At 39.7% G+C, this 144,179-nt stretch overlaps 3 protein-coding genes across 3 annotated transcripts; 1 reads left to right on the top strand and 2 right to left on the bottom strand.

Moving 5' to 3' along the window:
• Positions 1 to 22,562: 22,562 nt before the first annotated feature.
• Positions 22,563 to 38,249, top strand: igfbp3 (insulin-like growth factor binding protein 3). Its single transcript, XM_079831220.1, has 4 exons — positions 22,563 to 23,130; positions 28,754 to 29,040; positions 29,207 to 29,326; positions 36,058 to 38,249. The coding sequence occupies exons 1-4, from the start codon at positions 22,773 to 22,775 to the stop codon at positions 36,175 to 36,177; spliced, it is 885 nt and encodes a 294-aa protein (XP_079687346.1). The 5' UTR covers positions 22,563 to 22,772; the 3' UTR covers positions 36,178 to 38,249.
• A 1,229-nt stretch (positions 38,250 to 39,478) lies between these two features.
• igfbp1a (insulin-like growth factor binding protein 1a) lies at positions 39,479 to 42,840 on the bottom strand. The gene is made up of 4 exons (XM_079831225.1): positions 42,287 to 42,840; positions 41,396 to 41,553; positions 40,866 to 40,994; positions 39,479 to 40,620 (listed from the first exon to the last, which is right to left on the bottom strand). The coding sequence occupies exons 1-4, from the start codon at positions 42,660 to 42,662 to the stop codon at positions 40,495 to 40,497; spliced, it is 789 nt and encodes a 262-aa protein (XP_079687351.1). The 5' UTR covers positions 42,663 to 42,840; the 3' UTR covers positions 39,479 to 40,494.
• Positions 42,841 to 75,979: 33,139 nt separating this feature from the next.
• Positions 75,980 to 122,431, bottom strand: adcy1a (adenylate cyclase 1a; the record flags this gene model as incomplete). The annotated part of the gene is made up of 20 exons (XM_079831208.1): positions 121,654 to 122,431; positions 116,437 to 116,586; positions 110,358 to 110,476; positions 108,946 to 109,057; positions 104,154 to 104,281; positions 100,858 to 101,016; positions 100,600 to 100,741; positions 99,386 to 99,541; positions 96,970 to 97,164; positions 93,149 to 93,246; positions 92,897 to 92,981; positions 92,112 to 92,201; positions 90,502 to 90,755; positions 90,144 to 90,270; positions 88,371 to 88,487; positions 84,488 to 84,634; positions 84,260 to 84,358; positions 81,570 to 81,684; positions 78,222 to 78,346; positions 75,980 to 76,288 (listed from the first exon to the last, which is right to left on the bottom strand). The coding sequence occupies exons 1-20, from the start codon at positions 122,269 to 122,271 to the stop codon at positions 75,980 to 75,982; spliced, it is 3,345 nt and encodes a 1,114-aa protein (XP_079687334.1). The 5' UTR covers positions 122,272 to 122,431.
• Positions 122,432 to 144,179: the final 21,748 nt, after the last annotated feature.

Genomic DNA, 144,179 nt, shown 5'->3' with positions numbered 1-144,179 from the left:
AGCATCATTACTCCAGTCTTCAGTGTCACATGATCCTTCAGAAATCATATTAATATGATGATTTGGGGCTCAAGAAACATTTCTTATTATAATTAATGTTGAAAAGCGTTGCTTAAAGGGTTAGTTCACCCAAAAATGAAAATACTGTCACCTCATGCCGTTCCACACCCGTAAGACCTCCGTTCATCTTCGGAACACAAATTAAGATATTTTTGTTGAAATCCGATGGCTCAGTGACGCCTACATAGCCATCAATGACATTTCATCTCTCAAGATCCATTAATGCACTGAAAACATATTTAAATCAGTTCAGTGGTTCAGTGGTTCAATATTAATCTCATAAAGCGATGAGAATATTTTTGGTGCGCCAAAAATACTAAATAACGACTTACATAGTGATGGCCGATTTTAAAACACTGCTTCATGAAGCTTTGGAGCGTTATGAATCAGTGTGTTGAATCATGATTCGGATCACGTGCCAAACTCCTGAAATCACGTGACTTTGGTGCTTCGGTTTGCTGATTCGATACGCTGATTCATAATGCTCCGAAGCTTCATGAACTGATTTAAATATGTTTTTAGTACATTAATGGATCTTGAGAGAGGAAATGTCATTGCTGGCTATGCAGGCGTCACTGAGCCATCGGATTTCAACAAAAATATCTTAATTTGTGTTCCGAAGATGAACAGCGGTCATATGGGTGTGGAACGGCATGAGGGTGAGTAATAAATTACATTATTTTCATTTTTGGGTGAACTAACTCTTTAATATTTTTGTGGAAATCATGAAACAGGATTTTTTTTTTTTTTTTCAGGATTCAAAGGAAAATCATTTCTTTGAAATAGAACACTTTTGTAACATTATAAATATCTTTACTGTCCCTTTTGATCAATTTAATTGGAAAGTTAATTTGATCGTTAATTTAATCGTGTTAATTTCTTAAAAAAAAAAAAAAACGTATTGACCCAAACCCTTTGAATGTTATCGTATAAAAAGAGCATAATGAACATTCTTCAAAACATCTTCTTTTGTGTTCCACGGAAAAACGAGGTTTGGAACGACGTGACATTGATTTAAATAATGACAGTTTCAGGTGAACTATCACTTTAATTCTAAGTCCAAATGTATGTGCATGTCTGCTCGCGTGCATGTCCATTAATCATGTTTAGTATTTGCTTAGGGTTAATAAATTCAGGTTTAGCCAGGAGTGTGAAATATTTGCATGCTGAAAAAGAGAACGAAAAATAAGGCAAAATAAGCGGCCCTGACCGCTTGCTGTGTGACTACATCCCCTCACTTCGGATAACAAACACACTGGTTGTTCGCAACCATGGCTGAATTACCATCTAACAAGATGGAAAATCTTTTCTATGGGCTTTTGTTGCTGATGTGCTGGATTTAGGAAGAATGTGTTACCGACATGCAGCGTATCTCTATAGCCGCATATTACCACATTTTGATGAATCTCACTGAAGATCCTCCTCCGCCCTTAATGCTTCTAATGAACAGATCGAATAAATCATGCGTTAGAAGTTTTCCTAGTGGAATGCATTTTAATAAAAAAAAAGAAAAATCTAATAAAAAGTAATCAAGTTTTTATGGCCCCCAGATGAGTCGTCCTTCTCCACTCGATCATTAGATCCAGCTTTCCACAGCGATTAATATGTGTTTGCATTTAGCTGCTTTTATTGTGGCCAAATTGTTTTGATTTCACAAATAGCAGTCGATGGTTACAAATAATTATCAAGAATTTAGCAAGTTCTGATCCAATACTGATAAAATCAAAATGTCCTAGCCAATTTTGTCACACATGCACGCAGCACAATGACGAGTTAGCATTTCTCCAGCATTTATTTGAAGCCGAAACACTCTAGTTCCAAGATTTTGACATGACATGGACACGGGTAGGTGGTGACAAGGTCATTGGTGTTGCTAGAAACTGTCTTTTAATAGCCTATATTTAGTAGCATAGTGCATTTAGAATTCAATTATATCTTTGGTGCTTTTTACAGCATCTTCATATTTTGCAATGATTTTGAGGGACTGAGAATGGATTTAAGGAATGGTAAAATGTGGTAAACAGTGCTCTAAGTAAACTATACTACACCATTATTGGTAGCTGAGGATAATTTGTGGAACTTTACACTGATTAACAAACTAGTCAAGTCACCTTTATTTCTATAGTGCTTTATATTATACAGTTTCAAAACAGCTTCACAATAATAAACAGAATCAGTGATGCAAACGTCATCAAATATGACACAAATTCTTCTGTAAAGTAACTCTACAGAAGAAAATAGCATCATTTATTCAGTCATTTTCGAAGTCAATTTCGTGTTGATTCAGCTCAGTTTAAAGGGATAGTTCACCCAAAAATGAAAATTAGCCCATGATTTACTCACCCTCAAGTCATCCTAGGTGTATATGACATTCTTCTTTCAGACGTATAAAATCTAAATTATATTACAAAAGTCCAGGCTAATCCAAGCATTAGAATTCGATTCATAGTTGCTCTGTTTTTGAAGTCCATAAAAAGTGCATCTGTCCGTCAAATAACGTGCTCCACGTGGCTCTGGGGTGTTAATAAAGGCCTTCTGAAGCGAATCGATGCGTTTGTGTATGAAAAATATCCATATTTAAAACTTTATCAAGTAAAGTTCCAGCCTTCCGTGGAAAAGTGTTGAAAGTTGAAAGTGAAACTCAAGATGCGTACGTGACGTCATGACAAGCGTACCTGGTCACGTTAGTCTTTCGATCGGCAGAGGCACTTTCAACACTTTTTCCATAGATTGAACACGGAAGGCGGTCGGCCGAAACTTTACTTTATAAAGTTTTAAATATGGATATTTTTCTTACACAAACGCCTCAATTCACTTCAGAAGGCCTTTATTAACACCCTGGAGCCGTGTGGAGCACGTTATTTGACGGACAGATGCATTTTTTTATGGACTTCAAAAACAGAGCAACTATTACTGCCATTATAATGCTTGGATTAGCCTGGACTTTTGTAATATAACTCAGATTTTATTCGTCTGAAAGAAGAATGTCATATACACCTATGATTTGAGGGTGAGTAAATCCTGGGCTAATTTTCATTTTTGGGTGAACTATCCCTTTAATATCAGTGTCGATGTTGCAAAATTAATCAATTATGAAACTAATTTGATTCACCTATAAAGCAGCTCTACAGAAGGCAATAGTTTTCTCGATTCAGCTCAAGTTTTGTTCTCATCCGATAGTGTCAGTGCAGTCAAACCAATAATATTACTGAATATTAAAGGGGTACTTCAGCGCTGGGAAGATGAATGTGTATTTAAACTGTGTCATTTATGTAGCAGAAATGTGAAATTATTTTTGAATTTGGTGCCTTCTAGACCGAGAAAAGACAGAAAATGTATTTTTGTCTCATGTGGATGAAAGACAACAACTCCCAGAATGCACTTGCTTCGCTGCCCTACGAGGCCACTCCCAAAGCCACGGCTACTGGTTATCACTTGCCCACCACGGCTCCACCCCACCGTCGTTTTGATATTCATAGTAAAATAATTTTGTTCAGTTAGAGAACAGACACTACATTTACTGAACGTGTCTTTTCAATAAAGTGTGAGTGAGCCGAACGAAAGTCATGACACAAATGCAGCAGGAGTCAGATTTCATTCATCACGAGATCGAAGAGCTGAGCAAAGCTGAGGTAAGCGCGGCAGTAATTCTCGCCGCGTGTCCAGTCTGACGCGTTATCCGATCATGCCTATGGAAGCTTAACTTTCGTAGGAATTCATTGAAAAGTTGAAACACTCACTTTGCTCCGTACCGCTCCGTTATGAATGCCCGAGCCGAGCCGCAGCAGCCGTGCGTATTTATATTCTGTGAGTGAGAACCCACCCCTATGGGCGGGTTGAAAACATGCGGAACTAGCTCCTTCTACTGGCTGTAGTCTATAGCCTCTGGCCAAAAAAAAAATTGGATTTGGATTTTTGGATCTGGATTTTTTCCAGAAATAAAATGCATAATTCTCTCGTCTGGGGGACATGAGGGAGGAAAGTATGATAATTTGAATATACTACCGGGTTTATACAAAGCTTAATGCTAAATCGCTGAAGTAACCCTATAAGTGTCTTTTTAAATCCCAACTTACCAAGTCAAAGGCGACAGTGGCAAGGAACACAAACTCCAGTGACCAGAAGTGGAGTTAAAAAAGAAAAGAAATCAGGCTCAGTCAGGGGGCCAGTTCTCCTCTGGCCTGAACGATTACTAAATTAATAAAGAGGATGAATGCATGAATGAATGAATGAACGCATGAATGAATGAATGCATAAATGAATGCATGAATGAATGCATGCACTTTCAGTTTTCAACCACACTAAAATATTCTTTCTTTTTTGCACTGAATAATACTGAAGCCCATCAGCTCTTGAGCCGTGTTTCAGGTGCCTGAATGTTCCATTGAAAGCAAAGAACATGTCGTTCAATGAGGATCCTTCCATTGTTATAGTTGACAGCAGAACAGTATGTCCTCCATATCTTTTCCAGGAACACCCCCCCCCCCCCCCACCCCCACCCCCACCAAAAACATCCCCACAGCCAGGACCTGTTGCTGCACTGGCCTCTGAAGGATATATATTCGTATGGTGGAAAGTCAAGTGGGTTTGATTGAATCAATTCCAGAGGCGGCTGAACGCACATAAGACAAGGTGTATCTTAACATTCTTATACAGCCTATACTTTTACACATTTTTCATTTTGTTCAGTTTAAACATCAGCTACATTTTTATGATCACCACTGTTTATTACCATCACCTTCACTTTTTATTACTGATGTGCGATAGGTATGGCTTAGGTGTAAAAACAGAATGTACAGTACAGTCATATGTTCATTAACGCAACATAAACAGACCAGGACCTTGGGGTCTTGTAGGGTTTGTTTTGAAAAAGGCTGACATTATCTCTACAGTGAAAGTCTTTGTTTTTCAAAATGATGTTTTCCATCAAATAGTTAAATCTAGTAACATTTTATTTTACGGTAATATTCCAGAAACATTGTGTGCTGAAGATGACAGTGACAAACCACTTTGCAAAATGTTTGCGTTTCCCCAAGAAATTTTGCGTTCGATTTGCAGTTGAACGCAAAGTTTCTTGGGGCAACGATAAACATTTGCGAGAGAACACAGCGTTAACATATCTTTTTTCCTCCAACATATAATTGTCTTATGACAATTTTTCATGACAATGTCCCTTTAGGGGCTCTGTATATTATTGTAAAATCAAATAACTTCTATTTGAAGTGTAATTTTTCCTGTGATGACAAAGCTTTATTTTTTCCTCCAGTCTTCTGTCACATGATCCTTCAGAAATTATGTAAACCTTAACGCTCAAGTAATTAATTTTTTTGAGTAGGGCAAACTCAAATTAAACAAATTGTTCATTCAAATGAACTTTTTTTGAGTATTTAGAACTTTCTTTTTCTTTTGAGTTCACTAAACTGACACATTTAAAGTAATTTTAATGTTTTTTATTGTTTTGAGTTCTATGAACTTGTTTCTTTTAATTTAGGCAAACTTATATTTACCTAAAACTGGGCTACTTCCCAGCTTTCTTTGCCATGGCACTCGAAAGGGAGATTAAAGGGTAACTAAACCCTAAACCAACTTTTTTTAGTTAATGATCTGTAATACTGGGGCTTTATTTATGCTGTTCATTGATTCGAGTAAATGTTTTGACATTTGAGTATAAAGTGTTTTAATTCTATAAAATATGGTGTAAAACCGCCAAAGTGCTTCCCTCTTAAGGTTGAACGGTGGCTACTGCAGTTGAATTTTCCTATTGGACGTTGTGGTACATCGTGACGTAGGATGGTACCTCCAATGGCTCACTATCCGCGCCCCTGGCACGAGCTCACCACGCCCTCAGAAATGTTTCCCCCAATCACATGATGAGAACGGCTTCACTCCAGTATAAACTGTCATGTTACATGAAGTAGAAACATTATGAATGAAACTGACTTGAGGCTTGCTTTAACATTGTATTGAAGAAAATACGGTTAAATAATGCAGTTGTCAGAACACGTCAGGCTTTTCTTGCGATATTATTGCCGCCCGTCATGTGTACAGATAATTTTCATACATGAGACGCGCTTTCAAACCCTGACACGCAAGTGGTTGCTGCGGACGCAGATAGATTAGATCAGTTCTCTTGCGCTGCTGCTTCACTATTATCGTCGGCATCGGGAGTTAACGCAGTTTGAGCCACCGGCTCGCATTGATGAGGCTCCGGGTTTGTGTCTGTAACAGACAATCCACCCTCCTCCACTTCAGGTGAAGGTAGGAGAATGACCGCTCTGTTGCAAAGCTGGCGTCACTCCAGTCATTCTCCATCTTTGCGACTCGCGAGTCTGACTGCTGTCAATCAATCCGTCACTGCGAGTCTCAGGTGCACGCCCTCCGCTCAGCCCCGCCCTCGGTTCGTCCCCTCTGTGTCCGCCGGGCTCTGCCCACTTTTCCAGCATTTTTTGAAAATTGCCAGTGGGTGGAGTAAAATATATGAATACAACAATGAAATCTGCCAGTTCTGCTTTCTTAAATGATTAGTTCACTTTTAAATAAACTTTTGCTGATAATTTACTCACCCCCATGTCATCCAAGATGTCCATGTCTTTCTTTCTAAAGTCGAAAAGAAATTAAGATTTTTGATGAAAACATTCCAGGATTGTTCTCCATATAATGGACTTCAATGGGCTCCAAACGGTTCACGATCCAAATGACAGTTTCAGTACAGCTTCAAAGGGCTTTAGGCGATACCAGACAATGAATAAGGGTCTTATCTAGCGAAACGATCAGTTTCTGCGAGAAACCGAGCAGTATTTATGCTATTATTTTACCTCTTATCAGACGAACGTGATCATCTCTGAGCTCCGCCATAACTTCGGCTAAGTGAGGTCAAAATACGAGCCTGGTTATAGATGTATACGTAGATGCCTCATTAGCGCTTGCACGGATCAGTAGAATGAGGCATCTACGATCTATATATATATGACCAGGCTCGTATTTTGACCTCACTTAGCGGAAGTTATGGCTGAGCTCAGAGATGATCACGTCCGTCTGATAAGAGGTAAAAGAATAGCATAAATACTGCTTGATTTCTCGCAGAAACTGATCGTTTCGCTAGATAAGACTGTAACGAGGTATGCAGGTTCAGGGAAGAAGGAGGCGGGAACCGGCGAACAATAAACAACAAACTTTAATCAAATTAACAAACAAAGTGAAAGTAAAAGCGGCAGCCCCTCAAGGACGGCTGCCGCACACATACATAAACAAAACGTAAATAAAACACAACTTAAAGTCCAGGCCTGGTCCTCTCTCGTCCTTCACTGTCGTCGCTCCTCCTTTATACTCCCGTCACTCCTCCGTGAGACACGTTCTCACGGTCCCTCAGCCTCGCTGCTCGCCACAAAGACCCTTATTCATTGTTTGGTATCGCTTAAAGCCCTTTGAAGCTGCACTGAAACTGTCATTTGGACCTTGAAGCGTTTGGAGCCCAATGAAGTCCATTATATGGAGAAAAATCCTAGAAAGTTTTCATCAAAAATTTAATTTCTTTTCGACTGCAGAAAGAAAGTCATGGACATCATGGATGACATGGGGGTGAGTAAATTATCAGCAAAAGTTTATATAAAAGTGAACTAATCCTTTAAACTTTGAATTTCTTGACTTAAAATGTTTGATGTAATTGATTACCTACATTACCTACGAGTTTTGCCAACTTATTCAGGTTTATAGTGTATGCTTATTTGCTCCTCAAGAGACATTTCTTATTATCATCAATATTAAAAATATTTGTGCTGCTTAATATTTTGGGGGAAACGGTGATACATTTTATTGCAGGATTCTTTGATAAATAGAAAGTTCAAAAGAACAGCATTTATTTAAATCTTTTGTAACACTACAATACAATTGTCACTTTTGATCAATTTCAAATCATCATTGTTCAAATAAAAGTATACATTTCTTTTTAAAAAAACTATAGTGCCCCTGGTGGCTGAGAATGCAACATCTTCTAGTGTTGCATTATTCATTTGCACGTTAGCTTGATTTCACACTTCATAAAACCATTTGAATTCACACTTGCATTGAGTCTGTTTTAGGCCCAACATTACCGCAAGATGCCCCCTACCAAATCCCATCCTCCTCCCTTCTGCCTTTGTTTTTTCCATCCTGCACCCTTTCATTTTGCCCCATTGGTCTCTTTCTCTCCCTCCCTCTCTTTCTCTCTCTAAGATAAAAGGTGGAGGGATGTGCTTCCCGCTGGCTCTGAAATGGCCAAAACCTCATTTGAGTGTTTCATGGAATTTAGCTCCAGATGTTTCCCAAGAAACTCTCTTTACACACTAACCCACAGCATCCCTCATGGATGAACCCTTGCCATAGATTTATTGACAGGCATTGTTCCAGTTTGTTCCTGAAAAGCAGCTGCTCTCTGAGAACAAGTAGGCAAAAGTTTGTGTTACGCAGATGTGAAAACTTTAAAAGACTTTATAAAGTTGTATTATAATGAATTACAGTAACAAACTAAAATTTTATGAAGTCAAATGAGGTCTTTTGATCTCTTAATGTCTCCTCTCACTCCTTCATTATAAATGTATGGATTTTATTTATATATATTTTTTTGGCATTTTATCATTCACAGTCTGATAACAATACAAAGTAATAGCACACCTCTAAAGAAACTGCATTATTTGATATATTCATGTCCGTAGCACAAGATTTTAGTTGCAAGTTACAAGGCAAAGTTTAGTATGTAGGTTTAGGGGTTTTGAAAAAGCCATAACAAGAACCACTAATGACACTAGAGCACACAAACGGCCAAATTCACATTGCGTAAACTCGGATTTTTGGTTTTACAGTAGAGAGGGGTGATACACACTCATGGTGTGACTTTAACCATAAATGGGAAACCCTGGGAAAGGGTGAATGCCCTCCGAAGTGAAACACAATCATTCTCCGTCCAAGAAAACAGCAACAAAAATACCAGGCTCAGATGGTGACTTGGAAAAATATGTTTTATGGAGTGGCAAGAAGGAAAAATAAAATAAAAGCAAACAAAAGCTGGCGAGTTGAAGAGCTTAACGACCTGGTTCCCATTTATAACGCTGCTGCAGAAAAGACAATCAAGTCTTTTAGAAATTAAGATGTTGGTTACCTCATACATAGGACCTCCAGCAGAAAACTTGAGGAGCATCTCCCATAAAGTACTTTATATAGACATACAGTATTTCTTATTGTCAAGCTAGCATGTCACCCCACTTTAACTGTTACCGTCCCACCGTCCCGCTTGGCGCTCTTTTTTTGATTGCCTTTTTTTTCACATCATATATTTTAGTATCATGCAAAAGCTTACGAACTCAAAACTAATCCTGTGAAAACCATTTTGAAATCGGACGTTGCGTTACCATGGACACGGTACTCAAAATTCTTCGGGCTCCTCCCCTAGTGGGCGATGTCAGGTTTCATATTACAGAATTTACTTTAACTACTTTATAATAAAAACCTTTTCTAATCTTGAAAAAACACATATCGTCGGAAAAGTTCTGAGTCTCAAGGTTCCATATTTGGTGACTTTTTTTTGATAGAAGTGATATTTGGACAGAAACGTAATAATTTGTTACAGGAGAATACATTTAAAAAAATCATGGGGATGACACCCGGTGGCTATTTTTGGTACAGCGCCTAAACAAAATCTCATGGGAACTTTAATATTTGTGATATCAACTTCAAATTTGGAACACAACTTGGTTAGACATATGGCTTTGATTTTATAGTAATTTTAGAGAAAAATTTGTTTATAAAATAAAAAATATTTAGTACAGTATGTTTAATTTACACAAAATGTAAACTTCCATAACTTTTTCATACTTTCATTTTTTGAAGAGCTTTCACTTCAGCAGTAAATCTGCCGAGTGTTGTCATCAAAACGAGACCATTAGGGAATGAAAATATAAGGTCTATATTCCAAAGCATTCTTGAATTAGAGCCATTTAAGTTTGGATAGTGCATTTTCGTGTCTATTCCCAAAAAGGGGGGTGACAGGTAAGAGGTTAATCCAATTGTAATCAGACTGTTAGCGCAATCGGAATAAAAAAAAGTCACATGCAACTACACCTATTGGAATGAATTGGCAAAATCCGTTTGGATTGTAAAGGGTGGTTTAAACCAGTGGTGTGGTGCGAGGAGGCAAAGTCCTCACATTTTTTATGTACTGTATATAGCAAATGTAAATGTATGTCCGTTACACTTAATTTTCCTGGTTAAATAAATATTACATAAAAAAGAAAGAACAAATACAATTCTATTTTGTATTTTTTGTTAGAATGTAAATTTCTATTTATTAAAACCAAGTATAATGTATTTTATGCATTTTTACATGCATTACAAAATAATAACTAAAGGCAGTAACAATTTATATTATTTGTGAACTAATGTTCAGCTTTTCTTTTTTATAGTCAACTTATTTTAGGCAGTCATCAAGCTTGTACACACTGGTCACACACACACACAAGATGTACCTTCATTTACCCCAAGTTGATCGCTCACTAAAACCCCCGCAGTCATCAAGTTTTCAGCCCATTTCAAGTTTGATTTTGACATGACATAAAGCCAGTTAATGGCATCATTATTTTCAGGCCAATGAGAATGTGCACGAAAACAAGAGGCGGGATTTATTGCACAAACCAATCATATTGATGGAGACATTGCCTCCTCTCACATGACTTTCCCCCATTCATTCTCAATTACTCCCTACTAAACCCACGCATGCCTCTGTAACTTTACCTACGGGTGTCGCTGTTAGACACTGTTACTTTATAAAAACGCTTTTTTACAATTTTTAATGTCACGTTTTGTAATATTTGTTTCATCGATTATTTTCTCATCCAGTTTTTTTTTATGAGACACTGCCTCCCTTGCCTCCTCCACGGAGGAAACGGCCCTGGTTTAAGCCTTTTCTAATTCATTTGATAGGACATGTAAACACTTAATCTGACTCAAAACTGGAACATTCTGTGCATGTGCAATGACTTAGAAATGGCATAATGGCGTGTGATGCACAGAACAAGCTGTTGTTATTGTTCAATATAAGCTATGTTCCAATTCAGAGAATGCATCCTTCGAAGGATGCTGACTTCAAATGCCATGCCTTCAAAGTCCGAAGGTCGAACCGAGCATTGTTAAATGGGATGGAATGTTTGTGCTGGACTTATTTAAAAGTTATAGGCTATTCAACAGTCTGAAAACCAAACAGGGTTCACAACTTGTTTAAATATGTTCGCGTTAGTCCATTTACTGTATGTACATACCCAGCAAGCAATTTTACAAGCAAAATTTTGGCTGTCAGTGAAAATGTAATAGACATCTAACCATATCCCAAGAACATACTAGTCATACCCATAGAACATACCAAAGAAATGAAACCAGACACCTTGTAATCACTGTTGACATTGCTTACATGATGGAATATCATACATCTAGCAAAGTTATTTTGGCTAATATCGGTTATATCGGATCTATAGTTAACCTAGACGGTGAAATGACGGCTATTGCTTGCTGGGTAACAAAGAGTATAAATTATATAAAACTGCATAGTGAGATATGTCAACATTCAAACCGCTTTAGAGTTTTATTTATTTATTTTATGTTTTATTTTTAGATTTGTATCATATTAGATATTCGAGTAAGCTGAAATCCAATACTTACATTTAAAAGTGTAATCCGGCATTTTATTTTAAAAAATCCTGATCCTGAGCAAGCAATGGATCTTGGGATAGGCTAGACCGCGAATGATCCACTCATTGTGAAGGATGCATTTGTAGGCTACATTTGAAGGCTTCGAATTGGGACAGCCTTCTTCGCGCCGCTTTGAGGCATTCAGCCTTCGAATAAAGCCTTCGAAGAATGCAGCCTCTGAATTGGGACACAGCTATAGTGTCATAAATTACTTTTTCTTTTTTAAAAACTCGATACTGGTTACTATTCACTGCCATTATATGGACAAGCATGAGCGGGACATTTTTTAAAAATAAAAGAAAGAAGGTCATACGGCATTAGAACAACACCAGGGTGAGTAAATGATGACTTATTTTCATTTTAGGGTGAACTATCCCTTCAGTTCAAGCTGTTCATATTCCTTTTAAGCTCCCAATGCTTGCATCTACAAGTGAAATACAGGGAAGAATTTGCAGATCTTGCTGAGGTGGCTTTTTTTTTGCTCACCACCCCAGCATCCTGGAGACTGCTTGGGCCCGCTTATTCTCAAGTGCATTTCTCCAGTGTCCCATAGCTAATGTGCGACCCCAACCCCATCCCTTCCCTTCCTCCCTGCACATTCCTGTCATGATTGGCTTGCTGTCAGCCTGTAAATGATAGAGACTGTCGGTTCTGTCATCATGGAGAGTGAGTTAGAGGATAAAAGTGACTGGCGTGGGAGTGTTATTTACACTGTTCCAGCACAACAACACTGCCAAACAATACTTAAACACACACACTCGCAAATTTACAGATACCCTCCACATCATCAGCCACTTCAGTGGGGAAAACCAGGACGTGTTCTGGGAATAAACATTTCAGGAGGCACGAGGCAGCATCACATGTAACTTCTGTGAAAAGGAAATCCCAGAATGCACCGAGACAGTTTCGGTAAACATCATTCTAAGATGGCTGAAGAGAAGAAAGAAATGGTGACTATGAAAAGTACTTCATGTCTAATATTTGGGTATGCTATGTGTTTTTATGCTAAGGCCAAACTAGTCTCCTGAGCATTTAGGGCCCTATCATACACCCGTGTTTTTTGCTAGTTTCATGGGCGTGCTGGTCTGAAAACAAGTTGTGTTCAGGCGCATTGTTGGTGGGTTGCTATTTTGAGGCAACTAAAAAATAGACTGCACCATTGACCAACTGAAACCTGGTCTAAAGTCAATAGCGCAGTATTTTTTTGTGTTATTTAAAGGGCGCGTTAGTAATATGCGCCTATAAGCAGGTGCACAACACGCGTACAATCTACTTATTACACACACAGGGGAAAAAAATAAAAGGATTACTATTTAAAAGATTATTATCATGTACATAAAGATAAAAAATACCTACATGTCATAATGGATAGTCATTGCATGTATCAGACTGACCTATTTTCAGTAATGATGAATGAAATTGGCTACTTATTTAACCAATCGTGGCAATACAGTCATGTACAGTATTTAAACTGACTCCTCAGGTTGATGTCTATATTGTCTATATTCCGCCATGTAAACTGGCAACTGGCTTTCAAAGGGAATGGGAGATGAGACTCTGAGATGAGAATTGTTTTATTGCATGTTACGCCCAAAACACACCCATTACTCATTAAGAGAATAGGAACAACCCTTTTAGACCATGGGCCGGGCACGCCGACCTTTTTTCCTGTCGTTAAACTAGTGCACTTAAAGTGCACTTGCGCCGTGCGCTTTAGACCATGCGCTTAGATCGTCAAAATAGGGCCATTAGTGTTGCTGCCCATGTAGTGTTCCAAATTGGTTCTGTTAGGCCGCGAAGCATTTTTAGCCAGCTGACAACGCTAGGCACTCTGCTTGAAACTCCTAGCTGTGAGCGCTTGAGAGCGTTTTGGTAGCGCAGCAGGGGTTTTTTTCAGTTGAGATTTGTTTCTCTATTGTTTTTATACAAATTAGTCCAGAGACGTGGGACTGCGCGCGACTATTGCTCCCAGTCAGCGACGGACAGTAATAATTTTTGTGCGATGCTGTCTGCAACAATAACAAGTATGGAGGAGATGCAAACATAGTATTGGTTTACTAAAGATGGAAAGACAGCGGAAAAGAGACGAGCACTTATACTAAAGCGTATTCTGAAAGCTCATAAAGCTAGATTTAAAATAAGACATTGTATGTTATTATCAGCTATTACGGACATTGACCTTGAGATGGCTGAGATGCCATCGGACAGAAAGAGCAAGACTGATATTTACTGAACGCAGAACGAACCTCGCAAGACTTTTAAAAATGCTGATTGAAATAAAATGCTGCATGAGCTCAACCAATCAGCATGTTCAGCGCCCAAGTCCCACCCCCGAAAGTTCCTGAACTTTGAAAAAGTACTACCTCGCGAGCTGGGCCGTTCGGAGGGGGAAATATTTACCCGGAACTTCATTTAGACCCTGGTTCCTGCGGTCGAAACACACCGAGTACCCCCCCAAAGTTCCTAGTTCCTGGGGAAAGTTCCTGCGGTGGCTAGTGATGAGTTTTACCCAAAGTTGAATATTCTTCAACTCTCGGCGACCAGAAAAAAACGCTGAGCGCTCAGCATGAAATAGACACTCAGCGCCTCGTTACATTCTAAAAACACGTCGCTCCCATTGAAAAACAATTGGAAAAAACAGCCGCGTGAAAAAAAAACGCTTTGGTGGACACACAGCCTTACAGTGTGAATAAATAAGAATGGTGCGTAAAGTTGGGTGTACGAATTTGTTCACAGTAGCCTTAAAGCTACACTATGTAACTTTTCCGTCCACTAGAGGTCGCCTGTTCAAAACAAAGGCGTAGTTTGATGACGGCACGTTTGAGCGCAGAATCTCGGGACATGTGGTCTTCACCTCACAGCCAGTGGGAAACAGTCAGGATAGGACTCGGGCAGAAATCATGTTCATGGATGCGTTTATTAACATTACTGTAGTGAAGCAGAGCAGGACGAGTGTTGTGGAGCTGAGCAAGGCCGCAGGAGCGATTGAAGAGCGGGACTGTTATTATGGCATAGTCGCTGGCGGGACTTTTATTATGACACGGTTGCCGGCGCCACTTCCTCTTTTCCAGTCATGAGTTTGAGGTAACGCAACTCTGTTTATCGTATTAGATATATCTGAGTGTGTTGAAAAGGAAGTTATGACGTTCGCTCGGCGGCTGATGACACTTGTTCACACTGCTGTGAGAGTAAAGTGTTTCACTGAATAAAACCGGAAACCGAGGGTAACGCAGATATGACGCAATCGACAGGCGACTCCCTCACACGCATAGCTCACACGTCCCGGTTCCTTGGTTAAAATAGCAATTTTCTCACGATTTACAAATAGTTGAAAACATTTGGGATATTCTAAGTACTCAACTGAACAAAATATATAACACTGGCCTAGTGGTTTCTGGATATTTTACTGCAAAAATCCTACATAGTTCACCTTTAACCAATGAAATTAAATGAAAAAAATCACGCTGAAGCACCATCGAGGGACGCAATTCTTTAGTCCAAGAGTGTGAGTGTGCGAGCTGTTAATATGATTAATTTCGGGGTTTGAGGATGCCGTGTTTAGCCCTTGGTGTGTGCCCTTAAGATTGTGGGTTATGGGCCAGTGACTCTGCTTCTTTCTCTTCCCACAGGCCTGGTATAACCTGTACTATTTTAAGTGGTGGGTTGTGATTTTAATATTTTGGCATACGGTCTAGATCTTCAAAATCGGATGTTTAAACATTTAAGTGAAAGTTAAATCGTCTATTTATCCTAATCTACAATTGATGGTTGTTTTGTTCTTAAAGGTCACATCATGTTCTCTTTTGCTATTGGCTGTTGAACTTGCTGCAAGTTGTTAAACAAAATTATTTCCGTGGGCATAAATCTCTGATGGCTTAGTCGGGAGTTAAGTGTGACCTTTTGATACAGCTCGGTTACAGTTCCATGACCTTTCTTAGAAGGGAACATCCTATGTAGGCCGTAGGCAACAAGGCCGCTGGAGCTATAGTGAACTTAGTACTTGCAAGGTGTGTGGGTGTGTGTGTGAGCATGTGGTGAATGGGGACAGTGTTGGGCTAAACCTTTATTGGGTCAGTTCCATCTGTTTTGGCTCATACTCAAACCATGCAGTGCGAAGTCATGCTCGGATCTCACACATTCCTTCAGCTTTATACGCTCAACTGTGCGCTCACTATTTCCATCTTCAGAATTGCTCTCACGGAAAAGCTTTTCCAAAAATAGAGCGCAGCTTATCGCAAAAAACACAAAATGATTATGTTTAGCCTGCTTTGCTTCTAGGATATTTCTCACAGTGACAAACCACCTGTGCGTCACGCCTGCTTTCTCTAAATCGGTCTGAGCTCCCTTGATTTCCATTCTGATCTTGCTCTGTAACCTAGCAAAAGCAAATCTTTTCTGCTGCCCCCCACCTATTAGCTTCACTCTCTCTCTTTTTTTTTTTTTGCTGCTGCAATAGCCGAACAGCGAGTGATTATAACACGGTGGAATTTGATCTCTGCGCTGTTAAATCACATGCTGTGACTGTAATTATTCGTTCCTGAAGAGAGAGAGAGAGAGAGAGAGAGAGAGAGAGAGAGTTGGGCACAACAGAAGAACAGAGCACAGAAACATTCAGGACACATTCAGCTCTGGCCTGCGAGCGCAGTGCGCATTTGGTTTCCTTCCTGGTTGAAGTACATGCTATCGAATTCTGGAGAGGCTTTGGGAAATGTGCCATGGAAAGATGATGTTGTTCTTCACAGGCAATGAGTTTGTTTGAGTCACATCTGAAAAATAATGTCTTTGTGAGTTTAGATTCAATGAGGCCATTTATCTGATAATGTTGTTTACATTTTTTAGCTTGCAAATGGGCACAGAGACCTCACATTCAACGGTTTCTTGGCTCAGAGTGTGCGAGAGGCATGGTCGTAGATTTGGCCATGTGCAATGTAAAACAACTATTCAATGTACAGTATAAGAGTTGTATGTTTCTATGCAGTATTTATGTTTTATATCCCTTTCAGTTTCTTTGACGCTGTCTAAAACAAGTTGTTTATTCTTGGCACATTCGATCTGGCTTGAACAACTGCAGATCTAGACCGGCGGTGTCACTGAGTCCAAGCTGCGTTTTTACGGTTTACATTTTAAAGTCACATAATGTTTAATTTTGCATTTAAAATCATTTTATGAAATCAAATTTAAAAACACTCACTTTATTTATTTTACTGTACTGTTTAAATTAAATCATGTAACTCGGTTGTTCGGTTTAAACATTTCAATTAATGTAAAATAGAATGTTTTATATAAATAGAAATGTCTACACAGCACACTTAACGTTTTTAAAAGTATTTAATCTATAAATAAAATATATTTTATGGAAAATATGTGTAAAATAATGTCTACTTTAAGGACTTTTAAGATTTTTCAGGGCAATTTACCTCATTTTACCCCTCAATTCTCATTGCTGTAACATGATGAAAAAAGATGTATGCAATTCATTAAAATAAAATATAAATTATTTATTAAATACATTGATGTATTTCTACATAATGGTAGCATTTGTGGTACTGCCTTTTATTAATGAAAAATGTATTCAAAGTGAGAAAGAAAATTGCTTAATTGTCCTGAAAATAATGGAACATTGTAAAATATACATTTTCTATGTTTTTCCTCTCGGTTTTGGGGTTTCAAATACAATTAAATTCAATTAACTTCATTGTCCCCTTTATTGTTAAATTTGTCTTGGACTCAAAGACATTATACACACAAACCATACACATACAAAATAAAAAAAAAAAAACATTACTTGTATAAAAATACATACTTATTCGACGTTGGTACAACGGATTTCTTAAAACAATTGTATTTGCACATAGGCAACCTGTATCGTCTGCCAGAAGGCAACAACTCGTATTCTGAATTTAAATTATGCAATCTTGCTATCCTGATGCCTGACTGCTCATATGAATATTCCAATGATTGGTATTTCCTTTTCCCCATAATTTTCATAGCCATCTATACCAGACGAGCAAGTTTAGCTATGGACTGAACTGTAATGTTACCAAACCATACACTCTAAAAAATGCTGGGTTAAAAACAACCCAAGTTGGGTTGAAAATGAACAAACCCAGCAATTGGGTTGTTTTAACCCAGTGAATGGGTTGTTTTAACTCAGCGATTGGGTTAAATGTTTGCTTTTTGTCCATTTTCAACCCAACTTGGGTTGTTTTTAACCCAGCATTTTTTAGAGTGTATGGTTTGGTAACATTACAGTTCATTGCTAAGTACAGCATAGTACATTGACCTCGGATCAAAAATCATTAACAAAAGCATACTGTGAGATTCACTCAAATACTTAAATAATACACTAAAATTCTTAAATAAGAACAACTGCTCATCTGCAGAGGCGTTTTTTTTTTTTGGGGGGGGGGGGGGGGGGCTGTTAGATGAGAGAGTGTTGTGCATGTGTTTTAGGCAAATTTGTGATGTGTTAAGGAGGAAATTGAATTCTGAAACCAAGGCATCATGAAAATATTTTTAACATTTATTTGTCACAACATCAAGATTGGCACCAAATCAAAATCTTATTAGAATCACATGGTGATAAGTGAAATTCACTTTCAGAAAATGTGTGTCCCAGCTTTTCAACACAGTGAACAGAAACAGACTAAGAAAATCTTTCAAAATACATCAATTTCTGTGCATATGTGTACCTCTGCATCCGTATAGTTTGACCAGGTTTAAAATGTTCTCATGTTAGATCTTCGTAAGACCTTTGTAAGAGATGCACATATGCTTGCAAGACACAACCTGACACACAAACTCGTGAGCCAATATGTTTAATGTGACAGAAATCCTCCATGCCAGTGATAAATCATGCAAAGTGTGTGTGTGTTTAGTGCATTAATGCATATTTGTGTGTGACCAGACAGATCCATAATATGGAGTGGCAGTGCCATCAGGGATGAGCTGTTTTCTATAAAATCCCCTTGGAGGAACAAAACAAATAAATCAATTTCTCCACCCCCTTCTCTCATTCCCTCCGTCCCCCTCCAGAAACCACAGATGAAACCAGTATTAAATAAGTGTCACACTGACGGCTGTCATATGTGACACTCAGCAGGGCAGGAAGGACAATTAATGATTTACCATCCGACACCGAGATCAGCCAGAGGAATGTGAATGAGAGACAATGTTGAGTAAATGTTGGAGACGCGCTGACACTTAAATAAAGAGTGTGAGATTCAGATAGATTATAGAGGATATTAAGACTAAGAGACGCTTAAAATGTAGGCCCGCAGTTTGGCGTCCGTCTTTTGGAGTGCAGCGTTTTCAATAAACATTCAGCCAGCTGCAATAATATTCACAGAAATAAACACTCAGACTCACCCACACACACCGGCCAACAGGCGCTTCTAAATGCAATCGAACGGTTTTGTTATACAAGTTTACTTGCTCGCGCTGATAAGGAATCGGCGATACGATCTAGGTCGATAACTCATTGTCATGGATGACACCATCAATCGCTATCTTATCCGATCGTACGATCAGGGCGCAGTTTGATTTTCATGTACACACTGGGCAAGCGCTTTGTCCCTCTGTACAGGCGCTCCAAGCATTCCATTCCCAGAATGCTCCTGGAGACCAGAGGAGAGCCCTCGCGTTCAGAATCCCAAAACGGGAGGAATTCCTGAGGTATACAGACAGACAGACGATAAGAAGTCAAGAGTGGGAGACCGAGGGAGAAATATGCAGAGTCATAAGAAAACTAATCTTAGTAACAGAGGGTGCTGTTAGTGGGGTTGTGTGTGCTGGGGGGTATTTCCTTACCCCCTCTGCTTGTTTTCAGTGGGCCAGTCTCAACACTGGGGTCTGCAGGCAGGCCTGTAGGGCTTTATTTTCCCAAAGCTGGAGCCACCGAGCTGTACAGCCTGTACAGACTTTGTGTTATTACAGAGCAGAGGCAGGAGGGGTGTTCAGCGCTGAAGCAGCACAATCCAACATCCAACCCACACTCTAATCATCTCTTACCACCCAGTGAGAAGGAGAGATAGACAGAAAAAGTGAAAGAAGGGTGGACGGATGCAGGCCTGTCGCGAAAATTCACAGGTCAGAATTTAGCTCCCCCAGGCGCGACGAGTAGGCACAGGGGTCAAGGTTCCAGTTGTCCCCCCGATGGCGGTCCTGAATGGATGGATGTATGGTGAAAAGTTGCAAATGGTCATTGAAGATTCTGTATGGATGAATGGACTGATCTTGGTACAGCAGGTGTCATGAGACTGCTAATGCCCGACCACCCAACGTGCATTTTCCGCATTATTCTGCAGTGTTCCTCAAATATTCAGGTGAACATTGGTCTAGACTGCTTTTTAAGTGTTTTGGATGTTTAGATTGGAACAAACCTTACAATAAGTCACTAACGCTGTTGTATTAGGTTTCGATGGTATTTTTTTTAGTAATAGATAAATATATACGCCAGGCCATTTAATCAGCCTATATTTGACTTTTTTGAGGCAGGTCCAAAATTTACCAAGTATTTCTCAGAGCATAATTTTTAATATATATATTAGGGCTGTCAAAAGATTAATCGCGATTAATCGCATCCAAAATAAAAGTTTGTGTTTACATAATATATGTGTGTGTACTCTGTTAATTATTATTTATATATAAATACACACACATTCATGTATATTTAAGAAATATTTGCATGTATATACTGTATATACATTTATATAATCTATAATATATATAAATATAAATGTTTTATATATAAAAATAATATTTTTGTCTTAAATATATACATGCTTGTGTGTGTATTCATATATATAAATAATAACTAACAGAGTACACACACATATATTATGTAAACACAAACTTTTATTTTGGATGCGATTAATCGCGATTAATCTTTTGACAGCCCTAATATATATATATATATATATATATATTAGTCATTTTAAATATATATTGTGTAATTAAGTTTAAAACGTTTTCAAACATTTTGCAAACATCTTATTTGCTTGTCTTTTTCGCCCACAAATATTGAGTAGATATTTCTATTGCTCTATTGTTAACAAATAGGAGTGTGTTTATGGGAATTTTTGACCATTCTTCTAGAACCGCATTTGTGAGGTCAGCCACTGATGTTGGACGAGAAGGCCAGTCTCCACTGTAATCATCCCAAAGGTGTTCTATCGGATTGAGGTCAGGACTCTGTGAAGGCCAGTCAAGTTCCTCCACACCAAACTCACACATCCATGTCTTTATGGACCTTGCTTTGTGCACTGGTGCGCAGTCATGTTGGAACAGGACTGTTCCCACAAAGTTGGGAGCATTAAATTGTCCAAAATGTCTTGGTATGCTGAAGCATTAAGAGTTCCTTTCACTGGAACTAAGGGGCCAAACCCAACCCCTGAAAAACAACCCCACACCATAACCCCCCCTCCACCAAACTTTACACTTGGCAAAATGCAGTTCGGCAAGTACAGTTCTCCTGGATGCAGCTGCTCTGCCATTGGAAACCAATTCCATGAAGCTCTGTTATTGAGCTAATCTGAAGGCCACACAAAGTTTGGAGGTCTGTAGCTATTGACTCTACAGAAAGTTGGCCTGAAAAACAACCCCCCACACCATAATCCCCCTTCCACCAAACTTTACACTTGGTACAATGCAGTCAAGCAAGTACCATTCTCCTAGCAACCGCCAAACCCAGACTCGTCCATCGGATTGCCAGACAGAGAAGCGTGATTCGTCACTCCATAGAACACTTCTCCACTGCTCTACAGTCCAGTGGCGGTGTGCTTTACACCACTGCACCCAACGCTTTGCATTGCACTTGGTGATGTAAGGCTTTGATGCAGCTGCTTGGATATGAAAACCCATTCCATTAAGCTCTCTACGCACTGTTCTTGAGCTAATCTTGACCATTGACTCTGCAGAAAGTTGGCGACTTCTACGCACTGTGCGCCTCAGCATGCGCTGACCCCACTCTGTGATTTTACGTGGCCTACCCATTCATGTCTTCGTTGCTATTGTTCCCAATTGCTTCCACTTTGTTATAATACCACTAACCGTTGACCATAAAATATTTAGTAGTGAGGCAATTTCACAAATGGACTTATTGCACAGGTATCACGGTAACACTCTTGAATTCACTGAGCTCCTGAGAACGGCCCATTCTTTCACAATTGTTTGTAGAAGCGTCTGCATGCCTAGGTGTTTGATTTTATAGACCTTTGGCCATGCAGTGATTGCAACACCTGAATTCAATGATATGGAGGGGTGTCCCAACACTTTTGGCAATAATGTAGGCCTATCTAATGTAAATTTTTACATTTTACATGAACTCACACTTTTAATATTATCATAATATATTTAATGTTGAGCTATTTTAGACACTGATTCACCAGTAACTGTGACCAGAAATAAAACGCACACTTTCATAAAACTCCGCATAGTTTATTTATTTATGTTTGACATTTAAGCAATAGAATGTTCTAATTTTTAGCTGGTAAAAGGGATTCAATAAATGAAATGTCTTATGATGTCCGTGATCATTTAGTTGCATTACCTTTGCGGCGTAAACGGGTCTTTGTAGGCTACAGCAATGCGCGACTTTTTTTGAGCTTTCCAAATCCCAGAAAGATTCCCTGTTGCCTACTTCACCCATGTCTCTTGTGTTGAAGGATTTCATTAAGGATGCGCGCGGTCCCTTAAGACCGAGACCGGTGACTACATAATTCATACCGGGGGGAGTGACTTAGTGCCCGTGCTTTTCCTGCCTGTATAAAACCTGAAGTTCCACTTAAACTCACTTACAGATGGAGAGACCCAGCCGCTTAGTTCCCAGTCTAGTCAACCCGACGTGACAGCAGCATAACCCAAAGCGTCGCTACTTTCCTAATGCATATGCTGAGAGCTCAGGCTTTAGAGTAATAATATATCCAGGTGAGGTGATCTGACGCGCGGTTTTTTCTCTCCCACGCATCTACCCCCGTGCGCGCGTTCAGCCCTTCGGCTCCATGACGGGACTGTGTGCGCTCTGCCTGACCGCGCTGCTCGCAGCATTCGCCCGGCTGGCTGAAAGCGTCAGCCCTGTGGTCCGATGCGAGCCGTGCGACGACGGGGCGATGGTGCTGTGCAAACCGTTGCCTCGGGACTGCGCCGAGCCGGTAAAGGAGCCGGGCTGCGGGTGCTGCATGACTTGCCCGCTGACCGAGGGCCAGGCGTGCGGAGTGTACACGGGGCGCTGCGGTACCGGGCTGAGCTGTCAACATCGCCCCGGGGAGAGCAAACCTCTGCAAGCTCTGCTGGAGGGACGGGGCGTGTGTGCGAAGGCACCGGACAAAAAGCAAAGCGGCAATCCAACGCATGGACACGGTAAGCGCTCAGTCTATGTGTGAATAATGTACAGCACTCACTCTCCGCGTGACACTGTCAGTGCGCAGTTTTGTATTCATTCAACGGGGTCGGGATTTCTGTCAGTATAGTTTACCACAATAAAGACAACAAAACTTTTTGTAATATATACTTACGTTTTTTTTTTTACATGTTTAATAAAATGATAAATTATGACAGGACGTCGATGTAGCGTCCGATAAGCGCTCGAGCAGCCTACTGTTGCTATGGTTACCTCTCAGGCGAAGACAATACGTCTATTTAAGTGCATTCTCACTTGTGATCTAACTTTTTTGGTTGCTGAAATGTTGCTTGTAAACATTTATACATTCAACTAAGTAAACCCACATGTATTTGAATACTTTGTGAGAGTTAATAATAATAATAGTAATCAAAACTAAGATGGTTTGCTGGTCTTAGCTAGTCACAGAGCTTGGTCAGACTTAGATATACCCAGCTTTGGCCAGAATGGGAGACCGGGTTAGACTGTAACTATCTTAGGATATTTTTTTCCGAAGTGAAGCTTTAATTAGTGGGGTCAGACACCCAAACCCCCCATAATTCACAGCCTGTTTATGTGTTGTGTCTTATACATCCCAACAAGCATTGTCCACACTGTTGGGGTGAATGGCTTCTGTGCCCAGTTACATATCAGTGCGAGTTTACTCTGCTGTACGTAACATGGTTAATATGTTCAGGGATTGGGAATGCTGCTGCGCTCATAGTCTGCCTTTTTCTCACTGTAGGGGTTGGGGAGCTTTCTCATTTCTCATCATAAGATGTAGCACAACTTCACTGCACCCGTGCCACTAAATGCCTATTCTTTAGACATTAGCACTTTCATAGTCTAAAAATCTGACAGTTTAATGGTTGTGGGTTACTCCAGACAAACAATAGCCTTGTTGACAATCCCGATATGTATTTTCTGTAGTGTTTTTAACACATTACGCTGGTAATACATCCCAACAGGTTATTTTCTGCCTGACGAGATATTGTAATTTTAAACATGACCAGTGTTTTAACCACTGGTAGGTCATCCTGAGCAGGTTTCAGAACACCGGCGTGACGCAGCGACCTCCTTTAACAGGCAGTCGTCGTGAAGTCCAGCCACCGTGAGGCGGCCCCACACTACCGCCGTTGTTCTCGAGGTTCAGCGCTACAGCAGCTTCTCTATGCTGTTTTATGTGTGTGGTGTGTATGTGTGTGTGTGTGTGTGCGAGAGAGAGCCAGAGATGGAGAGAGAAACAGCTCTGTGTATCTTTGTGTGTGCACTAAAATTTGGCTTCACCAACCCAATCGTTAAGAATGCCACATTCGTTTATATATAGGCCCTGCAGAAGAGCGGAGATCACCGTTTTGTGAATGATGCTCTCTGGCTGTTTACTGGCTCAGGGACTCCTGAGCTCTCCATTGAGAGCTTCAGGATACAAGTGAAATGGAAATCTGACAAAGCGTTCCTGGGGGTTTTCAGAATTTCTAGCAAATTCTTTTCTTGGAGAGCGAGATGAGTACCTACCTGTGTCAAAGCTTTTATCGTGCCATGCATTTATCAGCTTACGCATAGCCAAGCGCGTTCATCCATGTGAATTCCTTGAGAGAGGGAAGGCTGCGGACCCGCACAACCAAAATAAGTGGCGTTCTTGGTCATAACTGACGTCAAGCTACCCGACCGAATTTGTTTTTACCCTCTCTAGTTATTTGTCCGAGCCGCAGTGGTGTGTTGAAGCAATCAACCATGACATTGTCACACACACAAAGGCTATTGTTAGGACCCAGAGTCACTTTTAAAAAGCAGTTTGGGGGCGCCAACTGTTTTACAGTAGTGCCTTACCTCATGTTTTCTCCCTCCGCTGCCCTTTCATTTGAGCCCATGCTGCTTTTCAGTGCTCCTTTCCCATCATACCACACTTTATGGTAATTACACACTTTGGCCAACCAGAGAGCAGGGCTCCATTGCCATGGTGTGCGTGGCTCCACCCCATGGCTCTGCCACACATGAATTATGATATTTTTGCAGGGCTTGATTGGTCTGGTAGCAGTGTGGCCCAGGGTGATTCTGGGTGGGAACAGTGGCGGAGCAAGAGGAATAACAGATTATGAGGTTATGAGTTCTGACGTGGTTGGTGCGTGTGCAGTTATATACTTAATCATGCGGATTTCTCCGAAGAGGCGTATCCGGACTCGACAGTGAAGTTTACCTGCCGTGTGCCCAGTCGCACTCAATTCTACTTTCAAGAAAGAAAAAAAACCCTGCGTCTCATTCACGCTCTGCCCATTTCGCCAGAGTGATAAATTGTTTGCTCATTTGGGATTGAACAAATACATGAGGTTGAGTGACTCAAAACGGGCCACTAGGTGCTGGGAAAAGTCATAAAAAGTTCTAAAAGTTTACATTTGGGTTAAATATTGATGTTTTCCAAGTTCCTGAATTAGATGGCCCTCCATTCTCTTCCTCTGTCCTGGATTTGTTTATGTGAGAGGTATGGTGGGTCATGCAAGGGAAGCAGGCTGCAACTTGTTGCACATGTTGTTTGCTGTCATTATATGTGGTCATTACAATTACTTACCTTGTTCGAGTTATGTTGAAGAAGTTGCTGTTATTGTTGATGTTGTTGTTGTTGTTGTTATGTCATCGTCAGCGAAGACATAGCTTAATTCTGGTTTGGAGTGCAGCTTCCATGGCTACATTGGAGTGTTTGGTGTGCCACAAGTGCGCACATACACACACAGAAAATCTGTTTTCACTTAACTCTTCCTCTCTGCTGAACTCTGTCCACTATCTCTACAGCTCTTCAAAATATTCAAATCTTTCTGACTCGTGCAGTGCACCTTCATCTATCTCCCGATGGCAGTCCTCTCTCCCAGTTTTTCTCTCTCACTTTCCATATTTAATGGCCCGTTTTGTCTTTCTTTCTAAATATCTCTTTCTCTTCTGCTCCAGCTGTTTATTAGTCTCTCGTTCCTGCGAGAGCTCTGCTTTGTTTTGTACGGCCAGAGACTGAATATTTATTCAACAGACAAGAGCTGTAAAACCCCAAGAGGACAGCATGTTTAAACAATGCCATAATTCATCTTCGCCCAGCACTCTCGCCAGACATTTGTGGAAGCTGACAAATGCACTCCTCGTCGGACCCTTTACTGGTCAACCGCTTTTGCTTGCATTTGAGAAATTACAGCGCAGTTAGTGAAAACAGAGATTAGAGTGCAATTTGGGACATCGTGCTCACATTTTGTCCACTATAAATGGTTGCTCAGAGGCACATACGAAAGAGTGATGAAGTTGTCCTGCAAAATCAGTGTCCGGCGGCTAGCTCTCTACATTTAGCTTATTGGCAGATGTTTTCTTATCAAAGTGACATACAAGTGCAAATATTTTGTCTGGGAGAATTCGAGGTCATGTTTTAAAAAGGCGCAATAAAAGTAGTCTATACGACTTGTGTGCATAAAAAGGCATATATACATTTTCTAGGAGGAACAGAAATCAAGCATTCCGCGTTAGTTCAGGCAGGCCATGTAGTCAGCTGATTGGAAAAATTCCAACCCCGCCCATATCAGCTGATCCGATTCCTATGCACTCAATTGGCAACTCTCAAACAGGGCACCCTACTTAAGCGTAGCTTCAGTTCAGTCTGCCTGCTTGGCTGCTTCTGCTACACGCTGCTTTGCAACCCACCTCCTCCCCAGCTCCTCCTTAAACTGTGTTTAACTTAGTATCATTCTGTTGTCATTGATGCATACTCTGTTTTAAATGGGGATTTCGCTGCCCTCCCAGTTTAAAAATGGAAGGTTGTCCCAAGAATCTGCTGCTGTTCCCTGTCTTGGCTTTTCACGGGGCTCATGAAAAGGATGGGGAATTTAGAACAGAGCCATATCGCCAAATGTACATTTTTGCAAAATATGACTGAACCACATTTATCTTGCTATTTGCTTTAACAAACCTTTCAAATCCTGTTCATGTTTCCACACGTTCCAACTTTGCAACTTCATGATACTGTACATGTAAGGACCGGTGGAAATTGTCCTTTTATCCGCTTCTTATGTGGTGTAAAGTGTGCTATGCTTTCGACTGTACACAAGCAAAGAAGATCTTCTATGCTGTCTAAACCTACTGAAACATCACACAAAGTGTGATCACGTTTTTAGTTTGACAGTCACTGGTCACCATCCCATCCACTTTCATTGTATGGAAAAGAGCCGCCTGAACATTGTCCTCAATTTGTGTTCCATGGAAAAAATTCATGACGCGAGGATGAGTAGATGATGACAGAGCTTGAGCTAACTTTTCTTGTAATGGATCTTGTAGTTAAGAGTAAATAATAATTAAGTGAAATTGGGATGTTGATGCAAATGCACTAAAAATACATCTCTAATGTTATTTAGTAGGATAAGTATAGGGTTCGCAAATTGAGGAATGGTGTGGGATTAGAGAAAAGGACATTTAAACCACAACGAAACCACGTTTGCATTGAATAGATTTTGTGAGCACCCACAGCAAAGCTTCAGCTGGGAACAGAGAGGAAAGCATGTGATGTTTGTTGGTTAGACCATCCTACCAGACCATGTTAGTGAAGGCAGGCAAACGTTCTGTCCTGCAGCCGTATTTGGTTTCTGGGTTTCGGGTCAGGTGGTCTGTCCTCCGCCTATAACGATTGTAACTTAGGGCACTATAAATACTCTCACTCCTTCACTTCCCCATCCCCCTTTCTATATCTCTTTCTCTTCTACTGCTTTTTTCTCTGTGTCTCTCTGTTCTCTGTGACTGTGTATATGAGCTTTTACACTTTTAGTTGGTGAGGCGTCCTCTTATATCTCATGTTTGCTTGTAAAAGCGCGTTGAAAGCCTATTCTGAAGGGAAGAATCTTGGAATAGAGCTGTTCGGTCTGTAGTCCTAAAACCTGGAAGAGAATTTGCATTTTCTTGCCATGGGTTTTCCAATGGATTTTTAGAATTGCGGTTCTTCGATTTATGAGTGAAATAAGGTCTGTGGTAAACGTTACTTGAAGAAACTTTCACATTTTGTTCCACAACATAAATTATACAGTCATAGCTCAAATAAAAATTTTGAAGCTTCTCTGCTTTTTTCAATTTAAAAAATGTAGTTAAATAAGTACCACAGGTTTGACAAATCAGATAACTGTTGTAGCCTTATATGTTGCAAATAAAATGTTAAGCTTTTAGGTATGACTCAATAAGTCATAGTTAGTAGTGTTAGCCACATTACTCATAAATCAAACCTTATTTATAACTCGAACACCGCTATGCTAAAAACACAATCTATAGGAAATATAGATGTTTATGGTTCGTGCTATTCCAAGAGTGTCAAATCCTGTTCTGGAGGGCCACTATCTTGCAGAAGTTTAGAGCCAATCCTCATTAAACACATTTGAATCCGCTGATCAAGGTCTTCAAGATTACTAGAAACTTCCAGTTAAGTGTGTTCGGGCAGGTTGAAGCTAAACTCTGCAGGATGTTGGTCCTCCAGGAGCGGGATTGGACCCCCCCTGTGCTATTCTGTTTCATTTGAAAAGATGCAGTTGTATGAATGCTTCTTTTGATAATTGTCCGATCTTACATGCATATTAATACACTTCTGTTTTGATTCAGATAACCCTAAAGAGGAAGGAGAGGAACATATCTCCAACGGTACCAGGGCAACAGGCGTCGGGGGGGCTGAGATGATGCAGCACACGACAGTTGTTTCCGGGGACACGCAGGGAGGTCTGAGGACGCCATTAGAGCCCAAAGATCCTGCGCTACACCCCAATAAACTGGCGGTGATGCAAAATGATAAAATCAAGAAAACCCAGAGCTATAAAGTGGATGAAATATCCAGCGAGGTCCACACAGATATTCACAACTTCAGTCTGGAGTCGAAGAGAGAGACTGAATATGTAAGCACTTGCTGCACTTCCATCAGAATGCATTTCTAAGACAAAGCATGTGTTGGAGTAGAGTGCATTCTATTCCCATTCTCCTTGTTTGTATCTCCAATCTCCTGATGTGTTCGTAAGTAGGATATTTCCTGTAACTCTGTGTTCTCTGTGTGTGTTTGTTCAGGGTCCGTGTCGTCGGGAGATGGAGAGTGTTATAAAGATATTTAAGATCACAGATGTGCTGAACGCAAGAGGCTTCCGCATTCCAAACTGTGACCAAAAGGGGTTCTACAAGAAAAAACAGGTAATTACTTTTTACCCAAGTGCCTTGACTTCTCTTCTGCAGATGCTTTTTGTTTAAAGTCACTTACATTGCACCAATTACAGGGCCTATCCCATATGTAGCTAAGTGCCTTGCTCAAAGGGGAAGTAGGGATTCTATTTTTAGAACATCCTTACCTGGGATCAAACATGCAACCTTTGTGTAATCAGCCCAGATTCTCAAACTATTATTCTACCACCATCCCTGTACATGATGATAAGTAACTGTCATGGCAACTTACACAACAGTATTGGAAACTTGGGTGGGGGCCTATTTTTATGTGCATGCTGGTTCTTGAAAGTGTGTGTTGTTTCTTCAGTTGACGGGGTGCATCAGTGAGTATGAACAAGAGAAGGTAGTTGGTGGGGGCAAATGCAATTCTCGGAAATTTGTGAGTCACCCGCAACTCCCCTATTAAGAGCATGAGTCAAAGGGCCTTGTCTGAATGGCCCTAATGAGTTTGGGTGAAATTGGGGCAAACAGATTATTTGTTGGTTTTTCAAAATGGAAAACCTCTCTGGCGGATACCACAGTGACCATGAAGGTCTAGTGACAACACTGTGGCCACTGTACAAGGTATAGATAAAGAAGGAAAGGTTTCGAAAAGAGGATGAGTTTTAGAATTTAAAATCGAATGTAAAGCACGTGTTGTTAAGGAGCTGCTTCATGCTGAAACTGCAGGGTATGGAATCTACCTCTGTAGGAGTGCCCTGGTATGCACACATACACCTGCACATATGCTTAGTGGGAGGGGGTTCAGTTGAACATGTGACCCATTGAAAGGACCCTGGGTTTTTTGGGGTGGGAAAAACGGCTAAGCTCTATGGCTGGAATCTCAGAAAGTAGAAAAAGTGATAACAGGTTCAGGTTGAATATCTCAAGAAACATGTTCAGCAAACCCTCAAGGTGAGAGACAAGGATCTTGCAGATGGTTTGCATGAGTATCTAAGAGAGGTTCATCGTGGCACCTGCAACAAATAAAAGTTTTGGAGACCGTGTAAGTGCAAATCTGGCTTGTGACATTTTCCAATCTGGTTCCTGCCCTCTGTATTCTGTGAGCATTTCAAATTTATGTTTGAAAGAAAGGAGAATGACAGGTTAACAAATCAAGTAATCGATGTCCATCAGTTGGTTTTACAGCGCCAGCAGGAGACATAACAAACCAGCAAAAGACAAACCGTATACTTGAGCACAAACAACATAATAAATCTAAACCATGCCACATCCTATGCTGTATCTGGCATGCATAAATATAGCCTAGTTTATTTGGTGAGATCAAACCCCTTCGCTTGGATCTCTGGTAATAACAGAGGAACATCTGCATGACAGGCTGCGTCCACGCACGAGACTGTGCCTGATGAAGATCAAGCTGATCAGATTGCCCTCCTATTGACTCCAACTGAAATTGCTTTGCTACCATCATGGTGGTTTGAGCCGAAGCCTGAGTCTCGGTCAACCCTGAGATCGCAGTCATTAATTTTTATTTCGGCACCAAAAACAAACATGCACATACCCCTGTGCATACATACTCACACAAGTGAACTGTAGATGTCCTGGGTGCCTAGGGGTCCCTGCACTCCCCGGAATAAGATCTGTAATGGGAGCGTTTGTGTATGTATGTGGGGGTATGTGTCTGAAGGCCGTTCTCGTGGAGGGCAGAGTCCAATCCATGCTAATTTTAGCCTTGATTATATGAATTGGCTCAGTGTGTTAGCGGAGGCCAGGCATGCCGGCCCCAGTGCCACCAACCTCACCCCCCTCCACTCTTCCCAATCCAGACGCATCTCTCACCCATGGTACTGTACTGAAGCTTTGCTCGGCCCCCTGATTTGCTGGCTCTCCTGGCTCTCCCAGGGCCAGGCAGTCCACTTAAGCTCTCACGCTGAATATGATCTCAGTGATGCGGGGTGAGAGACTAGAAGAGAATGCCAGGCATGCTGGGAATGATCCAGAGTGCACACGCTCTCACTCAAATACCAATACACAGATACGGTCACCCATACACCAAATACAAACACAATAATTTACCTTTCGCAAAGACGTAGGCTTTTCCAAGATAGGCCTATCAATTCACTCTCATTCTTACTTGAGGCTGCATCGATATATATTCATACTTGCTATTTGTCTAGTTTCTATGCTTGCAGTTGCACCAAAATGACTATATAATGATCATGTACTCCAGTGGCAGCGTCTGTCCCAAACGACATACTACCTAACAGACACAAACACACTGCACATAGTCTGGCAAAGAAAACAACCACCGTTCTTATTCACATGCAGTTGTTGCATTCACATATTGTGTGTGTGTGTGTGTGTGTGTGTGTGTGTGTGTGTGTGTGTGTGTGTGTGTGTGTGTTTGTGTGTGTGTTTTATGAGTCTGTGTTTACCCTGTGGCTGCTTTTAATGCCCTTCCGCCTTCCTGCTGCCCATAAGGGCATCATTATGGGCCAGCGCTGACTGAGGCTTGCTTTGTGACACACACACACACACACACACACACACACACACACACACATTATATATATATATATATATATATATATATATATATATATATATATATATATATATATATATATATATATATATATATATATATATATATATATATATATATATATATATATATATATATATATATATGCATACGCAGTCAGACAAACACACATGCTCTCTTTCTCCCTCTCTCACATACACACTCACACAGGTCTGTTGTGTTGCAACCTCCAAAAATCACCACGCTGACAGGGGTGTGCTCCACGCCCCCTAAATATACCTCTGTCTTTCTCTGATACAAACACATACACACACACACATCTGTAGACATACAGAAATCAATCATCAATAAAGCCGATGTGTGTTTTGAGTGTATTGGAATGACTTTTGGGTCTAATGAGATGCCGGTTAGAGTATTACATCATGTCTTAATTAGGCGTGAAGTTTCCAACATTTCTTTCCTGTTGCTCAAACAGTAGAGCATGGCGCTAGCAACGCCAAGGTCATGGGTTCGATTCCCAGGGAAAGCAAGAACTGACAAAATGTAAAATGTGTACCTTCAATGCAATGTAAGTCGCTTTGGATAAAAGCATCTGCCAAATGCATAAATGTAAATGCAAATTTAAGTTCACATTGAAATTAAAAATGTGACATGACGCAATCACAGCCAATCAGAATATATTTCATTATTATGTTTATGTAGACAGAGATTTGGGACTAAAGATATTTCACTCGGGGTGGGGCCAGCAAATAAATACAAACTGAGTGCCCAACAAATTGTCTGGTTTGGACAAAAACATTGATTTACATTGAAGATATCACTTTTATTGCCTGGTTAGGACACTGCGGTACAATGGAATACATTGCTAGTCATTGTTAGTCCCTCTTACATTAGACAGAATGCATCTCATGTGCCTGTATAGTCTGAATGGAACATTCCCATAATTCATAGCAGCTCAGCAAAGAGTAGTTTCCTGCAGGGCTTAATTTGTGCCGGAACAAGCAGGATCCGGATCCACCTCCTCTGGAATTGGATCCAGCACCTATTTTAGTGAATCCCCCCACCACATACGCCCCTGCAAAAAATTGATGTAATGACCATATGTTTAATGAATAATCGTGGTAGATATAAAAAACAATATATGTGCAATTAGTTATTATGTGTTTATTAGTTATTAGTCAATTTGCCTTATACCCAATATACATTTATAAGCAAGGGTTATGCACTTTTTTAATTTGTATTCCGTGAGCACAGCCCCTCAAACATGTCAGATCCATCACCGGTTTTTGTTCCGGGACTTCATAATTTTCAAATTAAGCACCGGTTTCCTGTACACTCATTCTTCCTATTTCGCTCAGACGCAGACATAAACTCATAACTAAACAATTAAAAAGTCTTTTGAAAGTGATATGTTACTTATTTAGGAAAATACAAATATTTGTTATAGCAAAACCATGAAGTGGTTGCAGAGAGCAGTGAAATTGAAAGGATGAGTGTAACATTTGAAGCAGCCCCTTGTAGAGGCCAGGTTTCATTCCCAGACTTCTCTTGTTCTGCTTGAGGTATTTTAATTTGGTACTCTTTCAATAAAAAACGCTTTTGATCTCTCTTTCACTCTTTCTCTCTCTCTCTTTCTTTCTCTCTCTCTCTCTCTCTCTCTCTCTCTCTCTCTCTCTCTCTCTCTCTCTCTCTCTCTCTCTCTCTCTCTCTCTCTCTCTCTCTCTTTCTCTCTCTCTCTCTCTCTCTCTCTCTCTCTTTCTTTCTGACTCATCCACTCCTTTCTTGTCTTTTTATCTGTCTTTCCATAGTTCTTTCTTTATTTCGTTCTTTCTTGTTTGTCACCTCCTTTTTTCCCCTCATGTCTGAAAGAATAGATTTTTACTGATGAATGTACCACCCGAGGACGTGTGTGTGTGTGTGTGTGTTTGTTTGTGTGTGTATGTGTGTATTTGTTTTGCCTGTGTAGTATAATAAGCTCCAGATGACTTTGAGTCGATGCCAGTTTCCTAAAATAGTCCTAGCAGCTCTTTAACGGTCCATGGCAAATATTTTAGCTTGGTCAAATTTACCTTCTCACTTTCAACTGTTTTTTAAACACAAAATCACAGTTCCATCAGCAGTAGGCTGACAGAGGCATTTAAGCCTTTCATAAAAGCAAAACTGGGTCGTGTGTGTATCTTTATGTTTATGAATTTCGATATTCACAAGTTGTCAAAACTTGCATGCAAATAATCAGCAAATGCAAACAAGGGAAGTACACACTGCGGAAAATTTTTCATTACTGTACGTGTGTGTGTATACACCTCACTGTGTCCATTAAATACCCCTGAAACACAGAAGACTTTTTTGGATACATTGATTTTTCTATTTCTCATAAACACACACTCACTGTGAATGGCAGGCGTGCATTCTTCCAACTTAGATGTGATGTTTGACTTGCACATGTCTCCAAATCACTGCCAAAGCAGAGAAAGACAGCAAGAGAGAGACAGAGACATAACTATATTCACTCATAGGATGAGCATGTTTTCATTTTCAACGGGATATGCATTGTTAGTTATTGTAATTGTAAAACCTTTAATGGTTATACCCTATTAATCGAAGTTACATTTAGTTAAAAATGTTATAATATTTTAGTTACGTTTAGGGAACACTTTTTTTGAAAATAGGCTCATTTTCCAACTCCCCTAGAGTTGAGTTTTACCGTTTTCGAATCCATTCAGCCGATCTCCGGGTCTGGCGGTAGAACTTTTAGCATAGCTTAGCATAGATCATTGAATCTGATTAGAACATTAGCATCTCGCTCAAAAATGACCAAAGAGTTTAGATATTTTTCAAGTGCTCATCACAACTAACAAAAATCTTTAGTTTTTTGTTTAAAATGTCTTGAAGAGATTTGACAGTAAGCTAACTGTGTTAGGCTCAAATCTCCACGGCTGATCAAAAATATAGCGTGTTATCAGGATATCTTATTGTATCTAATCAAAAGATCTTTTCTTAACTAGTTATTGATATGCTAAGTATTGCTATGCTAACCCAAAGTATACTTTGATGCAAACTCTTAGCATATAAAATATATACAGCCGAACACATTGGCTGCATCCGGAACCACATACTTCCATACTATATAGTAGGCGAAAAACAGTATGTGACAAAAGAAGTATGTCCGAATTCACAGTACTCATAAAAGAGTGGGCAAAAAGTACCCAGATGACCTACTACTTCCGGCTAGACTCTGAAGTGTGCATTCAATGGACACTTTACTATCCAATGAGGGCACATTAGAGGATTTATGAATGGCAGTGAAGGGACATAACTGACGCTGGTAGGTCACATGATAATGACAACTTGGCGAATGTAGTGCGTCCGGATTACACTCATACTACATACATTCATACTATAGAACGTACTTTTTTAGTGGTCGTGAAGTAATTACTTATTCAAGCCTTTCAAAGTGTACTCCATTTGATATTGTGCGTGAACACAGGAGCTCAAGAAAGCTTCATCCTTGCCATTGTCTGTTATTTTTCTCAAGAAGTTATGAGCGAAAAAATAAATGTCTTTGTACTTGCAACTATAGTTGCAATGGCAGGTTCTGTCTCTTGTTCCGCCTGAGATCAAGTTCGTTCTAATTTACATTGCACACCCTAGTATACGCATAAATACCGAAAAATACTTTGAGCTTAAGCTGGTAGCTTGATAACCAAAGGCAAACTGAAAACTTCATTAAAGCTTCTTTAATGTAATATGAGTTAAAAATGTATTATCCTCAGATTAAATACAGCAAATGACATTTGAGTTTCAAGAAAAAAAAATTCAAGTCCTTAAATAATTTGCACACTGCAATATAAATGTAATGCGATTCATCAGTGCAGGATAAATGGCAAAAAAATAATAATCAGTGCACTTGATTATTACAGTAAATTACAAAAGAGAATGAAATATTTCAAAAGATTTCACTTGCTCTGTCTCTCTACTCCTTATATACTTCCCCTTGAATCCCCTCTGGCATTCTTTTACCACAATCTCTCTCCCCCTTTCTCTCTCTGGCTCTAGTATTCGTGTTACTCTCTCTCACCTAAGTGTGATGCAATGAGAAATGTGTGTTTATGCCACTGTCTCTTCCATTTGGAGCATGTTGTCTGTTTTGCATATACCCGTCCAAATATCATATGGTTATGCATTTCTCTTCCTGTCTCACCCACTCTCTCCGCAGTGCCGTCCATCCAAAGGGCGCAGAAGAGGTCACTGCTGGTGCGTGGACAAGTACGGACAGTCTATACCCGGCTATGAAGGAAAGGAGAAAGTCCACTGCCAAAACATGGAGTCGAAGTGAAGGGGAGAGAGAGGCCGAGCGGTGGAAACAGGGAGACAAAGAGGGATATCTCCCCTGAAGAACTACATGAATACAGATTCAAAAGTGCTGTCCCAAAGCTGACCTCCCACTTGTATGCTGAGGCATGGACTCACGTGACCAGCAGCTCACTTTACACTTCAGGAGAGTGGGGAGAACGAGAGGAGGAGACAGAGAGAGTGTCATGTCTTCTGTTTTGGACTGTATCCCGAGAGGGAAGTGTGAAAATAATCAAGCAAATTTCAGTAACGCACGCTAAGCCTGAACATATGTACTCTTGTGTGTGTGAGGGACGTTGTGTACTTGTTCCGTGTGCATAGCTAGTCTCTCTCTTCTGCTATAGCGTGTATTGATCTCTGCCATGACTATCAGCGACTCTCTCTTAGTCCCACTTCCTGTTTCCGCCCTCCTGGTGTAGCGTCGTTTAAACTGGGCATGCTCAGTGGCACTAGGCGGCTCTAGCCATAGACTCCATCTGAAGCACAAGCACTTCATGCACTTTGGCCCCTCCTGAACACGTACTCCAGCCTGTTAGTATGGCCAACAGTTTGATTATACGTTTAAAAAAATGTTTGACCAATTGTAAACGATTCTATACCAGGACATACTTAGATGAATGCCCTATTGAAATGATCTTACATGGGACGCAGAGCTGTTAGCTTGTGTCGTCAGGACAGCATTGATATGCCCCTAAAATGTATCGACACGGGCATTATCTCACTTTCAAAACATCATGAAGCACTTTGAATATAAGATTGTTGCTCCAAACGCTGACTATCATTGTCTTTCACATTTCTAGGCATTTGCTGAAAGCATGTATCTTGCGCGACGTATTTTCTTACGGGTTTGAATGTAACCGTAACGCTACAGTGCCCTGAATTACCGAAATCGCTGTAGCTATGGCAGTTTTTGAAAATCAATGCCTTAACGAAACCCGTGCGGAAATGTGTTGCTTTATGGTGCGGGTTGTTTCGCTCTCTGTCTCTCTAAATATCGATACTCAACCCCAGTAGGAAAGCTACAGGCTAACATGGCGGCCATGTTAGACAACCAGGGCTTGTGTTGTTGTCTCAAAACTGACCTCCTGAGAAAAGACTTGAAAGGTGGAGGGTGCCAGAGAGGTAGCCCACACGTTAGCTTATTAGCATAGCGTCGGAAGAAAGCTCACCCCCCTGACAAAAAGCTAAACAAAAGACAAACAAAAAAGTTTGGTGCTACACCTTATCTGACTTGATTACGGGGAAAGAGCATACGAGTATGCTAAGCTATTAGCCCTTCCTTAACTTGTAATTGTGTCTTGTCATTTTTTTTATATGAATATATATTTTGTTTCAGGCCAGCTAAATGTCTAAAAGGCATGTGAACTTTATGCTAAAAAGATTATTTATCCAAAAAAGAAGTATAAGCTGATCCAAACTATATGTCTTTGAGAACAACTCAGTGACCCGTTGATTGCACAGTAGTGAAAACATAGAACTCAGCATATTTTTGGGAATATAATCACTAAAGTCTTTGATTTTTGTTTTAGATTTGTTGTTTATCTACAGTTCGGAGTAACCGGTGTCTTTTGTTAGCTAAGCAAAGACGCTGCCGTTTTCTGTACAACTCTTTAGTTTAAATCTTCAGGTTATGTGTAGGCCTTCTATGGTATGAATTAAGCTAAATCTAAGCTTAGCTTTAGCGAACATAAGCTAAACTAAAGTAAAGTGAACGCTAAGGTTAAGTAAAGCTGAGGCCAAGCTTGTGTTTCAAAGAACATCAAGGTCAATGTTCAAGCAAGTTGATCTTCAAGAAAGCTTGCCACCCTCATTCTGTGCAATGCCAGGGTCATTCACCCGCAAGTCACTTTTAAAGATCCCTCCGTTCACGGGTATTTGCTTTTTTTTTTTCATTTTTTTTTTTTCATTTGAAATAATTTTGATCCTTTAAAAAGCTTTTTATGTTACTAAACTAGAAATTATACAGCTATCACTTTCTTCAAGAAAGGAAATGTTTTTGTTCAAATATAATTTGTATTTAATGCCTTCTTTTTTGAATAAAAAATGTAAACACTATTTTTATTTACACGATGACAGATTGTAGTTTCCGAGCTTCTACAAAACCAAAGGGATTGTTCAGCCTAAAATGAAAATTCTGTCATATTCTTTTAGTTTATCCATTGAGATCCAGTGAGGACACAAAAGAATCTTCTTTTGTGTTCCACAGAATATACAGATTTGGAACGCCATGAGGGTGAGTAAATTACAGGAGTTTTATTTTTGGGTGAACTAAACCTTTAAGATTCCAACCAGGAAAGAGCATATTGCTTATTATTCATTCATTTAGATACGGTGGCTAGTGTCACCGAGTTTCAAAACAATGGTTCTTTCACATTAGCTACAGTAATTTTGTCATTAGTATAGCAGAGTGCCGGGGGCAATGGAGATTTCAAATCTCATGTGTGTAACAGGGTCAACATCTTTGAACCGCTTCATTTCACACTCTAGCTTGAGCCCCACACAGGTCATTACTCCTCAAATCTACACACAGAGACCCCATTCACATTAGCATAGTTATTCGCTTGTCTGAGCCATGTCAGCGCAGCCAATTCTCAAAAAAGAAGTTGCGATGCCACAATTCATGAAATGAAATTGCTCAAAGACGGTACTTTTTTTTTTTTTTTTTACTAATTTAATTTACGATGCCCATAATGAATTCTAGCATTCTTGATACCATGAAAACACTGTAACCACAAGCAAGGTGTCGCAATGCAGCATTACTTGCACATTGTGTTTGTTTGGTGCCAGTCAACACATTTAGTCAAGTGGGGTTGTGTGTTTCCAATGGAGCAACAAAATGCTGTCTCCAGTGGTTTACAAAAAATGAGATAAAGGTGTAAAGGTGCCACAGAGGCTGGTCATAAGGCAAAAGGGGAGGGCGTACCGCTGGCCGCCCAGCACAAACACAGCACAGGTCAAAGGCACCGTACAGAGTGAAGCCCGGTTCCCCAAAATACAAAGCTAAAGTTAGTCTGCTCCGTTTGAGATTACCATGATAAGGACACACATACACGGTTCTGTCTCCAGGCAGTTTTAAATATAGACAAGACTGAACATAATCAAGCTTGGCATGAGAAATCGAGAGCTTTTTTGCACTTTGTGGTTTGTTAACAGGTTTCCCATTATATTCAGGTGTTGTTGTTTTGTCCTGACTTTGCTAATTGAGTTTGATTAAGGTTTGCTTCCTAGTTCACCGCAGCTTCTCGTCTGACCCGAGGGCTAGTTTAAATGACAGACACTGTGGTGCTTGTAAAGATGATTTATTAAATAGTTGTTTTTTTTTACCCACAATGACTTACAATTACAAACCATGAAAAATATGTTATACACACAAGAGCAAATGCTTTGGAGTGAAGCAATGTCTGAATCTCTTTTCCTCAGTGTAGACATTGCATCGCAAGGAAAATAAAAAATAAATGGACCACAGTATGTAGACAACACAAATATGATTGACAAATACAATAAGACTGCTATATCACTTTGATCATACAGGCAAGTATTTTACAAACATAAAAATAGCCCACTTCACTTTTAAAAAAGCAAGAAAAAGAGCTCTTAACTTAAAAGCCGGAGGTAGGAACAGGCAGTTACCCGTTTCAAAAGCTGTGAAGTTCAATACTTTTGAATGTATAAAACACAGAATCCTGGGGGGGAAAGCTTCCCACTTTCATGCCCATCTAATCTCAACCATTTTAAACAAAAACAATGACAATTCATTAGTAAAATATAATAATAATAAAAAAAAAACACAGTATAAAAATATGGCAATGTATGGTTTGGTCATGCAGTGCTTTTTTCCATTTCATTCCTTTCCATCAAAGCAAGCCTGAAGGAAGTTTAAGACAAGAGACACAGTAATCTATATACATCAAATATACAGATTTACACCATACAAAAATATGTATAAGGCATAAGGAATAAATATTCTTATCCAGATATCGAAATGAATACATTCAGTTTAAATAAATAAGTATGGGTACTTCATGTAAAATACATATTTTCTTTACAGAAAAATAGATTTTCTTTTCTTTTCATTTTTTTTTTTTTTTAGAGAGTTCAGGGAATTTACCAATCAAAAACAGTGTACCTGAATTAAATATCACCACTAACAATAAATAAATACTACGATATTTTTTAAAAAATATAATGATAAAATTCAGTGGTATTACATGTGTGTGTATGTGTGTGAGAGAGAGATCAGTGGTTGAGCTCTTCAGATCCCCCAGTGCGTGCGTGTGTGTATGTGTTTGTGTGTGTCAGATCAGTGGTTGAGTTCCTCAGGGCACTCGGCATCTGCTGGCAGGTCACTTGATCCAGGAATCTTCTTCCCATTCCAGGATGACACACACCAACACTTCCCCCTCTGACCATCCAGAGACGATTCACACTGCAGGGAAAACGAGACAGAGGGAGAGAGAGTGAGACGGGTCATTTCATTCTCTAGAAACACAAGCTTGCATGCACAGCCTAGTTCTCAGCCGAGTGTGGTTCTAACACTCAGCCCTCACACGCATATCATCGTGTTGCTGAATATCACACATTAAGCTTTATATACCACCACACAAACTCGCAATGTGAAATCAGGACTCGCTGGCTGTTTTCTGTAATACTTGCACTCAAGACTCCGCTTACCTGTTTGATTTTGTATAGGCCATGTTTGTCACAGTTTGGAAGGTAGAATCTGGTCATTTTGTCTCCCAGTTTCTGCTGTGATTTAGTGATCTTGTCAAGGGCTGTCTGCAGTTCAATATGACAAGGACCCTAGGGAGATAAAATAAGGTTATTTAGAGACATTTTTCAAGTAAAATTGTGTTTTTGTTATATTTCTAAACTTTTATTTGGTTATTATTCCTATTTTACAACAACATTTTTTCACATATATAAGCAATTATTATTATTACTACTACTACTTATAATACGTGTTTTCCCTCCTCAATTTTTTTATATTAACTCTGAATGCATCAAGCCATGCACCCCAAATATACAGACTCAGGTTCTTGCCCCATGTAACGTTAGCCTATAAGAAGTTCAAGAAACCTTCTACTGCCCTCTTGTGGCCGCACATGGTAGGCTACCTGAGTCTCATTTTTGTATCTAGCAAACTATTCTAAACCTTCACGCATTTATTTAGGACATGTACAACTGAGGTGCCTGAAGCTCACCTGCTCCACCAGTTTCTTGCGTATTGCGTTGACTTTGGCCTTCATGCTCTCTTTAGCCGTGATGACCCTCGGGTCGAAGGGCTTGCCGTGCCCGGACACGAAGACCGCTGAGCCGCCTTCATTCACTGCCGTTGCCCCGTTGTGAGACTCAGGATGATCTGAAGGGGAAAGCATGGTGAGAATTATTGGTGTGGTATTTGGTAAAAGTATTTCAATTGTTTCTACAGGTACATTCATGTTTTAACTGGGGTTGTCAAACGTTTCGATAATGATAAAAGCGGATAAATTAGACAGAGCGCATATTTTCACCTGTCTCCAAAATAGGCGCTAAAGGAACAGAAGTCGCTGACTCGCGTTCGCCAGAGCAGAGGAGGTAACCATAACAACGGAACGTCGCTCACGAGCTTGCTTTCTATTCAGATTAGATTCGGGCGGCAAGTCAATAGGCTACAAGTCTTGTCATGATTTGTAGCCTTATCATTTTCTTTCATAAAAAATAAAAACTTATATAGTGTGTATATATATATATATATATATATATATATATATATATATATATATATATATATATATATATATATATATATATATATATATATATAGGCCTAATTGAGAATTGCTCGACAGATCGCGCGCCTTATATTTATTATGTTGCAGAAATTGTAGCTTACAAAAAAAAATCCTACAATAGTCGACCTCTTGAAAGCAGCTGTGTATTCGCTGAAATAATATTTAATGCATATCTACATATCTGAAACGTCCAACTGATTTGTTAGCGCTGATGAAATCTCGTCACATGGCTGCATCATCGAGGTGGAATGTGATCGACAGCTGCAATTATGAGCTACTATTTGGATGGCGATAGTGCAGTCTTAGACGCCGGTAGCCTACCTTGCGTTGGGTCGCTTTGGCTCTGATCAGGCTCGGGGTTCTCAGTGCACACCGCCTGTCCTCGGGTGAGTGCGTGCAGGGGTCGGGCTTCTCCGGGTTTCGGCAAGCAGCGGAGCCCCGAGCCGCAGGGCGCAGTGTAGATCCCGCACGGGTCACTTCTCTTCAACGCGCAGGCGAGGCAGCAGCCGCAGCCTGGCTCTCTAAGCACCTCCTCACAGCCGGCATCCACCGCAGGACACTCGGCCAGCCGCTCCGGGGAGCACGGGGCGCAGCGGATAGGTTCCTGCCCAACCACTGGAGAAGCCCGGAGCCCCGGCGCCGAAAGGAGTGCGCTGAATGCTGCCACCCAGAAAAAGTTCAGAAGCAGTCTGTTCATCCCAAAGCAAGGCTCAGAATAAATAGATAAATAAATAAATATCGATTGAAGTGTAATGAGGAGTTCCTCGCTGTCTTTGCGCTCTTCAAAATGACTAGCTCTCTCCGGGTCGCCTCGCGGTATTTATACGCGCACCGGGTCCCGCTGACACGCTCGTGTTTGACGCATTGGCAATATCAATGATTTCTTAAATGATCCCCCTCTACTCCGATTGGCTGGTGGAGATCCAGTCCGAGGTGTTTCCTTGAACACAGCGCGTAAAATGCGTCACTGTTTATATCAGAACATAGCCTAATGAGTGTAATGGTGGAAAAACGTGTGCTTACTACCCCAGAAGAATCATATCTGAATGAACAATAATAATTAAATCAAGCAACTCAGCAGGAATGTACATAAGCGAAATAAACGTTATTTTGAAATGATCACCCTGAAACGTTTTGTATTTACAATACTATATATATATATATATATATATATATATATATATATATATATATATATATATATATATATATATATATATATATATATATATATATATATATATATATAGGCCTATATATAAAATATTGTTATTGTTGTAAATATATGGTCTTAGAGAGTTAAACCCAGTATAGGCTACTACATTGACAGTATTTAGCTAGTTTGAACTCATTTGAACTATATTCTGCAACTTCATTCTGGATCGTGTGCCATTCATTCACTTCAATAAAAAGTGCCTATTTGTAGCTCTCTCTCCAAATCTAATTTTCCTTGCAGTTTTTAATTGACTAAACGTCATGTTAGGATATAGGTTTGTAATTTGTGATTTATTTTAGGACGGGGCGAACAAAGCTCCTCATTCATTAAGTTCCCCCTTGAAAACTCTTGCACAACCAATTTAGGATGCCAAATTGTCGCGTCCTAGTCCTTTGGTCTGGCGTTCATTTGACGCGTTTATTTGGCGCCCATAATGAGGTGAGAGAGAGAGAGATCGCGCGCTGCTCCATCTCTGTGGCACCGCGTGCACTCGCACTGTGGTACGTGACCTCACTCAGGTCAGGGCGGGACCCCGTTTTGGAAAGCTTGCGACTGCCGCTATTGTCATTGGCCATTTCCCTGGATAATAATAGCCGCGCGGGAAAACGACATTATCACCTACACGTCTCCTCCTCTCCTCGACGCGCGTCGCGAGGCCTTTTGTCGTGGCCTAGCCGCGGAGTTTATGAATGGGCTACAGGATGTGACACTCAGCTGGGGAAGGGCGCTTTAATAATGTGTCAACCGCTGAGCTCTCCAATGTCTCTGGAGGGAGTTTTGTGAGATCACATGATCCACGCAATTGTCTTACGGTGTTGCATCATTTTTTTTTCTTCAGCTCGTGGAGTTTCTCCTCGTGTCACGTGATAGAGTTGTCCGTTCACGCGCGTGTGAAAGCTTGAGGATCTGCTGACGGAGAGAAAGCGGCACGAGCGTCATACCGGTAACAGTACTCTGCTCCTCTATCCTCAGACATGAATGCCAAAACATTGCAATTTGGGATTAATAATATTAAAGTCTAAATGTTGGAGAATGTGTTACAGTGACTTACACCCCCCCCCCCACACACACACACACACACATGTTGGGGCAACTACATTATGAGGACATTCCATAGGCGTAATGGTTTTTATACTGTACATTCTATCCCCCTACCCCTAAACCTACCCATCACCATCACAGAAAACATTCTGCATTTTTACATTTTTAATAAAACATGTTTAGTATGTTTTTAAAGCTATTTTAATTATGAGGACATTTGAAATGTCCTCATAAACCACGTTTACGTTGTAATACCAGCGTAATACCCATGTCATTATACAAATGTGTGTCCTCATAAATCACATAAACAAGCACACACGTTGGATTTCCATGTTTTATGGGCACTTTCCATAGACATAATGTTTTTTCATACTGTACAAATTCTATCCTCTAACCTAGGGTGACCACCATCAAACAAACCAAATGTTGGATGATTTGTTTGTGTGGGACAATGTGGGACATGTTACCAACACTAAAACATAACATGAAACTGTTGTATAACCTTTTTTGTTATTTAAATTCAACATCACTGAGCCCAAAGGCAGCAGGCATCATGCAGATAACTATTTTCAAAACAATTCTGACCAAGTCCAAATAAAATCCCCAAAAAATAATAATGAACAAATAAAATATAAAACAACATGAAATTAGTTAATTGGCAGTCTTATATATTAACTTATATTATATATTAAGAATATAACCAATTTACCGAATTATCCAATAGTTTTCTGTCAGGGAATACATGGAACGAATCACCGCTCCACATTTTGATTGACAGCCGTCACAACCTACTGACCGTGTTTACTCCTTTCTTTTCAACCATTGGTCTTGGATAGGACTTTAAAAACGGAAGATGCATTTGTGTAAGGCGTGATGTTACTTCTGACGAATACGATCTAAACGATGCCGCAAAAAGAATAAATAAAATGCTTTCCTTAAAAGGCAAAGGAACGCTTGCATGTTTTCTTAATATCATAATTAAAACCAACAGACTGATGAAAATGCGGGACTTTTTCTCAATATGCGACGTGCGGGACAAGGGGAGAAAATGCTGTGCGGTACAACGCAAAGTGGGACGGGTGGTCACCCTACTCTAACCCTAAACCTACCCATCACACTAAATTGTCACTTTTTCAAATTTTCAAAAAAGATAATTCTGTTTGATTTACATGCTTGTTTCCTCATAGGGACCAAAAAATGTCTCCCACAATGTTGCCCACAAGGTCAACATTTACTGGTATTACTATACTTGTGGGGGCATTTGGTCCTCATAAGGTAGGGAATACCAGGACACACACAGTATTGTGCTGATCGATTGATGAGCAAATGTGTTTTTACTTAAATCTTGGACTCTCTTAAGGAAAATAGCTCTATGTCTATCAGGCTAAGACTTTATCATTGTAGACATTTATGATTGTAACCGCCAACATTCGAAAGGAAGGAAACAAAAATGAGTTTTTAGATATCGGGGTGATATTATTTTATTAAGTTGGATTTGAAAAAAGGAGATACTAGCTGTTTATTCAGTATTCAGTATGTGTACAGGTTTATATTACATTGTGGGGACCAGCCAGCGGTCCACATGAGGGAAATGGGTTAAATGTTTTTTTTGAAAATGTAAAAATGCAGAAAGTTTTGTGTGATGGGTAGGTCAACAAAAAATACAGTCAAGATCTCGTAAAAAGATAATAATAGTTGATCAAATTTCAATGCAAGACCTCTTAGGACTTCCATATACGTAAGTTAGAAGTATTTACACCCCATTTTTTTTGTTCACAATTCTTGTTACTATTCACAGTTTTAGCACACTGGTGTTTTAAAAGGTCACGATATGAGAATTTTCATTGAAGTATTACTTATTTCGTAAATGATTTGATATACCTTAGCTAACCCACACAGTAAACATCCCTATATTCTAAAATGCTAAGAAAAAGACATTTCTAGTCACTGGATAGAGCTGGGGTCATGTTTACATTGCGTGTGACTTAAACAAGGACTTGTCCATGTCACTAAATAGCAAGTGGTGTTTCTGCTGTAGTATGACAGGTGCTAGTTTTATTGTCCAGAGAAGCCATGTGCATCTATGTTTCCATTCACAGAGGGGCTTCTGTGTTTGTGTTTTCAGCTCAATTAGACTAAAACAAACCAGTCGGACATTTAACTTTAAAAAATGTAACCTCTTTGAGGCAAAACAATGATGAAAACATCATGTCCTTAAATAATCATCTACCCCCACTCCACCCCCGACAAGCCCATCTTTATTAGCAACCTAACCAAATGACCTCGAATAAAGGAATGTGGAAGTGCATTAAGCCTTGTGGGAGTGAGTGCTGACTGAATATCCTCAGACTCTTGAATATATTTTCTCCTTACAAGCTTAATGAAGTAAATCCGATGTTAAGGAGAGCCATTTAGACAGCTTGTCTCGAGGATCTGGGGAGGCTGATATCATTGACACGTTCTCAACTTTAACATCAAAGAGACTGAAAAAAACAGAAAAAGAGTCATCAAAACAGTGTCATTTAGGGTCAGGGCCAGACCCACTTTGAAAGAAGCAGAAACAACATGCACAGCCGCAATGACATCAGCAGAAACAACATAAATAGCAGGACATAAAAGGTCATGTACATTGCAAAACTCTTATGTTTAACTCCAAAAAAAGCCATCAAAGAAGATGAAACAAAAATGGACATGCACCCTCGTGTTATGTTGCGGGTCAGTTCACCCTTCGCCAGGAGTTTGATTGACAGGTGATCTGACCAATCATTTTGTCCGACAAAGTAATCAAGAAAGTTTGTAGATTAACGTCGGTGGACTTGAACTTGAAAAACGGTGTGTACTGACGTCTTTCCGCGGTTGAAACAGCATTCCTTCTGAAGTTCATTCAGGTTTATTTGATTCTATAAATTAACCAGAAGGAAGAAATGATCGGTTCACGAGCAGATTTAACTGAGGCGCTACAGCGACCTGTCACCATACATTAAAGGCATTGAAGTTTTTTAGCTTTTAGTATGGCTATGTTAGCCTTAAGGCCTGTACACACCGGGACGAATATCGCGCGCGCTTATCGCCAGCGTTTTTCGTGCCGTTTTTCGGCGCGTCTTGAGTGTTCACACCCAAGCGCCAAGTGAACGTGCACATTCAGTCGATGCGCTCGCGGTACACAAGGTGGTGCTGCGGCACTTTAAGCCTCTGACACTCGCTTGTCACACAGAAGGAGAAGAGAGACAGTATTTACGTGCTTGCCAAAAAAACCATTCTCACACTTTTTGCTAACTGGCAAGCAGCATTAGCAGTTCATCTTCTTCTTTGTCTACTTACTACTTCTTCGTCGTATCAATGTGTGACCGTTTTGTGCTTGAGCGTCACCAAGTCCTGTTTTACTGTCACTTCAGCAGCTCCAGGCATGTGAACAAAAGCGCCGATCTCATTGGTCGGACAGTTTTTTACGCGCCGCGTCAAAATAAAAAAACGAACCCGAGGCGTTTTTTTTAAAATGACGCTTTTACGCCTGGCGTTTTGCGTCGGTGTGAACACTCACATTGGCGCCCATTGTTTAGTCCCGAGGCGTTAAACGTCGGCGATAAACGCGTGCGAAATTCGTCCCGGTGTGAACAGGCCTTTAAGGTTAGGAATAAGCTGGTGTGCTCCAAAACAATGACAACATTCGCATTTAGGAGATATGAGCATTCAAAACTTACAGTCACTCACTTCCGTTAAAATGGATCACAGAATTTGATGACATCATCGCAGACTTCATCTTCTCATCACATCTTCTGTCCAATCAAATGCTCTCTAGAATCTTAAGTGCCCGCCCCCTACATTATAAATAGACGCTGAAGCAGTGGCTGAAATCAGTCAGCTGTTCACACATTTACTATTTTCTACATGGTGAATGGCACATTGCGCACTTGCGATACATGTGATAGGGAACGATTCAGAAATATGCTTTCAGTTGAGGCGAATGAAGTCTGGTTTCACGTTACTTTCACGCGCACCGCCGCAGCGCACACACATAGGCAGTGTGTCCACCAAAGCGCTTTTTCACGCAGCTGGCTGGCATATTCAATTGCTTTCAATGGGAGTGCCAAGTTTTTAGAACGCCATGAGCGTAATGGGGCTTTCTCACAGGATGCGGAAAAGTGCTTTGCTGGCCGCTGGGTTCAGCGTAGCCCTTCATATACAAAGCGATTTGCGCTACACTAGCCAGAGCAAGGTAGGCAGAGTTTTCAAAACTGTTCATCCATATCTTCCTATTGTCCGCACAGGTAATCGTCACAGAGCGCAGTGGCAAAAGTTGAAATATTTTTGCGCTTTGGTCGACGCAGCAACAAACCGTCCTTGCGCAGCACAAGCCATTGAAATGAATGGATTTCTTAGCGCAGCGGTGCTGTTGCCGCATTCTGTGTAAAAGGCCTTTAATGAGGCGCTCAGCGAGTATTTCACGCTCAATCGCTGAGCACTCTGGGTTTTTTTTTACTGGTCGCCGAGAGTTGAAGAATGCTCAACTTTGAGCAAAACGCAGCGCTCATCACTGTCTCTTTTCACCCAGCTGTCCAATCACAGTGGAGGAGGGGCGGGACAAATACAACACCAACCAACCGCCACATTCATTATGCTTGTACAACGTCAACAGATGAAAACAAGCAGCATAAAAAATTTATTTTATACAAAATTAACAAAATTATTTAAAACAAGAGCCAGAGCGAATACTTTACATTGTCTCAGCACTTTTATATCATTTATATCGTCATTTTATAATCAACACAGAAACAAACTATCTGTGAAATGAGATACTAGTAACACTTCCGCGGATATTCCGTATCATAACAAGCAAAGAGTCTCAACTGAAAAAAACTCTGGGCTGCCAAAACGCTCTCAAGCGCCCACAGCTCAGCAGAGCGCCTAGCGTTTTCAGCTGGATAAAAACGCTTTGGTGGACAGGACACGCGGCCATAGTCTAGAAAAGAGCCGTTGACTAGAGACTCAAGAGCGAGCGGATCATATGCGCGAGTCGGTGCATACAACAAAACATATCGGACCCATTTAAATGCTGCACAGAATGCTGTATTTCAAACCGATATGGAGGAGATTATGATGATAAACGGTTAGAGATTAGGAGGAAACTCTGGCTTTACCAAACAGAAAGGCTCTAGTCAAACTGTAGTATTAACGAAACGCTATTGGCTGTTTCAAAAAAGGGGAGGAGCTGCTAACAGCTGGAGCCGTTTCGGGGGAAATTACGTCAACACATTGAATAATTCTGTGCGTTTCAAGGCACTTCAGTGGGCCTTTAAAGAGCCACAAAACGGTATTTATTGTTTAAATTTTTTTTTTAAATTACAAAATTTTAGAGTTGAGACTTTGTTTCATATTAAAAGTAACCTGCTCAGTCCTGTCTGTCAGTGTGTTGTCAGTAGTATCCTCTTTGCTCTGCCATGTGTTTTTCACTGCGTGAGAACGTGTGTGGTATAAGAGAGCAACTAAAGGGGGCGGGTCTTTGCGAACGGTCAATTTGAACGGTCAATTTCTCATTTAGGGTCACGAACATGCTTGCAAAGTTTCAAAACGCTGATGTGTTTCGATAGCCTAGAAATCTAGACGCACCCTAGCGGCAGAACATTTATTTTGCCGCGAGTGTAGTCTAGCAACTCTCGGTAGACCTGAGAGCTGGAAAAACCAAACTCTGGTCAGGCCAATCACAGCGTGTGTAGAGTCGGTGGGCGGGCTTAACAATAACGGCACGTCGTGGCAGAGTAGCGGAGGTTCTGCGTGCTACTTGTAAACAAAGCTGACGAACAGCAGTCTTTTCGGCTTTGGCCGCGACTTGGAGTTAAGCTTTTCTTTGAGAAAAGAACAAAGAACGGCACTGAAGTCAAGATATGTTCAAAGTTTTGCCTACCGGATACGGCGAAAGTCTATCAACTAACGTTAGCTCGGCTTCACCTTCTTCTTCGCTCAGGTTGGTTGTGGCGCTCATGCCGCTATCCAATTGCATGCAGAGGGAATTTGAAAGACAACCGTTTATCCTGCCCCTCGGATTGAGCCCTGTCAATGATGAGTTTCCAGACCCAACATCTTGATGTGGGTCTGGCTTGTCAGGCTAGTGTTTTGACATATAAACACAAAATTACTGTTACATTCGTGATGTTCGCGGGTCAATTTGACCTGCACATTTTAATGTTCAAAGGCAACTGTAGACCCAAAATAATATACATTTCTTGGTTATATTTTGTTATTTGAGTTTTTTTACTAATGAAGCTAAAATGAATGATTTGTTGTATGCCACAAATGGTAAAAATGAGCTATAATTTCTCTTTTGAATCTATCTGAAATACTACATTATTTGTCCTGAAATTTTGTGACTTTTTCTCATTTAAGGTCATGAACATGCATGCAAAGTTTCAACATGCTGATGCGCTGTAAAATGTGCTTACAGAAATTGTATACACTCTTGCTGTTTGTGGGTCAGACGCGTATGACTCATATAGACCGCTATTTAAAAGCAACTGTACAGAGAGAATTTTTTTTATTTTCAAAGTTTGTGAAAATAAAAAGTTGTTTTACCTGTTAACTGTCTGTCCCACTTTTTGAATGAGTGACTTCAATTGTTAAAAATCTTGAATACTTCAGAGCACAGACTTAATTTTGGTATCTTTTTAAAGGGAACACTTCACAGAAAAAAGTAAAGTTTAAAAAAAGTTATAGAAGTTTAAGTTTATGAAAATGTACAATATATCAAATATATATTGTTATATTTTATTTAAAATACACATTTACATTTACAATTTACATTTACATTTACAAAATAGTTCAATTCTAAAACTTCAAGAAAATCAAAGCTAAATATCTGTATCAATATGCACCACTGCCAAATTCTCTATATATTATATTCATTATGATCAAAAAAGATAATTGTTTCTGCCTATGTGATGTTAGCAACTAACCCTAAACCAAACCCTTATCCTAACCCTAACCCTAGTATATGTACTTAAATGTAATACACTGTAACAAAGACACCTTAAAATAAAGTGTACCCCTTCTTCTATTGGTTGCACATCTTCACGTTGCTTCATAATTTGCTGGTCAGAATTCACCAAAACTAAACTCAGAGACATTTCACTGAGCTTGAGTTTCTGGTCTGCCACATTGAGAGAACGGAAAAGCGTAGCGCCAAACAATAGTCCCAACCAGATGAATGAACAAACTCCTTGCAGTGTGGAGATCCAAAAGTAACTCAAATATCCAAAAATGACAAAAGAAGAACGGCACATGAAAAATGGTTAAAAAAACTCACATGATTTTATTGTCCAGAGGCCATCAAATGGCCCTGATGAAGGGTTGAAACAGAAGACATTTTTGGAGATATTAGGAAATAAATGTTTTTTTATCCAATGCATGTTGGCCACAATTATTGGCACCCCTAGAAATTCTTATGAATAAAATATATCTGAAGTACATTCCCATTCATATTTTTCAGCACACCAGGGTGACTAGTAGCATGAAATTGTCCAGCCATGACTTATATATTTTTACATGAAGTATATATATATACTTCAAAAATGACCTGGTTCTATGGACAGATGAAACAAAAAAAAAAGAGCTTTTTGGCAGCAAACCCACCAGATTTTGGTGCAAACAGGGATAAAAAGTACCCCATGCCCACGGTTAAATATACTGCTGGATCTTTAATGTTGTGGGTCTATTTTTTTTGCTGGAGGTCCTGGACATCTTGTTCAGATACATAGTATTATGGATTCTATCAAATACCAACAGATAAAAAAAAATCCAAACCTGACCGCTTCTGCTAGAAATCTTATAATGGGCTGTGGTTTGGATCTTCCATCAGGACAATGATCCAAAACAAACATCAAAATCAATACAAAAATGTGTCACTGACCGTCCCAGTTCCCTGACCTGAACCCTATAGAAAATTAGTGGTGTGAACTGAAGAGAAGAAGCTCCAACATGGAGCTGTGAATCTGAAGGATCTGGAGAGATAGGAATGGTCTCTGATCTCTTGTCAGGTGTTCTTCAAACTCATCAGGCATTATAGAAGAAGACTCAGAGCTGTTATCTTGGGAAAAAGATGTTGCAGTAATTGGCTGTCAATAATTGTGACCAACATGCATTGGAGAATTAATTTTTTCCCCACTTTCAATTGTTTTACTTCAATGAAAGGTTAGAATTTTTTTTTTGAATGAAAGATCAAAAGGATAAACAATGCAGATTTATTTTTACAGCCACCTTTGCTTATATTAACCAAGGGTGACAATATTAGCGGAGGGCATATAGGCCTCCACTCATGTTGATTGGATAGATCATTTGAATGCATTCCTCCTGAAATGTGTTAATAAAGCATCATATGATTGAAGTAACTTAACGAAATGTGCCACCCCTTTACTGTCCAGAATTTTAACGTCTCAAAACCTTGATTTGACACAGAAAGTACACTTGGATGCAGTGCATACATTTCAAGTTTTTTTTTCTATCTTAGCTTTTAGTCTGTGCCTCTGTATTTGCCATAATTCTCTCTTTTGTGAAAAATGGGTGAAGGTTAAACTTGTTAGCATGGCAGGTTAGCCCCTAGTGGTGGATGTTGTAATTACAACACGAAAAAGCATCTTTCTCATTTGACAGCCATACAAATTTGCTGTGTATTATAATATACCAATATGCACTATATATTAAAGGGGACATATGTCACTTTTTACAAGATATAAGTCTCAGGTGTCCCCAGAATGTTTCTGTGAAGTTTCAGCATAAAATACCCCACAGATCCTTTATTATACCATGTTGTAAATGCACATTTTTGAGTGGAAGGAAAAAAACACTGTTTTGTGCATGTATCTTTAAATGCAAATGAGCGTTTTGGACACTTTGAAAGTGAAATGTCCAGTGTGATGCTAAAGGTGCATTTAGTTTTATCCGAAGCAGATGAACATGAAGCAAGAATTTATTGAAATTAAATGAAATTCTGTGAGTGGCGCTATATATGCTAATACGCTATTGCATTTGAAAATAACGTACCACCCTACCTTAAACGTAACCGACAGTGTTAACAAAAACAAACGCGAGATAAAAACACATTTGGTGAAGCACAATCATGCATTTTAGCTTGCTTCCACAAGTCTTTAAGCTCATTTATCATGACCCGTGTTTCATGGGACCCGAGCCTTCTACATCGTAATTGCAACACTGTACCAGGTGAGCTACCGAGCAAGTTTACTGGTTACGTGGTGCAAAATGTATTGTATTCGTTTATAAATCATGCACTAAAAGTAAAAGGAACTGCACAAATATAAGTCTTTATTCATTTATAATCTGGCCATGTAATCATATTGATTAAAAGTTATTGGTGCTTCTTTTTAGCTGGAAACTCCAGTGAATTGTATATATTGGTAAATGTTTAGAGTTTTGCAAAAAATGTAGGTAGAAGCATGTTTATCCAATGAGTCTGTGTTTGTCTCTTTGGTTGCTGTGCATCACAATGGTATTAAAAAACATCAGGATAATAGAGTATTAAATAATAAACAGAACCTCCATCAATATGCCATGTTCCCAAAAATGGCGCTAAATAGTACTAAAAGTGTTTCATTGGCTTCTAATCTTTAAAGGGGCTATACAGAACCTTTGTCAAATGATGCTATGTAGAACCAAAAGAGGTACATTCATTCAAAGACTACAGCTAATCACCATGTCTTATCTTTCTCTCGTCCTCTAATTGTATTCCTCTTTCCACATAATTTTAACTGCAACTGACAGCTCTCCGTATCCAAACTGTCTTGTTGCATTCCTCCACCACCCGATTCTCCCTCCTTAGAGTTTAGATATGTTACTCCACTCTCATATGTTTGCTATGAAAAGGAATTTACAACAATAGCAAAAGCTGTTTTGAATCATTTCTATGCTTTTTTGAGGTCAAAAAGTCTTGTGTAGGGTCCCTGGAATATTTCCTTATAGGGGGGCCTTCGGGGCAAAAAGGTGGAGAACCACATTATCTTCAGGAAAATCACTTTATTTTAATGTTGTTTTAATCCTTTCCCCAACTAAACTAAGAGAGAGTTAGAGAACCTTTAAAGAACTATACAGGGGCTATTTAGCACCTCAGCCACCCCAACGAACCTCTGAAGAACCACATTGGGCTTAACAGGTTCTTTAAACGGTAGCGGTGCATGCTATATAGCACCTTAACCACCTCAAAGAACCGCTGAAGAACCACACTGGGCTCAACAGGTTCTTTAAATGGTAGCGGTGCATGCTATATAGCACCTTAACCACCCGAAAGAACCGCTGAAGAACCACACTGGGCTTAACAGGTTCTTTAAACGGTAGCGGTGCATGCTATATAGCACCTTAACCACCCCAAAGAACTGCTGAAGAACCACACTGGGCTCAACAGGTTCTTTAAACGGTAGCGGTGCATGCTATATAGCACCTTAACCACCCCAAAGAACCGCTGAAGAACCACACTGGGCTTAACAGGTTCTTTATACGATAGTGGTGCTATATAGCACCTCAGCCACCCCAAAGAACCGCTGAAGAACCACACTGGGCTTAACAGGTTCTTTATACGGTAGCGGTGCTATATAGCACCTTAACCACCCCAAAGAACTGCTGAAGAACCACACTGGGCTTAACAGGTTCTTTAAACGGTAGCGGTGCATGCTATATAGCACCTTAACCACCCCAAAGAACCGCTGAAGAACCACACTGGGCTTAACAGGTTCTTTATACGATAGCGGTGCTATATAGCACCTCAGCCACCCCAAAGAACCGCTGAAGAACCACACTGGGCTTAACAGGTTCTTTATACGGTAGCGGTGCTATATAGCACCTCAGCCTCCCCAAAGAACCACTGAAGAACCACACTGGGCTTAACAGGTTCTTTATATGGTAGCACTGCTATATAGCACCTCAGCCACCCTAAAGAACCGCTGAAGAACCACGCTGGGCTTAACAGGTTCTTTATACAGTAGCGGTGCTATATAGCACCTCAGCCACCCCAAAGAACCCCTGAAGAACCACACTGGGCTTAACAGGTTCTTTATACGGTAGAGGTGCTACATAGCACCTCAGCCACCCCAAAGAACCGCTGAAGAACCTCACTGGGCTTAACAGGTTCTTTATACGGTAGCGGTGCTATATAGCACCTCAGCCACCCCAAGGAACCACTGAAGAACCACACTGGGCTTAACAGGTTCTTTATACGGTAGCGGTGCTACATAGCACCTCAGCCACCCCAAAGAACCGCTGAAGAACCACACTGGGCTTAACAGGTTCTTTATACGGTAGAGGTGCTACATAGCACCTCAGCCACCCCAAAGAACCGCTGAAGAACCATACTGGGCTTAACAGGTTCTTTATACGGTAGAGGTGCTACATAGCACCTCAGCCACCCCAAAGAACCGCTGAAGAACCACACTGGGCTTAACAGGTTCTTTATACAGTAGTGGTGCTATATAGCACCTCAGCCACCCCAAGGAACCACTGAAGAACCACACTGGGCTTAACAGGTTCTTTATACGGTAGCGGTGCTATATAGCACCTCAGCCACCCTAAAGAACTGCTGAAGAACCACGCTGGGCTTAACAGGTTCTTTATACGGTAGCAGTGCTATATAGCACCTCAGCCACCCCAAAGAACCCCTGAAGAACCACGCTGGGCTTAACAGGTTCTTTATACGGTAGCAGTGCTATATAGCACCTCAGCCACCCCAAAGAACCACTGAAGAACCACGCTGGGCTTAACAGGTTCTTTATACGGTAGCGGTGCTATATAGCACCTCAGCCACCCCAAAGAACCCCTGAAGAACCACACTGGGCTTAACAGGTTCTTTATACGGTAGCAGTGCTATATAGCACCTCAGCCACCCCAAAGAACCCCTGAAGAACCACGCTGGGCTTAACAGGTTCTTTATACGGTAGCAGTGCTATATAGCACCTCAGCCACCCCAAAGAACCCCTGAAGAACCACGCTGGGCTTAACAGGTTCTTTATACGGTAGCGGTGCTATATAGCACCTCAGCCACCCCAAAGAACCCCTGAAGAACCACACTGGGCTTAACAGGTTCTTTATACGGTAGCGATGCTTCATAGCACCTCAGCCACCCCAAAGAACCCCTGAAGAACCACACTGGGCTTAACAGGTTCTTTATACGGTAGCGGTGCTATATAGCACCTCAGCCACCCCAAAGAACCACTGAAGAACCACACTGGGCTTAATAGGTTCTTTATACGGTAGCGATGCTATATAGCACCTCAGCCACCCTAAAGAACCGCTGAAGAACCACACTGGGCTTAACAGGTTCTTTATACAGTAGCGGTGCTATATAGCAACTCAGCCACCCCAAAGAACCCCTGAAGAACCACACTGGGCTTAACAGGTTCTTTATACAGTAGCGGTGCTATATAGCACCTCAGCCACCCTAAAGAACCGCTGAAGAACCACGCTGGGCTTAACAGGTTCTTTATACGGTAGCGGTGCTATATAGCACCTCAGCCACCCCAAAAAACTGCTGAAGAACCACACTGGGCTTAACAGGTTCTTTATACGGTAGCAGTGCTATATAGCACCTCAGCCTCCCCAAAGAACCCCTGAAGAACCACACTGGGCTTAACAGGTTCTTTATACGGTAGCGGTGCTATATAGCACCTCAGCCACCCTAAAGAACCGCTGAAGAACCACGCTGGGCTTAACAGGTTCTTTATACGGTAGCGGTGCTATATAGCACCTCAGCCACCCCAAAAAACTGCTGAAGAACCACACTGGGCTTAACAGGTTCTTTATACGGTAGCGGTGCTATATAGCACCTCAGCCACCCTAAAGAACCGCTGAAGAACCACGCTGGGCTTAACAGGTTCTTTATACTATAGCGGTGCTATATAGAACCTGAAGAACTTTTTTTTTTGTGTACCAGAGATCCTAAGTAAGGTAACATGAGTGAAAACTCTCAAAACATTTTCCCATTCCTGCTGCTGGAAAGCATGATTGTGGAATGTTCTTCAGAGTCAGTCATGGCTAATGATAATCTAGTGATTAGTGTATCTTAAATCCTTTCAGATGTCTGTGCAACACACACATTCACAGAGATCAATCAGTTTAGTCAGAGACCTCTGAGCTTCCCGCTGCACATATCATTTGAACTGAAATGTGAGATGAAAGAAATGACATACACAATCTTGTACGCACACACTTTGTCATATGCGCCACCTTTTACCCACATTGTCCACCAAGAGTTGAATGAAATGTTCGCTGGTTATGAATACATAACTTTGGATCAGAAATATCATAGATGATTGTGGGTGTGACCACACATGTTTGTTGTTTAAAGAAGCAGCTGCTCCCGGTGCCAGAACTCCTGTCACAGCGTGCATTTCCATCAATTCTCATGCAAGCCTTTATTCCCGAGATGTACACACACATATAGGATGACTCTTACCTCGCTGGACCTGAAGGATTTCCTTCTTCCTTGGTGGTTAATGTTACGTACACTATGTACTTCTGGAAATTGTTGTGGTCTGTAAATGAACAGCTGTAGTTTGACTCCATTATTGGTTTGGATGTAGTGTGTACTTGTGGTTACGTGTACGTAATGCAAAGAAGTCAGTGTGTCAAAATTATTTTATGTGTGTGTGTGTGTGTGTGTGTGTGTGTGTGTGTGTGTATGCTAGTGTGTCTGGGAAAACTTTCTTGTATGCGCTCTCATGCGCAGGCCTCCATTGTGTGTGGCTTCCTCTGGCCCGTCTCTCCAGCCAGCATTGGAATGGCCAAACGAGAGGTGTTTATTTGGCCAACGGTAAAGTCCAGGCATATCTTACACTCATTTATATACATACACTGACACACACACACTCTCACTTGCAGGAGCTTGTCTATGTCAGTACACGCTGGGCAAACCCACATGTAATTGTGTCTTCACCAGAGATGTTGTAATGTTTGACTTTTGACTTCATTACCATGTTACAAATCACTCATTATAACTGACAGAATTTAAATAACCTGCAGTGCAATACAATTATGTAGACACGTCAGAGTCGTGCCACTCCTGTGGAATGTAAGCTCCATGACGCAGAACGAACATATTCGTTACCATTCAAAAGATATTCATATTCTTTACCATTTAAAAGTTTGGGGTTGGTACGTTTTTTGTTTTTTTTCATGTTAATGAAAGAAGTCTCTTATGCTCATCAAGACTGTTTTCTATTTTAATATATTTTAAAATATATCTTCAGTGTCACATGATCCTTCAGAAATCATTCTAAAATGCTAATTTGTTGCTCAAGAAGCATTTCTTGTTTTCCTATTCACCTATTTTTATGCGCATTTTGGGATATCGCATCAATGAATGCTGAGTGGAAACGCCAAGTAAGCATTAATTCTAAAAATGCGCATAAAAACGTATCCGCCTGTTTGAGTCGGATACATTTTCTATACGATACTAAAAAATGTGCATAAACTACGATGGAAATGCATTTGCCGAATAAGTTCCTTGATGCGCGATGTAACAGAATAACTGTACTAACCAGCAGAAAAAACTTGTTTGCAAAGCATTCACTCTAAAAAAAATGGTGCTATATGCCACTAAAAGTGGTTCTTGGTCGTAATCATAGAGGAACCACTTTTGGTGCTATACAGCACCATATCTTTACATGTTCTGAATATGGTAGCGGTGCTATATAGCACCTCAGCCAAAGAACTGCTGAAGAACCACTGAAGCACCACTGAAGCACCAAGATTGGTGCTATACAGCAGGGGTTTTCAAATTGGGGTCCCGGGACCCCCAGGGGTCCTCCATAAAGTTCTAAGGGGTCCCCATAAAATTTTAGGGAATAAAAACAAAACAAAAATGTATAAAGTCTACTGAATATTCTAACTGTTTCATTTCTGTTACATGTTTCTCTCCTTTCTTGCGGTAAACACTCACCTAAAGGATTATTAGGAACACCATACTAATACTGTGTTTGACCCCCTTTCGCCTTCAGAACTGCCTTAATTATACGTGGCATTGATTCAACAAGGTGCTGAAAGCATTCTTTAGAAATGTTGGCCCATATTGATAGGATAGCATCTTGCAGTTGATGGAGATTTGTGGGATGCACATCCAGGGCACGAAGCTCCCGTTCCACCACATCCCAAAGATGCTCTATTGGGTTGAGATCTGGTGACTGTGGGGGCCATTTTAGTACAGTGAGCTCATTGTCATGTTCAAGAAACCAATTTGAAATGATTCGAGCTTTGTGACATGGTGCATTATCCTGCTGGAAGTAGCCATTAGAAGATGGGTACATGGTGGTCATAAAGGGATGGACATGGTCAGAAACAATGCTCAGGTAGGCCGTGGCATTTAAACGATGCCCAATTGGCACTAAGGGGCCTAAAGTGTGCCAAGGAACATCCCCCACACCATTACACCACCACCATTCTGCACAGTGGTAAAAAGGCATGATGGATACATGTTCTCATTCTGTTTACGCCAAATTCTGACTCTACCATCTGAATGTCTCAACAGAAATCGAGACTCATCAGACCAGGCAAAATTTTTCCAGTCTTCAACTGTCCAATTTTGGTGAGCTCGTGCAAATTGTAGCCTCTTTTTCCTATTTGTAGTGGAGATGAGTGGTACCCGGTGGGGTCTTCTGCTGTTGTAGCCCATCCGCCTCAAGGTTGTGCGTGTTGTGGCTTCACAAATGCTTTGCTGCATACCTCGGTTGTAACGAGTGGTTATTTCAGTCAAAGTTGCTCTTCTATCAGCTTGAATCATTCGGCCCATTCTCCTCTGACCTCTAACATCAACAAGGCATTTTCACCCACAGGACTGCCGCATACTGGATGTTTTTCCCTTTTCACACCATTCTTTGTAAACCCTAGAAATGGTTGTGCATGAAAATCCCAGTAACTGAGCAGATTGTGAAATACTAAGACCGGCCCATCTGGCACCAACAACCATGCCACGCTCAAAATTGCTTAAATCACCTTTCTTTCCCATTCTGACATTCAGTTTGGAGTTCAGGAGATTGTCTTGACCAGGACCACACCCCTAAATGCATTGAAGCAACGGCCATGTGATTGGTTGATTAGATAATTGCATTAATGAGAAATTGAACAGGTGTTCCTAATAATCCTTTAGGTGAGTGTACAGAAATATATGTTTGTTTTATATCTTTAGTGAGTTTTTCTCACCATAGTCCCCTTTATCTCGCTCACTGGCAGTTTTCTTAACACAGTACGTAAGCTTCTTACACTCTAAAAAATGCTGGGTTAAAAATAACCCAAGTTGGGTTGAAAATGGACTAACCCAGCAATTGGGTTGTTTTAACCCAGCGATGGATTGTTTTAAGCAAACATTTAACCCAGCATTTTTTACAGTGTACATACATTTATTGTGAAAGTTGCTCATACAAATTATTTTTAATTGAAAATGTTCTTCTTCAGGTTAATACATCCAACATCAATAGCCAATTTAAGTTGGGAAACAATACACTCTTAAAAATGCTGGGTTAAAAATAACCCAAGTTGGGTTGAAAATGGACTAACCCAGCAATTGGGCTGTTTTAAGCAAACATTTAACCCAACCGCTGGGTTAAAACAACCCAATTGCTGGGTTAGTCCATTTTCAACCCAACTTGGGTTATTTTAAACCCAGAGTGTATGTTGTATTTATAATGTCACAACTTGCTATTTATCTGATAGCTTAAATGTTTTTTCGTACATTAATAGATGGATTTTAGGAAGGGGGTCCCTCATAAAGATTCATCATATTTGGGGGTCCTTGGCATCATAAAGTTAGAAAACCCCTGCTATACAGCACTTAAAGAGGTTCCCCTATGATTACGAGCCAAGAACCACTTTTAGTGCCATATAGCGGAATTTTTTTTATAGTGTTGGTCATTCAGGAGTCTGTTGTCAAAGATGCTCTGTATATTTCCCTCCTAGAACTGTCTTACACGACTGCGTTCCCAAACAGCAGCATCTGCCTCTGAAAGCAAGACAACAAGTTTATTGAGACACACAAGTTTCTCTGAGACGCAAATCACTTATTCTACACGAAAATGATTATATGGTGGCTTCTCCTATGTTTCTTAGTGATTTTTTAGCGGTAGTTTATCAGGAAGTGACGATTATGTTCTGACTCCAAGTTTTTGTACTGCGCTATATGTGTCTATAGCATTTTCTGCAGTGATTTCTTTAGGAAAATTTGTGGAACTCTGTGGCATTATTAAATTTGACAAATTTGCAAGGTTAGGGATATATAAGTTGTAATATGTCAGTTGCAGCATGTCAGTTTGACAAATCATCAGTATCATACACTCCCATCACCTGCCATGAGAAGTGGCATTTGACTGTGAGCAACATTGCGGATTTTATGAGCAAAAAACTGATTTTTAGGAAAAAAATTTTTTTTATCAAGATTATTTTTTGAGTTGCAATCATTGTATTGTAGATACAATGATCTGACTTACATAACCTAAAGTACCTGTTTGCCTTGTTTAATTTGATGCTTTGGATTCATGCTTCAATCCCACATGCTTAAATAGTTAGCAGCTCATTAAAAATGTTACAACCAACCCCTTATGATGATTCCAATGAGTCCAGTTATCCAATCACATCCTCTGTGAGTTTTTTGTTGCGCATCAAGAGATTAATGTTTCCATCATAGTTTATGCACGTCTTTTTGTCGGATAAAAACATTAACTACCTCAAGTGAGCACACATGTGCATCTTGGCATTTCCATCCAGCGTTTTTTTATTTAATATCCCAAAATTCACAAAAATAGGTGGATAGCAACATAGCTATTGCTGAACCCTAATGTGAGGAATACAGTACACACAGGAACACACACACAGCAACTTTTTTGTGCAAATTACCTCATTGTTACATCTATTCCCAGCTAACAGAACTCTTTGTATTTGGCATTAACTCACATAATCTGTGATTGTGTAATTGTAATGGTGGCTGTAATGAACTAGAATAATCTTTAATACATTGGGAACACGGAGGGGGGTGCGGAGCTGGTTATGGATAGGAATGAGGAGGAGTTGGTTGAGAGAGACACCACGGTGGAGCCAATGGCAGGAGGAGCCAGGGTGGGGCTTTGGCTGAATGCCCGACTGGAACCTTGAGACCGACTGATGGAGGCATAACCAGGGTGCGTGGAGGAACCGGTGGAGCAAAGAGGCCAACGGGCCAGGGCGACCATATGGAGACCCGGAAGTCCGTGTTGGAGGTAGAGTGATGATTAACTGAGGCTGAGTCAAAGGGATAAGGGAGCCCGGAGGAGTCTGGGGGAGCCGAGAGAGCGCAGAGCCGATGGGCTGACAGGCCAAGGTGGAGATTAGGCCTGGAGGCTTGAGGTGAGGCCGGGGAATCCACATCCCCTTGCCGAGCTGTTGACCGGCAAGCCTGAGGCGAAGCCAAAGAGCTGTACATAGTTAGCGGTGGGGAGCAGGACAACATCAGTGGAGCTGACTGATCCAGGGAACTGGGCGCAACCAGTGGAGGAGATGGGACCAAGAAATTGTGCGGGAACATGGGAGAAGGAAGATCTCTGGATGGGACTGGAGCATCCAGATAGCCGGACGGGACCGGCAGAGAAGGCGAAGAATTGAGGGTAGGGACCCGAGAGGGAACTGGATCCATGAACTACAGATCTATAAGGGAGAGATCCGCTCCTGGCTCTGGGATGGACTGAGCAGTGCGTGTAGACTCCAGGACTCTGATCCGGGACAGACTTGTGGCTGTGATGGAGAATCCGCCATGCTGAAGCACCCAGCCCAAATACTTCAACAAACTCCTCTGATCAGGGAGGAGGAGGAGACGCGCTGCTGGTGAGTCCATGCTTTACCCACCCGTAAAAATACCTCCCTCATGTTATCAAGCTCTGACTTAAATATAAAGAATGACGTTTCTTCATATTTACTGCAGCAATCCTCATGAAACATTCCATTTAGATGACAATGACCTCTTGTGCCACATAGTTCTTTGATTATTCCTGATCACCTGCCTCAGTAAAATCTTATAACTAAATGTCTTATAGGTAATACTTAAATGTAATTATTATACTGGTGAGTCATGCTTTTTGTTGGTGGCAAAAAGTGTATGATGATCTGCCAAAAGCCCATTACATTGCGACCTGCTGTGCCAAACTCATCATATTGTGAAATGAATGGTGGAGTCTGTTTCGCAGCTATTTTGGTGTATTTCATGTTGCCAAGTTTGAGCTTGTTAATCCTTGCAACTGAGTTTCATTGTTTGAGAGTGTGACTGATGATGCAGATTGCATATTTTATCAAGGAGACACTGACGAAAGGCTTCATTGTGTTTCTGAGGGCAAACTGGAATGTGTGGCACTTTTCACAAAAAGGAAGTAAAAATTCTAAGTAAATAAAATATTTTTTTAACAAATGGTCTGTAAAAGGTGCTTCACTTTCATAAAAGGTTGGTCTTATTTATAAGCTGAGCTAACATTAGATACATTTTACATGATCTGCTTTATTTTTATTTTAAGGGTTAGGGTTAGGTTGTTTTTTTTGTTTTTTTAAACCCTGTTACCAAAATTTTATGTCCAAAACCTTGATTTGAGTGATAAAAAAATAAAAAAATAAAAACTTTATAGCAATAAACAAAACAAAAAAACCCAAACAAAACAAAACAAAAAATAATAAAAAGCCATTCAATTTTTTTAAAATATGCTAGAATGAGTTAACTGGGTTGAAAATGTAGGGTACATTTAAGCTGTGTTTCCACTGCAGGAACTTTCCCCAGGAACTAGGAACTTTGGGGGGGTACTCAGTGTGTTTCGACAACAGGAACCAGGGTCTAAATGAAGTTCCGGGTAAATATTTCCCCCTCCGAACGGCCCAGCTCGTGAGGTAGTACTTTTTCAAAGTTCAGAAACTTTCGGGGGTGGGACTTGGGCGGTGAACAACATGCTGATTGGTTGAGCTCACGCAGCATTTTATTTCAACCGGCATTTTTAAAAGTTTTTTGCGAGGTTCGTTCTGCGTTCAGTAAATATCAGTCTTGCTCTTTCTGTGCGTTCGTCTCAATAATTGCACGGTCAATGTCTGTAATAGCTGATAATATTTAAAACTTTATCAAGTAAACTTTCGGCCGACTGCCTTCCGTGGAAAAGTGTTGAATGTTGAAAGTGAAACTCAAGATGCGTACGTTCTCACACAAACGCGTCGATTCGCTTCAGAAGGCAGGCCTTTATTAACACACCAGAGCCGCGTGGAGCACGTTATTTGATGGACAGATGGACAGACTGATGGACAGACTTTTTATGGACATCAAAAACAGAGCAACTATTAATCCAATTCTAATGCTTGGATTAGCCTGGACTTTTGTAATATAACTCCAATTTTATTCGTCTGAAAGAAGAATGTCATATACACCTAGGATGACTTGAGGGTGAGTAAATTATGGGCGAATGTTCATTTTTGGGTGAACTATCCCTTTAAGAAAAACATTTCTTTGATTATCAGTAACTTTTGCAACAAGGTTGAAGTTTGAGTTTGAACAGGGCATAAATAAATCAAATATTGTTTCACATATTTTGGTGCAGTGTGTAGTATTTATGAGGATCTATTGACAGAAATGCAATATAATATATGTTTTCAGTGGGGGATAAAGACCTTATATAATTAACCGTTATGTTTTTATTACCTTAGAATGAGTCATTTCTATCTACATACACCGCGGGTCCCCTTACAGTGAAATCGCCTTTTTGCACAGCCATTTTTCTACAGTAGCCCTAAACGGACAAACTTCTCTACAGAGCGCTAGCTACTCCCTGCTGTCTCAGACGATGACAGACTCTTTGTGCTTCGAAAGGGAGGGGTAATCGGGGGGCGGTTGCAACTCACAAGCTCACCGCTAGATGGCGCTAAAATGTACAGTGCGCCTTTAACAATGTATTGTATTAATAGTAAAATTAATTTCAGAAGTCAAGAACCCCATTTTTAAAACAATCTACTTTTCATGCTGGGTTAGTTTTATGTTAGGTAAAAAGTTTATCAACATATCAAATAGCAACATATAAAACCCATGTATTTTGCATAGCACATGTTCAGCATTCAACAGCCATTCATCTGCACACTGATTAACACAATCAGTGCTGTGACAGTTTTTTATTATTTATTTGTGCGCTTTATGATCTAAAAAAGAGCACCCCATACGTTGTGTAAAATCAAACTATAGCACATCATCAGTGCACACAAACCATTACTAATCCAGTCTTTTGCAGCTTCGGGTCCACCGTTGGATTGTCTTATCAGATACTGAATTGCCTGTACTGTACACCGGAAATGTTTTGTCATGATTGTCCAGTTGGCTAACTTGAAGTGGAAATTGATCATTAGCGCCACGCTGATCTGAGGCCGTCTTATCCAATCAAGTAGCTGTGTAGTTGTGATCTCAACAGCAGCTGGGTTTGAAGTGTGCAAGCTGATGACCTGTTAGCGCTGCTGTTTATCTTGGTATGTCAGCCATAAAAAAAAGTCATGAGTCATTTCCTCCCCGCAGGTAATAAACACTCCTACGCCTTACTCATCAGCATGTACACAGTCCACACACACACATCTTCATTTAGCAGGAACCGTTTACAGTTTCCAGTAAAAGGGGACCGACGGTTAAAAAGGGGGAAAAAAGACAAGTTCTGGCAGGGTGTTTGATGGGAGGAAAAATGGGAGTGAGCGAGAGCATCTTCATACGAAAGTCATTGTGAGCGCTGATGTGCTGGAGGGCAGAGATCATAATTTGAGAGATGAGGAAAGGAATGGGTTTGGTTAAGTGCTGGAAAAGCAAGCCCAGGCCTGATCTGACACTGCTGCAGTATGTGAGCTACACGGCAGGTAAAGGGATAAAGACTGGAGATTTTCCATAAGCAAAGCTCCTTGTTAACTCACAATAGGTTCAATAGGCAGGGCTGATTATTCAACTGCATTCACTCCTGCGTAGTGGCAGCAGGGATGGTTCACACACACACACACACACACAAAATCAATTCTGTCATCATTTTCTCACCCTCTTGCTGTTTCAAACCTGTATGACTTTCTTTCTTCCGTTGAACACTGACGGAAACTCATGGAGAATTTGTGTGCTCTTCCATAGAATGGAAATTAATGGGGACAGATGTTGTTGAGTTAGGGTATCATGCACCAATTTATTTTAGTGAGATAAGACATGACCAAAAAGTTAATTCTTTTTTAAATAATATAATTATTTAAGTGTAAAATGTGTTAGTGTAAAAAGCTAACACTGTCTCGTAGATTGACGCTATGGGGGAACGCCATCAGCATGACCAGTGTCTGAAGTCCACGACAGTCGATGACTTCACCAGCTGAACGCCCATGCGTATAAGAGGGCGCCTGTAATACACGTCATCAGCTCATTTGTCTTCAGGAGCCGCTTGTTTGTGTGCACACATCTGACTCCCAGAGGAAGCTGGATGTGCTCATCATGATGCGTCTAGCGTTTGAACGAAGCGCATTCAAGGGAGTTGTGATGCAATCGCTGTGAGAAGCTCCACCCTTGCTTGACTCTCTCTTGAGGGATGAGAATTGAGCAGCTACACTTCGCAATTCGGGTCTGACGGGAAGTCTTTCCCCTGTCTGGCTTCCTGCTAGCTCTGATGCTTTCATGTCAGCTTGAGAAGCTATTTTGTGGCCGCTTCCAATCTGACTGATTAATGTGGTATGTCTAATTCTGAGGGATGCAGAGAGAGTTGAGGCATGTGTTGTTAATAATCCGCCTCTTCTGCTCTCCACACGAATGTGGAGGATGTACAGCTGCGCAAGCCACAGATCTAGCCATCCATGCCACAAAGCACATGACCGGTGCATTGGACATTCAATGGATACTAGTTGCCACGGAGAGGCATCTTTGATAGGAGAAAAAAAAAATTCCTTGATGCTTTCAACAGCTTCCAGGAGATATCTCTAAGAGTGTGAGCCGATGAAACCGCTCTTTTGTAGTCTAGAGCAATGCTGTTTAGCTTGCTCCTCTACATAATCATTCATGACCCCCTCCTGAGGGAGGGTTTGAGAGCAACAGGAATTGGCACAGGAATAGAGAAGGTTTTGGTTAGGCAAAACAGATATCTAAAACCGCTCTTTCTGTCGCCTGTTTTATATTGCACGCTTGATTGCTTATGTACGCGGGCATATGTCTGAGGATGGAGCAGTGGGCGGAGGTTGATTGTCTAAAAAGAAGGCATCTCTTCTGCTCCACTCTGACACCCTGAAGTTGAACTATGTTCTCCCCTATCTTAGGATTTAAGTAGAATTCTGCTCCATTGTGAATGGGTTGCTTAGTAAGTACCCCCTTAAGGGTCGATGCAGGGCAAACGGAGTTATGTAGGGCACTATAGACTCCCTCTACTTACTTACTCTCCAACTACTCTTGGGTATTAAAGAAGAGATGCTCCCTTTCTGACTGGATGCTACAAAGGCCTCTCTAGTTTGACCCATGTTTGAAACAATAGAAGGTCCTAGAAGAAGTTCCTTTATTCAAGTCAGGGTTGAGTTGCTCTCCCCCAGTGCAATAGAAGAGTTTAAGCTCCCCTGGAACCTCCTTGGGGTTAGTCTATGGTGGATGAGAGATATTCCCGACTATTACTGCAGCCTGCCTTTCTCTTGTCTGGGAGATATCTTCCCACTGGATGGCCCTAAGAGTTGATGCAAGGTGAATGGAGTTATGTAGGGCCGTATAGTTTCCCTCTACTTTGTTTACCTCCCTCCCCAACTACTGTTAGGTCTTGAAGTAGGGATATAGTTTCCCTTTTGAGAACTACTATGGCCCCGATTTGACAAAGCTAAAAAGAAAATGAAGTTCACATCACTCCTTGTTATCTGTCACATATGATGGGTAGACGAAATGCTAGCTATAGCAGGGCTTAGGTAGAGTGCCTTTTAGTCAAGGAAGGGTTGAGCTGCCTCCCCCTGTTACATTGTGGTCTTTAAATAGGACCTAAGCTCCCCCAACGCTATCTCACAACCAATTCGTACGTATTTTATGAGGTGGCTAATCCGTACGAATTTGTACCCTTGTTTAGGGGCAGGGTTTGGGGGAGGTCATTCATACGAATTTGGCAAATCGTAAATTGCCGTGAGATCGGGCTGGCTCCCCTGCAGTTCCTTAGGGTTTTTAATACCTGGGAGATGAGAGTTACTGGACAACTGCAAAATTATGTCCTGCTCTTGTTTGCCTTCCTTCATGAGTGAGTGAATGATAGGCTCCCCCTTGGAGGAGAGGCAACATCAAGGTTGCAGCTTGACGGGCTAATTACAGATGTTTTAGTGCCTTGCATGCTCCCTTTGGTGGCTGCTTTTTAGGATACCCCTTAGGGTTGAGTAAGGTGAACTAAAATATTGGACAATTTGTTTTGCCCATTTAGTTTACCTCCCTTCCAAACTATTATTGGGTCTTAAGCCTGATCAACTCATGATCAACTGCTAAATTCAAATGTGCTTTCACTCATTGACTGTGAATTGTATCATAAAATCATATTTGAGAATTGTAATATCAGGTAATTGATGACATAGCCAACAAGTTTGTGAATATTTTGAATAAAAGGAAAAACAAAACACAACTGCCATACAACACTATTACGATGTGGCATGTGACAAGCATGACGCATCGCCATGGAAACAATAAGGTGATATGTTCTAATTCGGTTTGATACGGTTTCCCTAGGGTTTGAGTTTGATGGCAAAGATCGTTGACTTATATTTTGCTACTCTCGTATTTGCATCCCTTCAGATGAAAATATGGGTTGCATTTTCCCCCTGGAAGTAGTGGTAATATCCAAGGTCATAGTTGAAAATATTCTCTCTTATGGATTCTCCCTAGGAGACATCTTTTTCCTTAGAGCTCTGCTCTTGGGGCCTCATAAGACTAACGCCTGGCTCACAAGGGAGGAAGGTTGCAAAGGCTGGGACTTTTCCTTGTTATAAGAGCATTGAAGCTTGGGTATCTAATTCTTTGAAGATAGTGGCTTAGGCAGTGATACCACTAGACAGTCTATATGAGTATTTTTGGATGCACCCCTGATTGACGCCCTGACTCCGGCTAAATAATCTGTAGAGTCAATTTATGCTTTGCCCATTATGTTTGTGCATATTTACACTTAATGAAGCAGGCATTCCCTTAGCATGGCGAAGTGGGTATTTTTTCTCCATAGTGCCAATCCAAGATGCAGTGTTGAGGTCTACTTCGAAAGAGAACGTCTCAGGTTACGACTGTAACCATGGTTCCCTGAGAAGGCGAATTAGACACTGCATCTCGTTAGCATGCCTTATTCACATGAGTGCTCCGCTAGTGACATCATGGACTGACGCCGGCCAATAAAATGTACCTGTTTGCCACATGTGCTTCAGACACCAGTCATACTGGTGGCATTACCCCATAGCATCAATCCAAAATGCAATGTCTTGTTCCCCTTCTCAGGGAACCATGGTTACAATCGCAACCGGAGACGTTTTTTAAAAGTGTATTTTTATAAAAATTCTGCCATATACATTACCATTCAAAAGTTTGGGTTCAGTAAGATTTTAATCTAGCATTGATTCATTAAATTAGATAAATATAATAAGAAATATTTCTTGAGCATCAAATCAGCATATCAGAAATTATTTCTAAAGGATTATGAGACACTAAAAACTTGAGTAAAGGCTGCTGAAAATTCAGCTTTGTGAATGTGAAAATGTGACTTGAAACTTGACAGCCAGTGACCATCAAACATTTTTGTTGTATGTAAAAGTAAATCTTTCTCTCAGCTGCAACTTTATCTCATTCATATTCATTCAAATATAGCATGTCAAGATTGTCACAGCTTATTTTTTGTTCCACAAACTCCCAGTGGGGTTCTATATTGGACCCTTCAATTTTAAAGAACCTTTTATGCTAAAAAGGAGAAATTTCTTAAAGGGTACTTCACTGCATAGACCGTAAAAAATATGGACGACGCAACTTCATTCTCTTCCGCTGAAGTAAGTGAAGCCTCCGGAGGTCCGAATATGGCGCTGACATCTTGTGCAGATTTGGGACCGAGTCTGCGCAGTAGTTATCTCGGGACCGGAGTCTGCGCAGTAGAGAACAGGAAGTAGAGGTGCGATATCAAAAGCCTGACCATACTCTCACGGATGCAGAACAATTCATTATGTTGGTGTGAAATAAACAGTTATGGAAATGTAGAAATTAAAGCTAGAGCTCCAATCTCTTCACAAAATTCAGAAAAAAGTCAGTTCGTGCCTCAGTGACAACTTCACTCAGAGAAGCAGTCAGTCTCAGCTGTCAATCATGATGTCAAATCCCTCACACTCAATTTTTCATAACTCGACTGTTTGTACGTAATAAACCAATAAAAACATTATGCGCGAAGTCACAGCGTTTGGGTTTGCGTGCTCACATGTTTTGCGGTTAGAGCCAGGGCAGACGACAGTATGAAGCGTGCAAAGAAAAGTAGTGTGTGGGACCATTTCACCAAAAAGAACGACACAGATGTAAGTGCTTAATTAGATGACACACAGTGAGTTAGACCTGCCTTGGCCGGTGCGTCTTTTACGCATTCTGAAGGTGCCTGTTTTATCCATTGGTTTTATCGTGTTGCAGTCTATTAGACAACATTCCGCATAAGATGGGCTTACAATTGGAAATATATTACATCTACATTTCAGTGGTAACACATAAGGTGTTGATCATCATCTTTCTTTATTATTGTTAGCACTACCTCGAACTAAAGCGGTGTCTCTTCAGAGCTGTCATTTTCTTAAATGAGCCGCGGCAATGTTTCAAATGAGCTTCTAACGCTAGACAAATGCCTTTATTTTCAACGCGATCCCCTTGTACCCAAACCATATCGAAACTAAGGAGCCATTTGTCCTCCGATCACAAACAAGCTCCTCGGCGCCGCGTTTGCGGGACTCATGTTTCGCGCTGTTGGGGATTTTAAAAAAGTGACGTGAGTGGAAGGCAGGCGGCGGCGCCGGGACAGTGTGTGTGTGAGAGCGGGAGGCAGAGCGGCAGAGAGATGCGACAGAGTTGCGGAACTGCAGGCGCGGCTCGCGGTTATTTCAAATAGCGCAGCATATTTTAAACTAATCGGTTAACTGGTTTCAACCGGCTAATGAGGCTCGGTGGTCGGTCAAGAAAATGTTTAGTTTTCGCCATCCCTACTCAATAAACCTGTCTCCGGCGTGATGATTCCGATTGTTCGAATATTACAATTTAATAATTCTTAAATCAATATGTCATCCTCAATAAACCCGTCTCCAGCGTGTAGCCTCCGATCTTTCGAATATTGCACTTTAATAATTAATTAATCAACACATCACCCTCAATAAACCCGTCTCCAGCGTGTAGCCTCCGATCTTTCGAATATTGCACTTTAATAATTAATTAATCAACACATCACCCTCAATAAACCCGTCTCAGGCGTGTTGCCTCTGATCCTTTGAATATTCCGGTCTATTATGACCTCTGACCTGTTAAGTTGCCAGAATAATAATCATACACTGCTTAATTGGCCAGAGGAGAACTGGCACCCCAACTGAGCCTGGTTTCTCCCAAAGTTCATTTTTCTTCCTGTCACCTGATGGGGTTTTGGTTTCCTTGCCACTGTTGCCTCTGGCTTGGCGTGCTCAGTTGGGGACACAAAATTTTATCTAATACATTTTACCAAATAAATCTAATTATTAAACTAAATCAACCATATAAACTAAATTACTGATCTAAAGCCCACACTGTCACTGTATGATAATTGAAATGAACTGATGACATAACCGTTTTCTCCAGAATGGCTATACGGCTGAATAAAATTATGTTGCATTATTTTCCTGTTTAACACTGTAAAGCTGCTTTGAAACAATCTGCATTGTTAAAAGCGCTATATAAATAAGGTTGACTTGACTTGACACTCAGGAAGGCTAATGTTTGATTTGTCATGTGTTCATGCACTCAAAGCGAATGATTTAGGAGTTTTTTTGCCGTCTCCGTGTGGTCCTGCTCGGTATCGCAGCTTGACGTCTAACATTAAAACAATCTCGTTGTTGTTGCTCTGTATACACACACACACACTACACTGTGAATTCTGTAACGTTTTTTTATGTAATCATGGGTAATAATAATTTTTCATGGGTGCTTAGGTGTGTATACATTTATTATATAATAGAATTATATGGACTCCTTTTATTTGGTTATTTGGTGTCCTCTTGGAGTCTCCAATGATCCTTGAAGCTTGCAGAAATTAAGTTTTGTGAGAATCACCCTTCAATCTGATTGTTTACTTTGGATATAGCAAATTGTGACAAAATGAATGTGTTGGCAAATGCTTAATTTCACGATAAGTGTGCGATTAATCGTATAACAAAGGTGCGAATAATCGCGATTAACAAATGTAATCTATTGACAGCCCTAATATATATAAGTGCCTGACAGAAAAGTCACACATTCCTTTTGCAATCATTCAGCATGTTGTTGGGTATGGGAGGATTGTTTTGTACTATGAAGGATGGTCAGGTTGACACTTGCAAGTTAAAAGTGATAATTTGACCTCGGCAGACCACAATAACCAGAAACTATGGCAACGAGAGTGGTTCTTTCTGTGTCATGCAGAAAAAGGTCCATCAATCCCGACACCCTGATGTGATTGTGTATGGGTTTCTAATAGTTGTTTCCGGCAGTATGATGTGCCACATCCTGTCTATTTGCTGCTTACACATGCCAGCTTGATAAGGCTCTTTTGTTTTCCCCTGTTCCCCAAAATGTTTCGGAACGGGCACATCCTGTAAATGGGAAATTGCTTTCAGTTGGAAAACTGAGGAAATATGCAGAAAAGAGAAGTGGGACAATAGGCCGGATCTACGGCAGTTCCTAAAGCCTCAATGTTCTGAATCACTGATGTTTATTTCACACAAATACCGGTATACAAGCACATCATCTAATGCAAATACCCAGACAGGAAGGCATGGACGTTTGTAGGTGAAGAAAGTGGTTTTCTAAAATAAAATACATTTTAAATTACATGAATTATAAAAAAATTGATTCAATTGACCAAATTGACTTCCTCGTTTGCCCCAGTTGTTTTTCCTGAGTTATGCAATGTCATAACTCACAGGTCGTTCACTCTCACAATCAGTCCAAAGACTGACGTCTCATTCAAGGTCAAGGCCACGGCCACGGCCACGAAAACACACCGTCGCAAACAACACACAGAAAGCCCAACGTCATCTCTCATTGTTATTTTATTCCCGAACAGTGCAAACACAAGTATAAAATATCTCAATATGAAATTTACATTCACATAGAACCATCTCAATAAATACATTGCAACCCCAAAAATAGCACAAATATTACAAATCATCAATAAAATACTCTTTTCGTTTACTCTACAATATATTTAATACGTACAATATTTTTGACCCGTATCAAATATGAAAATATCTAATCGACATGAAAATCTATTCTATGATTTTACTGTGCACACTTTATGCGTTATTAAAGTTAATATATCATTAATGTTCATAACATCAGTAAGTTAGGCCACTGTAGTCAAAATAGATCGTGTTAAGCCATATTAAATAGAACCACTTAGCTGTTTGGCTACATTTGTTGGATCATAGAATCTGAAATATTCAGCGATGCGATAAGCATTTTGGCATTTGGCATTCATATTCATTAAATAAAAAACTAAAATCTACAGATATGGAATTCCAATGGACAGCTCCTTACTGTACGTTAATAAATATGCAAAATTCCGTATATGGTAAATGAAGCTAAATGCAGCGAAAAGTATAATCAGAGAGAGCATTCCTGAATACGTAGCTTAACATGAATGAAACGTCGAAATAAAAAGGAATAGCCCATTTGCGAGTCGGTATTAAGCCCCACGTGGTTCGATCAGTCCATATGAGAGTACAGTTGCACACAAGTTGCACTATAAAAGAACACAATTTGATATGTTGGTAACCGTGTGTGTTGGCACATATTCAAAGGAATACACTTTTTTTCTTACAGACCCTGGATAAAAAGGCAGTCACTTCAAGAGCTCGACAAGGCGCCAATGCTACAAAACTCCCAGAAAGCTTTCCCCACAGCACCACGCATGGAACAGGTAAGCGGATACGGCGTCGGAAAAACATTATGATTCAAAAAAAGATGGTTCGTTTCATCAAGGCCATTATGCTGGGCTCATGCAGTGCTACCAAAGCATGTTGTTTCGCAACATATCTTTGACACTTTTCACCCTTGGTTTGTTTTTGCAGTAGGCATGCATTAGAGACACAAATCAGTTATCAGATAGAGCGACGTGACAGAATTACGGCATGCTGAGAGGGACATGCAGAACGGCATGCTTGAAGCCAAACTTCATTCCCTGGGCATCATGGGAAATCTATCAAAGGTACAGTAATAGCACATAAAGTAAATCAAAAGATATTTCTCAACTCGTATGAAATGAGACTCGTGAGGCTTTCGAAACCAAGAGCAGGTTTGCATGCTCTGAAATAGATGCACTAAGATGTTTAGCCTAAGACCTACAGAGCACATGACACAACCAGCACTAAAATATCATGCATGTTCAACCGCGTGTTAAAGATCGGTCCACGAGCACAGTGAGAGATGCTACCGCTGATAGGGGAATCTGAAAGCTAAGTGCCACTTAGAAAAACCACCGACAAAATATATGTGAAATAGATGTACTGTATATACTGGAAGCCAATTTGGTTGTTGTTTTTTTTGTGAATAGTATTATCAGTGACACAGCTTCGATTGTGCCGGCTTCTCGAGCAGTGAAGCGATTGTATCGATGTTTTGTGTTCTATTAAACACAATGTTATTACTGGAAAGGATATTCCAGAGGGCAAAGGGCAGCAGCAAATGCATACAGATGTTTTGTCCAGCACCAAGTGCGTACACACATCACGTACAGGAAAACTGTGCTGATTCAACCCACGCAAAGTTAAACATTTACCCACGTCACAGACTCGACCGACTTTCTGTAAATGATTACAAAACAGCATAGCGTTAGCATTCGCTCGTAAATCATTGCAGTCTATGATTCACTGCGGTTGTTTAGTATTTCTGTCCATCTCTCTCTTTCTCTCTCTATCTCTGCAACTGCAGACAAGTGCTGGAAGTGAAAATCGAAGAGCTGGAATTTTGCTATCAGGTCTGTAAGCCTGTGACGCGTTCTTCGTGTAAACAATTTATTCAAAGCAAATCTCAATATGAGGAACCATTTTTTGAAAAACCCCAACACACAAGTTTCTCCCTTTCGTCACGTACAAAATACAGCGCTGTTTTGAAACGGAAAGTTTGGTCCTCACCGCTCAGATGTTCAAAATATTCATCACCGTGGCATCTCTTGACATTTTCAGGTGCAAGATAACACACACACACACACACACACACAGACACACACACACACGCTGGGCACGTGTCTCCTCGGCTGGTGTGAAGCTGCCTTTGCAGTAGATCGCATACTCCCGAGTAGGAGACCCTGATATCCTGTTGGTCTGGGGAAGACTCAATAAAACACACGCATACGTGCACACGTAAAGACATACATGCTTATTATGTACTTGCGTGAAGGGGCAGGGCCTTTCTCAGTTTGGCACGTTTGAATGTCTCTCTCCTTTAAAAACTGTGCAAAACGATCTCTGTGTTCGTCATCCCACTTCCTACCTTGTGTTCGGTTTCCCTCCCTGCCTCTGATTTACTAATGCATCGATTGATCACCGTCGAACCCGTCTGGCGATCACACCTCCATCTCCATGTTGACGGATACGGAGGGCAGGTACAGAATTCTGTTATTTGGGGTGCTAATGTGCCCTACAGTGTGACTTTTCACACCGTAACTGCTGACTGCGGGCGCAGACCCCAGCTTGGTCCTGATGCAGGGGCTCGACCCGCGCTCCGGACTCTTGGATCGCGTGTGAAGCGTGCCTTGTGGGGTTCGGCCCTCGAGAAAGTAGGTGAGCATTTCACCTTTGCCCTTCACGCTGACCTGGCCGCGACACAGGAAGTGATAATAACCGGAGAGTAGGCGGAAGACATCCTCTGTCACCTGGGAATGCAGAATCAGATAAAGTCAGATGTGTTTGTGGCGTGCTGGTTTTCCTTACAAAAAAGACATTTATTCAAGTGCGCTATAGTGTACTTCTTTTAAATTAAAAGTATACTTTTAGTCTACTTTTTATGTACTTCTCAGAAATATACTTAAGAATAAACTTAAAGGGTTAGTTAAGAAAAGTCTAAGCATATTTGGCCAATACTTGTACTCAATCTTTTAATGGAGATATAATTAAAAGTATAAGTATTCTAAGTATACATGCTTGTAGTTGTGTTTACTCTTTTGATTGAGTAGCCTATTAATACTTTTATCACATAGTTTACATACTGTCTCATAAACGTATATTGTTTTAAAATTTTGATTTATAAAGAAAACACATAGTGTACATAGGAATTTACTTCAGATCTACTTAACTCTTTCCCAGCCATTGACGGAATTTTCCGTCATTTATGACACAATGCTTCCTGACGGAATTTTCCAGCAATCCATGTTTTCACTGTTATACAGTAGAGGGCGCTATTATGCATCTTCTGAAAGAGTACAGAATCTCTGGATCAAAACACAGGCGAAGAAGAAGCAGAGCCAAGCGATAGAAGCATTGCTTACGCACAAATAACGAGATCATCAAACATTACACAGCATATAAATCAAAAATGCTTAAAATTACCGAATGAAATGTCGACCCAGGATGAAGTAAAGGACTGTGCAAGCATTAGGGGTGTTGATGGGCTCAATCTACTCCATCTATTTTTTGATCATCGTTCTGAATCCGTTCTGGACTAAGTTTTTGACAAAAATGCGATGTCTAAATGTTTTTTTACGTAAAAAGTTTTTTAGACGTTTTTAATGGATTTTAAAAATGAATACATATGAAGCTAGAATAAATTGTTTTGTTGTTTCTTTGTTTAAAAGCAGAGGCTCTGTTCTTTCTTTTGATAAATTGCATGTTCAGATATTAAACAAAATATTCTGGTGAAAAAAGTTTTGTGAAAATGATCAAAAATGCTGGTGCTGGCTGGCAACTTAAAAAAAACTGGCAGGGAAAGAGTTAAAGAACAGTTAAAAGGTATATTTCAAGTATACAAAATAATACCTAAAAAGTGTACAAATATAATAGTAAACTATGACTATGAGTAAGTATACTTGCAGTATAAATCCACATTAACTAGTAGTTTACTGAAAGTATGCTTCAAAGTGTACCTTCATAAACGAAAAACAAAGTTGTAAACTAGTTGTATACTCAACATTTACTACTGTTACACTTAAAGTATACTTAAAAGTTTTCTTTTACACACTAAAAAGTGGGCCAATTTAGTCCCAAGTAGTATTGAAACAGTACACTTACAAGTAAACTACTAGTACATTAAAGGGCTTGCTCTTCTTCCTTTTCCCATCACATCACATCGGAAAGGCATTTACTTTCAATAAAAATGAAGAAAATGTTCTAAAAGTGGAAATAAAGTGCCTAATGACTTTTATAATAAAAATAAAAGTATTTATTGGGAAGAGTTAGGGGTAGGGTTAGGTGTAGGGAGGGCTTTTATTGTCCCATTAAGCATCCTTTTAATAATTTGAATAAATATAATCATTTACACTCTATCTTTTTATTGCATCCTGTTAATGTAGGATTACTGAGGTGCAAATAGTATATGTATCTGCCAAAATAAAGTATAAATAGCATTTAATTACTATTTACACATATTGCAAAGAACTGCTACTTTTACAAGGTGTAAATGGAATATATCACTATTTTCACTTAGTGTAAATAGCATCTATCACTATTCTATAGGCAGACTCTGCCTATCATTTTTGGGTGAACTCACTCTTTAATATAAGTATACTTAAAAATATACTTGAACTTTACTTAAGTATACTTAATAAAATGAACTTGAAGTATACTTATTTTTTGTAAGTCACAGTGTGTTACCTGTATTTTGCCCTGAACTCCAGTGCTGTCCATTCTGCTGGCGACGTTGACTGTGTTTCCCCAGATGTCGTACTGAGGCCTGCGAGCCCCGATCACTCCGGCAACTACTGGACCCACGTTGATACCTGATCAACGAATTAAATCAATCAGTAATCAGATTTAACTTCCCTTATCTCTAATTTTTCCATGCAAAGCAGACTTCCATTCAAAAATATGGGGTTGGTAAGATTTTTTTATGATTTTGAAAGAAGTCTCTTATGCTCACCAAGGTTGCATTTATTTCATCAAAAATGCAGTAAAAAGAGTAGTGAAATATTGTTAAAATGTTAAATAACTCTTTTCTATTTTAAAATATTTTCAAATGTATTTTTTTCCTGTGTTGTCAAAGCTGAATTATCAGCATCATTACTCCAGTCTTCAGTGTCACATGATCCTTCAGAAATCATTCTAATATGATGATTCGCTGCTCAAGAAACATTTAATTATTATCAATGTTGAAAACAGAAACAGAAAACGGAAAGTACTCACAGCGCTTCACTTTTTATTGTTACACCCTTATTCCAAAATGGATTCAATTCATTACTATCCTCAAAATACTATAAACAATACCCCATAATGACAACGTGAAAAAAGTTTGTTTGAAATCTTTGCAAATTTATAAAAAATAAAAAACGAAAAAAACACATAGCCTATACATAACTATTCACAGCTTTTGCAATGACACTCAAAATTGAGCTCATGTGCATCCTGTTTCCACGGATCATCCTAGAGATGTTTCTAAAACTTGATTGGAGTCCACCTGTGGTAAATTCAGTTGATTGGACATGATTTGGAAAGGCACACACCTGTCTATATAAGGTCCCACAGTTAACAGTGCATGTCAGAGTACAAACCAAGCCATGAAGTCCAAGGAATTGTCTGTACAAGACAGGATTGTATAGAAGCACAGATCTGGGGAAGGGTACAGAAAAAATTCCGCAGCATTGAAGGTCCCAATGAGCACAGTGGCCTCCATCATCTGTAAATGGATAAAGTTTGGAACCACCAGGATTCTTCTTGAAGCTGGCCACCCAGCCAAACTGAGCGATCGGGGGAGAAGGGCCTTAGTCAGGGAGGTGACCGTCAGTCAGTCGGGTTGATGGTCACTCTGACATAGCTCCAGAGTTTCTTTTTGGAAAGAGGAGAACTTTCCAGAAGAACAACCATCTCTGCAGCACTCAACCAATCAGGCCTGTATGGTAGAGTGGCCAGACGGAAGCCACTCCTCAGTAAAAGGCACATGACAGCCCGCCTGGAGTTTGCCAAAAGGCACCTGAAGAAATCTCAGACAGTGGAAAACAAAATTCTCTGGTCTGATGAAACAAAGATTGAACTCTTTGGCCTGAATGGCAAGCTTTATGGAGGAAACCAGGCACCGCTCATCACCTGGATAATACCATTTCAAACAAACTTCTTTCACGTTGTCATTATGGGGTATTGTTTGTAGAATGTTGAGGAAAAAAATGAATTTAATACATTTCGGAATAAGGCTGTAACATAAAAAAATGTGGAAAAAGTGAAGCGCTGTGAATACTTTCTGGATGCACTGCATTTTTGTGGATTTTTGTTTTTATTTCTTTGTTTTAATGTCTGTTTTTTAAAACATATTGACCCAAAAACATTTGAGATGTAATGTTTCTAAAAAATAAATATAATTAGTAGGGGTGGAACGGTTCTCTGTAGAAAATCGAACTGTACGGTTCTCCACCCACGGTTCGGCACGCACTTGCACCAAGGTTCATCTAAAATCTTATGACGCATCAATAATATGGTTTCTTGAAAATAACATGTAAAACAGACAGACAGATTCTGGCTTGCCAATACATTATAACAACAGCGATGATCAAAAAGCGTAGACAAAACAGTCACTCTTGTATGCGAGTGCCATCTGCTCGAACATGACCCAGTCATCACCCGGGTGTTGATAGTGCGCGAGCGCAGGTGAGACCTGAACAGCACACGTTGTGTTTAAACTAAACTCATTTAAGCCATGCCAATTTAAACATTGAAGAGCAAGACGTGAAAGAGAACTTGCGAATGCTGAGAGGAGATTTGTGTGTGTGTGTGTGTGTGCAGTGTGCACTCATCTGAAGCACGCATACAAGGCGTGTCGCAGATACCGAGCAAATATTGAGTTCTCTTTCAAGTCTTGCGTTTGAATGGACAAATTCACACAAAAAATATGTCAACATGCCCGTCTTGGTGAGTAATCCTAGCGAACATAGTAGGTTATGGCTTAAGTAAAACATAAACAGTCGATTAAGACGTGTGTTCATGTGTAAAAGTATGGACTCTTTCCGTGCATTATTTCTTAAAGGGAAAGAAGCCTTTTCCTGCTGTTTAATGTTAATCAAACAACAAATTGCAAAGAAATCACTCACTGCTCTTGACTGAATAACTTTTGTAACTTCAATAATAATTAATCTTTTGTTTATTTTTTACAGTGAAGATTATAATATGCAATGTTATTTTATATTTAATTACTGTATTCAATTTCTGTACCTGATAACCACTGTTAGATACCTGAAAAACCTGAAAAGCACAGTTTATTTTATATGCATTGTTGCTCTATTGTATGTATTTTTGCTGTTGCTTGTAGTTGGATTATTTGTTCTTATTTTGTTTATTTTTATTTGACAAATGTCCTAATTACCCTGAACAACATAGCACATACCGAACCGTACCGAAACCCTAAAATCGTGATACAAACTGAACCGTGAGTAATTTGAACCATTCCACCTCTAATAAATAGTAAAATTTTATCTTATTAGTTTTTACTGACCATGTCGCCTTGGTTATAAATATCAGCAGAAAATATATTTATTACATTACTGGTATATTGCAAAATGACTTCTATTTTTGCAAATGAGGCTTGTTAGGTGGCTTAAAATTTTTTATTGTACAGAATTGTGGCCATTCTCATTAAAAATGATTTGTAGCAGGTATGCTGTTCCGAGTATCTCCCTGTGTGCTACCTTGGGCTTCAGCTGTCTGTCTGCGTGTGAAAAAAATCTCCTTACCAACTAGAGGTACGTCTTGTTTAAATTAATGACAAGAATCTTTTGCAGTTTTGAATGAAGCGTGTATGTAGTTTAGATGGTTTGTTTTTGTGCATTAGTTTGTTGTATGTAATCTGTTCCCTGCAAAATATGTTATACTCAGGACATCCTACTGGATGCGGGATGTCCGGCACAATGTGTACACTTACTGACGTATTTCCTTTACCCATACACAAAAACACACGCTCATTTACGCGCACTAACTAACACAAACACATGGCTGACACCTCGCTCTAAAAAGGTCACTCACCAACTCGAAGCACAAAGTCATTGTAGGACTGGTAGTTGATCGCATCCAGAACCTTAAACATCTCGATGGCAAAATCAGCGACTGTGCACAGGTGTGCAGAAATGGACTTCTTAACCTGTTCAGGGAGAACCGAGAGCAAACAGAAACACATTATTCATATTCTGCCACCACCTCTGTGCTTGTTCTAAGATGAGGATAATAAGCAGAGCGTGTGTCGGATGATTTTATAATCAGAATATGGGAATATTTGACCAACAACTTCTGTCATCATTTACTCACCTGTGTGATGTTCTTTTCTTTTGTCAACAAAGAAGAAGATATTTAGCAGAATGTTCATGCTGCTTTTTTTTTTCCAAACAATGAAAGCATTTAGTGTCCAGGAGCTGTCAAGATCCAAAATGTATACGAAAGTAGGCTACTATAAAAGTAGTTAATACTACTTCTTTCCAACTTTCTGAAGTCATATGATAGTTTTGTGTTCGAAACAGACTATTTATGTTGCTATTCTCTCAAAAGTGACCGCTGTTTCATAAAAGTTTGAATATTAGGAGGTGCGAATGGGATTTCAGAGCAACTTACTTTTGGTTTATGGAACCATCTTTTGAGTTCCATGGAAGTTTATGTGTCCCATACAGGTTTAGGGTAACATGAGGGTGAATACATGATGATGAACATTTTATGTAAAGGAGATATGACTGCATAGCCTGGTCCTACCAGACTCTCGTACATTTCATTTGTACAGAGAGTCTGGCCACTCTCCATTTACAAGCGTTAACTTCCTTGAAGGAGGGTACTCTGTTGAAGTTTAAAACTATTGGATCTGCCCAGAGCCACTCTGGATCTGCCATAACCAATCGCTAACATTTGGTCGTGACGTATGTCATCTCAAACTAGCGCACAACATCAACGTCATCGTTCTCAGCCACTCCCTCTGTTCGCTGATTGGACTGGATAAATTTGACCGGAGAAAAACAGAGAATATACCGCAATCCCTGACGGAGTACTGAAGGAAAATGAAAATTGAGCGGTAGTACGTAGGAGGGCGGAGCCAGGCTAATGACGCACACTTCACTTGCAAAATACTGTACTTTATTTCACCAACATTTCCGCAAAGGTTTTTGACAAAGGCTCTTTGCCGAAACGTTGGTGAAATAAGTACAACATCTTGCAAGTGAAGTCTCCTTTACACAGATTTATTTTCTTTGACCCTTATTGACCGAACTTTTCATATCATATGGTATCACTTGACTGTGGTGAAACATTACATCAGCAATCTGATATTTAAAGGGACAGTTCACCCAAAAATTCTGTCATCATTTACTCATCTCCTTCCAAACCTGTATGACTTCCTTTTTTCTGTGGAACTTAAAAGACAATATTTTGAGAATTAAAACCGTTTGGTTACAAGCATTCCTCAAAGTATCTGCTTTAGTGTTTTGCAGAAGAAAAGAGTTTGAAGGGTTAAAATTTTCCTTTTTGGGTGAACAATTCTTTAAATTAATGTGAGATGTCTGTTAATGTTAGCTTTAGGGTTTGGAGAAAATATCATTAGCTCGGTATAAAAATAGCTGCCAAAGTCAATGGAAAAACAAATGCATGTGTGTTCGCATTTAATGTTAGTTTTGCTTTCAAAGCAGTGGCAGGTTTGACTGGTAGCATGACGAAATATTCACCTTTCAAGTCCAGATGCAAATACGCCCAATCTGAGATTAGCTCAAACGCGCGCGCGCACACACACATACACAAGTTCTCTCTTGATGCCCTCACTTTTCGAGATCTTGCACGCACACTTAAACACACATGCAAACACATACATGCCCGCACACACACACACCAGGGCCCAGACTCATGATGCACACATAGACACATGCTCTGGAAGAAAGCATTTGATTAATTTTTGTTGTTTTCATGTAAAAATATGCAAAGCAAAATTGTGTAAAATAATAAGACTTGTTTTCAGAAAGTATATCTATTTGAATAAATAATACATAAAAAAAAACGTTTGGGGTCAGTACGTTTTTTAATAAATGAATGATTTTATTCAGCAAGGCAAAGCAAATTGATCAAAGGTGACAGTAATATTATTTTAGTAATATACAGTATTTCTAATAAATGCTGTTCTTTTGAACTTTCAAAGAATCCTGACTCCCCTTTGAACCTTCAAAGAATCCTGAAAAAAAATCTAAATATATATACATATATAAAATATATTATTCAAACAGAAAACACTTAAATTATATTAATATCATGTCACAATATCAGTTTACTGTATTTTTAATCAAATAGCCTTGGTAAGCATAAAAGACTTGACAGTGCTAATTCTTACTGACACTTTTGAATGGTAGTGTATGAATACAAAAAAAAAATATTTTTCAAAACAATTATATATATATATATATATATATATATATATATATATATATATATATATATATATATATATATATATATATATATATATATATAAATTCAAACAAGGCTGTCAAACCAACATTCAAAGTGTCTCAAAAAATCTTACCAACATTTTGAATGGTAGTTTATATTCCCTTAAAACAAGTTTTTTTTTCCTTCAAGACTTGAAGTTCAAGTAATTGTTTCTTAGAAAATAAGGCAAAAATTCTGATTGAGAAAATTATTTTTGCGGTGTATGCACACACACACACACACACACACGCACGCACGCTGTGTACCTTGGATCCCGCAGTGGGGACGAGTCCGACCGCAGCCATGTAAGTACTGCCAATAGTTTTGATCTTCTCAATGTCTTTGTAGCATTCCTTATCCATCAACTACAGACAGAGAAAGAGAGAGAGAGATGGTGTGATGGAGAAATAAATGAAGCCTAGAGTGGGATTAAGGTCAATCACACACTGAGCCAAAACATACATTTCTCGGACTGGGAAACAAGAAATTCTCACCGCATCAAAGTCAGCAATGATCTCGTTTAGCAGCCGGAGGCATTCCACACCCATGTTGTTTCCATCCAGCTCAATGTAGAAGTCATTGAAGTTGGGGATGGAGGCGAACAGGACGCCCACCTGAGAGTAAGACTGATAATACAGGTCCTGGAACAGTGAAAGAGCAGGAAAGGAAAAAGATATGAGACCCTCAGGGGACGATACCACTGATCCAGGCTGAGCTGGGAATATAACAGCGCTTAAGCCTACAGTAATTAGTCACATCACCCATGAACTGGACAAGTTGGTCAAAGCAAAACTTGCTCTCAATATTGAAGGGTAGAGTACATAAGATTGACCTGTCCGTCTTAAATCAAAGACACAACCACATTACAGCAGATTATATAGGCTAAAACATTCACATAAAATTGGACTTTTCTGAAATAGAAGAGTTTAATTTTCTATGTAGACACATACACACTGCAAAGTTTTGGGAGTGACAACCGCATTTAAATGCAGAAGTGACTCCCTTTAATTATCATTCTGAATCTATGGAGTACAGGAGTCACTCCCAAAATTATGATTTGGTCATAACCATAGCAACAATTTGGTGTCTTTTGGATGTAAACAAGAAACATAGTGCAAAAGATTAGGATAACTGTGTATTTTTGTTTACCAAAGTAATATAAGCCTTTATGTGCACTTTGGAATGTTTGATTCCAGTCGGAATAAAGCAATAATTTTTCTTTTTTAAGTGTCATACACAAAGGTTAGCCATTTTACAATACTGTTCAAAGTTTGGGGCGGGTAAGATTTTGAAAGAAACCTATTATTCAATTATTTAATAGTGATTTTAATTGTGAAATATTACTGTTTAAAATTATTCCTGTGAATTTTCAGCATCATTACTCCAGTCTTCAGTGTCCCATGATCCTTCAGAAATCATTCTGTTATGCTGATTTGCTGCTCAAGAAACATTTATTATTATGATCAATGTTGAAAACAGTTGTGCTGATTAATACCATTAAAAAAATTCATGATTCTTTGATGAATAGGAAGTTCAACCATTTATTTGAAATAGAAATCTATTGGGAAATTATGAATGACTTTACTGTCACTTTTGATCAATTTAAAGCATCCTGGCTGAATAAAAGAATTTTAAAAAACGTACTGACCCCAAACATTTGAATGGATATAATATAAAAGTCTTAAGTAAAACAGTGCGTTTTTATCATAAGTCAAAAAGGGGGTGAAAAATGGTCATGTAAAACTAATTTAAACTAGGCCGTTAACTAGTTTTCGGTGTAAGAAAACAAGTGGACTTCGGGGAAGAGTCGAACACTACAAATGCACACTTTTTCCCAAGCTTTTGTCCGTGGAAAGAATCCAAGGAAATAAAAGTAAACACAAGATGCAACCATCACTGGAATTGTGTATACCGCATGTCCTAGATTTTCACTTCCCTGTGCCACTGTTTACAATATAATTCCACGCTCAGGAGAGGATGCTTGCTTCAGAGCAACCGTAACAGATTTCAGGATGTCTGATTGCATCAATTCCTTGGAAAAGATCTTGGACAGGAAAAGAGGCGAGTGGCATTTGTTGAGCATGCAGCAAACATAAAAAAAAAAAAAACATAACAAACTGCATAACAGGAGTGTAATCACACATGCATTGTGTTCATAAGGCCTCACAATGAAGCAGTGAGTGAGATCACAAAGTCAGATGGAGCAGCTGAGCATTTACACTACACACAATCATTATGTTATCTCATTTACACACGCTATCATCAAAGCATCTGTGCTGACCTCTCACCTAATTAGCAGCTGGATCACAACAACATTGCCATGAAGTGGTGACTTTGGGAATTACAACAACCGAGATATACATTATTAGATAGCATGAATTCAAAATGAATCTAGTTTACATTCTTAAGAAATGCATCTGGCCTTATTATGCTTATCGGTACAAAAAAGTGTTTCTTGCCTATTAAATGACTAACTTAAAGGGTTAGTTAAACACCCCCCCCCCCCCCCCCCCCCCAACCAAAACAAAAAGAAGAAAGAACGTCATACATGTTTGGAACGACATGAGGGTGAGTAAATAATGGCAGAATTTTCATTCTTGGCTAAATATTATCGAATCAGATCATAATAGATAAATAAAGCCTCAATTCCTACTTCACTCCAGCTGGATATGCTGGTTTGCTTATACAACCCAAAATCAGAAAAAGTTGGGACAGTGTGGAAAACGCAAATAAAAAAACAAGAAGTGATTTCTAAATTTACTTTGTCTTGTATTTCATTGCAGACAATATGAACACAAAATATTTCATGTTTTGTCTGGTCAACTTCATGTCATTTGTAAATATGCATCCTTTCCTGTCATTCAGACTTGCAACACATTTCAAAAAAAGTTGGGACAGGAGCAATTTAGGGCTAGTAATGAGGTAAAATGGTTAAATAATGATGTGATTTGAAACAGGTGATGTCAACAGGTGATTGTAATTATGATTTGGTACAAAAGCAGCATCCAAGAAAGGTCTAATGCTTTAGGAGCAAAGATGGGCAGAGGATCGCCAGTTTGCCAACAAATACGTCAGAAAATTATTGAAATGTTTAAAAATAATGTTCCTCAAAAAAAGATAGGAAGAGATTTGGATATTTCACATTCAACAGTGCATAACATAATTAAAAGATTCAAGGAATCTGGAGGAATTTCAGTGCGCAAAGGACAAGGGCGCAAGCCTAAGCTGAACAACCGTGATCTCAGATCCCTCAGGCGGCACTGCATCAAGAATCGTCATTCATCTATAAGCGATATCACCACATGGGCTCAGGACTACTTTGGCAAACCTTTGTCAAGTACCAGAATACGTAGTTACATCCACAAATGCCAGTTAAAACTGTACTGTGCCAAAAGGAAGCCCTATGTTAACAGTGTCCAGACGCGCCGTCAACTTCTCTGGGCTCGGAGGCATCTGGGATGGACCATCACACAGTGCAACAATACAGAAACGTGTACTGTGGTCAGATGAATCAGTATTTCAGGTATTTTTTGGGAGGAATGGATGCTGTGTGCTCCGGACCAAAGAAGAAAAGGATCATCCAGACTGTTACCAGCAACAAGTCCAAAAGCCAGGGTCTGTCATGGTATGGGGTTGTGTCAGTGCCCTTGGCAAAGGTAACTTGCACTTCTGTGAAGGCATCATTAATGCTGAAAAGTACATAGAGATTTTGGAGCATAATATGCTGCCTTCAAGAAGACATCTTTTCCAGGGACGTCCATGCATATTTCAACAAGACAATGCAAAACCACATTCTGCACACATTACAAAGTCCTGGCAGCGGAGGAAGAGGGTACGGGTACTTGACTGGCCTGCCTGCAGTCCCGACCTGTCTCCAATAGAGAATGTGTGGCGCATTTTGAAGCGCAAAATGCGACAACGAAGACCCCGTACTGTTGCTCACCTTAAGACTTGTTTGCAGGAAGAATGGGACAAAATTACACCCGAAACACTTCATCACTTGGTGTCTTCAGTCCCTAAACGTCTTTTAAGTGTTGTGAAAAGGAATGGCAACATTACAAAGTGGTAAATGCTTTACTGTCCCAACTTTTTTTGAAATGTGTTGCAGGTCTGAATGACAGGAAAGGATGCATATTTACAAATGACATGAAGTTGACCAGACAAAACATGAAATATTTTGTGTTCATATTGTCTGCAATGAAATACAAGTCTAAATTTAGAAATCACTTCTTCTTTTTTTTTTCATACTGTCCCAACTTTTTCTGATTTGGGGTTGTAAATGTCTCATTATAGAAGTTAAATACTCTAGGAATGGCAACTCATTTTCCCTTTTAACCCTTCAAGGTTATTCTCTGTGACCTGTAAATGAAATCTGACCATGTTTCGTGGGTTGGACAGCAGGAAGTGTTGAGCTACATGTGCAGGCAGTAGGTTGAACAGAATCCTCTTATTGTCCAACTTCACTCTCTCCATGTCATCTCTCTCCTCCTCAGCCTGAGGATGAAACACACAAATAGACATATTAACATACTCATACTAGCTGTATTACCTGTACAGTCACTGGAGAGTATATTGATACAATATTTAGAGTTACAGTCTGAAATAAACATCCACCAGAGGGCACTGTTGCTGTTGAAGTAGCTTGTCTATCATACTGCTAGTGATGCTTCAATATATTCCACTATATTTTAGTATTTTCAGTTAAAGCTGCTGTCCGTAACTTTTTTTGTATTCAAGATTTACAAAAAATTATATAATGAGAATGTGCAACATGAATCCATTTTCCAAACCGTTTTTTTGTCTTATCCTGAATCATTATGGTACACTTATAATAAGTGTTCATATTGGGTCTATTTCAGACCGGTCTGGTAGGAACCGCTGCGGAGGAGCACAGTCCCTGCGTGACTCGCCATAGACATAAACAGAGAGAAGTAGCTCCGGCTGCAATGTTCTTCCGCAAGACGCATGCAGTTCTGTTTATTAATAGAGCGCAAAAAGTTAAGGACTGCAGCTTTTAAAAAAATATACGTGTATATATAAAGGTGTGGGGTCATTTCTTTTCAGCTTCACAAAAAAAATTAGGCAGCTGATAAGATACTTAATTTAAAAACCTTAAAACATCCCAAAACTTTTAAAAGGTCTAATTAATAATTTTGCCCCTTGTGAGCTTCTTTTAGCTCTATGTAACATATGACAGACATATGGTTATGTGACATACCCAGGTATGTTTAAGTAAGCGGATAACCTCAACTCTCGGTTCCAAAAACGGAGGTAGCTTTCAGGGTATGTAAGTAGCCATAGCAACTCACTCTCTGAACATAACTTGCTTCGGAGCAGGTTTTTTTCCCAGGGTTAGTTTGCTTAAGAGGTATTCAGATGTGTTATTAATACAGTTATATTAATATAACCAAATGTGTTATATAGTTACAGTTATATAATATACAATATTATATATTAATTCTAAAGCACTATTATAACAAGGTAATGTTTAAATGTTAATTAAATTTAAATGTATTTATTATTTGTCATTCAATTCATTAGCATCAAACAAACAATATAATCCTTATTCTCAGTGAATAAAGATCACTTATTAAAGGAACACTCCACTTTTTTTGAAAATAGGCTCATTTTCCAACTCCCCTAGAGTTAACCAGTTGAGTTTTACCATTTTTGAATCCATTCACCCGATCTCCGGGTCTGGCGGTAGAACTTTTAGCATAGCTTAGCATAGATCATTGAATCTGATTAGACCGTTAGCATTTCGCTCAAATGACCAAATACTCGAAAATGAAAAGTTGTGATTTTCTAGGCCGATATGGCTAGGAACTATATTCTCCTGCATAATAATCAAGGAACTTTGCTGCCATACCATGGGTGAGCCTTCAAAAAGAGCAAAATTATGCATAGAACTTTGTGAAGCTTTGCAACACAGACTTTTTTGCGAGCCTGTTCATTTGATTGCGGATTCATTCTGGCCATGTGAAATCTCACACCTTACCAGATGGATTTACACACACACGCAAAAACCAAAACCCATTGTACACACACACACACACACACACACACACACACACACACACACACACACACACACACACACACACACACACACACACACAGAGAGACACACACTCATGCAGGTACACTCACCTGGGTGGCCCAGAGGTAGTCCAGTCTGAGTTTTAGATCTAGCTGTCTGCAGTGAAGCACCAGAGCTCCAGAAAACAACAGCATTGCCAGAACCGGGTCATAGCCATGTATGTGAAAGAATCCACCTCTAAACACACACACACACACACACACACACACACACACACACACACACACACAAATACACAATGACACCCATCAGATGATTCAGGGATTCAGACTTTTGACAAAAAACACTGACTTGCATTTTAAGTTAATATTACAATAATTCTTTAAAATGTTTATAATCTTTTCACCAACTCTCAAACCCCAGTTTGGGAAATCTATATTTATAACCTTTGCATTTAGCTTAACTCACCCTATGGCCTTCCGATATCCGCTGGTCTCCATGACGACAGTGTGAAGGATGTTGAGAAGGAGAAGCAGGAGGATCTTGGGTAGTGATGACACACGAAGGTACAGAGCCACAGATAGTGATGCCATCACACATGATAAAAATATGTACGGAGTGTATTTGCACACCCCGGAGCCCACGGCGGTCCCGTTCACAGTGACAACTGTCACCATGGAGACATTGGAATTCCCCTCCAGTGACCACGGTACACATCCCACCTATACAGGTACAGCAAAACATACACATTCAAATGCACAAAGATAAGAACATTGCACACATGTTTGGAAGTTAAATGACAAAATAGTGTTGTCTCTGAGGCACAAACATGTTACTTGCAGTAAATCAAGAAACAAGGGATTCAAACAATAAGACTAAAACTGACTCGTTTTCCATGGATAAAGGTATTCAAACAACTGCTTACCTGTCTAATAAAACACATAATTTATTAAAGAATATTTGGTGTTTCTATGGTTTCTGGAAATCGAGGATATAACACGGATATGATGCTGTTGACAGGTGATACAATAACACAGGCTGTTACACTGGTTAAAATAGCTGATTTGTCTGGATTTAAACATTGTTGGAAACATTTGGGATAATGTAAGTACACAAGTCAACCAAATATATATTATTGATCTAGTGGGTTTTGGATATTTTAATCAAAAAATCATACATATTGTGCCTTTAACCACTTAAAGTCCACGGACCCTGTACAAGACATCATCATGTATATACTTTCAATTTTATATGTCTGTGGAGGAGCTCTGATCTCATATGTGGTACCATTTGAAAGCTTAGAGTCTCTACTTTCTGGAGACATGCATCACTTTGGCATGTTTTACACAAAGTAACTTATTTACACTAAATTACTCTGGCACCATTTCCGTATGGATTTGCCCTACCCAAATTGAAAAGCTTCCTATACCCACATACAGTGGTCTAAATACACAATTTTGGTGTCATTTTACAGGAAACCATTTGAAGTTACATAAACCACTGCTAAAAGTGATAAACATGTAAGTATATGTTGTCTGAGCTGTAATAACCCCCCAAAAAAGAGACGCTTTTTGATTTTTTTGGTTATAAATTCCTTTTTGAAAGTTTAAGGGTCCTCCCTTCAGATCCATTTTGCATACAACATGATACAGACAAAATAATTTTTTCCAGTCTTTTCTGGAATATAGTGGAAACAGCCCAAACTGTCTACAGGGTGCTAGAGCTCACAGGGCCTGAATTACACACTTTCAAAACTGAATTTATAAGAAAAAAAATAGTTTAGCAGTGGTTTATGAAACTTCAAAGTGTCTCCTGTAAAATGACACCAAATATATATATATATATATATATATATATATATATATATATATATATATATATATATATATATATAATGTGTGTAACATTATAGCCTACATACTGGCTTTAAGTAAAGTGTTATCACAAGGTCTAAGGCATGACAAGAAATAAATTAGTCAACCCGCTAACATCTTTTGTATACATTTTTTCTATTACTGTCATAAGAAACACCCTCAGTCATCCAGTTATACTCTCTTCTACCATACACACACACTCACCACACACCCCTGGGTCACGGAGTACATCAGCAGAACCAGAAACCCACACAGAACTGTTCTGATCTGCAGGGTCAGACAGTCAGGAGAGCACTGAAAAGACAGACAAAGACAGGAGAGAGGTATCGCCAAACCTTCTGAGCAAAAGCACACAAAGAAGAAAATGAAAGGGGTGCCTGTGGGTGGTTGCTAGGGTATTTGTAGGGTGCACTGGATGCTTGTTAGGCGATGCTATAGGGATGCTTGGGAGTCAAGCTGTGTGTGTGTGTGTGTGTGTGTGTGTGTGTGTGTGTGTGTGTGTGTGTGTGTGTGTGTGTGTGTGTGTGTGTGTGTGTGTGTGTGTGTGTGTGTGTGTGTGTGTGTGTGTGTGTGTGTGTGTGTGTGTGTGTGTGTGTGTGTGTGTGTGTGTGTGTGTGTGTGTGTGTGTGTGTGTGTGTGTGTGTGTGTGTGTGTGTGCGTGTGTGCGTGCGTGTTTTTGTGAAATATCAGGACACAAATGTTTAAAATGACATGGGTATGACATAGGTATTACAAAAAAGAGGGTAAAATATGAGGACGTTCCCCATGTCATCACTTTTCAAAATGCTTATAAATCACACAGAACAAGTTTTTTTTCACAGAAAGTAAACTGCACAGTCTCCTGTGATGGGTAGGTTTAGGGGCAGGGGCAGTGTAAGGGGATAGAAAATACGGTTTGTACGGTATAAAAACCATTACGCCTATGGAATGTCCTCACATTTCACAAAAACAAACATGTGTGTGTGTGTGTGTGTGTGTATGTGTGTTACCTGTACATGAGTGATGTGAAGGTACATCACACTTGCCATGTGGAAACACAAACAGAGAACCAGAAGAATCACAACCAGAAGACCTCTGCAACAAGAGAGATGGAGGGAAAGAGAGGGGTTTCCCACATGTTATACGCATGTGTGTTGTGTGATGCAGTGACCTGAGCGTGTAAAATGTGTGATCAATTTAGTGTGTCTGGCACATAAAGAAAAGGTGTGTTATATTGCTGTGTGTTTGTGTGATTTACATACTGAGGAATGATGAGAAAATAGACCACTGCAAAAAATGAAGTGAGAACGAGCGAGATAGCCACCGCCCTGATGAAGGCATCGTCATACACTTGCTGATACTGTGTGACAGAGAGAGACAAGAGACAATTTGATAGATCGTAGCAATTACATGTGTGTAAATGTGTTTCTTCAACTACTGTATCAGCACTTTTAACCCTGTGGAGTATTAGAAAATAAAGACTTCTAAAATATGTTTTTCCTGAACCATCATGCATGAATGTAATTTCACATTAAATCTAACCATTAATTGTGTGATGGAAATGACGATGAAAAAATTACATTTTTAACATTTTTTAAAATAAAATGGTGACGCTTTTGTTTTGCTAAGGCTAATTTTGCAATGTTTCGCATTTTATGTACCCCAGACACACACAGTTAAATCATTTCCGCATAATTAACCCTCATCCTTCCCTAGGGTCTTTTTGACCCGAAACTCTTTTATTTTATTTTTTTTTTATAAAAAATTGGCACATCGGCATGGTCCAAGACTCTATGACTTTTGTCGCACTTGAACCATGAATACACAAAAAAGAATTGACTGGATTCGAGAAATTTTGTGGTTGAAATTTTAAAAAGTAACAAATCCTTCCCTAGCGGGTCAATTTGACCCCCATTGGAATGAATGGATTGCGAGAAATGCTTTAGTACACATAGAAAAACCTAAAAATTCTCAAAATTTAAACTAAAAATGCTAAAAAAATATTTTATAATGTTACATGTGTATCTGAATACATACTGAAGAAAAACTGACTTTAGGACCAGGCGCAACAGCTCAGTTGCTCCAAATAGAGCCATCCATATGCCATCTAGTGGCAAGAGTCATGAAATATCATGTTATATTATAATTTTTCCACAAGAGGTCAGCAAAGACACCCAATGTAAGATATTTTGAGCTGAATTAAAAGGGTTATGCATGAAATTGTGAGTTATTTTGAATTTAAGTTGAAAGAATGTGCTTAAATTACTATTTATTTATTATTTATTGATCAAATTAAAGGTAATTTAAAGCTAAATAAAAAATAATAACAAGATCTCCCGAAAAAATTGCATTACAAAAATAGAAAAAATATTATCAAAATGAAATAAAATAAGCTTTCTGTACACATTTTTTTTTATATATATATAATTTTGACCCACGAGGGTTTTGTTACAAAGTGTAAGGGAAGGATGAGTCAAATACAAACTAAATTACAGCTTGATTGAAAATGACACACAATAAAAAATTCTGTTCAGTTCAAATTATCTATATTTATCTTGTTTGTTTTTTTTTACATATCTAAATTGTGCACAATTGTTGGCTGTGCTAGAAATGACACCACATCTGAGGGACATTTTTCAATTTGTTTAATTTATTTTGCTCAATTTTAAATTTATATATTTTAAGACTGAAAGATAAAATAATCTATAGTATATTCTGTATAAAAGGCATTTTAAAAGTAGCAATAACAAATGATGAAGACATGGTAAAAAGTTTCCGAGACAATTTTAATAATGTATTAAATTTAAATCATTTAATTTGGACAAAAATCAATACATAAAAGTGCTGAAAGTTGAAGAAACAGTCGTGTGTGTTCATGTAAACATATGTTTTGTTGTATCTCTTGTAGGTGTCACAAGCAACGTGTATTTGTATCATTCCAGCGCAGCCTGCGAGAGATCAATGCAACACACTGCTTTGTGTGTCAGCTTCATTAGAGTATAAAGCCAGCATCCCCCTCTTCACAAGAGACAGATGCAATGTCATTATACTCCCAGAGAGAGCAGGGAAAGCCACCGCGCTCCGGCACGCATGAGCGTGTGTGTGAGGGAGAGAATATATGTTGCGAGTCTGACAGATTTTCCCAAATCATTACTGTTGCCCCCATTCTGTTTGGGTGGGCAGACGTCTAAGAAATCGGAAAAGAACAGAGCAATGGAGAGAGCTAGTGAGAAGGGGGTGAGGGGATGAGGGGGAGAGAGGATGTTGAAAGTGAGAGGAGACAGGGAGTCACGAAGCACAACGGAACAATGCGGGGGATGCGGCGTGTGTGTCTGAGGAAATTCTTCACTCCATTTCTCTCACATTTCGCCAAGTCACTACTGCCAAATGCCCTGGAATCGGTTACTGCTGTGTTAGGGACACTGGGGTATGTTGTCGCACTTTTCACTCCAGTGAATATTTCATAGGGTTTTTAAAGTCTATTTTTGCATAAACACACACCTTTTTAAAAATTTTGGGTCAGTATGAAATAAATACTTTTCTGCATTAAATTGATCAAAAGTGACAGTAAAGACATTTATAATGTTACAAAAAAACATTGTAATTAATACATTTAGATAAATTTAAACATTTTAAAACACAAAAAAACTATTTTCAGTGAGGTTTTATTGTGATTACAGCAGCTATAGCAAAAATATGACAATATACACTCACCTAAAGGATTATTAGGAACACCTGTTCAATTTCTCATTAATGCAATTATCTAATCAACGAATCACATGGCCGTTGCTTCAATGTATTTAGGGGTGTGGTCCTGGTCAAGACAATCTCCTGAACTCCAAACTGAATGTCAGAATGGGAAAGAAAGGTGATTTAAGCAATTTTGAGTGTGGCATGGTTGTTGGTGCCAGACGGGCCGGTCTGAGTATTTCACAATCTGCTCAGTTACTGGGATTTTCACGCACAACTATTTCTAGGGTTTACAAAGAATGGTGTGAAAAGGGAAAAACATCCAGTATGCGGCAGTCCTGTGGGCGAAAATGCCTTGTTGATGCTAGAGGTCAGAGGAGAATGGGCCGACTGATTCAAGCTGATAGAAGAGCAACTTTGACTGAAATAACCACTCGTTACAACCGAGGTATGCAGCAAAGCATTTGTGAAGCCACAACACGCACAACCTTGAGGCGGATGGGCTACAATAGCAGAAGACTCCACCGGGTACCACTCATCTCCATTACAAATAGGAAAAAGAGGCTACAATTTGCATGAGCTCACCAAAATTGGACAGTTGAAAACTGGAAAAATGTTGCCTGGTCTGATGAGTCTCGATTTCTGTTGAGACATTCAGATGGTAGAGTCAGAATTTGGCGTAAACAGAATGAGAACATGGATCCATCATGCCTTGTTACCACTGTGCAGGCTGGTGGTGGTGGTGGTGGTGTAATGGTGTGGGGGATGTTTTCTTGGCACACTTTAGGCCCCTTAGTTCCAATTGGGCATCGTTTAAATGTCTCGGCCTACCTGAGCATTGTTTCTGACCAGGTCCATCCCTTTATGACCACCATGTCCCCATCCTCTGATGGCTACTTCCAGCAGGATAATGCACCATGTCACAAAGCTCGAATTATTTCAAATTGGTTTCTTGAACATGACAATGAGTTCACTGTACTAAAATGGCCCCCAGAGTAACCAGAACTCAACCCAATAGAGCATCTTTGGGATGTGGTGGAACGGGAGCTTCGTGCCCTGAATGTGCATCCCACAAATCTCCATCAACTGCAAGATGCTATCCTATCAATATGGGCCAACATTTCTAAAGAATGCTTTCAGCACCTTGTTGAATCAATGCCATGTATAATTAAGGCAGTTCTGAAGGCGAAAGGGGGTCAAACACAGTATTAGTATGGTGTTCCTAATAATCCTTTAGGTGAGTGTAATATGGTGTTATTTTAGCTTAGACACATAATTTAGAAAATCATTCTATTTTAAGAGGTTCAAAACCCTGTTTGTGACACTCCCCCAAGTAAAAGCTATACCTGCTCACACCTACATGTTTATGCATTATGCAGCGGTGTATACTCACTCTCTGCTCTCTCTCTCTGCTCTTGTATGTAAGGGTAATGTAGTTGAGGTCTGCCGTCTCGGACTCTGTCTGTCGTGCTTCTAGCATCCGGCCAATGTAACGGTTCACTCTGGTCCCGGGAGAGGTCTGCACCACTCCCGCCGAAAACGACGTCCGATTGCGCAGCTTCTCGGAAGCTGTTCGCAACGCTCGTCTCTGAAAACCCAGGGACAATTTCAGATCAATTCCAGTGTAGCAGATTCCAAAATTTCAATTTTATATACAAATACATTTCAGTTCAGCAGATGACATCAGAAGATTTAAAATATAATGCAGGAGTCATATGGACGACTTTTATGGCGCATTGTTTGACAGCATGAACTTGTTTTCTAGCTTTGGAGTGACAATGAGGGTGAGTAAATGATGACAAAATGTTCGTTCTTGGGTGAACTGTCACTTTATGATTATTAGGTAAAGAAAGAAAAGCACACCCACGAGTACTTTTAAACTCATTTAGACAACTCTACAGTACATGGTGACAGATGGGTATTCAACACATCTCAGCATATTTTCTCACACATTCAATGGAGATAAGATGTTTAATTATGCACTGATACAAGTTGAAACACACACACAGTCACACATAAAATGAGAACAGTAAATCTGCAGTGGTGATTGGATCTGTGTACAATCATCCACACATCTAAAGGAGTGGCATTAGCGAGTGGACTGGATTAAAACAGGGTGAATGTGATTTGTGTGGGTGTGAAGGGTGATTTAGGGTGATTTTGTGATTTTGGCTTTGCAAGTATTGGAGGACTGCACACAAAGCAGCAATCACGCAATCATAATATATCAGCAGCACCGGAAATAGTTGACAGGTTGATTGGCTGGTTGTGATATCATGACACTAAGTCTTAGCTCATGATTAATAATTGGGTTATCAATATTCATGAGAAAAACCTTTATAAATGAGGTTCCTGTGCAGCAGATACTCTTTAGACCGGCAGGTCATACTACTTAGATTTGTGATTTAAACCTTAAATGCACGAATGTTTTGCCAATCATCATTACATATTAAGGTCTTTAGCGACCCTTATCTATTCAACACGGATTGATCTGTCGTGATAATATAAAACTCTCCAGATATTAGAGTAACAATTACAGAAGAATAAAATAAAGCATATTTTGTTACCTTTTGGAGCATTGAAGGGTTCAGTTTGAGCAGATGTTTTATACCATCATCACTGTACTGTTCATTTCCCAGTACATTCAGCATGTGGCTCAACATCTTAAAACTCTATATTTTAATCGCTTACAGCTTCTTCACCAGATCCACCATCAAGTGACAGTGACACTAATGTTTGATTGCGTTCAGTACTTTCTCTGCAGTAAATCGCTGAGCCATTTAAAATTTTGCTGATTAAGTTTTGCTATTATTTTGTTTTCTGCCTGCGGTAACTATGAGTGAAACGTCACTTCATCATTGTGTATCAGACATTGGCACCTCGTGGAAAAAAAGGTGAATTGCACTTATTCAGTCATCAAAGATTCACTTGTTGTGCAGGAAAAATATACTTACACTGTTACATGCCTCGGGTCGTTAGTGACGTATACAATTATTACAAAAAAATTAATGGGAAAACAGGCAGTCTTTTATAATTTTGTCATTTTTTAAAGGAACACTACGTGCCTATAGACTAAACACAAAATACAAATGTGTATGAAGTCTGTGTCTGTGAAATTTGTGTTTTTGTAGTTTACATGGAAACGATAGCGGTATTGCTTTCAAAAACTTTTCAGGCCACCAAAACGCTGTTGTGAACGCCAAAATGCATAAAGTGTTTTTTAGTTGAAAACGTTGTCGTGTAAACGCCCCCTTAACCGCAACAGCAGTGGCAGCTTTTTTGTAGCCATGTTTTATTCTCATATCTGTTTATGTTTTGATATCAAAACTAGAATAAAATGATTTCAAAAAATCTCAAAGTTGGTTTAAATATAGAGACTACTTTTGTAGTCATCAGCATTTTGTTGTAAATGCACTCATTGTCCAAAATATCTGTATAAATAGATATTAGTTCAGTCAATCTCCATACCTAGTCATTTAAATGACTAAGAATAATTGTCATTCATTTCGCTGGTGTCAGTGCAGGGATCAGTAGGTAGATGCCCGATTCAGCAGACAGCTGTCTTATAATATATGTATAACTCCTTTTAACTTACTTTTAACTACATAATTTATTATTTTTTAATTATTTTTAACAAAATAATATCAGATGTTAAAACTTCAGACTATTGGATGTTATAACTATAAAACTATTTAATATCAGTCTATTAAGTTAGGTTGATGCATAAAAATGGGTGGCTGTCACTGCCCCTGGCCCTCCTAGTTTCACCTTATATAACATTAAGATGGACATATGCAGTAATCACGCACCTTGTCATCATCCTCACAGGTCATGACGTTGGAGAAAGGGATCTCAGCCTTGAACATCTTTCTGCAGTGCATGAGCTGCACCAGCAGGTAACAGACTGTCTTAAACTTCATCCTTTTTGCTGGCTTTATGTCTGATAGGATCAGCCCAGGAAAAATCTGCAGAGAGAGAAAGGGGAAGAGAGGAAGGAGGTGGGAAGAAATGTTGAATAAGAATAGAGAAAAGATTAACTGAATGTGTGAAAATGGCTGAAGTAACTGTTGTCTGAAAAAAGAACCAACTTAAAAATCCATTTGAACTCCAGATGGACTAGGATGTGTGTAAGACTTTTGATTGTCTTACATCAATATTATTACAATTTAAAATATTAGTTTTTTATTTTAAAATGTAATTTATTCCTGTGATATCAAAGTTGAATTTGCAGCATCATTACCAGTCTTCAGTGTCACATGATCCTTCAGAAATCATTCATATGCTGATTTGGTGTGAAAAATTCCTTATTTTTTATCAATGTGGGAAACAGTTGGGCTGCTTTTTGTGGAAACCATGATACAAAAATGTCAGGATTCTTTAATGAATGGAAAGTTCAATGTTCACAACAACTGTTTGTCTAATTATATCTTTCCCTTCCACAAAATGTTCTTTAGATTTTTTAAATGTTCTTCACACTAAGAAGCAGAAAGGTTCTTTGATGAACCAAAATGGCATTGCTGTGAAAACCCCCTTTTGGATCCTTTTATTTTAAGAGTGTGGTTTTAATGTAAATACATTCTATTGACTATTTAATTGCTTCCTGTTTCAACAGGAAATTAGTCAACACAGGAAAGAAAACTGCTCATCGCCCATGGCTCTTTAAAAAAAGCATTACAAAATCTAAATGTTCCTCCTGCTACAACCCTGAACCACCCCACTGAATGTCCGGGATCCCTGTCTTGGCTCCTCAGCATAAACCCGAGAGTGGATACGTGCCACCATCTTATATACCTGTATGCACAAGGAAATGGCTTGGCATGCAAATTCCACTCGCCAATTCCATTGGCCATTTTACAACTCACAGTCTCTGTTCCCTCCAACAGGGAACGAGTGTTACATCAGTAACCAAGACGTTACCCTCTGACATTACATACATTACAGTATAGTTTGTATTATCGAGAAAAACACCACATTACAAGAGTTTACTGATGTTGTCTACGATGTGATGATGATGTGTTTGTACCTTCCGTCTGTGTGAGGGTACGATGAAGAAAGTCTCGATGGCGTGTTTGCTGAGAAAAGCGTGTCTCTCGTGGCCGAGGCCCGGCTCCACCTCGTAATCTCCATTTAGACATTCCAACGTTGCTTTGGTGATATGAACCTTCCTGTTGGGGCAGAGGCAAATGATCACAATATCACCTTTCTGCTCATATAGTCTTTGCTACATGTTGTATGATGGTTTAATATCTAATTATATTGTTGAATGTGGTGTGTGACTGACCCGGGCAGTCCTCCTGCCTCCATCATGTTGGCCAGTGTGACGTCATTGGACCAGACGTCATACTGCCACTTTCGGAGCCCCAGAACCCCACACAGCACACGGCCCGTGTGCAAACCCACACGCATGTTCAGGTTCACCTCGGTTGCTTCTGCAACAGACCTGATTACACAAATATTCACAAAAAAGTACATTTTGTTTAAGTTTTGCATTTTCAATACATTAGTGGTCTTCATACGGACACCTATAGTGTGGATAAAATATCACAAAAGAGAAAAAGTTTTTGGTTACAGATGCAATTGTAGAAATGGCCTCTCCGCAGGCACATTTGACACCCAAGTCGAATTTACAAGGTAAAAAAAAACATTTAAAAAAATGTAGAAATATTAGGGAATTGTACAATTGGGATTTCCAGACCTGGAAACTAGGAAAGTCATAGTAGTAAATTTTTAGTTATAATCAGCTGTAAAATATTTGATTGGCTAAATATTAAGTAAAACTTGCTTTCTAAACCATAGTGATGTCAGAATTTTTTTCAATACTTTTTTTACCCTTTGACTCGTACAATCACACCGGTGTGATCAGTCTTGGCTGGTCCCTGGAGCCTACACCTGTAGTTAGAATGTTCATCGCATAACGTGATCAACTGCTAAATTCAAATGTTTTTTTGTGCTTTGCGGATGCGGCACACTAAGCGCTTGACATAGATCACAACTATTTAATGTTTTCAACCACATTATCTTTATTTTAGGTTTCAGACATTTAAATACACATAAGCTCTAGCAAAACAATACATTTACAGTTATACAAAACACACACTGATGGCTATGGAAGCAGCAATAATAATCCTTTCTATTATCCTATATATTTACTTACGAAAAAAGCATAACTGACTCAACGTATGACTAGGATGTAGCTTTTTGAACTGCAAGAGGTGTTACAATTTCTGTGTAAGTACGGAAGGCAGTCTGGCGGGAGCTAGATATTTTACTTCATAAAGTTTTAAATATGGATATTTTTCTTACAAAAACGTGCAAACATCAATTTGCTTCAGAAGGCCTGTATTAACCCCCCGGAGTCATGTGGAGTACATTTATGATGGATGGATCCACGTTTTTGAGCTTCAAACTCGTGGGCCCTGTTCACTGCCATTATAAAGCTTGGCAGAACCAGGATATTTGTGTTCATCAGAAAGAAGAATGTCATGACCTAAGATGGCTTGAAGGTGAGTAAATCATGTGGTGATTTTCCTTTTTAAAGTGAACAAAGGAAGTGTTTTATTCATGTCAGACACACATTGTAAAGGTAACTATATAGTTCACTCTATTCTTCTCCCAGTTCACTGGTCACTTACTTTCATGTATTTTGGTAAAAGTAGGTGAATTTAAGATGAAATAATTCCGACAGATGCGATTCTCTGAATTGCGGCGCAAACTAACATGACGGCACCCATTGCGTGTTATAGATAAACTAACATGATCATTATAACGTTTTTTAAACGACAAAACACTTTCACACACACAAATTTGAGAATCTGAATATCAGATAGTTTGTGAAATACAGTCAAACCAAAAATTATTCAGACACCAAATATAATTTTTTACTAGTGGGTGCAGGACACTATAGTTATAGACACTATATATACACACTATAGACACTATGTAAGTGAGGATAGCAAAATAAAGTAAAATGTGACATATTATACCCAAAAAATCTTCATACAGTGGACTACCAGTAAAATTTATACAAATTTGTGACCAAAATTATTCAGACACTTTGACCTGACCATATTTTGCTTGTTTTTTTCTTTAATTGCTAATGCGACCTTTTACACCACAGACTGAACAAAATTAAGCATTGCTTGGTAATTGGTTGACCTAAATTGGTATTATCTAATTGTGTACTTAAATTTAACAGCTGATTGGTTGATTGTAATCCGTTACATACCTTTCTATCAAAGTTATCTGACATTATCAAGATGAATTTGTTCTTACACAGTTCAACTCTGAGTTCTTGTCATATTTTTTTTACCATTTTCTAAACTATAGCGAATAAACTGTGATTATGTGAGAAAATGTTGAAGGTGTCTGAATAAATTTTGGTTTGACTGTAGTTAACAAGTTTGTGAATATTTTGAAAAAAAGTAAACAATTAAATAAAAGCAACACATCTGTCAAAGAGCACTATTGTGGCTGCGGTGTGTCACATTAAAAGCATGATGTGTCACCATGGAATTAATAAGGTGAAGTGATGCATTCTAAAATAACGGTCGCCTTAAAAAAGGCACGCTGGGGGCTCAGCTAGAATATTTTAAATGTATGTGTGAAAGGGTAAAATTGGTTCACAAACCATTTTGAATTATTCATTAGTCAAATCAAAAGATTAACCTGAATCAAATGTTTTTTAAAGTTGCGATGAAACAGAAGTAACGAAATAACTTTTCTTCCTTACAATGACGTACATCTGAGCAAAATGGATTATCTAAAAGGAAAAAATGGGACTTTGTTCTATCCATCAGTTATAATAAATAGATAATAATAAAAACAAAACATATGCATGGATAAATCATGCACAATAAGATATATAACAAATAGGTCTTAAATCGATTTGAAATCCTCATGTACAGTAATCACAATAACAAACAACATTGCAAACAACAGAAAAGATTCTAGAAATTCATTGGTGAAAAGTGTGGAAACCCTGAACACTATATTTCCATCTAGAAAACTGGCGTCAGGTTTTTGTCCCCTTTTTTTCAAAAGCTTCTTATTCTCCCCTCATCCCTCACTATAATGCCGGATCTGATGATTGAAGAGAGAGAGGGGGCTTTGGCAGGCAGCAGGAATTTCTTTTCTGTTTGCTACCAGCACAAAGCAGGAGATCTACACTAATGTGAGACCGAAAGTGTGTGCGTGTGTATCCGCGAGTTTGTGTGTGTGTGTGTGTGTGAGAGAGAGAGGGAGAGAGAGAGATATGTGTTTTTGTGCAAGTTTTTGTCCGTGCATGCCTCTGTGTATATGTGTGTGTGCGTGTGTGTGTGTGTGTGTGTGTGTGTGTGTGCATATTCTAGCACCTGTGTGAGGTGATAAGAGACTGCAGCAGTGAAAGCCGCCTCAGAATTCAGAGCAGAGAAATGAATATAGTGGAGCAGGTCTCTCACACACACACCCACACACATTCCCACACAAATGAAATCACTATAGCTTTCAAATACAGTCTGTCAGATGATGGGAGCTGCTGCTGGTCGGCTCAGTGACTGCTGTTAAATAACACAAAATGAGATTTGTGCACTGACTCACGTGATGGTGTCGATCATGTCCAGACCCATCTCCACACAGCAGTGAGCGTGGTCCGCTTTTGGCTGGGTCAGGCCGGACACACAGTAATAACAGTCTCCCAAGATCTTAATCCTCCTGCAATGGTTTTCCTGCCAATCAGACACACAAAAGCATGATCTGAGTTTTTCCAGAGACTCACAAAGCCAATAAAATTGATGCGCAGTTGAAAGCAAGTCAGTGATGCTGTCGATAAAATGTCACGTATCTACCAGAATCTGATTTCTGACATATTTATACAATTTATGAGTGAAGAAAAAAATGATTATGGTACTTCTGGGACAAACCATTAGGATGTTTCCTGTTTTGATAGCCGAGAAATGAGCAGATGAGAGTTTATTTGATGATTAAAATACCACTTCTGTGTTTTTTTTTATTTTTATATTAAGCTGTTTGATTGTTTGTCACTTTATGTGGAACTTGCATTAAGTCTAAAAACCTGTTCACACCAAGGATGGTAACTATAAATGTAACTTCAATAACTATTTTAGAGTCCACACCAATGCATGATAACATTCTGCTCATCATACTGTAAGTACACACTGCAGTTTTGTCGTCTGCTGCTTTAAATGCTTCAGCTCTTTAAAGTCGCCTGGAGTCTGATTGGCAGTCAATTGCCTCTTTCACACACACAGTCATTACTGGTAAATTAGAGATCATGTGTGAACATCAAAAATACTGGTAAATCGGTTCTGGCAATTTACCAGTAGTTGTAACATTACCAGTAAATTACTGGTATGATGCTGTGTGAACGCAGAATGAAGATTACGGTATGAGCACGTACAAAGTCAGAATGCAGAGACATAAGAAGTCTGCTTTGGGCCAATCATAAAGTTCTTATGAAGATGATGTAATTACTTAGCGCTGTTTACAGTAAGCTAATTAAAGATAATTTTATGTTGATGGAAATCACAGAATTTACTGGTATTTTGATGGTGATTTGTTGATTTGTGAATGGCCTCTTAACGGTAAAAATCCAGAACGCCATTGCTTGTGTGAACAGCATACTTGTGTATTTACCCATACAGTTATTCTGGTCATTTTACGGTAATTTACCAGGATTACTGTGTGAAAAATCGTTCTTAAAGTAATTCCAGCAATATTGTTGCTCTGTGTTATCTTTCTAGTTGATGTGATGTGGAATTCCCTATTCTCATATTATAATGATTATTGAATTATTTATTATATGATTATTCTTGGTGGGAATGTGCCTCAAAATGGATGCAAGGTATCAAAATGGATACAAGGCTATTGCAAAAGCTTGTATTTTAAATTGTAATAATATGCCACAATATTACTGTTTCATTGTATTTTTGATCAAATAAATGCAGACTTATGGTCAGCATGAGACTTTTGAACAGTAGGTTAGTTTCTATTCATTTTTCCAATTGAGTTGTAATCAAAAGGAACCCTTGTCAGACTATCAGAATGTGACTGTGTTGTCACATTTGGAATTTTAACTTCACCAATTTGTCCTTAAACTATAGATACTGATACAAATAGGCCTAGCCTTTTGAAAATGTTATCAGGATTATACCATAATTAATTCACAAAGACTAAACAGAGTGAGACAAACAGAAAAAGAAAACAAAAAAGAACTCTCCACAGATCAATTGCTCTATTTTATTAGAGATGCACCATCTGGCAACACAGGGCAGGAGGAGACTGTGGGAAACCCCTTGTCACAGTGCACACACACACACACACACACAAACACATGCTTACTGACTTACAGAAAGAACAGAAAGGCAAACTGTGCCATGAAATTATTGAAGGAAATTATAAAAAGTGAAAATTTGTAACTCTTTCTAACAGTAGCACATTAAACAATTTTTACTTATTGGAGGAAAAATAATTACCATGAAGAAGATCCAAATAATGCAAAAGCCTCTAGTAAAAGTTGTAGTTGTAATTTACAGTACATCAAAGATACGTCTGTATGATCACAGACAGCACCTTTGAAAAGTGCATTTTTATTGCATTTTTATTACATTCAAAGTGCAATTTAGCATTTACTCTGAGGGGATGCTGAAATATTTATTAGTGTTTGCTAAGAAAAGCATATTTATTACTTTGGTAAGTGATCTGAACAAACCCCTAACATTCTATCAAACTCCTGTGAGAAACCTGTCTTGCACAATTTATTTTTTGAACATGAATGATACTAGATAACATCTCAAATTATGTGGTTCCCTTTCAAAGGAACTCGCGCTGCGTCACCGCTTTGGGAACGCCTCTGCGTGATTGTGTCATGAAGCACGTATGTAATCAGTCCAATAGAGAGACGGAACGTCATGGGCGGGTGACGTCATAGACCCGGAAACTATAAAGCACACCGGCAAACACACGCCCTTAGCTTCTGTTGTCTTCAGCAAGCGCTCTATGTAACATTGTCCCTGTCATGCTCTGTGTTTGTGTCTGAGTTCAGACTTTTTTGTTTTCATACAACAAGTTTGCAACACACACTGATACACAAGAGAGACACATTATGGCGAGCGAACAGCAGTACAGAAAGTGTTCCTCCCTGCCCTCGCTACACACTTGATGTGCGTTGTTTGCTTGGGTGAGCGGCATGCTCAGTCGGCTCTCGAGGGGGTTGGCCGCGAGCATTGTGTGGCGTTGCCTCTGAGAGTGCTGCGATCCCACCGGGGGCTCTACGAGGAGGGCGTCACGGCTCGCTTTTCCCATGGCACAGGCCCCGTTGCTGCCGAAGCACAGCGGCGGCTTATGTCGTGGGGTTCGCAGAAGGATCAGAAGGGTTTGAGACGGGCCCAGCCCCATCTCTGCCTTCACCCGCCAGATCCAGTGCTGCCTCTCTGGATTCGGGAGTCCACGCTGCGGTTTCTCCCGCCCAGAGGGCAGCCTCTGTGCTGCAGCTGTCTTCCTCTGAGGAGGAGGATGTCTGCAGTATTGATGCAGGGGTTGAAGACTCACCACTCGAGCTTGTGGAGGTTTTGAGGAGAGCTATGGCCAAATTAAACATCGACTGGTATCAGTAAACAGTATCAGAGACTGTTAGGTCTGATGGCAGGAGCGTCCAACGTGATTCCTTGTGGCCTGTTGGACATGAGACCATTGCAGTGGTGGCTCAAGACCAAGGGATTTTTCTCGAGGGGAAACCCTTTTCACGTGATCAAGGCAACGTGGCGGTGTCTCCGCACCTTGGTCATGTGGAAGGATCCTCGGTCCTGGCCCAAGGCCTGTTACTGGGGGCACTGTGTCAGCAAGTATAAATGAGGGAAAATAGTGTATCAGTAAAAATGTACTTCTCCAAATGTCAGGGAGAGCGACCGACATAAAAATGCAATTTTATGCAATGTTACTTTAAGAAAACCATGTGACAGCATATGACATCACACAGAAGACCCTTTGATGTTGTAACAATATTAGTCACCCTCCCATAAATATTAGATCATTTCACATTTTTGAGTAATGATGAGGTTGATTCAAGTCAAGGTCAGGTGGTATGACCCCTGAAAAACTTTGAAAATTGTTATTATAAAAATGTATGTATAACCTTGAGCATATGGTAAGACATGCGTATAGGTGTCCAAGTAAATGCCTGTTAGATTTGAATTGAGTTTGAAATGTCAGGTGGTGCGACCAGCAAATTTACATTTAAAAGTATCAATTCCCACTGCAATTGCAAAATGAATTAAGAAATATAACTGTAAACCGTTATATAATGTATACAAATCATTTTTACAGTTAAAAACAAAACATAATAACTCATATGTGTTTGAACACATTGAAAAGTGTCCGTTTATATGAATTGGACTAAAAGGGCAATACATAAAGAAATGGAAAGGGAATTTACCATGTGATATGCATTTTAGACACTACAATGATTCATATATTGTATATGTATATTATTTTAAATGAATATATGGTCGCACCACCTGACGTTTTCTGAGTGGTAAAATCAGAAATTTTGTTTAATAATGAATGAATGCTCTCTTAAAAGCTGTAAAACCAATATGACTCAACATCATTTTTTGGACATAAAAATGCATTTTAAGACTATTTTGCTATAATTTTTTTATCTTAAAAACCTCATTTGTCATTGACCCTTATGCTATTTTACAGTTGGCAAGTTGTTTTAGAGAAAGTGGTATTTTTTGTTCAACCAAATCACTTGACACAATGTATGTAAATGCATGTTGCATTTTCAAGTCTTTGTCCACTGTTATTTTTGCGTTATAGGATATTTAGGCTACAGGATAATAGTGTTTCTAACGCAAATGCTTCCTCTCTCCTGCAGTGCACAGAGGGACTCTATGAGAAGCTGTGGCCACTAATGTGGATTATGATTATAATACTGATTAGCATATTGCCTCCAGACTGTAAGCAATCATATCCACCTTATTTTTCAGGTAAGCTAAAGTTAATGTGTCTGGCTTCCGGTGTCATTCGCTTCCAGTTATTTTTAGATTAGCTTGTTATGCTGCTTAATATTGCAAACTGGTGTGTCTTACCATATTATTTTAATGTATTGTCATAATTATAAACCCAATGGTTTATAGTGCAAACAGTTTTACCGTTTACTGCACTTTGATATTCTTCTCGTTATTTCCCTATTGTGGCTCATAAATCGGATTACGCACATCGGTCTCGCACATTCACAGAAAACTCCTTACTTCCGCGATGAAAAATAAGATGGATAAGTTATCGCATACGCCCATTGACTCAAGCTTTCTGATGTGATTTGCTCCCCCCCTTCCTTTCGCTCAACACATATGCCAATAGTATTACTTACTGTAGCGAGCTCATCAAATTTTCCGAAGAGCTCATTCAGTAGTTTAACCAGCTCTTGGGCCGTGCACTGTGAAGCTAGGCTGGTAAACCCCACAATGTCTGCAAACAGGATGCTGCACAGAATAAGAAGACAACAGGTTACAGTGATTCACAAAAGACCTTACACTGTTCTTTGCAAGGCTAGCTTGGGGATAAGCCAAAAAAACTGTGTTTTTTCAGAAACATGCGCAGGACTATAAAAGCAATATGAATCAACTAGTGTCTACTGACTCTGTTGGCCTCTTATCATTAAAACATTACAGTCTTTAGATTAACCCAGGCCAGGGGTCCAGGGGGTACTTGGCTCACCCAATCATGAGTTTAACCCACCTGAGGTGTCAAGGTTTGGCTGGTTAATATATTCCAATAAGCCAATCAGCATTGTCTCATTTAGTAAGCATGTCAGTTTGTCAATGTAGCATGTCAAAACACTTTTGTTGAAGTCGCGATGAAACGTAAGTAGTGACAAATCTACAATAAAAATATTGTAACGAACATTCTTGAAAAAGGAAAAAAACATCAGTTTTTGATTGGATGGAAGCAGATTAATTTTAGTTTTACTTTAGATAACTTATTATCTTTCAAACTTTATAAACCCCCTTCATTAACATTAAAATGCAATGCTGCGATAAAATCTAAATTGAATGAAACTATAAAAAAAAATGAAAATAGCAATCACAGTGAACTCTAATTAAAAACTAAATTAAAAGGACAAGCTCAAAATAAAATGCCCCCAGATTCATTTGTTAAATGACATTTCTGACTAAAATTTCGGATTTAAAACCTTGAAAATAAGCAAATACGGCAGTGAGAGATGAATGAGAGTTCTAACATATATATTTTATAGAGCTCGTAGTTACAACCCTTGATCTGGAGCTGGGCCTGGATTAACCTCATCTTTCAGACAGTTAGTTGGTCATGGAAAAGTTACTTGTATGCATCATCTTTCACTCACAAATCGCTTGGCTGGAACAGGTCTTTAGGGATGCATATGTGTGTATGTGCTATTGTGTGAATTTGCCCCCCAGCACTTGTTCCATCTCTCACTCTCCGTCTCTCCGCATGTGTGGGCAGCGTGGGTTAATTGAGCAGCTCTTGAGTTGATAGCACTAGCGCTGTGGGTGCCGTGCATGCTGTGCGAGCTTTGGTTGGGAGCCAGACTCAGGAACTTAGACGATTGCGCGTGAGTGGAGAGTTGTTGACTCTTATTGACTCACTGATTCAGTATTCGCAATCACAATTTAAGTACAATTGAATTGACACTGTCTGTCTCATCTAAAAAAACATGTAGTGCTCTCCTCTCTCATTCATGGAATTGGGCTTTCAACATGAATGGCTTGATTATTGAAACGCTCTCTCTCGTTCTTTCTATACCTGACGTTGTCATGCCGCTGGATGTATATCTTGTGGAAGATTCTTTCTGGTGGCTTCAGGAAGTCTTCCTTCATTTCCATGGCAACATTCCTGGGCAGCAGGCTCATTAGGAGGCGTTCCTGTTGAATATGTCCATTACATTTTGGGATAAATAGCGAGTTTTTTTGAGTGTCATCAGTCAAGTTTAATATGAATTAAAGTATAGATTATTATTATACTCTTAAGAATTCATTTACTCATTTGTATCAATACTATTCCAACATTTTAAAATAATACAAAGCCTTAAAACTATGAAATCACACCAATGGAATTGTGGGAATTTTGCAGTGGCCGAAAACTCTCTAAATTGTTCACAATTGCTGCCCTTTAATAGATTTTTGACATGCACTCAACCAACTTTTTTCAAATTGGACACACAACAACATGTAAGTTATGTTATAGAACAAATGTAAAAGTCTGTCCAAATGTTCTCTCCTTAATGTTTACCACAGACATGGAAATTTCCAAGGGAAGCCATGGCCTTCCGGCTGGCCTTTAAATTGACGTCATGACTGAACATGAAAAAAAAAATGTTTGTGCTGGCCATTGTCTTATGGGTACTGTTAGTTTAAAAGTGGCCACTGCTGTTATCTGTTTATGTTTGATTTAATGAACTCGCTGATGGCTATATAAGTGGCCAATCTCTGTGAGAGATCACAGTTTTGAGCATTGGAGTTGGTTGGTTGGCATGGCAAAGGTACGTTTCCGTGGAAACGCATTCAGTTCATTGCCAAGCCATGCGTTACTAAAAGCAGGTGATAAATGCCTTCTCGATGAGCAAACCACAGCGAGCCATGCCACCTGTGTTAAAAGCCCAATGGGTCGTTTTCGCAATTTCTCAAAAGTTGTCCTGAAAGTTGGGTTGAGAGTTGGTATAATTAGCAGCATGACTGTAACTGTCTAAGCCTCTTGTATTGAATGTGAAATTTTAAACCAATAAACATTAGCATCTGTAACAGATTTTTTTTGTAAAACTTTACAATACGGGTGCACTAATATGCATTAATTCATGCTTAACTAATGCACAGATAATCATGAGTTAATGTATGACTCATGAAGAACTAAACCATTTATTAATGATTACTGCATCAGCAACTAATGAACATTCTATAAGATTAATAGATTAAGTAATCAATAAATTGTTATTAGTTATATGTGTCATGTATTAATTTCCTAATTACATATTATATTAACTAAAAATGACGACATATGAAAACAAATTAATTTGTTAATTACCACAATGGTCAAAGTTATGTGCTTCAACTTCCAGTTGAATTGCTTTAATTAATCATTAGCTAATGATTTGCAAAGGTATCATTATGTTATATTCATATAGAATGTTCATTAATTGCTGATGCAGTAATCATTAATAAATGGTTTAGTTCTTCATGAGTCATAAATTAATTTATGATCTGTGCATTAGTTAAGCATGAATTAATGCATATTAGTGCACCCATATTGTAAAGTGTTACCGATGTTTCCTTGTTGACAAAATTATAAAGTTGTGCTATGTATATACTGAATATCTAAACTACTGTATATACTTATTTGATCAAAAATACAGTAAAATAACTGTTCCTGTGTTGGCAAAGCTAAATGTTCTGCATAATTTCTTCAGTGTCACGAGATCCTTCAGAAATCAGTCTAATATGATGATTTCCTGCTCAAGAAACATTTCTTATTATTATCATATTGCTGCGTATTATTGTTGTGGAAACTGTGCTTGCTTGATGAAAAGAAAGTTCAAAAGAACAGCATTTATTTGAAACAGAAAGATTTTGTAAAATTACAAAAGTCAACAAAACAAACACTTTTATTTTTTAATCTTACTGATAGCACATTTTGAACCGAGTTGTACATTTGATTTTTATATATATATATATATATATATATATATATATATATATATATATATATATATATATATATATATATATATATATATATATATATATATATATATATATATATATATATATAAACAAATATGGGATTATTTTTATGTTGTTGTTGTTATTATTATTAATATTACAAATACTACTACTATTGTTCAAAACACAAAAAAAGTTTAAAACACGTGTTACAAGACTCCGGTCTCCCCTATCCCTCTTAGTTTTTCCATTTAATCCAAAACATACATGTCAAATGTTCTCCCCGTCGTGATTTAATTAATCTGCCCCAGAAACTCAAACTTTTGAAATCAATACATCAGCCACTCTTGCTGAATGTGCATTTTAGTGCACATAAATGATAGATCACCAGAATGTGCGAATGGAAAGATTACAGACTGGTCCATATCTCTGCAGCGAGTATGAGAGTTTGTGTCAGAGAGAGAGAGTTGTGTGGTACAGCCTGGTGTGATGTATAGAGTGGGTGGTGTTACCTTCTATTCAGGGAGTTTGTTGGGTAGGAGGTGGATGAGTCATGTGCAAACAATTATAACCAATTTCAGTCGCTAAGGAACAAGGGGAAAGTGTACTCTGCGCTTTAGTTTGTATGAGTGTGTTTTGCATCTTTCCATCTTATGCCCCTCTCCACTTCATTTATAAATCATTCAGTAATTATCCACTGCAATCTACCCAGAGCTCGGCGAGGGAGATAAGTTATGCTAATGTTGCTATTTGATTCACATTCTTTATCATTGATATAATCCATAATGACAGCTAAAGGAAGCAGTCTCACTAATAAATAAAGTGGGATGGTGGATCTGCTTGTTCCGGTAGGTTGCTGCTGCAAGAAAATGTTTGATAAAGTGCATCACAAACTGCTGTGTGTGCGGTTTTGAGCAGAAATGTCCATCCCACAAATATGCTAACAGATAGCGAAGAATTTGATCTAAGAATAGAAAACTCCTGCTTTTTTCAGGATTGGGTTAATAGAGGTGCTGTGTATCTAGTCAGATATATGGAAGATTTTTAAAATATATTAATATAATAATTTTATCATTAAAATATGTTAAATTTAATAATAATAATTAATAATAATAATAAAAGAAAAATAATTTATTTACAGATGACCACATAATTTTTTTATTTTAGTTTTTTATTTATTTTTTGAGTCATGGAGGACCACACTCAGGACTTTTTAGATCTGCCGTGCCTAACGAACTATCAAGTCAAGTCACCTTTCTTTATATAACGCTTTTTACAATTTTTCAAACTATCCGGACTGCTGGCTCTGCGTTTCTTTACTACAGTAGCCTCAATGAGCAGTCCAAGGCACACCTTTCATTGAATGGTCCCAGAGAAGATTGTGGAGTGGGTGCTGGTGAACAACGAATCTGTATTCACCAACCCACTCTGGACCCAGAGCCCAGCCAGCCACTGCTCACACACTGCACAGAGCAGCCATATAAGAGGAATGAGCCAACCATCATTTCTAGGCATGGAGGAAAGCCCACACTCCCGCCATTGAGGGTGAGCTGCAGCTGGCCTCTGCAAATAGTATTTATGATTTGGAAGAGGACATTTCCCTAATTCTCCCGTCCCCGTGGGTCCCACTCAGCCCAAAGTCTCCTGTGCCCCCACTGGTTCCACCCAGCTCAAAGTCTTCTGTTGCCCCGCTGGTTCCACCCAGCTCAAAGTCTTCTGTTGCCCCGCTGGTTCCGCCCAGCTCAAAGTCTTCTGTTGCCCCGCTGGTTCCGCCCAGCTCAAAGTCTCCTGTGTCTCCAGAGTTCCCATTCTCTCCTGCATACTCTTCCAGAATCAGCTAGTTCCTCTGCCCCACCTCCGCTGGTTCCCTTCAGCCCCTCAGCTCCTCCTTTGACACCTCTCTATTGTGTGTAATGCCCTTTTATGATCTCCAGCTCTGCCCATTCAGGAGGAATCCCCTGGCTCCACCTCCAGCCGTTGATCCCATCACTCCACCTCGGCCAGTCGACCTTTCGGCTTTTCCCTCCCTCGGCTCCACCTGGGACCATCGTCCTTACGGCTCTACCGGGGTCCCTTGTCCCTCCGTTTGCACCTAGGTTAGACGTAGCTCTGCCTGCACCACGGACATACGGGCCTTTAGCTACGTTTCGTCCCTTCACCCCTTTGGCTCCATCGGGTTCCGCCTTCCCTCCAGCTCCACCTTGGTGGCTCCAACTTCAATGCTAGTCACTGCGGCTCTGTCTCAGCCTCCAGGACCATCTGTGTCACCGGTCTAGCTGGCTCTTCGTCTGTGCCTAGGGCTCCCTATTCCATTGGCCTTGTCTCTATCAGTTGTCCTCCTGGAGTCGACAGCCAAGTCTTCACCATGGCTCCTCCTGCCCCTGGCTCCACCCTGGTTCTTTCCACCATTAGTGCTGCCTTGGTCTTTTCTGCCACCAACTCCTCAGATTTCCTGTTCTTCACCAGCCCTTCGTCCTCCTCCAGAGCACCCCCCCCCCTCCCCGAGGCACGAGGATGTAATTTAACGTGTATATTCTGTTTTGTTTTTCCTCTCTGCCTGCCCGTCTGTGTTATTAGTTATTTTCCTTAAAGGTTATTAATTAGCTCTACAACTGTACTGTTTTACCTTGATTTCTCAGTCTGAGTATTAAGTCCTTAGTTTCCTCAGCCCTGTGCTCTACATAGTTAACTTTTTGTTGTGAGTTATACCCTGGTTATCTGCTGCGTTTTCCATTTTTGCCAGTTCTCAAGAATCACTCCCAGTTCTGTGAACAGCAAAACAGAAGTGCCGCACAAACACAGCGATGAGCAATGTTCTTTTAGGCAGGTAAACAACACATAGTAGCGTTCCTTCACCGTTCGTTCCTCAAGTCTGCGGAAACACGCGGTCGGTTTGTGACAGGCTCCAGTTTGCCTGGCCGAGAACAGGCTCTGTCTCCAGAACATGAACCATTCTGGTGGAAAAGGGGTAATTCACAGCCCAAACCAGCAGCCGAGCTGTTCACCTTGGTTTCGGACTGGGAGCTTCAAGTTGATCTGGAGAGGCAACTCAAGTTCCCAGTTCTCATCGTGGCAACTGCATTGAGACCAGATGTGGTGCTAACATCAGCTACTTAGAAGCAGGTGCTCCCGATAGAGCTCACTGTTCCTTGGGAGGACTGCATCAAAGAATCCATAAATGCAAGTATTAGGAACTGGTGGAGGAGTGCAGAAGGGCAGGCTGGAAGACATGCTGCAAGCCCATCAAAGTGGGGTGTAGAGACTTCGCTGGCCGGTCACTGTGTAAGGTTTATATGCTTCTTGACATTACTGGGGTTAAAAAGAGGAAAACCATCAAGTCCGCCATGGAGGCTGCAGAAAGGGCATCCAGATGGCTGTGGCTTAAGAGGAGTGATCCGTGGGGCAGTGCTGCTGGGACACAAGCCAGGGTCTGATCAACCCTAGCTGGGTCATCTGGGTGAGGGTGTATGATGTTGAAATGAGAGTAAAAATATGTGTTGGCAAGTATATGAAACAGCATCAATCACTAGTTGGCCGGTAACATTTTTATGAATTCTAACAATGCAATGTTGTGACAGTTCACTCGGGACAGTTGACGGGCCAGTGCTGCGTCGTCACGAAAGTTTAAGCCTTGTCAAATTAAATATTCAAGCGCAAAAAAAAACATTACTCACACGCAGTTCAAATTCCAGTTTAACTTATTGTCGGGCTGTTTTTTCTTTCTTTCCAAAAACACACTGATAACACAATAAGGAATATAATCAGGGTCCATTTTGATTTCATGATGACTTAGAAGTTTGCATTCAAAGCTAGTAAGCCAAATGAAAATGCTAATGCTCTGAGGTGCATTTGGTGGACTGTAATGGCATTATAGTTGCATACAGCCCGAATACCAACTAAGTCAACCATCTGACCTTAGACCCGATCTCGAAACTGTTTTGTGTGTCTTAGAGTACATGCATCTGTGTGTGCGTGTAACAGTATCTGTTTGCAAAGAAAGCTTGACCTTTAAGCTAGTCAGGGGGGAATGAAAGCAATCTTGCAAGGTAATTACCTGTCAAAACTGCAACTTTAACTTGAGGGAGAAAATGAAACAGCTGATCATTTGATCTAAAACATGCAGCTGCTCGTTTGCGTGTGTGCCAACGCACGTGTTGTGCGAGTCTGACCTGTTTCTCGTTCTCGTCCTCAAGTTGCAGGCGCTGTTGGATGCAGTTTCTGGCCTGTAGGAAGGCCTTCCTCTGGGCGCGCTCAGTAAGGACTCGCACAAAGACACCCGACAGATTCACGCCGACCAGCAACACTGCATTTGCTACCAGCTACAAACACACAGAGAGAGAGAAAAATAACAAGGTTTGTGTGACCATCTCTGTTTATCGGACCATGGAAAAGGATTCTGACATTTATGCAACATTTGGCGACTGAATACGAACTTTCAGTGATTAGGAGTGGCGTACTGGGTAGTGTGTGTGTGTGTGTGTGTGTGTGTGTGTGTGTGTGTGTGTGTGTGTGTGTGTGTGTGTGTGTGTGTGTGTGTGTGTGTGTGTGTGTGTGTGTGTGTGTGTGTGTGTGTGTGTGTGTGTGTGTGTGTGTGTGTGTGTGTGTGTGTGTGTGTGTGTGTGTGTGTGTGTGTGTGTGTGTATGTGTGTGTGTCTGTGTGTGTGAACAAGAGAGAAAAACGGGGGCATGGAGCGAAAGGAGCTTGAAAGAGAGACGGACACAGATGCCGAGAGAGGGTGCAGTGAGTTCATTTTTTCAATCCATCCTCAGATGATAAACTCAAGTGCGGAGACGGACACAAACCCCCCACGCTTGAGAATCTCTGCAGATTTGCTCCTGTGACTGAAAGAATCAGAAATTGCCCGGCTTTTGAGACGCGTCACTTCAAACAGGTGCCCATTATGGGCTTTGTATTGTTCATTCATAGAGCAACATAAAATTAGATTACTCAGAATCCCTTCAACTAGTCTATGCATTCTTTTAACAGGCCTTTGTAATTGAAAGTGAAGGCCATTTGCTGAATAGCACAAAGTCGTGGATTTATTACAAATATTTAGCAAGGTTACAAGGCTTGTAAATTAGGTAATAAACAAGGTGGCCAGCTTGGTTAAACGGTTATTAGCTATTGACTGGTGATCACTGAAAGGCTTTAAAATGTTACACTATCAAAGCCATTGCGAGCGGCTTATAGGCGGCTGATCATCCTGTATATGCGTGATGTGCACCAAGGTTACGCTGTGACAGTCTGAGTGAGAGGTTGTGGAAAAAAACCTCATTAACTCAGGATGTGAACGGTGACACTTGAGTCTAGATGTGAAGTGTTCTTGAAGTTTGGAGTGCAATAATGAAATACTGTATATGCTGTGTGCTGCGAGATGCTGCTGTTTAAATGTGAAGTGACACACCGATATTTTTAGATCAGGTGATTTTAATGAGTTTACTTCGATCCTCTTTGTGTAAGGTCTTTGGAGCATTTTGATTGGATTTTAGGCACTCGGTCGGTCTTTTCAAAGAAATCAAGGCTTAGTAGGTCAACAAATCCAGTCCCTGTTCTCACAGGTTTGGTTTTTGATGACAGAAGCTGCAATTCCTTTGTGAGTGTTTGTCACAAACATCACTTAGCATCCAGCGAGGATGTAGTGAGACATGTGAAACTGTCACGGCGTTCGGTAAATCAGAGGCGTAGAGGTTACGAGCTGAACTGAAATGTGTCAATGTGTCCGTCTGCCAGATTAAACGAAAGGTCAATGCATACAAATACACGAGACTTGCGTTGTTTACAGCCTCACAGGTTGGGTTTTATTTTAAATTTCATGTTCTGTTGAAGTTTACTGTGTTTATTGTCATAGAAATACTGATGTACAGTGATTTTGAAATTAGCAACTTATTCTCATTTCAAATTTAATGACTGTGTGTTGCTCGGACCTAATCAAAACCTACTGATTTCATTTCAAGCTGTATCCATGTATTGTTTGTTTTTCAGAAATGTTACTGGTATCAATTTCAGTAGTGTTGCTTCTATTTTGAATCAATCTGACCCCAGCAAAAACACATAGCATAGTTCACTCACAAATTCTATCATTATTTACTCACCCTCATGTTTTTCCATAACTATATCACTTTCATTATTTTGGTTACCATTGACCTCCATTACGGGTATATACAACTCTGAACTGTAAAAAATTAAAACGGAAAAAATGTACTGGCAATTTTCTCTTAAGCAAACATTTAACCCAACCGCTGGGTTAAAACAACCCAATTGCTGGGTTAGTCCATTTTCAACCCAACTTGGGTTATTTTTAACCCAGCATTTTTTCGAGTGTATACATGCATATATATATATATATATATATATATATATATATATATATATATATACACTCACCTAAAGGATTATTAGGAACACCTGTTCAATTTCTCATTAATGCAATTATCTAATCAACCAATCACATGGCAGTTGCTTCAATGCATTTAGGGGTGTGGTCCTGGTCAAGACAATCTCCTGAACTCCAAACTGAATGTCAGAATGGGAAAGAAAGGTGATTTAAGCAATTTTGAGCGTGGCATGGTTGTTGGTGCCAGACGGGCTGGTCTGAGTATTTCACAATCTGCTCAGTTACTGGGATTTTCACGCACAACCATTTCTAGGGTTTACAAAGAATGGTGTGAAAAGGGAAAAACATCCAGTATGCGGCAGTCCTGTGGGCGAAAATGCCTTGTTGATGCTAGAGGTCAGAGGAGAATGGGCCGACTGATTCAAGCTGATAGAAGAGCAACTTTGACTGAAATAACCACTCGTTACAACCGAGGTATGTAGCAAAGCATTTGTGAAGCCACAACACGCACAACCTTGAGGCGGATGGGCTACAACAGCAGAAGACCCCACCGGGTACCACTCATCTCCACTACAAATAGGAAAAAGAGGCTACAATTTGCACAAGCTCACCAAAATTGGACAGTTGAAGACTGGAAAAATGTTGCCTGGTCTGATGAGTCTCGATTTCTGTTGAGACATTCAGATGGTAGAGTCAGAATTTGGCGTAAACAGAATGAGAACATGGATCTATCATGCCTTGTTACCACTGTGCAGGCTGGTGGTGGTGGTGTAATGGTGTGGGGGATGTTTTCTTGGCACACTTTAGGCCCCTTAGTGCCAATTGGGCATCGTTTAAATGCCACGGCCTACCTGATCATTGTTTCTGATCATGTCCATCCCTTTATGACCACCATGTACCCATCCTCTGATGGCTACTTCCAGCAGGATAATGCACCAAGCTTGAATCATTTCAAATTGGTTTCTTGAACATGACAATGAGTTCACTGTACTAAAATGGCCCCCACAGTCACCAGATCTCAACCCAATAGAGCATCTTTGGGATGTGGTGGAACGGGAGCTTCGTGCCCTGGATGTGCATCCCACAAATCTCCATCAACTGCAAGATGCTATCCTATCAATATGGGCCAACATTTCTAAAGAATGCTTTCAGCATCTTGTTGAATCAATGCCACGTAGAATTAAGGCAGTTCTGAAGGCGAAAGGGGGTCAAACACAGTATTAGTATGGTGTTCCTAATAATCCTTTAGGTGAGTGTATATATGCATACATATAATATATATATATATATATATATATATATATATATATATATATATATATATATATATATATATATATATATATATATATATATATATATATATATATATATATATATATATACAGCTCTGGTAAAAATTAAGATTATTATATAAACATTTCACGAAATATTTCATTATAATATTCCACAGAAGAAAGTCATATAGTTTTGGGATGAAGGTAAATGATGACATAATTTAATTTTTCTTATCTCTTTAAGTATCAGCCTGATAGTTAAATGTGAAGCACATTTTTCAAGCCATGAAAATATGACAACTAAAAAGAAAAGGTTTGCCAGGTCTGTAAGGTCTGGGTGAAAATTCCAACCCCAAACTAAAAATACAAAAAAACTTTTGAGATAAAAGAAGATCTCTATAGCTGCATCATGCTATTCTGGAGCAGACACATTTTAGTGAATTGTTTAAAAAACTGCAATATCAGACTCACAATTGTGTTGTAGTACTGAATATCAGAACTGCAGCCTTGCATCTACGGCCCAATTAAAGCTGTGCTGATCTTCTCAGCACAACCGCACTCTGTGATATTGTTTAATTGATCCCACTTTATATTAGATGGCCTTAACTACTATTATATCAAAATATAAGTACAATGTACTTATTGTGTTCATATTGTATTGCAAACACTTTTGCTAATATTGAGGTGGGATACGGGTAAAGTTAGTGGTGGTATGGGTAAGTTTAAGGGTAGGGTTAGGTGTAAGGGAAGTGTCAACAGTGTAATTAAAAGTGTAATTACAGAAATAAATACAGAATAACAGATGTAATTACATGCAGGTAATTTTTCAAATGTAATTACAATGTAAGTGCACTGTATCAAATGATTAATTTAAATGTAAGTACATAGTAGTTAAGGCCACCTAATATAAAGTGGGTCTGTTTCATTGTATCACTGCTACGCTGACTGGAAGAAAATTTATTTAAAGGAGGGAAATACTACAGTCCCAGTCAAAGAGAAACTTCAAAATTAAAGCAATTTACAGCATCATCATCATTAAACTGCAATAAAACCTCTATTAATTCAAAATATTCATTTTTGTACACATCTTCATGAATCTCCAATGCACTGTCCAAGTATGTCATTATATTATTCAAACACAAGGGTATTCCAATACCCAATAGTCTAGTCATTTGTTGTGCTATGACAGAAAATGATGGCCTGCAGATGTCTCACAGTAAAGTTCTGACTGCTAAATCTGTTCAAATCCGTTTTTTAAATAGTTTCATAGTTTTTCTATACTATGTTTGGCACAAGATTCCCAGCTCAGCAAGCTAGGGAAACATCCAAATAACCTCAGTTATGATATATCTTAATAAAATAAAAAAAAATAAGTTAAAATACACACAGTGATATATTAAGATTAATTTGACAAATGATTAAGTTGTAAACTTAGGCTACACATCTTACATTTTTTAATTTAAATTACCAAATCATTTCTGAATGATTCAGACGATTTCTGATTTATACATTATTTCTGCGGTTTATTTTTCCACAAAAGAAGTTCATTCTGACTGACGCCATTCACTGTGCTTTCTTTAGGAGCTGTCCATCCTCATTGGTGCTGAAGTCAAACAGGCCCTCGCGCGCTCTTCACGCCACCTGTGTGCACGTGCAGTGCGTGCGCCCACAGCCCTCATGCTCCAGCAAGCACATTAACCACTGGTGCTTTACCATATATGACACGCCAAATAAAGTAAAAGTTATGGACGGAATGTTCAATGACACAACTTACCGGCGTCCACACGAAAGGTCTACGCGCCGTTACCGAGGTCGCCATCACGACGAAATGCGAAGCAGCCACCAGGATGCCGAACAAAATCGCCAAGAGCGTCCTGACCGGAAGCAGAGAGTAGGCAACAAACGTAACGAGCATCAGCTGCCAGACACCTTGCTCAGGTGTTGTGCTCGGTGCGTCAGGTGCCTGCGCGCCCTGCGTTCCGTGACCCAGCGCGAGAGGAAACGGGCAACAGAGTAGCGCAAACGTGAAGCTGAAGAGCAGCGCGAGTCGCGCTATCTGCTGCAGCTGCGTGACCTGCAGATATTTGACGTTGGTGACGATGAAGAGTGAGGTGAAGATGACGCAGTGGACCGGGTGCGAGCCCTTGGACACGGTGAAGCGCGAGCCGGCGGACAGCAGCTCCACGAGCGCCAGCGCGGACGCGGCGAGGATGAGGATGGCCAGCGCTTTGAGCGTGGCGTTCTGCTCGAGCTTCAGGTTGTACTTCTGGAAGAGAGTCTCGAGCTCCTTGCAGTCAAACTCGCGCTCACACGCACCGGCCAGACAGCGACTTTTCCTCCGCCGCGTGCGGACTCTGGGAAACGGAACTTCTTCCATAGCGGGGCCATTCATACAGCCAGAGCTCTTCTTCACAAGCACCGCATGTCCAGCACTTGTTGTCGCGGTCCTGGCGGCAACTGTCGCGCCTCGAGACGGACTCGCGCACACTGACCCCAGCGCGAGACTGTATCTAATCCGCAGCACGCGCCGCCACCATCCACAGGTTGGTGACTGTTGTGACGAGCGCAGACGGCACCCGCCTCCTCTTTTCTCTCCCTCGCACTCTCTCTCCTCCCTCCTCAAGGCGGTCTCCAGGGAACAGACCACCCGTAGCGTTTGTTCGGCCCCAGAAAGAGGTTAACATCGACCACGCAGAGCCGGGACTCCCCTCTCCGCATCCCACAGCTGCATCTCAGCGCCGCGGCCGGATCACGCATGCGCAATGTCAGCCCGTGATTGAGAAGCCAAGCACGTCTCACAGCCCTCAAAAAAAGATAAGACAAGACAGCAGAGCAGCTCTGACAGGGCTCGTCTTAAATGGAAAAAATGAGAGCAGGGCTATCTTCATGTATGACGCTCGATCGTATATATGAAACGAGCAAATTATGTTTTCCTTTCGACTCACGAAAACAGAAATAACCCAGGAGAGTCTCCCCGCCGTGTGCCTATAAATAGCACGCTGATCAGTGGCCTTTTAATTAAGCACTTTAATTCCAGCTCGAGCCTTTGTTTGGAGTGCCGTTACCGATCCGGCAGCGGAGCAGGTGTTGCGGATTACAGATCGCATTCATCTTTTATTCTCGCGCATCTGCGTCTAAATTGATTACCGCCGGGTCCCTAAGTGGATTTTTACGTTGGGACAATGGGGTTGAGGAGGTGTGCCCGCTCCGCCATTCATGACGAGCTTCTTGTGTTCATTTGGCTGCTGTTAAATGGTCAATGAGCGCTAGAGTCCCACTCGGACCCAGAATGGAAGCAGACTAAGGGCGCCGTTAGGGCCCCTGGAAACTTTCTACTCGCACCCCCCTCGGGGCGACCTCTGAAAACAAATAAATCGGTCATAAATAATAGTTATTAATAAACATAAACATAAGCGTTTTTGATTTCTAGTTTGTTCGAATTATAATTTCTTGATCTTAAAGTCACCATGAAATCAAAAGTTTTTTCAAAAATGTTTTGCGCTCCCCAGAGAAACTTTGCGTTCCCTCGCAAAAACGTTTGCAATCCGTCGTGAAGGTTTTGTGAGCGGACATAAACTTTCTCGGGGGAACGCAAAACATTTGCGAGCGAACGTGAAGTTTCTTGGCGGGTAAACATTTGTGAGAGAATGCAAAAGCATTGACTTGTGGGCTGCATCCGAAAACTGGAAAATGCTGCCTTCGGAGGACGCATTTCAAGGTAGGAAGGCATCAAGGCATGTCCGAATCCAATGTAAGCTTCGCTTCCTGCCTCATGAGAGACCTTCATCTGGTTGATTTTTGAAGGCAGCATAGATGTATCCTTTGCTGCCTTTGATATCCCACAATCCTATGCGTTCCATTCGGCAACAGACAGTTGAGCTAGAAAAAGAAAGATGGCGTCTGAAAGTTGCGGCTGCTGGTCAGTTTGTGTGTAAATGTAAGTTTTTTTACCAACATTTTCTACTTCTGATGTCATTTCTGGTGAGAAATTACTACTGTAGTTATTAAATATTCACTAAGTTACCAAAGCTCACGCTTTTTTGATGTAGATCATTACGCTGCCTCAGAAATGTGTTTCGTGAGGTGCCTTCATGCGCAAACGCTGCCTTATTAGCAGGCCCAAAAATTCAGCAGAAAACTCCGAAGATTTCCGCAGATTGTAGTGCCCGTCATTTGAGAAGCATACACAATGGAGTAGTAGGCTGCGTTTATTGGTGTGACACTTTTTTTTCGTGAGAGAGTGATGTTTTAAAATGTCTAAAATAAAACTGACCACGGAGGAGTTATGGAAATGTCACTTGTTGCTCTATAGTTTAAAGATATGAAATTGCTTATTTAATGATTTGTATACAATACAATTGATAAAGCAATATTTTCTCAGTCTTTTAGTGGATGTACTATAACAGCAATCTAGCTTTGTTTTTCTATTTGTATTGGAAAAACCTGAAATAAAAGTTAAGAAGTGAATATTTGATATGTTATTTGTAACGTTTTCAGTTTCAATATTCTTAGATATTTTAAACACATTTAAAACCATTCCGTATAATTCAACAGATTTTTCTATGCGATTTTTCTATATATACGTTTCTCGGGGGAATGCAAAACATTTGCGAGCGAACGAGAAGTTTCTCGGGGGGGGAAACATTTCTCAGAGAATGCAAAAGCATTGACTTGTGGGCTGCATCCGAAAACTGGAAAATCCTGCCTTCGGAGGACACATTTCAAGGTAGGAAGGCATCAAGGCACATCCGAATCCAATGTTAGCTTAATTTCCTGCCTCATGAGAGAACTTCATCTGGTTGATTTTTGAAGGCAGCATAGATGTATCCTTGCCTTTGATATCCCACAATCCTATGCGTTCTATTCAACGACAGACAGTTGATTTTTCCAAAAAAATCAGCGCAGAAATCACAAAGAAAATCCACAGATTCCGTTTGGCCCTGCTTATAAGTCATTGCCTAATAAGGCAGCGAGGCAACAAGTCAGCTGCCTAGGTTTTCTGATGCAGCCATTCTTTTTTTTCCCACCACCAAGTCTCTCTTTAGGGGCTTTTTTTTTATTTTTATTCACGTGTCCTCTTAATCTTTCATTAAAATAACTTCCCCTCCCTCTTGCATCTCTTCTCCGAAAATGTTTTATACTGTCATGAGGGTGGGACAAACCTGCCACTCACATGACATCACAGCGATAGCAATCCACAACCATCCAATCAATTCGCCTTGGACAAAATCAAGTACCATCCTACAATTTTTTTTCTTTTTCAAGAAGCCGATATACGTCAGAAAAGGGAAGAAAAGACTATCGTAACTTCTGTTTCATGCCAGCTTTAAGGACCAATCACACCAAGAATGATACTGTGTAAGGATAAAGTTTTAAAAATTGCTCTAACTCTAAGAAAATCACAGATTGCACACCACAACGATAACAATAAGAGAAACTATATTGTCGGAATCACTTTCAGAGCGATTTTTTCCAAATGACGGATGATAAAAACACTGAGAGCTGATTAAAATGCATCAGATTTTAAAGTGCGCACTGCAGTTATGTTTACATGCTGCATGTTCTTAAAATAAACATAATGCTGCTGTGGACACTAATAGTTATCATTATGGTTATTGTTATAGTTTCCGTTCTTGGTGTGAACGAGCCTTTATAAAACAGAATATACACCAACTAACACCGTACTGTGCAAATCAGAGCATTTCCATTTCTCACTCCTCGTTCATTGTTAAGAGAAACCCATACTCCGACTTCACTCTTTAAATATGTTTCCAGTTAATGCTTCTCTTTTTTTTATAATATCATAAATGCCAGAGCACAAGATGATCACATTTGAACAATTCCCATTGATCTTTTCCAATGCAGTAGTATAACAAAATGATCTTTGGCATTTTTAATAATAAAAAAAGAAGAGCAATACCTGTGGGCTTATACAGTATTTATTCTCCATATGTCAAAAGAACACTTGCGTTTTCTCAACTCCTATTTTTAAATTCCAACAAATTTTCAATCGCTCCTACACTCACATTCACCCTCTCAGTCATTCATTTTTGTCTGAACCTTGACTGCTAATATACACTGATCAGGCATAACATTATGAAGTGAATTGGTGATTGGTGCATGTTAGGAAGCAAGTGAACATTTTGTCCTCAAAGTTGATGTGTTAGAAGCAGGAAAAATGGGCAAGCGTAAGGATTTGAGTGAGTTTGACAAGGGCCAAATTGTGATGGCTAGACGACTGGGTCAGAACATCTCCAAAACTGCAGCTCTTGTGGGGCGTTCCCGGTCTGCAGTGGTCAGTATCTATCAAAAGTGCTCCAAGGAAGGAACAGTGGTGAACCGGCGACAGGGTCATGGGCGGCCAAGGCTCATTGATGCATGTGGTCCGATCAAACAGACGAGCTACTGTAGCTTCCCTGGGGGCTGTGGCCTCTTTCAGCAAGATAATGCACCCTGCCACAAAGCAAGAATGGTTTGAGGAACACAACAACGAGTTTGAGGTGTTGACTTGGCCTCCAAATTCCCCAGATCTCAATCCAATCGAGCATCTGTGGGATGTGCTGAACAAACAAGTCCGATCCATGGAGACTCCACCTCGCAACTTACAGGACTTCAATTATTAGTTCACTTTTAAATAAACTTTTGCTGATAATTTACTCACCCCCATGTCATCCAAGATGTCCATGTCTTTCTTTCTGCAGTCGAAAAGAAATTAAGGTTTTAGATGAAAACAGTCCGGGGTTTTTCTCCATATAATGGACTTCAGTGGGCTGCAAACGGTTCAAGGTCCAAATGACAGTTTCAGTGCAGCTTCAAAGGGCTTTAAACGATACCAGACAATGAATAAGGGTCTTATCTAGCGAAACGATCAGTTTCTGCAAGAAACCGAGCAGTATTTATGCTATTATTTTACCTCTTAACAGAGGAACGCGATCGTCTCTGAGCTCCACCATTACTTCTGGAGAGTGAGGTCAAATTAGATCGTGGCCATAGATGTATACGTAGATGCCTCATTAGCGACTGCATGGATCAGTAGAATGAGGCATCTACTATCGATATATCTATAACCACGATCGAATTTGACCTCAATCCCCAGAAGTGATGGCGGAGCTCAGAGACGATCGCGTGTTAAGAGGTAATATAATAGCATAAATACTGCTCGGTTTCTCGCAGAAACTGGTCGTTTCGCTAGATAAGACCCTTAGTCATCGTCTGGTGTCGTTTGGTATCGTTTAAAGCCCCTTGAAGCTGCACTGAAACTGTCATTTGGACCTTGAACCGTTTGCAGCCCATTGAAGTCCATTATATGGAGGAAACCCCTGTAATGTTTTCATCCAAAACCTTAATTTCTTTTCGACTGCAGAAAGAAAGACATGGACATCTTGGATGACATGGGGGTGAGTAAATTATCATCAAAAGTTTATTTAAAAGTGAACTAATCCTTTAAGGCCTGTTCACATCAGGACGATTTTCACGTGCGTTTATCGCCAACGTTTTACGCCTCGTGACTAAATAAAGGGCGCCAATGTGAGTGTGCACACCGATGCGCAAAACGGCAGGCGTAAAAGCGTACTTAAAAAAAAAAATGGTTTGTTTATTTATTTATTTTGACGCGGTGCATTAAAAACTGTCCGACTAATGAGATCGGCGCTTTTGTTCACGTGCCTGGAGCTGCTGAAGTTACAGTAAAACCCGACTTGGTGGCGCTCAAGCACAAAACGGTCTTGCCGAGCACACATTTATACGACGAAGAAGTTGTAAGTAGACAAAGAAGAAGATGAGCTGCTAATGCTGCTTGCCAGTTAGCAAAACGTGTGTGAATGGTTTTGGCCATAGACATAATATGTCTATGGTTTTTGGCAACCACGTAAATACTGTCTCTCTTTTCTTCTTCTTCTGACAAGCGAGTGTCAGAAGCGTAAAGTGCCGCAGCACCACCTTGTGTACCGGGAGGGCCATCTACTAAATTTGCACGTTCACTCGGTGCATCGCCAGTGAAAATCGCCTGGATGTGAACACTCAAGACGCTCTGAAAAACGTCACGAAAAACGCTGGCGATAAGCAAGCGCGATATTCGTCCCGGTGTGTACAGGCCTTTAAAGGATCTGCTGCTAACATCTTGGTGCCAGATACCACAGCACACCTTCATAGGTCTAGTGGAGTCAGGGCTCCGATGGGTCAGGGCTGTTTTGGCAGCAAAAGGGGGACCGACACAATTTTAGGATCGGTGTATATGCACAAACATTATGCCTAATAACCCGACAAAATGTAAGACCATGTAAACATTTGAAATGGTGTTCAAGCAGATTATTCAACGTGTGCATGATTTTGATATCAAATTTAGAGAAAATCTGGACGATTTCAAAATCTTACATTAACGTGGTTTCCTTGTGTTATAAAAATGGCCTTTTGAATCAGCAGTATGGATCTGCTGTCTATTCAGGGCCATTAAACGTTTCCCAAAAGCATCAGAATCCCCCGAAGCAGACAAATAACCCAGAATCATCTTGTTTTAGTAGCTTGTGATCAAAAAGACATCATTCAATCAAACCGTGACACCAAAGAGGAGGTTAGACACGTTGAAATACTGTGAATTGTGTGTGGGTTGTGGCAAGGGAGCATGCCTGTATTATTTATGAGCCCTTGATTAAACATGACAACGGCTTGTGCTGTAGTGAATATGATCTGTAACTTTATATCTGGAAGCTGTTTATATTCAGTAAATACATTTCAAATAAGCCGAGCTGGCACTCAACAGAACGGTAACTGTCAAAGCTATCACAATACATAACCGTTAGCACCTCTGAAGGATCCATGAATCTCATAATTGCGATAATTAAAGGCTGACATCAGGCTTCTGAGAGACTTGTAAGCGATGTTCTATTACAATTTATGACATTAGACTTCCTTGAATGGCAATCACTCAAACCTGCAGGGCAGTTGGAAGTTATTTTAGTCCATTCCTCAAAACAGTTTCAGTTCATGCGTATTTTTGGGGCATCTTGATTGCATGGCCTGCTTTTGATCGCACAGCATGCCCTTGATGGCTGGTAGAGCTGTCCCAGCACTTATTCTCATAAAAAGTCTGTCAACATTATGAATTAAATCTAAACCCTACTGTGCCTATTCAGCTCATCAGGGATGGCTGATTTGATCATCTAATCTATTTTAGACTGCTTCCTTTTACTGTTGAAGAAACAGATTCAGTATCTGCCACTTTTAACTCTTACGATTGATTTATGTTGTTCACTATTGCACTTTTTCACACTGGTGAATTTGCTGTTTACTAGACATTTGAGTTATTGATTTTTGAAATTTTTACTGACCCCCCTGTCAAAATCTCATTGATTCATCTGACAGAAAACATTTTGACCAAATTCGAATAGTGTCATTGAGGTGAACCACCAGCAGGAACCAGCCTTTTAATTTTCACATTGAAATTAAAATAAAACATATAATTGGGATCAACAGGTCAGGCACATTTGGCTTTTTCTGTTTTCCTCCATTGATTTACTCATCAATTCATGTCAACATCGGCCGATAATCAGGAACATTGTCTCGAAGGGGGTCCAGAAAACATGTTTTTACATAAGGGGTCCACGCTTATCGAGTCCTGTGAATTCAAGTGACTGAATGAGAAACTGCAAATTATTAATATTATTATTATTATTATTTTGCATGACACAAAATACAAGTTTCTGAAGAGGACAAAATCTAAAAATAGTATAATTGTTTCAATTAACTTGTACTAAGTTTCATAATGTATTTCAATAATGTACTCAATATACACTGTTAAAAATTGTGGGGTCAGTTAAACATTTTTTTTATACTTTTATTCAACAAGGTTGCATTAAATTAATCAAATGTGACAGTAAATACTACATTATTACAAAAAATATATATATTTCAAATAAATGCTTTTCTTTTACTCCTTCTATACATTAAAGAATCCTGAAATTTATAATAATAATAAATGTTTCTTGGGCAGCAAATCCGCATATTGATAATTTCTGAAGGATCATGCGACACTGAAGACTGGAGTAATGATGCTGAAGCTTTGCCATCACAGGAATCAATTGTACTTTCAAATGTATTCAAATAAAAATAGTTATTTTAAATTATAATAATATTTCACAATTGTACTGTTTTTACTGTATTTCTGTAGCCTGGATGCCAGCCGAATAGCCCCGCCCACAACATTTGAGTTTGGGAAATTCGGTCTGGACTTGATCCATTGTGGAGCAACTAAGCCCGAACAGGAGCTGTTCGGACCACTGAAATTGTCTGGGCGGGCTTTATACGATGATGGACAGATGAAACAGTAACGTAACCATCCACGTCACCAAAGAGTGCTTGGGTTGAATTCCTAATCCTAAACGGAGAACTTGTTTGTATGCATTCACCTTCACGATTTCTCTCAAAAATGATGATCGTCTTAAGTACTGTGTATCCTTAAATTCTTTTTTACAACACCGGCAAAGATCGTTTACACTCATCTTCTTCTTCTACTTCTTCCAGCGTGCGTGCATTTGAGTTCTGTTGACAACTAAGCATTTCTCAACATACATCACTTAGGCCCCGATCACACAGAACGCTTTTTTCAGGTTCGAAAACGCGAGGCGCACCGCACTGCCTTTTTTGGTTGACGTTTTTCATTTAGAAAATAGTGCGCTGCGGTTTTTTTTATGTTGCTAGGAAACCCCCGAATCAGCTGTCCTGTCAGTCTAATCAAGGTAACGGTCGCCACAACTGAAGACCTACCTCCCCATTCATTCGATTGGACAATAGAAAAAAATAAGATTTATTTTTCCACTCAGAGTTGATTTTTTTTTTCAACTTCAAGCGCTCAGAGCGCTCCTTCTAAAACGCAAGGGTGCAGCAGGCGGTTAAAACGCGAGGCGCCCTGGGCGCAAAAGTAGCGCGCATAAAGCTCTCTGCCAACAGAAATCTATTCAAAAAAGCGCCTCTCGCTGCAAAAACGCGTTCTGTGTGATCGTTGCTCTGATTGGTTGTAGGTCTATACAATTGAGGTCTTTCCTGGTTCGGTTGAAACATGCCCCATAATCACAGCCCAATGGAGCAGTATCAGGCTCATATTCTGACTAGAATTGAATATGATGACGTCAGGCTAGTATTTTTGATCAAACAGCCTTTGGTGAGCATAAGAACATCATAAGAGAGAATCTTATACAGCTTTTCACTGTAAACAATATCGCCTTGGTTTTACTCAAAAAAAATTGAGGAAACTATTTGCATTAGACTTCTAAGTATTTTGAACTCATCTAATTTGTGTTTGACCAAATAGACTTTACATGTCTTCAACATGCAACCTTAAGTAATTTCAACTTAATTTTCCTCGTAAACACAACTCAAAATACAATTAAATCCCATGCAAGACATTCTGGGAACTAGAATTCTCCTTACCCCTAGTATGTAGATTGTACTCAATAAAATTAAGTTGTGACAAAATGTTCATTTAAATATAACATTAAATAAGCAGCAAACATCCTCATTTTGAGTGAGTGCTTCCATTTCAGCAGCAAAACTAAAAAAATCCACGACTTTCCAAACAAGGAAATAAATAAAGACAAGAGTAGAGCATGATGCGAGCAGCGCATCACGATGCATCAAAAGCAAGAATCACTGTTATAACATTATACCCTAAAATATGAAATATGAGAAAAATTACTAGATTTATGTTGCAATATGGAAAAAATACGTTGTCATCGTGTGAAAAGGGTTCATTGCATCCGCCAAATCCAGCAGTAAATATTTTAAGTAAATGTAACTTAAATAGTATGCTGGAAATGCACGTCTACAAAGCCTTGTCTAGATTATTCAGGATAAGAAGTGCGATTTTTTTTAATTATACAAAATTATGTTTTTGCTACAAATCCAAATGAAGTGAGCTACTCAAATAAAGATTTAATTGTAAAAAATAAGGTTTTTTTATGTTGCACTTACAGCCTCAATGATTCATTTTAGTTTAGTGAACTGATTTCAGGAGATCAAGTTGTTGATCACAAGTTGTTTAAATTAATATAAAAAATATGATAATATTCTTTTTCATTTTACACTTTTTTGTTATATTCTAATATATATATATATATATATTTTTATATTATTAATTCTAATAATATTATTAATTCTACGTGGCATTGATTCAACAAGGTGCTGAAAGCATTCTTTAGAAATGTTGGCCCATATTGATAGGATAGCATCTTGCAGTTGATGGAGATTTGTGGGATGCACATCCAGGGCACGAAGCTCCCGTTCCACCACATCCCAAAGATGCTCTATTGGGTTGAGATCTGGTGACTGTGGGGGCCATTTTAGTACAGTGAACTCATTGTCATGTTCAAGAAACCAATTTGAAATGATTCGAGCTTTGTGACATGGTGCATTATCCTGCTGGAAGTAGCCATTAGAAGATGGGTACATGGTGGTCATAAAGGGATGGACATGGTCAGAAACAATGCTCAGGTAGGCCGTGGCATTTAAACGATGCCCAATTGGCACTAAGGGGCCTAAAGTGTGCCAAGAAAACATCCCCCACACCATTACACCACCACCACCAGCCTGCACAGTGGTAACAAGGCATGATAGATCCATGTTCTCATTCTGTTTACGCCAAATTCTGACTCTACCATCTGAATGTCTCAACAGAAATCGAGACTCATCAGACCAGGCAACATTTGTCCAGTCTTCAACTGTCCAATTTTGGTGAGCTCGTGCAAATTGTAGCCTCTTTTTCCTATTTGTAGTGGAGATGAGTGGTACCCGGTGGGGTCTTCTGCTGTTGTAGCCCATCCGCCTCAAGGTTGTGCGTGTTGTGGCTTCACAAATGCTTTGCTGCATACCTCGGTTGTAACGAGTGGTTATTTCAGTCAAAGTTGCTCTTCTATCAGCTTGAATCAGTCGGCCCATTCTCCTCTGACCTCTATTATCAACAAGGCATTTTCGCCCACAGGACTGCCGCATACTGGATGTTTTTCCCTTTTCACACCATTCTTTGTAAACCCTAGAAATGGTTGTGCGTGAAAATCCCAGTAACTGAGCAGATTGTGAAATACTCAGACCGGCCCGTCTGGCACCAACAACCATGCCACGCTCAAAATTGCTTAAATCACCTTTCTTTCCCATTCTGACATTCAGTTTGGAGTTCAGGAGATTGTCTTGACCAGGACCACACCCCTAAATACATTTAAGCAACTGCCATGTGATTGGTTGATTAGATAATTGCATTAATGAGAAATTGAACAGGTGTTCCTAATAATCCTTTAGGTGAGTATATATATATATATATTAGGGCTGGGCAAATTAACGCGTTAACGCGGGCGATTAATTTTTTCAGCTTAACGCAATTAAAATGTTTAATGCAAATAACGCAGCGTCCGTTTTTATATCCATTTTTGCTTAGCGTTACATGATCATCATGCTCTTATTCATGTAAATGCTTCCAAGCGTGACAAGACACAAGCAAACGCGCTGTATGCCAATGTCCTGTGTGTGTGTGTGTGTGTGTGTGTCAGTGTCCTGTCTGTGTGGATGCGTCTCATGTCAGCTAATCAAGGGACACACACACACACACACACACTCGACGCATAGATAGACTCGCGTCAGTTTCCTGCTCACATCGAGTTCTCTTTTGCTCTTGAACAAACAATAACACAGAGGATTTTGAGTATTCTCATATTAGGAGTCTTAAATTAGTTAAATAACGTCTTAAATGAACTTAAAGAGTTGTGAGGAAATGAGATGCGCGGGACAGCGCGTGAGATCCGCGGCTGTTCTTAAAGTGACAGAAGCACTGATGATGCCTGTCATTAATGTTCATCAAAGAACAACGGGAACAGAGAAAATTTTAGCTTTAATGTTGATTCATCTATATTTAATTTATTATTTATGCAGTTAAGAAACTATTACATTTCTGTATATGTATAACAGGGAAGGCCATGGGTAAATATAACATTTATTATTTTGGGTTTATGTAAAGATTGTTTTAAGTTCACTTAAATTAAAAGTTGTTTTTTTAAAGCCTAATAAATGTTGAAATTGGGAGCTTTCAGTTATACTGTAATGTAACGTCATTAATGTTTCATAGACACTTTAGTATCAGTGATACTGGCCTTCATTCATAAAAATATGACAATACAACACATATTTAAAATATGCAGTCTTTAAATTGTTTATACATTTATTTGGAGAGTAACTGAAATTATTACAATATCAAAATATTAAAAACGTAAAATATTAAAAACTTGCGATTAATCGCGATTAATTACAGAAAAAAGTGCGATTAATTAGTTTTTTTTTAATCGATACCCAGCACTAATATATATATATATATATAAACATTTTAGACAGACTGAAATGAATGACTATGACGACAAAATATTTAAAGGAACACGCCACTATTTTTGAACATAGGCTCATTTTCCAACTCCCCTAGAGTTAAACAGTTGAGTTTTACCGTTTTCGAATCCATTCAGCAGATCTTCAGGTCTGTTGGTAGCACTTTTACATTTGCAGCAGGCGCAATGATATTACGCAGTGCCTGAAAATAGTCCCCAGCACGCTCCTTGTGCAAGCAGGTTGTCACGTTGGTAATGTTGACGGAAGTTAGCCTATATTCAGGCCCTTTTTAATATCATTGTGCCACTGCACCTATGCGGCAGCAAAGTTCCTTGATTATTACGCAGGAATGAGAGTATAGTTCCTAGCCACATCGGCCTAGAAAATCGCAACTTTTCATTTTCCGTCTGTCTTAGTACATAATGTAACTACAGAAAAGTCAAGTTTTAAATAGGAAAAATATCGAAACTCTTTGGTCATTTTTTGAGCGAGATGCTAACGGTCTAATCAGATTCAATAATCTATGCTAAGCTATGCTAAAAGTGCTACCGCCAGACCCGGAGATCGGCTGAATGGATTCGAAAACGGTAAAACTAAACTGTTTAACTCTAGGGGAGTTGGAAAATTAGCCTATTTAAACGATATTCTTTCAAAAGACAAAAAATCTGAAGAAGAAAAAAAGTGAGAACACTGCTCTCAATGTGGCTTGACTGAATGGAGATTGCATTTAATTACATATTTACCTTCAGGAGACAGTCCACAAATAGAACATATGATAGATTACATGTTAGATTAGGCCACAATTACATGTTTTGTAGAACAGATGTTTCGGGGGCCAACGTTTCCATGGCCATATGAATATTTCTACATCACATTTGTCATTTTTATTGTGCCTGACTAGACAAAGGACACGGCGCATTCACAAGACCTTTGTCAGTGACGTTACAACACTTTGCTCTCTCGTACGATAGAGTAAGACTCAGCTAATGCTCGCATCACCGTGCCAGTCTTAGACGCAGCAGGAGCTAAAAATGGACTGATAAGCAAGGGGGTGGGAAAAGACGCAAAAAAAGAGAACGCAAGAGAGGTCCCCTGCTTCTACGCCATCCTGTTTTCACAGATTAGCTTTTTATTGATCTACCTCTCACCTGCTCCCTCTCTCAATTTCTCCCGTACGCGCAGACACGCTCTCTTTGAGCGCAGTTATACCTACTGGTGGCAGCGGCCCTGCATTTTTAACACCTACACGTACTCACACACACATATGCAAACACATTTTTCCTTTTCATCTGTGTGTATTCCTCTCTGCCAGGGCCTTTGTGAGTAGAGAGACTCTAAGAATAGCAGTCAGTCAGATGAACACCTCAGAACGTCTGCTTCCAAAGGAGTTCCGCTGTGCGTGTTTGTGCGCGCGTGTGTCTCCGGAGTAAGAGAGACAGCAGAGAAATGAGAACAGACAGCTTTACACGCACCAGTCTCCTTGCATTATATTTGGATAGTAACAACACACATACATACACACGCGTACAAAACAGATATGCACACACAATGACAGCTTGCAGTTTGGAACCTCCGTTCCACGTCCTGGTTGGTGGGCAGGGGTTGCGTTTCCATAGTAACAGAAAAAAAGGGAGCTCCCCAGGCCCCTCCTATGTGCACAAGTGCTGTAAGTTCACCATGTACGAAAATGTGCAAATATTTCTTGCACTGCTGTGTGCGATATTAGGCGGATAAGTCTTTTTTTGCTAAAAAGAGGCTTGAAATTCCAAAACTGCAATTACGATATGACATTTATGTGGGTATTGTGAAGTTGCGTATACAGAAACGCTAAAGCGAACGAGTTGAAATTTTCCAAAATGTCAAAAACAACTTTAAACCACCTTAATAAAAGGGTTAGATGACCCAGAAACTTCCCACTGATTTCCTGTGACCAGACACGGGTCACTTCCTGTTCTGAAGCTGGGTGAAAATGTCTGATTCTGGCATGAGTCACACAGTGCTTGCCCTTTATAGAACATACGCTCAGCAGCTCATAAACACACAACTTATGAGTTACCTAGAAAAGACGTGCCATTTTGTGTTTATAACCCTGCCTAAGCTGATTTGCTGGTCGTATCTGGTTAAAAGCTGGTCTACAGCTAGTCTAGATTGATCACACACCACAAATAAGAGCTGAAGAAGCTAATTCATCTGTGTATTTTTTTGCCAGTGGTTTGGTAGAATGTGTTGGGTGGTTGCTAGGCGCGTTACTAGGCTATGGTGTTTCTAAGGTGTTGGTTGTTGTTAGAACATTGCTAGGGGTTTGATAGTGTGTTTTGGATGGTTGCTAGGGTTTTTCTAAGGTATTGGTAGTTGTTAGGGCATTTTTTAGGGGTTTGCTAGTGTTTTTAGTAGTTGCTAGGGTGTTTCTAATGTATTGGTAGTTGTTAGGGCATTGCTAGGGGTTTGCTAGTGTATTTTGGGTGGTTGCTATGGTGTTCTGAGATATTGGTAGTTGTTAGGGCATTGCTAGGGGGGTTGGTAGTGTGTTTTGGTTGGTTGCAAGGGTGTTTCTAAGGTATTGGTAGTTAGGGTATTGTTAATGGTTTGGAAGTGTTTTTTGTGTGGTTGCTAGGGCATTTCTTTGGGGTTTGTGGTTATTGGGGCATTGTTGGGGGCTTTGTAGGGGTAGTTTTTTTTGTGCTAGGGTGTTCTAAAGTATTGGTAGTTGTTAGGGCATTACTTGGGGTTTGCTATGGTGTTTTGGATGGTTGCTAGGGCATTTTTTTACGGTGTTGGCTGTTATTAGAGTATTGCTAGAGGTTGTCTAGTGTGTTCTGGGTGGTTGCTAGAATTCCTGAGTGAATTCTTTGACATTTATAGGGTGTTGGTGGTTGTGAGGGCATTGTTAGGGGTTTGGTAGTGTGTTTTTGGTGGTTGCTAGGGCGTTTCTAGGGTGCTGGTAGTTGTTAGGGCATTGCTAGGGGTTTGCTAGTGCATTTTGGGTGGTTGCTAGGGTGTTCTAAGATAATGGTTGTTAGGATATTGCTAGGGGGGTTGGTAGTGTGTTTTGGTTGGTTGCCAGGGTGTTTCTAAGAGGTATTAAAGTATCGGGTTCCCGATAGGATACTTTAATACCTCTTAGAAACATCCTAATCCTAACATCCTAGTATCCTAACAGAGCCAAGATGGGTAGCCGACTGGTTCCCCAGCCTGACTAACTGAAAAGTGAAATCCACAGAAAGTAAAATCCATGGATAAATTAGCCTCAGCTCTTATTTGCTGTGTTTAAGCACTTAGGAGCTGGTGGGTTTGTCCTCTAGGGACACATTTCACTGTGAGTGTTGATTTGTGTTATAATGTGTTTGCAGCCCCACAAGAGACACCAGCTAATCCTAGCTGTGAACATTAGAAACACAACCCATAATCTTGCACTTTAGCCACCTACAAGCCACGGCTAAGGCAAACACTCCACCCACACAACAAGGACATTTATCACTCTACAACTTTTCCAAGGGGACAATGAATAGATTTAATCTTTGTATATTTGCTGTTTGCTAAATCCCTTGTTCTACACTGAGTCACTGAACACTCACTATAATGATTTTTCTTTATTAGCATCCAGCTTGTACTCCACCTCCACTTTACATGAATCTCAAAAGGGTACTTTGAGACAAATTGCCAGACATCAAACAGCAATTAAAAGTTTTTAATGGGTTCATCATTTTGTGTTGATGGGAAATGCAGGCTGTGTACAAGTTATTCATATACGTTCTGTTCGGTTCAGATGTGGGATATTCTTGAGATGACTGAGCTAACTTATAAGGCCATAAAGGGACAAAATGGCTATGCTAGCATCTGTTTTGCAGGCGCACAATTATCGGTAGAGGATCATATTTGTGTTTTACACCCATCTCTGTAAACATTGGCTAAAAATGTTTTATTATCATGAAATACAGGAACTTTGACTCATTGATGCATTTTACTTGTTTAAAAGTTAATGATTATCAGTAACTGTGCAGCCTGTATCTCACATGGTGCTGCTATCTTTGTGTGACATAATACATCTTCAGTAAAAGTGGATAAGAAACTCGCCAAGAGAAAGTGCGACATCAAATGCCATTCTATTGCAATTTTCAGTAGGAATTTGGAAATTTCCAGCATAATTTTATTATATAATTTATATACTAAAATATTATTATTTGTATTTTGAATAAGCTTTTATTTTTATATATTGTTTTTTTTTATTTTTAAACGTTTTTATTACATTTTGTTATGTGCTTTTGTCAATTTTATTCCTTTTATTTAGATTTAATTTATTTGCACTTTCAGTTTTAGTACTTCAACTTATTTCAGTTTATTTTAATGGGGTTTTTTTTAGTTTAAGATTTTCCTCTAATATTTATATTTGAATTTATTTTAACTAACAAAATATCTTTTTTAATAGTTTTAATAATAGCAACATTATACATTTCATTCAGCTGAAATTGTATTCATGTATACTGGATAAAATTGACATTTGGATATTTGGGCATACACTTGCGGAAAGTTAAACCACGACTAACTTACCGTAATTAAAGAGTTGCACTTTTGCGTGTTTTTACATATTTTGTTCACAAACTATAGGCCCTATTTTAACGATCTGAGCACATGGTCTGAAGTGCATTGCGCAGGTGCACTTAGGGTCCGAATCCACTTTTGCTGGTTTAATGATGGAAAAAATGGTGGGTGCGCCAGGCGCATGGTCCAAAAAAATTGTTGTTCCTAGTCTCTTAATGAGTCATGGGTGTGTTTTGGGCGTAACATGCACCAAACCAATCAGAGTCTCATCTCCCATTCCCTTTAAAAGCCAGTTGCGCGCGCAAGTCGCACCATGGGAGATTTGCTATTTGCATGGTGGAATTTGCGAATGGAACGACTGAACACTTCTCCAGAGAGGAATACTTTTATTTTTAATATTTAAAAATGTTTGTGTGCTGCTGCGCATCCCTGTGTATAATAAGCAGCGTGTACGCACGTTGTGCACCCGCCTAAAGGTGCATATTACTAACATGCTCTTTAAATAACACAAAAAATACTGTGCCTTCAGAACAGGTTTCAGTTGGTTAATGGCACAGCCGTTTTCAGTTGCCTCAAAATAGCAACGCGCCAACAATGCACCTGAACACACCTAATTTTCAGGCCAGCACGTCCTGGGCGAACAGATGGGCGCAAGCGCATTTGCTATTTAAACAACATGGAGCTGGACATGAAAATGATAACTGCATCAGGCTGAAACTAGCAAAAAACACTTGCTTCGCACAACTCGCGCCTGGCGTCACATTGCGCCTGGTGTATGAGAGGGCCCATAGTATTTTACCTTACATGAACTCAGTTAATCCGCCAAAACTTGACACTCAGAAAGACCGCAAGATGAGGAATTGTTGACTGCATCTACATGATTTACATAACTTCTTTCTGCTAAAAAAACACGGGTAACATGTGCACTATAAAAGGCACTAACAGTCAGTGTAAAAAAATGTAAACATTACCTGCAGTGTTCATGCTGTGCAATTTCAGTAATGTCTAGTAGAGCTGCTTGTGCTGTTGATTTTGACACATTTATTAGCATGCAATGCTAACAGGCCTGAAGCTCTTCACTGACCTATTCTCCATAACACTCAACAGTAGCCAGCAGCATCGGCTGCACAGTCTGGATAACTGCCTGTACCTTTTAGTCCTGCAACTGAACTATTTATAAACTTTCTACTAATATCCACTGGCAGCATTTTATGTACTCCTATCAACATTTGAGGGGAATCTTACAATAGTGTTGAGAGTCATACGCTTAATATAAAACATAGAGAAGATACATGGGCATTCGTAGTTACTTTTTATACTCAGACTCAACGGCATGCCAGGGAGTAAATTAATTCAGGCAGGAAAACAAATGCCGGAAAAGCATTCTCTCAAAGGCAAAAATAAAGAAAGAAAGAAAAAGAGGGAGACAATGTAAATGGATTTAATTCTTAGATCCTTTAGGTTTTCAATAAACAGACGAGTGAAAACCTGTCTGCAGTGGGATTTGGGATTAGAGACACCCTAATGGAGTGGTTGCTTCAAGGAGGAAGAAATCGTTGACTCCAGGATTATCTTCAATAAGAGACCACAGTCGCACATCACTTAGATGATAATGAAAGGGTCAGCTGAGGTGAAGATCTGTGAAAGGGCACTTTGTCTAAACAATTTATTTTATGGATTTAACCTTACGAATAGCTTCACTGTGCTGATGCATGAAGAGAGAGCAGATGTGTCGGCTTGATAACAAGTGAAACTAACTAGACTAGAATAATCATGAACAAACAAATATGTAGAACAAAGAAAATGTGTGTGGTGCTTCAGGTACAAAATTTGCTGTCACAGTGTTGTGATTTTCCACTATCCACCTTTTTCCTGAGCAAACGATAAGGGCCACCATGATGGATTCTAAGGCCCTGTTTAGTGGCATTAAGATGTGTTTCGGTCAATAGGATCACAAGTGGACGATGCTAAATACAGGTGTAAATGGGGTGTAAAACATGTTGAGCTTGTCCACTTTAAGTACTTCCAAAGGCAGTGTTGGGGGTAACGCATTACAAGTAATGCGAGTAATGTAATCAGATTACTTTTTTCAAGTAGCTAGTAAAGTAACACATTACTTTTAAATTTGCAACAAAATAGTTACTTTTTCAGATAAGTAATAAAAGTAACTTTATTTTCCCGTGTATTGACTGACAGCTCTCCTGTCCCCATTTTGAGATTCGTGAGCAGTGTTGGGGGTAACGCATTACAAGTAACTTGAGTTACATAATAATAATATTACTTTTTCCAAGTAACTAGTAAAGTAACGCATTACTTTTCAAATTTACAACAAAATATCGGAGTTACTTTTTCAAAAACTTACAAGTTACTTTTGCTGACCTTTGATGATGAAAATTACTAGATTTTTTGTTTTTATTGGTAAAACTTTTTTCTCCTGCATCCTATTCTACCATTATCCAGAATGGCAGCACAGCAGAGCTGCGCCCTCTACTGTTCATGCGTGAATTTGCATTTTTACCTCAGCTTGGGGATTATTATTTCAATTTTGGTATGAAGAGGTATTTACCGTTGCACAAAAATATAACTTTTTTGTTATAAAAACAAAACAAAAACAAGCCCAGCCCAGGAGAGAAAAAGTAACGCAAAAGTAATGTAACGCATAACTTTTCTTAAAAAGTAACTAAGTAACTCAATTAGTAACTTTTTAAGGGAGTAACACAATATTGTAATGCATTACTTTTCAAAGTAACTTTTCCCCAACACTGTTCGTGAGTAATGCTGCCTTCGCGTGCTCTCGGAAATTTTATATTTCCCACTTATGAAGTCGTGATTACGAGCTCATTGCATTCGAAATGGGAGGGCGTTCATGTGCAATTTTTACCTTGGAAATTCGCATTTATTCACACTGCATGAACATGATGGTTATTGTAGTTCTACACTATATGTGAGCATGCATTTACTCAGTTTGTTTGAGCTGCGCCCTCTACTGTACAGGTGTGAATTTGCATTTCCTTCAGCATGAGGCTTATTCATTTCCCTTTTGGTGTGAAAGGGCCTTTACATTTGCCAAAAAATAGAACTTTTTTGTTATTAAAAATCAAACAAGCGACTTACTTGTTTGATTTTTAATAACAAGACTTCTGAATAGCAGGGGTTTTCAAACTGGGGTCCGGGGACCCCCAGGGGTCCTCCAGAAGGTTCTAAGGGGTCCCCAGAAAATGTCTGGGAATAAAAAGACAAAGCAAAAATGGTTAAAGTCTACTGAACATTATAACTGAATATAAGAATTGTATATGTTTGCTTTGTATCTGTAGTGAGTTTTTCTCACTATAGTCCCCTTTATCTCGCTCACTGGGGTTGTAAGGCAGTTTTCTTAACGCAGTATGTGAACTGCTTACATACATTTATTGTGAAAGTTGCTTATACAAATAATTTTTAATTGAAAATGTTCTTCTTCAGGTTTTTACATCCAACATTAAGTATAGCCAATTTAAGTTTGGAAACAATATGTTTTTTTTTTTCATACAAAAAATATGTGACCCTGGAGCACAAAACCAGTCATAAGTCTCACGGCTATATTTGTGGCAATTGCCAACAGTACATTGTATGGGTCAAAATTATAATTTTTTCTTTTATGCCAAAAATCATTAGGATATTAAGTAGTGACCTATATTCCATTAATATCCATGAAAAAAATTGACCCTTATGGTTTTGTGGTCCAGGGTCATATATGTAGAAGGATTTTAGGAAGGGGGTCGCCCATAAAAGGTTTATCATATTTGGGGGTCTTTGGCATCATAAAGTTTGAAAGCCCCTGCTGTACAGTACTGTATTTGCATACTATGTATATGAGTCAAAATCTGCTAAGGGGTAATAATGGAACAAGACAAGAGTTTTAAAAAGTGATTCTTGACTATTGTTTACAACAGGATCTGCATTTTCATGGGTTTAAATAAAAGATTTGTGTTATAAGAGACAATAAAAAATTGCTTTTTTTTTGCTAAATCGTACATATGTTGCGAGTTGCCCAATTCGTATGAATTCGTATGAATGACCTCCCCCTAACCCCGTCCCTAAACCTACCCATCACTGGGGTTTAAACAAAATTAGCCACCTCGTAAAATATGTACAAATTGGTTTTGATCTTCAAAAGTCAATGAATTTGCAACAGCTGAATGCAATGTTTTTGACAAGCCAAACATGACAGTCTCTATGTAATGTAATTTATTTAAGCCATGAAATTTAATTCAGCTTGATTTGAAAAGATTTGATCTTTTCAATTTTGATTTGGGCCACTTCCATATGTGGTACTAAATCCGAATACAGGGCAGATGTTTTGCAATGCAACCGCAGTCTGAACAGTCATATCAGAATTCATGCGGCTTTTACGTCACTCTAGAGAAACATTCGTCACAATTCTGTGCTCATGGGATTCACTTTAAGATTTTAAATACCCGATGTTATCAAGACAGTTGTGAAAGGTAGTCAGTGGAAGGACAGTGTCAGAACTTAAACAGTGACAGTATATACATGCAAAACATGAAGGCTCGAATCATAAATGTTTAAAAACTCTGCTGTCTTTTTTCCACAACCTAGGAACCCTTTTTTAAATATTGCCACGCAAATAAATTAATTGGCTTTTGAGACAGATCACACTATAAATAAACGCGTAATCATCAATCACTTACTTTCAGTGTTGGGAATAACGGCGTTACTAACGGAATTACTTTTTTCAGTAACGAGTAATCAAACGAATTACTGTTTCTTCCGTTACAACGCCGTTAGCGTTACTGAGGAAAAAAAATGCGGCGTTACTATAATTTAGCTCATTGAAGCGGTTTTCATCCGAACAGGCTCTCGGACCTGCAACGCGCGCGCGTGTGTGTGTGTGCGCGCGCGCTAGCCATGCGTGTTGGGGGTTGGGTTGGGTGGTACACATAAAGGTACTGATATACTGACACAAATAACTGATGATGATTGGTGGGTGGGAGACAAGGTTGAGGTTGATAGGTTGAGTTCACACACACACACACACACACACACACACACACCTTTGACGCACACCCATATGCACAGTCAGCGATGGCAGTCCAACGACTTTAAAGGTAGCTTTCGCAAACTGGAAGTATAAGCGCTACTTTTCCCTCGTTGAGATGAACGGTAAGAATGTTTATAAACATATAAACATTACATAAATGTAACGTGAAGCTTATGCCCAGGGAGAAAGAGTCTATCCACGTCGGTGGCAAGTAATTCTATTTCTAATCTAATGAAGCCTCACGTCATCACAGCCACAATATTAGTGGCTAAAAACCCAGGTGATAACGTGAGCTCTACTACCAGAGGAGTAGTAAAGAAGTACTGATACTATTTACACAATATTTACACTATAGTAGGTCTACTGAT

Source organism: Gobio gobio (assembly GCF_949357685.1).
Source record: "Gobio gobio genome assembly, chromosome: 12".
In the NCBI taxonomy this organism is placed as follows: domain Eukaryota; kingdom Metazoa; phylum Chordata; class Actinopteri; order Cypriniformes; family Gobionidae; genus Gobio; species Gobio gobio.
This window is presented reverse-complemented; position numbering and strand designations above follow the sequence as displayed.

Excerpts from the sequence above, each read along its gene's own strand:
- igfbp3 (XM_079831220.1), top strand. The coding sequence starts at position 22,773 with ATGACGGGACTGTGTGCGCTCTGCCTGACCGCGCTGCTCGCAGCATTC. Across the intron at positions 29,041-29,206 it reads CGAAGAGAGAGACTGAATAT|GGTCCGTGTCGTCGGGAGAT; the intron begins GTAAGCACTTGC and ends GTGTTTGTTCAG. Across the intron at positions 29,327-36,057 it reads GGTTCTACAAGAAAAAACAG|TGCCGTCCATCCAAAGGGCG; the intron begins GTAATTACTTTT and ends CTCTCTCCGCAG.
- igfbp1a (XM_079831225.1), bottom strand. The coding sequence starts at position 42,662 with ATGAACAGACTGCTTCTGAACTTTTTCTGGGTGGCAGCATTCAGCGCA. Across the intron at positions 41,554-42,286 it reads CCAAAGCGACCCAACGCAAG|ATCATCCTGAGTCTCACAAC; the intron begins GTAGGCTACCGG and ends TTTCCCCTTCAG. Across the intron at positions 40,995-41,395 it reads GCAAGAAACTGGTGGAGCAG|GGTCCTTGTCATATTGAACT; the intron begins GTGAGCTTCAGG and ends TTATCTCCCTAG.